The 144179-nt window shown below is 43.4% G+C and overlaps 1 protein-coding gene across 1 annotated transcript; it reads right to left on the bottom strand.

Annotated features, from left to right (window-relative positions):
• Positions 1-36855: 36855 nt before the first annotated feature.
• Positions 36856-112357, bottom strand: KDR (kinase insert domain receptor). The gene is made up of 30 exons (XM_078678186.1): positions 112095-112357; positions 96457-96532; positions 95555-95751; positions 92068-92189; positions 89087-89255; positions 88152-88291; positions 85244-85415; positions 83783-83897; positions 83541-83692; positions 82027-82183; positions 69085-69208; positions 67710-67818; positions 65399-65746; positions 64599-64745; positions 63546-63677; positions 61399-61505; positions 60858-60993; positions 59077-59181; positions 58061-58174; positions 57372-57460; positions 53980-54130; positions 52653-52741; positions 51081-51203; positions 49301-49412; positions 49089-49188; positions 44887-44992; positions 43938-44083; positions 42437-42533; positions 42252-42340; positions 36856-39001 (listed from the first exon to the last, which is right to left on the bottom strand). Exons 1-30 carry the CDS (start codon positions 112165-112167, stop codon positions 38824-38826), a joined length of 3975 nt encoding a protein of 1324 aa, XP_078534312.1. The 5' UTR covers positions 112168-112357; the 3' UTR covers positions 36856-38823.
• Between the last annotated feature and the right edge of the window lie 31822 nt (positions 112358-144179).

Here is a 144179-nt window from a genome sequence, read left to right as displayed (position 1 = left end):
CACCAAGTGTGACATGTTACAATAGTTGATCTGAAATCAACTCAAGAGCAAATACTTTCAAAGAAAAAGCCACAAGTCTGGAATTTGTTTGCCTGGATTCCAGGTCTTTACAGGCTGGCTTGCAAGTTAAATAGGGGCATATTATCAAGCACGCCGGTAAAATAATCGCCGTTTTAGCGGCAGCAAACTGCCGCTAATGCGGCGATAATGGGCTTGATAATATGCCCTGGAGAATTCCGATAGAAGCCCATGTTGACACCAGGACATGGGCTTCTATTGAAATTCTCAAGGGCATATTATCAAGCCCATTATCGCCGCTTTAGCCGCAGTTTGCTGCCGCTAAAACGGCAATAATTGTAACTCCGTTTCTTGATAATATGCCCCATAGTTCCCACAACATATATGACCTAAAGACTTTAAATCAAGGCCTTAGGTATTATGCCCCACACACTTGTGTATCTGCTCGGTGCCTTCACGTGGCACCTATAACAATAACGTGTTCAGGTGGTTCTGCATAAAGAATGACAGGTTTCCACATATCAGTTTCATAGATTCAAGAGATATCCAGATTTGTGATACACCACAATTCATTAATCGGCCACAACTCACCTTCCCCTCTATTACTCATTGACTTCATGCTTGTCTTTGACCGTGTACAGCACTCCGCTGCCTTTTGACTAGGTTCACCCTATAGAAATACCACATACATGCATACATGCAAACTAGATGAGATGATAAATAATTAAAAAAGCAGACAAATTCACATGATGCTAAAGAGTAAAACACGCTGCAGATTACATGGTACTCATTAGGTTAACTTCCTATCTTTTCCATCACCACGAGTAACATGTTACAATATTTCATTAGAAAACAAATCTCTGGTGAAAAGTCCTTGAAAGAAACGCCCACAAGTATGGGGAAATGTTCCCAGTTTTCCACAGGCTGATTTGTGAGGTTTGATAATATCTCCTGCACCTTATCTGGTTGAAAGATTATCTAAATAGTCCTTATTTAGAGAATCTTGAGATATAGGTCTTGAGTGCAAGCCTCTTCGTGCTAGGCTCTCGCTCACAAGCTCTGTTTGATTGGCGGAATGCTCAATTCAGGGAGGCAGGCCTGAATGCAGCAATGCTTATTACTGAACATTTAGACATTCAGTGGCAGCAGGAAAGAAACTTAATTTTGGTGTAAGCGTGAACGTTGGCAGCAGAAACATTGAAAGTTCTCTCTAACATTTATTTTTTGAAGACAGCTTGATGAAAGTAGTTGGAGTCTGTTTTCCCACGTTAAAGCATAACCAGTGCTCTAAAAATAAATGTTGAGCTGAGTTTATCGTACAGTTAAGTAAAACCTTTACAATCATGCATTTCATTTTTGACATTTGTATCAACATAAAATAGATCGTTGATAAAACACGATAAAAGTTAGATAAAATATGACCCAATAAGAGATTTGAACAGCAGAAAACAAAGTACCAAGCAGGCTAGGCATGTAGAAAGAAGTGCAAAATGCAAAGACAACCAATGTTACATTTACAGGATTCTAGTAAAGGTAGTAAGTGTTCTGTGTATCTTATGACAAAAAGAGATACTAAATACAGAACGTCTGTTTGCAGAGGTTTTACTATGTAGTAAAACAATACATTCATAGAACCATGGGGTTCTTGGGGAAGCTAAGTGCTGGGCAGCTATAGCTATAATCTTGCAGTACCAGCCTTCATATTATGAGTTGTGCTGTGTGAAATGCTGATGGCGGCCACAGCAGTCTACTTGGTGGGACCACGGCAGTCTGAAATGTCAGCGGTACGTGCATCAATGCCGAAAGGTTCGCAGTCCAGCCGCTGAGCATATTACAATTACACAGTCATACTTGCAGTCTTTTTTTTTTACACAGTTTTATATAGCGCGAACTTGACCCAAACCGGGTATCAGAGCACTTTACAAAGCACCAGTTACGTTACATGAGGACACACATTCATTTTGGCCAGGCACGGGGAGATTACGTGATTTGCCCAGAATCACAGGATGTTCAGCGTCATTGCACAGACTCGAACCCAATTCCCCAGATTCGAGGATGACTGCCCTAGCCGTTGGGCCAACTCCTCTCTCCTCTCCTCCTCTCTTCTGTCTCACAGCGGTGCTCAGCAAATGGTGGTTACCCAGCAGCAGCCGACCTCTGTGGTATGCCCCTAAAAAAACAACACAACATTGGCCATTAGATGGATTTAAAAACTACACACCTGATGCACTTTGGCAAGTGGGCACACCTGCAAATCACACTATAAAACACACCCCATGCCTGACCAGCATCCTTTTCTTCCAAACTGCAGCACAGCAAGACAGACAGACATTTACGGCACTAGAGAAGGCACCCGTAGAAAGTCCAAATCCAGAAGAGGTGTAAACACCAGGTTTATTGATAGCGACACAGCAACACGCAGCCACACAGGTCGTGGATGCTAGACAAACTGTTATGGCTCTATCAGTATTCCATGAGAACATTCTCATGGAATGTTAGGACAGAGAAAAGTAAACATATCAAGTGCACAGCAATAAAGGCAAAATACTACAGCACCCCATTTTTTAGCGTCTCATTTAGCACTCTCCACCACCTGAATTTTTCTTACTTTTTTGCACCTTTTTTTCACAATCACTTGTTTGTTCTTCATCCACCTACTCACTCACACTTTTGTCTTTTTCACCATGCCTGCAAAAAAACCTAGCTTCACGGAGCAAGAGTTGACACTCATGGTGGATCAAATCATTAGTGTAGAGCCACACATTTTTGGCTTCCAAGTCCAGCAGAATCCTCTCAGTAGGAAAATAGAAATGTGGGACAGGATAGTCAACAGAGTGAATGCTGTTGGTAATACCCTATATAAACAGGGAGACATTAAGAAGAGGAGGAATGACCTCTGGCTGAAGTTCTGTACCAAGTACAACAGCCACCAGCTGGAGGCACAGAGGACTGGTGGTGCCCTCCCAGCACACCATTGCAACTCTTACCCTGGGAGGAAAAGACCATGGCCATCCTGCATACTGAGAGCTCGTTAGGAATAGAGGTGGGTGTAAACTCTGGTAAGTTACACTTCAACAACAGCCACAATATCACAATGTCCTGTTTGCTCTCAACTCTGCTTTTCCAAATAAGTTCTATATCTACTTTCCTAATGTACAATACTCAAAGGATCTGAAATGTTGGTTTGTCTGTGGCAATGTGTATTGTTGCAAATAAGACAACATGTATCCAACTCATCAAGTATCGAGGACATGCCAAATGTTGCAATGCTAACTGTAAGTGCATTTCCATTATAATATTTATCCAGGACCCATGATACGTGTGAAAATGGTCATATTTGGACCATCCCAAATGCATGGTGCCAACAGCATATGTTATACTTATTGTTGGTCAAGTGTTGGTAAAGTGACATTGAAGTGACAACAACTACCATGAGGCCTTGTCAGTCCTACTGTAACCAAGATGCTGTACTTCTGTTGCCCCCACTCCTACTCTAACCAAGATGCTACACTCCTCTTGCCCCTTCTCACTTGCCTCCCATGTCACTACTGATGTTAACTGTTCATGCACTGTGCAATGTATAGACAATGTTCCACTCACATATAAGTATGGATACTGTGCTTGAAGGTGTCCTGGACCCATCAACTCAAACTATTGATGGCATCAGTGACACCATAACAATGTACCCTTAAGATATGTCAGCCACTAAAGAAACCCAGCTGATCAGCAGTGCCAGGTGACCCCTGACTTTGCCCTTCTCACATGATGCACAATGCTAAATACATAACCAAGCTGGGTTCCTGGGTGTATTAGATATAAGTAGACCTTGGAATGGATATATACACTGTTAAGACCATATTGTTTGTAGCAGAGTTTTGGAGATGTCAGGTCTATCCTTAACGCCTAAATCACACATATCTGCACAGTTAATGAGCTGATGAAATCTACTACATCTATTGAATGTCTACAAATGTCTAGTAACCAACTTCAACTCCATGTAAATAAATGACAATACTAAGCTCAATCTTTTCTGTTCTATTCTAGGTCCCCAGTTACCTTGCCACATTGTAGATGCATCACTTCCAACATTAACAATGTTCTCTATCTCCACCACTGCACATGCACGCACAGAGGTTGGAAACCATACAGAGTCACTCTCCCCCACAGAACAAAGCCCTCAGCGATGACAACGCTCAAGAAGAGGTGGACGTGGATGACGGTCCTGGCCCATCTGGGCAGATTCCAACAGTGGAGCTTACTGTGTCCACTACAACACTTCCCACCACTGCTAAAACATCACAGCCAACTACTTCTCCCTCAACGTGTGCACCTAGCACAGTCAGTCCCATCCTGTGACCCCCCCCCACATCCTGGATTCTTTGATGGCTAACACCACCCCAGTGATGGAGGAACCAGGACCCAGTAGGAGGGCGCAGTCTGTGTCATGGGCTCAGGGCCGTGGGGGCAGGAATAGTGGAAGGGTAACTGTGGGAGACAAAGTGAATGCACTGAAGCCATGGTCAACCAGGCTGCCATCACTTAAGTCTTGGGAGTTTACCAGGACTCCCAAAGTGTCCTGGGCCAGGTAGTGGCCAAATTCTCGGAAATAAAGGTGCTACCGAGGCACATATTGGGAGGTTGCTGACATCACACAGAGGTGGCCAGCATCCACACTTAGGAGGAGAGCATCCAAATTGAGGTTTGCTGGCATCCACACTAAGGTGCCTGGCCTCTGTTCTGAGGTGGCCTCCCTGGTTAGGATGCTACAGGACATTAACACCACCCTGTGCAGGGCTTTTCCACCTGCATCCACCCCTTACTGTGATCCAAATTCATCCTCACCATCAAAATCTGCCTCAGCTACAGGAAGGGAAGCCCTGTCAGAGGATGACATGCCTGCAAGTGTCCCTGTCGCAGCAGCTCCAGATCCCCCATCTGGCAGAAAGAAGATGGGACGTCCATACAAAAACCAAGAATGGCAAGACACCCACCACTGCCAATAAGAAACCTCAACCCTAATGTCCTCATGTATGTGCTACAGAGTCACTTTATTGGACCATTCCTGCCTACTTTTCCCCATCTGGTAGGAGGAGTTGGACTTTGGACTCAAGATCATTTGGACTCTACTAGAATGGTGTCATCCACCATGACTGAAGACTTCACTTATTGTTTGCATTGTTTAATTTCATGTTCATCATTTGACTTTGTTCACTTCATTAAAAACATGCGTCACCAAAGGATGTGGCCTTACGGCTAGAGCGGTCAACATCGAAGCTGAGGAACTGGGTTTGAGTCTCGGCAGGGATGCTCAACATCCTGTGATTCTGGGCAAATCACTTAATCTCCCTGTGGCCAACAAAAATGTATGTGTCTGTCTATAATGCAACTGGTGCTCATGTTAAGCGCTATAATACCTTCAGGTCAAGTTCGCGCTATATAAAACTCCTCCCAAAAAAATAACATTGTCTCCTGTTGTCATTCTCAAATATAACAATGGGAATGTAGTACCAGGTGAACTTGGCAATTTCAAAACTAGAGATTACAAGAAGCACTGATATGTTGTATGTAAGCAATGTGCAACTCAGGATCACTATGTGGACGACACTCAGATTGTTATCCATTAGATAGTGGCGCTGTAGTAGATGGCTCAAGTTTTCGCAGCTGTATGGAAGCGTTGAATTTGTGGATGACCAAGAACTGTCTGAAACTAAACTCAGGAAAGACGGAGGTGCTCATCTTCGGTCCTTCACCATCCTTCTGGTCTCCGGAATGGTGGCCAACAGAGTTAAGCCATCTCCCTCTGCCAGTTAAGACAAGCATTGGAAATGCAATAGGTCTCGCACCATTAGAGTTAGTGCTTTTAGAATTGTTTATGGGTTTTTTTTGTAAATGTTTAGCATTTTTGTTTCCTGTAGCCAATGCTAAAGAATTACAAATAAAAAAAGCCATAAACATTTCTAAAAGCTCTAACTGAAATGGTCTGAGACCTATTGCACTGGGTGAGGGTGAGTGAGGGTGAGGGGTTGAGGGTGAGTGAGGGTGAGGGGTTGAGGGTGAGTGAGAGTGAGGGTGAGTGAGGGTGAGGGTGAGTGAGGGTGAGGGTGAGTGAGGGTGAGGGGTTGAGGGTGAGGGGTTGAGGGTGAGTGAGGGTGAGGGCGAGTGCGGTGTTGAGGGTGAGTGAGGGTGAGTTAGGGTGAGGGGTTGAGGGTGAGTGAGGTTGAGGGGGAGTAGTTGAGGCTGAGTGAGAGTGAGGGTGAGTGAGGGGTTGAGGGTGAAGGTTTGAGGGGTTGAGGGTGAAGGTTTGAGGGTGAGGGTGAAGGTTTGAGGGTGAGGGTGAGGGGTTGAGGGTGAGTGAGGGTGAGGGGTTGAGGGTGAGTGAGGGTGAGTGAGGGTGAGGGTGAGTGAGAGTGAGGGTGAGTGAGGGTGAGGGTGAGTGAGGGTGAGGGTGAGGAGTTGAGGGTGAGGTGAGTGAGTGTGAGGGGTTGAGGGTGAGTGAGGGTGAGGGTGAGGCTGAGTGAGGGTGAGGCTGAGTGAGGGTGAGGCTGAGGTGTTGAGGGTGAGTGAGGGTGAGTGAGAGGTTGAGGGTGAAGGGTTGAGGGTGTGAGGGTGAGGGTGAGGGGTTGAGGGTGAGTGAGGGTGGAGGGTGAGGGGTGGAGGGTGAGGGGGTGAGGGTGGGGGGGTGAGGGTGAGAGTGAGGGGTTGAGGGTGAGTGAGGGTGAGGGGTTGAGGGTGAGTGAGGGTGAGGATGAGTGAGAGTGAGGGTGAGTGAGGGGTTGAGGGTGAGTGAGGGTGAGGGGTTGAGGGTGAGTGAGGGTGAGGGTGATCATGACGTGGCACAATCCGCCTTCGTAGAACAGAGGCTTGGCTTGGCTTGGCTGTTTCCAGGCCTCGGGCGAGACATTACAAAGACACAGGTGCAATAGGGTGCGCACTTAGCAAAGGTGAGTGCGTTCTTAGGACACCACGAACTGTGAACACACAAGAAAGGCAGCAGTGTGACGGAAGACTGTTGCGCAGAGAGGGCCAGGAGCGGCCCAAGACAATAAAATTAGTAAAATAGCAGGAATGTTCAACGAGAACATTTAGAGCTGAATGCAATAATTGCAGGGGCAATGAGTAACAACTGCACGAGTGGGAAACAGTCTATAAGGGAAAGAATGAGCCGTATGGAAGTATTAGGAACTGTAGAGAAACTCATGAACTGCAGAAAGGGTGGAGCTTACAAACTACAGGGGAAGTAGAGCGCAGTAACCGGGTACATACCAGGTGTCCCCGCAGGCGGAATCCAACAGAACTAGAAATAAATGAAACATGAACTGCCAATGAAAATAGTAGGATGAGATGACCCGGAAGATCAACGAAACGGAGCACAGGTAAGGCTTAGAGATAGGGGTACAGCTGTATAGTGCTGAGAGGGGTGAGCATGAATGGCTGAGGCAAAAAAGCAGCAGGGACACGTTAAAACAGGGAAAGTACCTCTCTCGATGTGGGGTTTACTCGATACAGACGCCCGCCGAGTAAGTTATTGATGAGACACAGTGGAACATTTTCTTTTCTTTTGACGTTGGTGTCTGTAGCCGGTTGGGAGTAAGTGGTACAAAAATACGAAAAGATTGCATGCGACATGGCGGGGAGGGGGCGGAGCGGGGGAGAGGGTTGATTTTTAAATGTTTTCTGCTCCGGATATCTAGTATGTAAGAAATGACAGACTCAGTAAGTTATTGATGAGACACTGTGGAACATTTTCTTTTCTTTTGACGTTGGTGTCTTTAGCCGGTTGGGAGTAAGTGGTACAAAAATACGAAACGATTGCATGCGACATGGCGGGGAGGGGGCGGAGCGGGGGAGAGGGTGTTAAGCAGCAGGGTACAGACGGCTGTGGGAACAGACGGCGGGCAGGGGAGGGGGCGGAGCGGGGAGGGGGTGTGAAAGTAGCAGGGGCCTGGAGTGCTGTGTGAAGTAAGTGAGTTTGATTATGAGAACGGACAGGGTTTTTTTAAGGAATAACACTACCCCCTTCCTCGCACTGGGCCCAAGTGTTGAGAGCAGAGGAAGAGCTGTGTCTTGGAGAGAGCTGTGCCCTCTCCGGTAAAACTGTGACGCACTGACTTGTGTGTGAAAATAAGCAATGGGGAGACAGTTAAAAAGGAAAATAACCATAGTAAACAGAAGAAGGTGCAGCAAAGTATCCCTAAAGCGGTAAGAGGACGCACACACAGCGTCCACTAATAAATCTGTTACCACGGAGTAACAATAAAGAGCCAGTTAGGGAAAAAGCTAACATGCCGGCAACTAGAAAGCACAAGTACTGGGTCCGTAAATTAATAAGCGCAGTAAATAAGAGCCGCTCCAGCAAAAAAAAATAACGCTTGCTGTGCAGTGAAATTATGTGCTCGTTAAAAACACGCAAAAACATGCGCTGCTATCGTAAATGAAAGAAAGCCGAGCGCTTACGAAAACGGAATAGAATATGTTTACGAACAACAGGAGAAATGCTTTGCCATCAGAGATGAAAAAAAGGCTAGCGCTTTAGAAAAAAAAACTAGTACGGGAAATGCTCTGCTATGAAAGAGAAACCAAAGCCTAAAATGCATTCGAAAACACATGCCACAAGAAATGCTCTGCTATCGGACACAAAAGTATCAGAAACAAACTAAAGCTTAAAACGAGTTAGAAAACGCATGCTACAGGAAATGCTCTGCTATCGAAGACAAAACAAACCCTAAAACGCGTTAAAAAACACATGCCACAGGAAATGCTCTATCGGGGACAGAACAAAGCCTAAAAGAAAGTCCTCCAATGATACCGTATCTGTTCCGAAAAACAATCTCCAAAAGGAGGGACTTGAAGACTGCTTGCACCAACCACAACTCGAAGGGAACTCTGGCGGTTTAAGTGACACACGGAGCGGGGGTGTGGGAGGAGTGCGGGAACAGACGGCGAGGGGAGGAGAGTAGGAGGAGGAGTAGGGGAGGCACGGCCTAGCGGCCGTGCAATCAAGCAGTGAGGGGGCGGGAGAGTAGGCAAGGCAGGCGGCTGGGGGCATGTGCACGCGCTTTTAAGCTCAATGCGCATGCGCATTGAGCTTAAAAGTCACGGGCACTGCAAGGAATCGCCACGATTCCTTGCAAGTTGGACAAAGAGTGGATAAGCCCCCATAGTCTCGCTTGCTCGATGCGCATGCGCATCGACAGGCGAGACCTAAAAAACAAAAATTTGGGAGTAATCATTAACGATTCTCTTTCCTTTTTAGATCAGGCCAAAACAGTAACTTCACCTGCTTTTCATACTTTGAGATTAATTAAAAAGATCCTTCCTTTTATACCCATTCATCTACAGAAAACAGTAGTCTCTTCTTTGGTTATGCATAGAATTGACTATGCGAATGATCTGTACCTAAACTCCCACCAGCAGGTGCAAAATAAATTGCAGACACTACAGAATGTGACAGCTCAGACTCTATAGAAAGTTCATTGATTTCCTTCTGTAGCAGTTTCCATCAAGAAGCTACACTGGCTTCCAGGAAAGCAGAGAGTGAATTTTAAGGCTCTCTGCATTCTTTACAAGGCCTTACACAATCAAGGTCCCAAATTCTTCAAAAACATCTTCAGATGGTACTTACCTTCCAGATATTTAAGATCTGCCTCGGCAAAGCTGGTTTCTTTTCCTAGATACAGGCGAGCCTCCTGGGGCGGAAGAGGCTTTGTTGTGAGCGCCTCCAAAGCATGGAATAAATTCAATTTTTCTATTAAATCAATGCCAAATTTGCTGGCTTTCAAGAAAGCATTAAAAACCTGAATTTTCGGGGGAGGAGCTACGCTAGCAACCAAGATGGCCGCTTAGGCTCCCGGCTCCGCCGACCTCCGTCCCCCGACGGATAATCCTGCTACAAATCCTGAATTTACACCCTGCCTCCGGGCGTGTGAACTGCCGTGCTGTACTTTGGAGCGATCCCGGGACTTTTACCAGCTTGGTGGACGGAGTTATGTCAAGTTTTAGTTTAGGGCCTACACCAGCTTGTGAGCCGGGGACTCGAGTACTGGCCCAGCCGGGTTCCTGTTGAATAACATCAGCCGTGGGTGATCGACAGGGTCCAGTCCTTGGATGTGGAGAACTTTCTTAGCCCGATTTTGACGGCGGTTGTTGCTCTGGCCTACAATCGATGGAGGGTTGACGAGGCACGACTGTGGCTGTGGGCGGAGGTCCCGGACCCGGAGACCCGGTTTGTCACCGCCGGTGTTTGCCGGGTCGGAGTCTTCGCTTGCGGTACCGGAGCCTGGATTGTGGCCTTGGTAAGCCCTCGATCTCCCTCCGTGACAGTCCGTCCCAAATTTGCTGGTTCCCCCGGGGAAGAGCGGTGCCTCTGGGGGACGCGAACATGGTCGACTCGGAACAAAATTTGGTGGGACGGACTGAGTCTGAACCGTCGATACGGACTGTACTGGCAGCTATCGGGGCACTACATTCCCATGTGGAGTCCATTGTCGAGAAAATGATTGCAGTCACACACGGACATGGGCATGAGGGACCGGACCCTGATCCGTTTCAATATCCTGTTCGATCTATACCACCCACGGAGGTCCTTGTAACGGCAGTGGGCCCTGTGCCACGAGGGGTGTCGGAGCTTCATGGCAGTGTGATGGCTGACGACCGTGTACTCGATGCTCTCTACGGATTGCCAAGCCCACCATTATTGCCTACTGTGTGTGGATTAATTGGTGCTTCCCTTCCGGATACTCTTGGTAGGAACTATCTATGGAACAAAACAGTTTTTTCCCCTCTCCGACACCTTTACTACGATTGCAGAGACAACGACGTTGGGAGCTCATGTCGATGAGGGTCATCGTTGATGCCGACAGAGTTACCAGTGACTTTAAAGCTTTGCCTCGCCTCGGAAGGAACTTTACTGAACTGTTTCTGCATTTTGACTATCCTGCGAAGGCGACAGCCCGTCCGGAAGGGGCTTGCACAACTGATCGGAAGGGTCAAGGATGAGACTGATTGTTGGGGCTTGGCACCATGGGCCTTCTGAAGTGGGATTCGTTACCATTGTATTTACGGGAGGGCGGGTGGTGTTTACTGAGGTGTCCTCCTTCACATATACTACTTTTAGTATTTAGTTAGATGGGGCGACAGGCACACTGCTAGTTGGGGATAGGCGCAAGCCATATGCAGGGGTGCAGGGTGGGGGGAGGGGTGTTCGTCTTGTTAGTGTTTGTAGTTTTTATGTTTGAAATCCTTTAGAATCCTGATATAGGCGGTCGTATTGAGGCGCAAATTTGTGTTTTGGTGTGGTTGGGTTCTGGTGGGGGTATGCTTAGCATAAGTTAGCCAATTGTTGCGTAATTCATGATGTATTCGGGATGCGGCTGTAGTCTCGTACCTTTTTACTGCTGCACCCTCCCCCCTCCCTCCTACTCTGGACTGCTACTCAATGCTTATCCTGTTTCCCGGGGAGGTGGGGTTGGTGGTTGGCATTTGCCTGATTATCCTGAATGTAGTACGGCCGCATACCTGACGTGGCTTATGAGTAGGCTTTATTGATAGTTCTCCGTTCATTATGCCCTGTATGTATATTGCTTATCCTTTCATTCCGCGATGTAAGTCACCTGTTATTGTTTTTTTTTTTCTTTGTTTATTCAATAAAAAGATTTTTTTTTTTTTACTGGATTTTCAGGTCCTGCTAATTTTCGCTTACGGCTCAATTCTCATTGTGGTCCTTTCCAAGACGCCAGTTGGACAATCGAGCGCTTAATAAAACCCCTTAATATAACCCTAATGCCATCATGTAGGTGCTACAAATTCAATTTGTTGGACAATTCCTGCCTACTTTTCCCCATCTGATACGAGAAGTATGTTGGACTTTTCACTAAAGACCATTTGGACTCTACAACAATGATTTCATCCACCATGACTGAAGACTTCACTTATTGTTGGCACTGTTTAATTTCATTTCCTTATTTGGCTTTGTTCACTTCATTAAAAACACACGTCACCAAAGCATTGTCTCCTGTCACCAGCCGACTGGACTACGGAAACACCCTCTATGCCGGAACCACAGCCAAGCTGCAGAAAAGACTCCAACGCATCCAGAACGCCTCCGCCCGACTCATACTGGACGTCCCCCTACGCAGCCACATCTCCGGCCACCTGAGGGACCTGCACTGGCTCCCCGTCAACAAGAGGATAACGTTCAGACTCCTCACCCACGCACACAAGTCTCTCCACGACCTGGGCCCCAAGTACCTTAACGACCGCCTGACCTTCTACACGCCCGCCCGCCAGCTACGGTCCACCAGCCTCGCCCTCGCCGCCGTACCACGCATCCGAAGAGCCACCGTCGGAGGCAGATCCTTCTCCTACCTGGCGGCCAAGACATGGAACTCCCTCCCCATCCACCTTCGGCTGACCCAGGACCACCTCGCCTTCAGGAGACAACTCAAGACCTGGCTGTTCGAGCAGTAGTGGATCCCCCCCCCCCCCCCCCCCCCCAAGCGCCTTGAGACCCTTCCGGGTGAGTAGTGCGCTATACAAGTGTTATGATTGATTGATTGATTGTTGTCATTTTCATATATAACAATGGGAATGTAGTACCAGGTGACCTTGGCAATGTCAAAACAAGAGATTACAGGAAGCATGGATATGTTGTATGTAAGCAATATTCAACTCAGGATCACTATTATGTTGCAACAACACATATATACACATGTCTGGACTCAGAACATCTTTATTAGATTGTTAAAATCATAGTCTGACATGATGTCAGAAACATAGCAAATAAGACATTACTCAATCTGGGTCAGTGATTACATCATCACTTGCAGACTTTCACAACATGGAAGGAGGGGAAGGAGGGGATACAGCTGACAGTCCCCTACATAATAGGCAACAATCAATTAGGTCTCCATCATCAGCTGGAGCCATATTACCTCCCTCACGAAAGTAATCCTACATCAAATTAACAAATAAACAGACACATGTAAGCACAACAATATCTGACCACAGGGTCATTTCAATCCAGTGTTGCTATCATCTGGTGGAAAGTCACAAACACATGTCAGTGGTGCGCTTCAAGCACTTTGAGATACAATGAGGAGACACATTAACAGCCACATATAGTTCATAGACAATGAGGAATTAGTCAAGGTGAAGGCAGGATGGCATGAATTGAGCACAACACAACATTCTGTTGGATCACATGGTGGCACACATATTGTATTCGGACCAATGCACCACAAAGAACAAGTTCGGTGCGAGCCAGGTAACTTCCATCCTATCGCTGTACAAGCTGTTTTAGTACCACCTTTGTACACCCGAACTCTGTGACAAACATTCCCAGGAGCAATCAATGTCCACTTAGTACATCTGAACAGTATCATATACCTGCTAATGTCACAACAAGATTAGCTAAGTAAACACACATATGACACACATCACATTGTCAGCTTCTGGAGAACACAGTCCAAAACAACATGTACAGCTGAACTAAGCTATAGCTACAAAACAAACACATTTGCCAAGATGTGGCAAGACCCGTATATTCCTAGTAAGTAGCATAACATCCTCCTCACAACATCACTACAAGAATTGCAGGATTTGTCATAGTCATCAAATCTCAAACCAAACCTACACTCAGGAGTAGTAGTTCTGGGTGAGATCCTGATGTAAGTCAGCTCCTTCCTCTTCATCACTAGCATCATCTTCATCTGGAAGGTCGGTCTTCATGGTCTGTATCCTCTGCGATGTAAGGGATGTTCAGTCACAGGGCAATGTTGTGGAATATTCAGCAGTCGACAGTCATTTACACACCTTCCCGTGTGAGCAGAGGAGTCCGGTCCAGACATCTGTATATGGATTCCAGGAGCTCAGAGGTCCACTCCTCTGGCTGATGTGTCCTTCCATGGGCCTCATTAAAGCGGACTTCCCCTGGCATTGTAGAATTTCTCAGTGGGGCCAACAACCATGGCTGGTTAGGATACGCTACAAGTGATGTGTATCGAGCTGACATTCTCCTCAAACTTCTAGTTATGACCTGTTTCTACATCTATTGCATCCATACAGGTCAACACCCAGAAGAAGGCCATTTGGAGATCCATCGCTCGGAAGGTGCAACCGGGGGGGGGGGGTCAACAACCGGCCTGGTGCCCACTGCCAAAAGAGGTAGGAAGACTTGTGGTGATGGACCCACAAGATCACGGAGGTCCAGCTGGGGATGTCCTCCCAACATGGAAGTGGCGCGCTCCCGACCCTAACCCACCTGATGGCCCGCATCCTAGAGGTGGCCTACCTGGACATTGATGGGCAGCAGCAGCGACAAGGGGGTGAGTCCTGGCCAGAGGCAGACATGTTATTCTGCCTCCATCGTGTGTTACAGACAGGCATGTCAAAAACCAAGATTAGTGGTGGTCCATGTGCCACACAAGTTGAGTAATTGTTAGTGTAAGTGTGGTAGTAGGTGTATGCTGCTGTGCTGTGGCTATTGGGCCCGATTCACAGAATTAACTTAAGAAAAAATCCTAAACTTGCTACCATTTTGGTATTCACAGAAGGCACTTACTCATTTTGGTATTCACAGAAGGCACTTACTCATTTTGGTCTTCACAGAAGGCACTTACTCATCGATGAGTAAGTGCCTTCTGTGAAGACCAATACTCATCGATGAGTAAGTGCCTTCTGTGAAGACCAAAATGAGTAAGTGCACTTACTCATTTTGGTCTTCACAGAAGGCACATTTGCATTGATGGGTAAGTGCCTTCTGTGAACATCTAAATGAGTAAGTGCACTTACTCATTTTGGTCTTCACAGAAGGCACATACTCATCAATGAGTATGTGCCTTCTGTGAATACCAAAAAGGTAGTAAGTTCTGGAGTTTGTATTAAGTTAGTTCTATGAATCAGACCCATTGTCTTTCTGACCTGGAAGACAATGAGAGTCCTGTCCACATCCAATCCTCTCCTGTTGAGCAGACACCTGACTGAGTGAAGTGAGTAACCATATTATGTTCTCAGTCGATCTGAATGACAATTGTACCACACAGGCAGCTTTCTTGCTTGTTTGAGGTGTGATGTACCCTCACTCCTGTTCTCATTTGATGGTGGCCCTATTGCATGTAAAATTGTATTGTATTGTATTGTAATTGCATTTATATAGCGCTTACTACCCCTGAGGAGGCGTCAAAGCGCTTTTTCGGCAAGTAGCACGCTACTCCGAGACCCATAGAGGATTAGTTTTGAATTAGTATAGTGAAACACGCAAGTACATTTTAAGTGGTGAATAGGTTAGTCAGTTATTTGGATTTGGAATGATAGCAGAAGGATAGAGGAGGACAAAGATTTGTATTTATATAGCGCTTGTTGACGCACGCTATTCAGGAAGCCTACAAAGGATTAGTGGTGAATTAATATGGTGAAATATGAAGTAATTTCAGTGGTGGATATTAGTCTGTTACTTGGAGTGAGAAGGATAGCGGAGGGATAAAAGGGGAAGAAAGATTTGCATTCATATAGCACTTGTTACCCCTGATGGGTGTTGAATCGCTTTTCTGGCGAGTAGCACGCCACTCCGGAACCCATTAAGGATTACTGTTGAAAATCAATGTAGTAAAAAAAATATGAAGTCATTTGAGTAGTGGATATGTTATTCAGCTATTTGGGTAATATATTAGTATAGTTTAATATATATGGAATTTGAGAAGTGAACATGTTAGTCTGTTAATTTCGATTGAAAAGGATAGTGGAGGGATAAAAGAGTGAAAGATTTTTTTTTTCTTAGCAATAGGAGGAGGCTTTTGGATGAGTAAAAAGGAGTTTTGGAGGGGAGGACTCAGAGGAAAGAGTTTAATTAAGGTTTGTTTTAGGGGATCGGTATAGTAAAAGAGGTGTCAGGTGATGCAAGGAGGGGTCGAGTAGGAGAAAGTCTAGAAAGGGTTATTTTGGCAATCCTAGTAGTGGTATGGGGTTTGGGATAAATGAGAGAGTGGATGTAGAGGATATATTGATAGATGTATAGGATGAGAGATAGGGTAGTGCATTGGAAGGAGTAGTAGAAGAAGTTTGAGATGAGTCAGAAGGTTGGGCTAGAAGATATATTGAGTGCAGTATAGGCTGAGAAATAGGGTAGTGTATTGGAAATGTTAAATTAGATGAAAGTGATAAATATATAGGTCCATAATTACATTGAAAGTATATTGTATTGTATTGTATTGTAATTGCATTTATATAGCGCTTACGACCCCTGACGAGGCGACGAAGCGCTTTTTCGGCGAGTAGCACGCTACTCCGGGACCCATAGAGGATTAGTGTTGAATTAGTATAGTGAATCATGCAAGTACATTTTAAGTGGTGGATAGGTTAGTCAGTTATTTGGATTTGGAATGATAGCAGAAGGATAGAGGAGGACAAAGGTTTGTATTGATATAACGCTTGATGACGTACGCTATTCAGGAAGCCTATAAAGGATTAGTGGTGAATTAATATGGTGAAATATGAAGTAATTTCAGTGGTGGATATTAGTCAGTTACTTGGAGTGAGAAGAATAGCAGAGGGATAAAAGGGGAAGAAATATTTGCATTCATATAGCACTTGTTCCCCTGATGGGTGTTGAAGCACTTTTCTGGCGAGTAGCACGCCAGTCCGGAACCATAAAGGAATAGTGTTGAAAATTAGTATAGTATAAATATGAAGTAATTTGAGTAGTGGATATGTTATTCAGGTATTTGGGTAGTATATTAGTATAGTTGAATATGGAATTTGAGAAGTGAACATGTTAGTCTGTTAATTTTGATTGAAAAGGATAGTGGAGGGATAAAAGAGTGAAGGATGTTTTTTTTTTAGGTCTTAGCAGTAGGAGGAGGCTTTTGGATGAGTAAAAAGGAGTTTTTGAGGGAAGGAGTCAGAGGGAAGAGGTTGAGAAATAGGGTAGTGCATTGGATATGCTTTTTCAGGAGAAAAGTAACAGACACACAGATCCAAGTAGATGGAAGGTACTAGATGCACAATGGAAGTATGTACATGTAGACCAAAGGTGATTTTTATTTATTTATTATTAATTTTTTCTTCTCTCAACAACATAATTATTTTACATGTTTATGCAAAGTAATGCATAAAGATAGGTACATATCTATAGTGGAAATAAAATGCTTGTATACCGAGGGATATGCTGTAAATTTCTGTTTGCTTGTGGTGCTTATGTGGGGAAGAGCCAAATCTTGAGTAGTTTTCTGAAGATAAGGTGGTTGTCGGTGGACCTTATGTTGGGGGGGTAAAGAGTTCCATAGTTTGGCTGCTTGAACAGAGAAGGATGTGCCACCTATGGGTTTTTTTCTTTTCTTGTATGGTGGGATTTTGAGGCGAGATGCTCCTTTAGAGCGGAGGTTCCTTTGTTAAATGTGTTTGGTGATTGGTTCCCATTGGTAAGTTCTGGTCATACAGTGAAATGAGTGTGCAAACATAACTGGTGTCATCACCTTAGTGTCTACATGTTGGCCAGTGTACTGTTGGCAGATGATGATTCATCTGCAATAGTGTTCCCAAACACCTGTTCACTGAGTGTCTACACCGATCCTCAAAAGACAATCTGAGTATCTAATACCAAAGAGTGGTGTGATGTGCCTGCCCTTGGTGACTCTAGTGTTCCCACATCCTCATGTCCTAGATCTTCAGGGACACCCAAACCCTTCAAAGGCGTGTTGGTTTGTGGATATTCAATCTCTGAATAGCGTAATCACCTGTACAAAGAAGGATTGGGCATAGTCACATGGCTATGTTGTGCTGTGTGATTTCGCAGTATCTATCCCTCAAATAGTAGGACCTCTTTGTTTTTGGGAACTTTATCTGTTAAATGAGATACACAGCTAAACTACACAAGTAGAAATTCAATTTTCTTATCAGGTTTTGGTCAAATGATGTACTTTTGGGTCTAAAGTGTCATCAGTGTGCAATGAGCATTTGCATGTGACATGATGTCTTCCACAACAATAATTGATGGCACATTGGCGTTGAGCTTGACCTTCATGACATCATGATGTGTTATGAGGGATCGGTAAATCTGTTGGACTCTGGACCTTGTGTGAGCATTGTGTAACTCTCATAATTGTATCCACTCTCTTTGGTTGCATCTCTTTACAATGGTACACAACAAGTGTCAAATGTTTCAAGTGTATCAATTATGCAAGTATGTACATAAGGATGGAGTGTAGAGAATTCCATCCATGCATTTAACCCAGTCTGTCGTTCTGACATGAGTGAAGCCCATTGTTTCCAGGTTATGTGGCATGCATGCAAGTACTCATGCTAACTTGGAAGCCTATGGAGTGAACCAGGAAGGTGGTGTGATATGTGGAATTCTGTATTGTTTTCTGGTGATTTGTAATGGTGTGGTGTGGAAATAAAATTGCAGAACTTGTCATTTCAGAAACATCCAGGTACAAGTCCTGGAGAATGGGCCAGTGTCAGTGGGGACACAGCAGGTCATGACGGTTGCGGACATGCTACATCAGACACGGATGGACCCAGTGACCAGGAGGGTGTGAGGAATCCCCCTGAGGAGACCATTGACATCTTATTATCATCTGAGTCATCCTCTGGTGGTCATTAGAAAGTGGTGGCAGACCCAACAGGATCAGTTCCACCGTTATGCAAAAAATATTGGGACCCATTCTACACAGTTTATTTTTCAAAGGCCAGGGAGAAGAGGGGAAATAACAGCAAATAATACAAAAAATACTCCCTCATGACCTAAATAACATTACTTCCAATTTCAAAATACATTTCACTATGGGCTATTGAACCAGAAGAACAATAACCTATTTCAACATATTCATTTAGACTTTTTTATTTATTTTTACTATGTCTTAGTTCATTTGCTATATTTGTATAAAAAAATACATGTTCATATTATTTACAAAAAATCTCCGGTACAAACAAGTTTTCTACAGTCATAATCATTGTTCCCAGTAAGCTGCGCGCGAGGGCGCGTGCCCACTGGTCTCTCCTCGAGTGCGCAGTGTTGCATTTGAAGCACGCATTACAGCAGGTTAGTTCAGCAGCAAGTGCCTCATGTACTTGCTGCATTTCTTTTGTTGAAAGGGCGCGGCTGCAGAACAGATTGTAAGCGAAAGTATTCATTTTAATCGTAGCACCCATCATGTGCTGCAATTAACATGATTACTTTAACAAAGGCTTACAAGCTGTCCCGCAGCTTCATCCTTTCAACAAAACAAATGCAAAGAAGTGAGACTGAGGTGAACTTTCAATGAGTGCTCTTTATCATGGCAGCGAAGAGCTGCTGTGCTTTCATCACAGTAAAGTGGTCCCGCGACCGGTGATCACTTGGCATATTTTTATGATATTATTGTATATGAATGTGTGCATGTATAATCCCCAGTTGGGATGGCCCCCACGTGACTTTCATGTTTGTGTATGCTGTTTTACATACACGTCTGGTCACCAGCGCCTCAGTACATTCCGATGGACCACACTGGTGACGTGTGTGCAAAGTTGTATTACACTCTCACTGTAAAGCTCTGCGTTCTGTTATTACCACTGCCTAACATGACCAGGCGGTGTTACCTTTCATGCTAATAAAAATGTACTTTAGTGGCATGAGCGGTGACAGTCTTGATAACCATCTGAGCTGTCGTCTGCCTGCCCTGTTACAGCGGGGAACTGCTCCCTGACCGTTTTAAGCTACATTAGTAGTCACCCCCACTAATTCTTTTTGGGTCGGGGGAATGTGAGAGCCACTGTGGTGCCTGTCAACTTAACTTCTCAGCATGCCGAGTGTCACTAAGTTAGTAGAGCCTGTAGGGACAGGCTGTGGCTGATGTGATGGCGACTGCTGCCAGTGGGGCTTGGCAAGTACTGGGTGGCACGCAGGACCGGGGCGGACGCTCTGTCAGCTATTGAATTTCTTGATGAGCTTCTTTTCTCTTGCAATAATACAGCCAGTGGCACATGATGCGACTCTTCTTGGAGTTTCTCATTGCTGAGATGGGTGTAATTGCTTATATTTGTATGTTTCCTTCATCTTTATTGCTTGATTTTGCTTGCTAGAAAGTATCATTGATAGTGGTTGAAATGTCACTCATATTTACAGTGAAATTATGACAATGTCACCTATAGCAATCTGAAACCTTGGCAGCTGTGGAAGTCTACAATCTCAGCCAGGGCTGGCCCTATCACTGGTCGCATACAATGCAACAGTCTTTTTTGGCACCCCTCCCCCGTTTTCTTCTTCTCCATGAATTCCCTCAGTACCACTCACCAACTATGCACCTAATCTCTACATAGCACCTTTCTGACCAACATTAAAAAAAATTATTGATCTACTCCTTGTTTACTCACACTCAGTTCTGTGATCTGCATTGTACACATTCTTTGTAATAGGCACATTAACCCTCTGCACTGTGTGGGTGGCAGGACTGCCCATGTGAGTGCACAGTGGGCGATGCAACAGTGTGAGAGTAAGGTAAGAGGAGTGACTGCGGGTGAGTGAGAAGACCACATGAATTTGGGTGCAGATGCAACGGCAGAGTAGGACAAATGAATGCATGGCTAGTGATGGGCTTGTTTGAGTGAGATTGCAGATTGAGAAGTGAGGGGGACAGGTGAGTGAAGTCTCACATAAGTGCAGGGTGAGTAGTGTGCTCTGGGACTGCAGGGTGAGGTACAGGGTGAACAGCATCCGTGCATTGTTAGTGCAGCGTGATCACTGTGAGTGCAGGGTGAGCGGGTGAATGGAGTGAGTGCATGATGATCAATTAGAGTGAATTGTGATCGCTGTGAGTGTGAAAGTGAAGGGCAAGAATGAGAAGTGAGTTGTCTGAATGCAGGGTTGATTACCAGACACTTGAAGTAACTCAGCATGTTATTGACGGCAGCCTAGGGTTTCAGATACAAGTTAAACTGTTGCTATTATGGCATTAATCAGGGATCGAGGGTGGAGAAAATAAATAATGTGCTGATCCTGCAACAAACTTTCACTCTTATGATTAGGGTTGCCAGCTCATTATTTTGATGTCCCAGACGGTACAAAAATAAACAGCCACCTTATATATCATATGCAAATAAGAACCAATGACAAAGCCAACAGTCCTGGCTTGTTGTAGGTGTAATGTTACTTGTTGTATTAGAGATTGGAAATGTCCCCAGTGGAAGTTTTAAGGTAGCGCAGAGGGTTAATATGCCTGCTGCAAAGAACATGTACCATGCAGATCAAAAAGTGCAAAGAATGAAAATTGGTTTGCGGGTTACTACTTATGTCAGAGAGGTCATTTTGTTACTTGCAATTTATAATATAAAAACCTAATATAGAACAGTAATCTATTAAATGTAATCAAAGAACTTCATGCATACTGCAAGGTATAGATTAGAGCGTCATGATTTTTTTTTCCAGCCATTGATTATCCTAACGTTGCAAATAGGGTTAATTTGGGCACAAAGTGATTCTTATGAAAGAGAAATCCTAACCATGGTGTTACATTTTAAATTCTGAGTTTGTGATGCTCCAGACAAAGCACTTAAACTATACTGCCTACCAGTATGAATGACATGTCACTCCTATACCTTGCAGTCCTCTGTCATATGTAACATTTCTTATACACTGATTTTCATACCTATGATTGATTGTCTCTGTTTAATATGTGTGCAATATAAAGTACACCCCACACTGGTATGAGAGACGTTATAAAACAAATTAAATGCATTTCAGAGAGAGTGGTAATGGAGACCTTCAGACGTTGTCACACAGGGCGCCACTAGTGCTAAGAACGCCTGTGTGCGGGGCATATTGTGTGCCCCTGAAAAAGTATTCATGGTAATTGCAGCACATGACTGGCGCTGAGATTAACATGAATACTCACAAAATCTGCACGGATATTTGTCGCTGCAACCACACAAACGATCGGGTTACTGGCGCATGTAGCCTTGGCCAGAAAATGATTCCCACGTAGCCTAAATTTCTTTACCCATGTCATATAATTTCTACTTTCAAAGAAGTCCTTCCAAACATAACGGACACATTTGTTTATTTCATATTTATATCTTCTTTATTTATTCTTCTCATACTTTTTTTGCAAAATTATTTTTTATATACTTTTTTTGAATTCATTATATTCATATCTCATAAAAGTTAGTACATGTATCTAATTAACAGTGCATGAATGAACAATATGTGAACAATAAAAATACCATACAGAGAACACATCTCAATCACTCTCACCAATTCATCATACATACACTCTCATACAATCCAAATGTACTCTTTATTCTTTGTCTAAGGAGTCACAGATCTTTCTGTGAACTGTCACGCTAGGTCGACGCGTTTCGGTGGGTTCGGACCACCTTCCTCAGGACCTTTGACAGAACAAAGCTCGTCACAACAGTTTGTGGACTCTGTATGGTTATCTGTAATAATAAATAGAATATAATGTATCTATAACATAATCATTTAGGAGCAACAAACAGTTAATCCTGACTTAAAAAGATATCATTTGTCCATAACAGTTATCACTTAATGAAGGACCAACAATTTTTACATAATACTTCTCATTACTCATTTGTTTTTCATCGTTGCCTTATTTGTATCACAGACTACCACTGACCTGGTTGGATAATTACATTAATGTTAGACATTTATCCAAATAAATAACTTGGGGAGACTGAAAGTTATCATATGGAACTTTAGAATCGCTCGGACTTTATAGTGAAAGAAGAGAAGGATAAAAGGCAAGAGTGAAATTTAGAATGAAAGAAGGAAAACTGAGATGAATTTGTAAGATGGCACAATTAGATTTTGAAGAAATCTAAAGAACCAACTCTCCATGCCAGCCGGCATGATGAAGTATCCAATATTTATTAGCAATTACTCTTACCCTAGCAAAATTTCAGGGTGATGGTCTCTATGCAGATTTTCAGCCGTCAATTGGTAGATAATTCGTCCTATAGTGATGCTAAAAATCCTTTCTCTTAGTTTGAGTATGCATAAATATTGAAGTTGCAGTACATACATTTCAAAACTGCTTACCTAATGTAAATTCTGTTTAATGCTGTCTTTCATATAGTGCAGTTCCTGATTGGTTTCTTGTCATGTAGGGTATGCACCATTTGCCACGGAACTCTCTGTTCAAAATGTATAAACAAGTTCTCAATACATACCCTACGGGTCTAATAAGAGAAATTCTAATACTTAAAATTGAACAAACTGACCTCATTTAAGAATGTTATCTCAATTTCACCCTTAGGTTCGAAGACGATATTTCCTCACTTTTTCATAATTTTCATGTATTTCTGATTTTGTACGTGTTGCATTGGTGCTATAACGACATATTTAACCAGGGTTTTAGAAACATGTAATAAGAACATTAACAGCAGCGCTTGTATGGGGTTGGAAACACAAACATGTTTTTTCAAAACTTGTATGCAGTATTAGAGAAATACGGAGTCAGTTGGTAGATAATGATATCAATGTGTAGAAATACGAACGAAGAGTGCCAGTAATATTCGTTAAAAAAATATTAGAACTGTAGGAGATCAATAAATCCAAGAACCCTTAATATACTTAATATGTTTCTAAAACCCTGGTTAAATATGTCGTTATAGCACCAATGCAACACGTACAAAATCGGAAATACATGAAATACATGAAAATTATGAAAAAGTGAGGAAATATCGTCTTCGAACCTAAGGGTGAAATTGAGATAACATTCTTAAATGAGGTCAGTTTGTTCAATTTTAAGTATTAGAATTTCTCTTATTAGACCCGCAGGGTAAGTATTGAGAACTTGTTTATACGTTTTGAACAGAGAGTTCAGTGGCAAATGGTGCATACCCTACATGACGAGAAACCAATCAGGAACTGCACTATACGAAAGACAGCATTAAACAGAATTTACATTAGGTAAGCAGTTTTGAAATGTATGTACTGCAACTTCAATATTTATGCATACTCAAACTAAGAGAAAGAATTTTTAACATCACTATAGGACGAATTACCTACCAATTGACGGCTGAAAATCTGCATAGAGACCATCACCCTGAAATTTTGCTAGGGTAAGAGTAATTGCTAATAAATATTGGATACTTCATCATGCCGGCTGGCATGGAGAGTTGGTTCTTTAGATTTCTTCAGAATCTAATTGTGCGATCTTACAAATTGATCTCAGTTTTCCTTCTTTCATTCTAAATTTCACTCTTGCCTTTTATCCTTCTCTTCTTTCACTATAAAGTCCGAGCGATTCTAAAGTACCATATGATAACTTTCAGTCTCCCCAAGTTATTTATTTGGATAAATGTCTAACATTAATGTAATTACCCAACCAGGTCAGTGGTAGTCTGTGATACAAATAAGGCAACGATGAAAAACAAATGAGTAATGAGAAGTATTATGTAAAAATTGTTGGTCCTTCATTAAGTGATAACTGTTATGGACAAATGATATCTTTTTAAGTCAGGATTAACTGTTTGTTGCTCCTAAATGATTATGTTATAGATACATTATATTCTATTTATTATTACAGATAACCATACAGAGTCCACAAACTGTTGTGACGAGCTTTGTTCTGTCAAAGGTCCTGAGGAAGGTGGTCCGAACCCACGGAAACGCGTCGACCTAGCGTGACAGTCACAGAAAAATCTGTGACTCCTTAGACACAGAATAAAGAGTACATTTGGATTGTATGAGAGTATATGTATGATGAATTGGTGAGAGTGATTGAGATGTGTTCTCTGTATGGTATTTTTATTGTTCACATATTGTTCATTCATGCACTGTTAATTAGATACATGTACTAACTTTTATGAGATATGAATATAATGAATTTAAAAAAAGTATATAAAAAATAATTTTGCAAAAAAGTATAAGAAGAATAAATAAAAAAGGTATAAATATGAAATAAACAAATGTGTCCGTTATGTTTGGAAGGACTTCTTTGAAACTAGAAATTATATGACATAGGTAAAGAAATTTAGGCTACATGGGAATCATTTTCTGGTTTGATATTGTATTCCTCTCTTTTCCCTAGCCCAAAGTACTCTAACAGGGGGTCCAGTATACATGTTGGCACGTAGCCTTGGCTGCAGCGCACAGAGACCTTACAGTGCCGCACACAGAGGGAAAAAATTAGATGGAACATTGGTCATAATTTATTCACTTCCAGGTAGAGAATAGATTATGACTGTAGAAAACTTGTTTGTCAGTTCCACCATTATCCTTGTCTGCCACCCCCAGCTCCATTGACATCCTCCCTGTTGTTCCCCCACTTGTTGGCTGTTCCCACTCCCGAAGAGAGGAGGGCTCTCCTTTATTGCAGGGACCTCAGCCTCTGCCCCTGTTAGCCCCACTGTCGTGCGTGAGGAGGCTATTTACCTCCTGAGGAGCATCTATGTGGGTCAGACTGCAGTGCTGCATGCCATCCAGGGGCTAAGCACCCAAATGGTTGCCTTCCTGGAAGACATTCACACTGGCATATATGTCCAACAGAAATCTTTTCAGGCTCTGGCTTCCTCCCTCACGGCAGCACTCTACCCATCCCAACTTTCCAAACCCCTCTTGCCCCTTCCCATTCCTTCTTCCCAATCCTATCCAAAGTACAAGCACACCTAAACATGCACCCACTTCAACAGGCTGAAGCACAACATACAAACCCAGGAAACTCACATATGCATGTACACACAGCAGACACTGATCCAGCGCTCTCACCAAAATATTTCACAAATGACACTATCTACTACCACAAAACTTACACTACAACACTAGGCCCATAACAACAATAGAGCGCTTGAATCATGAGGCGATAAGATCTAAATATAGTTGTTTAAACTATCTGCAATAATCAAGACCAGCTTGTCATTTTAGAAAGTTTATTTTAACACATCTAGAAAAACTTAGGTTTTGGTATTTTATTAAACAAGCATTAGAAAAAGTCATAAAGAAAGATTTATTCAGTATTAATAAAAAGAGCATAAATCAAGAATTATTATTCATTAGCAGGAATAAGTAAAATTAAGCATTTTCCAAAATCCTAACTATATCTCTGTCTCTACCCTCATCACCTAGTAATAAAGTAATTAATAAAAACTCCTGTCCTCACGTGTAAAGTCCATCAGCATAACATCGTCCTCCAGATTTTCTCGAGCGTAAGCCAACTATGTGTTCTCTGAACCTATTCTTATACCCTAAATTGAGCTGAGCTAACTATTTTTCACATTCCAGCAGACGAATTCTAGTTCTCCATTGGCTGAGCCACCTCGTACCACAGTAAACTGTGACACCTCCTTCTTACATGCCCGGGCAAATTCACTAGTCCATTGTTCATTTAGAAGTCTTGGCAGTTCTTCCTTAGGCTGCTACATTTTGTAGCGACAGCTTCCTTTTAACCTTGAGCCTGTCAGCTCTGAACTCCCGTGGCACGTTAGCAAACGTTAGCAAATTTCTCCAAAAAGTCATCTTTTTAGCAGTTCAATCCAAAACCTTTCAAAATAAAAGCTCAGAGGCCTTTTCCAACCTTCTTGGAATTATTTTCACTTGAGCCATTTTCATCATTAGGCCTCTTTCAGAAAGCGTCAATTTCCTGCGCCACTGTCCCTGCGCCACTTTTAAAAGGGTACTAATTTTCCTGCAGCCATCTCTAAGCTTCCTTTGTAAAACTATTATATAAACAAACACAAAGAATAATTAATGAAAGAAATACAGTTTGTTCTGTTGCCTCCCATCATTGCTAATTATTAACCCATTAGTCTAAATTACCTAGCAGTAAAGCACAAATAAAGCAGCATTTTATATCTACCAGTCTTCATAAATCCATAAAACCTTATGTGCACCTAGAATAGTAGGAATGACATCACATAGACAAGGGAAGCAAAATAAGCACATGCCATTATTTCAAAAACAGCTGCTATTAGTTATGACATGACAATAGACAAGATTAATTTATTATTTTCTACATACATGAGAATGCAACATAATGCACATTTATGAGCACACATGTTAGTTTCCCGCGTGTTCTGTGAAAATGCAACTTTAAACTAGGTTGAATTATTATACACACAGCACAAGTTGTTAGCATTATTAATTTATTTATGGAAGTGTGACTTCACGGGTTTAAACAGATTTCTGTTTTCTATCCCGCTCCATCAACTCCCTCATCTGGTGATTAACAAATCACCACACCACCACCCAATATTTTAGCAAAGATTTTATCTAAGATGAACATGATTCAATTTCACCTGTATTAGTATTTCTAAAGAATTATCTCATCAGTTTATCTACAATTCTCATATTGAGTTTTAAGAAACCCCTCTAGTTCTATTTCATTCTCTTGTATAACATGCAACTGAACTTCAATAAAAGTGTTGTAAAAACTATAACTAATAAAATGTCAGTATCTTGCTTGTCATATTGACCTTAAACTTCTCTTTGTTAATTTCTAAAGAAAAAGTAACCACCTAAATCAACCAAAGCTGAATTATTAGGAGCATATATATCAGAGACATCTTACAATATCTCTTTAAAATTAGGCACCTTGAGCTTGTTGAATGTATTTTCATTAAGCTTGCAAAGAAAAATAAAACAAAAATTTTAAAAATTTTACCTAAATTTTCTAAAAATTTCTAACACCCCCCTTTTTCAAATATTTTTTTTTTTTTTTTTTTTTATATACTCTTTAAACCTTCTAACAGTTTTTCTTCGACCTAATGTCACAAATTAATTTTTCAGCTAACAGTATTTCTTCGACCTTGTGTCATCTAACACATTTTCTTCAGCCTTATGCCAAAAACAGAAAACCTAAAATTTAACAGGTATGTACTTCAATCATTGTCACTATTCTTTTCAATCTCTTTCTGACTCTCATTATTTACCTCCACTACAGGTATCACTTCTATTTTCTTTCCTGCCTCACTTTCCTTTATAGAATCTTTTTGACTTGATATCTCATCAATCTGTTCCTTTGATCTGTATCTCAATTTGAATTTTAGGCCTTCAATTTCTTCTGGCCAGTTATCACTTTTTCTTGGTAATTTCTTCTTTTGCTTGGTCACATTACATTCTGTTCTCCAAGCTCCTTTTCTGAATTTTCTTATTTGAGAATCTTCATCATTCTCATCAGTTTGAGTGTCAGAAATTTCAACTTCAGACTCAGGTACTTCTTTACTCGGCAGCTTCACTCCGTTAGGAACGTCATCTTTGTAGCTGGTACTTGGCAATTCATTTTCTTCTTCAATTACCTTCAACTTCCCAGTTTCAGAATTCCTGTTCCTGCTTTCAGAGCTACTTTTCTGCTTTTCAATACTCTCCTGGTCTTGAATCACAATCTGATCACATTCTTCTTCTGCTTCTTTTTCTAGCAGATCTCCATCATTTTCTGAGTCTTCAGTCACAATTTTCAAGTCTTCTTCATTCAAGGCTTGTTTTTCAATCAAACTCTCCAGATGTCGACCAACCTGTCGATCTTCAAGATCTGGATTCTCTTCAGGCTCTTCTTCAGAATCTGAATCAACAATTGTGACACTATCCTCATCAGGATTTTCAGGTGTAGTTACACGAAAAGTATGGCCAGTGTCAATCCACCTCTTCAGTCTTTTGCACTTCTCTGCATTTGCTGTGACAAGACTGACTAGCCTCCTTTTCTGCCACCTTGGCACTAGAGAATTTCTTTTTAGACGAACCTTTTTCCTGATTCTTTTTCCTGGTAACAATTCAAGTGCTTGCTCTTTTTCTCTTGTTTGTACTTCTGTTTCATCTTCATCAGACACAGTAATCATTTCATCTGATAAATTCCTTAAATTCTCCAAATTGATGTTATCATTGATAGGCATCATTCTTTTCTCTGGTATAAATGTCTGTCTCATGACCTTGTCCATCATAATATCACGTGGACTTAAATCTGTCTTTTTATCAATAGTACTTCTCAGAAACATCAAAACAAGTGGAAGGATATCTGTCCACTTTGTACCTGCAGCTAGGCACATTTTTGCATCTCTGTCTTTTATAGTAACATTCTCTTGCTCTTCAACATCTGAAATTTCTAGTCTATGTGTACATTGGAGCAATCTGTTTTCAATATGTCTTTTGCCATCTGATAATTTTTCAGCAGTAATTTCATCATTATGTCGCATCTGAAATGTTTCAACCCATTTTGAAATCAAACAGTAAATCACAAAAATGTAGCACAGTTTTTCATGCGGTGACATCTCACAGAAATCCATTTGTAATCTGGTCAATGAACCACTTTCCTGTAATTCCGTTCCCAATCTCACAATTGTTTTCTTGATTGTGTTCACTTGTTGACATGTCAGACACCTCTGGTAAAGAAATTCTGCAATTTTATGGTATATTCTGTCCATATCAGTAATCATGCTATTTAGTAAAACTACTCTACCATCTTTGTGTGACAAAATCTCATCCTCATCTCGCTGTCTAAAATTTGCTCTTAACCATGTGTTTCTCAACCATGTGTTTTTCTCCTCATGAGTTGCTTCATCTTGTAAGTCTTTGACTACTTGCCATGTTTCAACTATGGATGTTAGTATTAGTGAACTCAAAGCATGTTCATCATTCATTTTGTATGCTGCACATATCACGTCAGCAAACCTTTCTGCCAATTGAATATCATCAGTCAACCCTTTAATTAAATTTGCATTTCTGAAAAGTGAACCTGCAGAAGTCAAAGTTTCAATCTGTTGATCAATTGCATCCTTTACTTTTATGTCTTCACTCAAAAGAACATCATTTTTATTCCAACATTCTGGAAGTGCATTTAATCTTTTTGAACTAATTTCTTGTTCTTTATTTAATTCTATATCTGTATTCTCTATCTGTTCATTAACAAAAATTTGCAATGGCAATGAAACCATGTCATTCTGCTGAACCATTACCTGTCGCTGTATTTGTAACTGTTCATTCAGCTCATTTATCTCAGTTTCCTTTTCATTTGACCATAATTTTGACTCATCAGGCTGTATCAATTTAATCAGGTCAATGTCAGACTTCTCACTTACCAGAACTGAAGTCATCTCTGTTTCTTGTTGAATTTTGATCCCTACTAGTTCAATCTCAAGTACAATAGAATAAACTTTTTCAGTTAATGGGACCTTTAAAATTGCGGAATTAATTTCATCTTTTCCCAGCACAGGGACTATCTCTGTTTCCATAATTTTCATGGACTCCTTTAAATCATTTGATGAATTTATATGATCAGGAATATTAATTCCAGAAGTACTAAGTCTTTCATCATGCTTCTCTGTCACGTCATTTTTAGAAGAAGTCTGAACTGGAACTCTTTTAATCTGATCTTGGACTTTTGGCGTTACATCAATTTGTTCTGGCGTTTTTCTTGGATTTCTGTTCTGATCCATATTTACAACATCAATTTTACACTGATCAATATTTTCTACTCTGACACTTTTATTATTTATTTTCGCTAATTTGGGAATCTTTAATTTGCTCTCGCATTTGGCTACAACCTTTTTCATTTTCTTGTATAAGGAAGACATTTTCTTTAATTAATTTGATAAATGTACTCTTTTAAATTTGCCTTGCAGCGTTTGTTGATCAATTAATTAATTAATTTAACACTATCAGGTGTATAATAATCTTATAATTTGGTCAATTTAATATATCTCCTAATTTGCCTGTATCACTAATTATAATTAACCTGTAAAGAAAAATATTAATTTGCAAAAACAGTAGCGACGCAAAATTTTTTATTTATAACAATACCAACATATAATCACATGTGTTTTAATTGTACTTATTTTTCACTTACACATCTTCTGCAACATATACCTGTGGAAAAAGAAAACCTAACTTGTTTGCCTTAATTTAAATATAATTTCTTGTTGCCACTTTGAACATAGTGCAACTTTCCTAATTACACCAGTAATTACAGTAACTAGCAAAAATGCTTGGAAATATTTATTTATTTAATTATGTTGTACTACTACTTCACCATCCCCATACCCACAGGCACCACAGCATCACACACTAACCCCTCCACAGACACACCCATACCAACAGACATCACAGCAACAGCCACAGACACATCCATACCCATAGACATCACAGCAACAGCCACACACACCTCCACAGGCAAAACCATGCACAAACATCACAGCAATAGACAGCCACAGATCCCTCCACAACACCCAGCACATCCTCAACACTTCCCCCAAAAAATAGATATGCTCACATTCACCCACACAACAGCCACCATCACACTACACACGGTAAACAGCAGATCCCACACTCTTACACTCACTCTTCCTCCCAATCTGAACTCCATCTCGAGCACCCTACCTGTTTTCCCCATGAGTCTCCCTTGTTTGCCCTTGCCCCTACCCGTGACACCTGCCCCATCCCAAAGTCCCTTAAACCTCTTCCACACCCAAACACATCCCTTCCACTTCCTGCTCCACTTCTCAAAAACAGCCTCCCCACCCCCTAACCCCATCCCAAAAAAGACAAAAAAACTTGCAGACTAAAACCCAGCCCCAAAAATCCCAAGTCCAAGAAGCTCCCTGCCAAGGGTAAACCCACCACTTCCTTAACCTCTGCCCCACCTCCTTCCCAAGTACCATCTTAGAGGTACCTGCTGTGCCCAATGGATGCCCCTTTGTGAGGAGCTTCCCTGGCAGTGTCAGATAGCATAAGTGTTTTAGCACAGCATTGTGCTGTGGTACGTTTCATCCATTATGGACATGCCCCTGGCCCATATTTGATTTGATTTAAAAAATCATGCATTTATGAAACCTTTCATGGTTTTGTAGACAATGATCCTGATATGACTGTTCTGGCTATTTGATGTTGTTGTATAGTTAGTGATGTGTAAGTACAGTTATGTGTGTTTGGTCCCTGACTGCTGATCCAGCTGAAGTGGTTTATATAATGTGCTCTTGGAGCCAGTGCTGGAGTCAGACAGGAAAAGGGTAAATGTTGGATAGAAATCTATGTGGGTTGACATCCAGTTTGGGCAGACACTGCATTGGCTGACATGTTATGTGGTAAGTATTTCATCTTGGCCTGGCCACTGTCACCGTCATTTAGCTTGCCCTTCTTCCTATGATGTAGGTTGGGTATGTGTTAGGTGTGTTTTTGTTAGATATTTGTATATCCACAAATGGAGGATGTCAACTTGTCATCCCTTTGTTTAGTTCTGAATGAACATGTGTCCATTTTGCAGTGTGTGGTTTACAGCTACTTTATGTAGATGTGTGCCACATGCGGTAAGTGCTGTGTTTGCTTTCCTAAGATGCACTTACACAATGCCTACACATGCATGGAACTTGAGTATGCAAATGGTTGTCCCTGATAAACTTTGGTTCTTAGGTCCAGTGCGCATGGAGTTTGTCAGGCATGTACAACCTGTAGTGTGCCCCAGGACTCAGGCCGTTGAAGATTCCCCTGATAGACATAGCTATCCTGCAGTGAGTGCTTCCATTGGGCTGCTCAAATAGATCTCACAGTGATTCTATCTACTCGCATTGACTGACATTGCCTTTTCATGTGGGTGATGTGTGAGTGTCTACTACAGAGTTGTATCAGAGAAGGTCTGTGTGACTTTACTGACACATCCATACAGATGTTTCTTTAACATCAAGACAGAACCTAGGATGAGTGCAATCATGTGAATGTGTCGCATTCACTATAGCATCTTGGTTAGAATTACATTCACCAGTCCTCATGATAGTTGTAGTTGGTTCAATGTCACTTTAGCAACACTTGGGTAATGGTAAGATGCATGAACAGTTAACATCAGTAGTGGCATGGGAAACAAATGAGAAGGGGTAACAAGAGTGTAGCATCTTGGTTAGAGTAGGAGTGACGAGGCTTCATGGTAGTGGTAATCACTTCAGTCTCACTTTAGCAACACTTGAGCAATGGTAAGCTGCATGAACAGGCAACATCAGTAGTGACATGGGAGACAAGTGAGAAGGGACGATAGGTGTGTAGCATCTTGGTTTTAGTTACATTCACAAGGCCTCATGGTAGTTGTCAATTCAATGTCAATTTAGCAATACTTGACAAATGTCAACCTACATTATAAGTGTAGATCAGTAGAGACTTGGGAGACAACTGAGAAGGGGCAAACAGAGTGTCTCATCTTGATTAGAGTTACATTCACATGGCTTCATGGTAGTTGTAGTCAGTTCAATGTCACTTTAGCAACACTTGACAAATTATATCCTGCATTATAAGGAGAGATCTGTGGTGACATGGGAGATAAATGAGAAAGGGCTAAAGTTATGTGTGTCAGGACATTAATAGGTGTGATCTTGGCGAGGAGGTAGTGTTGTGGAACGTGTCCATTTGTGTACAGTGTGCCTGTGCAGTACCAGTGTTTTGGCCCAGGAGGCCATCCAACAGATATATATTAGATGATTGATGAGGCACAATCCCAGACAGGGTCCCTGTATCCATGTAAATACCTTTGCGACCCCACCTCTCTTGCCCAATCCATGGCGATGCATCGCTATGCTGATGAGTGTATGGCAACAGGTAATTGTATGACTTACTGCGATTCTGTCCGTGACGGACTGGGCTTTCAAGGTGGTCAAGGAGGTAGAGGAGCGGCAGGACGTGAACGATGGGATCCATGACACTAGAAGTGGAGTAGAGGTGAATAAAGGTGAGTTTCAGCCTTATATCCCTCCCTTTCCGCCAACTCAGATGTGGTGGTTGGACCGCTACAGTCACGCTGGCTGTGAGGCAACTCGTAATTGTTGGGCGTTTTCACTGGTGGTCCGAGCCTCCCAAGGCTTCATTGGCCCACTTTGAGACTGCCGCGGTCAGAGCTGGTTGGTGGTGTCAGCGGTTCAGCATCGGTCTTCTCAAAGCCAACGTGACAACTTGTAATATGTTGATCAGACTACAGAGCTCACCATGCTTTGACTGCCACTGCCGATTCGGCAGTCCACATACCACAAAACTTGTAATAAGGCCCTTAATGTCAAAGCTAATCGGACAAAATTCGAGGGCCTTTCTGTCAGATCTATGGTGAATCAGCATTCTAGAACAGAGCATTTTTTAGAGTGGGATCCCTTGAGGGACAAAGGCACTCCATCCCTGCCAAATGCAGTGCATTATGCAGGGGCATAATGCATCTCTTTCCACTGGACGAAACCGGTAAATACTACCTATAGGAGTCTGGTAAAGTGTAATTGCCAAAGTCCATTTGGCTTCTTTTTGGGAAACCACTGTTGTCTAAGTTGGGACGAAATGGATTTCTGGTCAAAACTGAGAGATGGTGTGGCCTGGCCTCTTCTGGATTGAGATGTGCTTGTGCTCCAAGTTTGTACATTGTCTGGGTATGCTCCAAGTTTGTACATTGTTAGGTTAGGCATCCTTTGGCTAGGATTTTATAATGGAAGTTGTGCAACTCAGTAACTTAATTTGCTTCTTTATCTCCCCATGCCCCTCCCTTTCCAGTTTAGTTTGTTTTCTACTTAAATGTTGGTTAATGAGTCAATTGGCCGCACTAGCTAGCAGCAATTTCAAATGTTCGCTAATCACGTTGATGACTTTTAATAACCTGTTATGGTCAACTAAGGAATATTGTTGGGTTCCCAGTTGGGTGGCCGAATGCCACCCAACTGTGCTACGACACCTGTTTACAGTGGAGCTGGTTTTTGTTTTTTTGTGTGATGATATAGTGCAAGTGGTGATGTTAGAAATACCTCTGGGAAACTCGCTATATGATACTTTATTCCCAGTGGCCCAGGGTATGGTTAAAATGAGATGGATAAAATGACAGGACTATATTTAAGTGTCTGACTTATTCTTAGGTCAGGTCGACATGTTTCAGTTCATCAGAAAAATTCAATTGAGTTTTCTTCAGGATCAATATTGTGAATAATGTGCAAGAGTGAAAAAGTGGGTGGTAAAAATTAACCACGTGTGTAGCGCATTTTTACACACTCGCTAAGGTGTGTTTACCATGCGATTATGAACTAACCATGATTGCTGGTTCAGCTGTAAAAAATCCCTGTAGAGAGAAAAGTAACAAGACAGAACAACATGTAACATATAAAAACATGTATGTAGAATACAGTCATGTCCAAAGTGAGATACACAACCAGTGTCACTCATACGTCCGAAATCATACAGATGAGCAGTAAAATGAACAATTAAACAGTTCGTGCTCGCAACTTTTGTGAGCATGCCTAGTTGCGCTACCTGATCGCCTAATCATGGCCGTTTTAGTCTCACGCATTGCAGGGGACATTCTAAATGGCCGCTACAAATTTGAGCGCGGCGATCGCTTCTGAGCCCCTCTCTTTGACATGCTCGCCCATTAGGGCCACAAGCAAGCCAGTTTGATTAGCGAAGGCACGTCGCCATGTTCACTGCGGCAACTGGATAATCGGTGCAGCATGAATCCAAACTGTTTTTAATTGTTCATTTTACTGCTCAACACTGGGGTTTGATGCATGTTTTGACGACAAGCTCCAACAAATAGGCATAAGCACTGATCCCTTACCAATATTGACTGACCTATAGTTAAGAAAAGCCACTAGTGGTAACTTGGTATTAATGGGTTTTATCGACAGGTGGCATTTCCCCCTCCGTAAAGGGTTGAACTTACACCTGTAGTGCTGCTCACCATTATGGTCAGCAGCGCTGATACTTCCCACTCCTTAATACGGGCACTGATGTTTGGAAAATAGAGGATGTACCCTCAGATGAACATGCCCATTGCTCTTGGGCACCATGCTGGACTACCTTCTCAGGCATGATCCCTGCTACTAGTTCTCTCCATAGGGTTTTGTGTGGTTCTGCAGTGTGGCATACTTGTGTGGTATCCACCACTGGTAGGTAATGACTCGTAAATTAAATTCGGGATATCTTTCCCCCACTTTAGATTGTATAAGTGAAATATAAACAGCCACATTTTGCCCATAATACTGTTTGGAAAATGTTCTCACGCCATGAATAGAAGTAAATACACAAAGTTAAAAGCCTTGTAGAAAAAACGTAGAAGACAGCTGTAGCTATAATACAGGTATGCCAACCTTCGGATGAGCAGTCCTACTCGCAATAGAGTGGATATTAAAGACTGCTCGGATGATCGCATCACATCATCAAAAACTTTGATGACCTCATTTTCCTCAGCAGCAAAACTCATAGCCATGCGCTGCTTTACAGCCCAACATAGGAATTCTGAACAGCACTTGTAAAGTTTCTGAAAGCCAATAGATACAAGATAAGAAAGGGTCTCTCACCTTGCAAGTACCTTCACCTGCCCAAACGATTGCTCTGGAGATAGGTTGTTCCTGTAGGCTGTTTGTACAGGGCAAAATCAAGGACTCAAACTCTTGAAACACCAGACATAGCCGGACCTCAAAAAGGAATCAAAATTCCTGAAAACTCATCATGAGGGTGGCTGTTATTGAGACTAAAGAGTACATGCAGTGTGCAGAACTTTCACACCAGGATACCGATGACCAAGATCAGGATTTTCCAAGTGCTGGTCCCGGAGAGCCGGATCCATGCCAGATTTTTCAGATAACTACATTTACCTAAATGTGGATATACTAAAAATCTGGCATTGATCCATCCCTCCGAACCGACTTTGGAGAACCCTAACCAAGATCCTTACCACACAACAAATGGCAATCTACAAGCACTGTTAGCTGAGTATGCTTTGACACTGTGTAGTTTTGCGAGTTTAAGAAAGAGTAACCTGGTGGCATTCTGGGAGTCTGTGTTCCAGGAGGTAGATCAAAGTTCCCTGACAAGGTCACCAATTTGAAGTGGCCATATTAAAAACATATATAACTCAATCTATAAAGCCAAAAACCCCAGAGTGTTCACTTTTTTTAAAGGAAAAGGGCAGACACTCCATATTGACAAAAAATGTTTATTATCTTTCGCAATACCGATAACTAATACTGATATAAAATGAAAATCATAACGTTGTCATGATATATATATATATATATACATTTTATCTATATACAATATATTTATAAAGATGAACTGTCATATATTACATTTACTCTACGTGAACATGTTATAAATAATTGACATGGCATAGTTGGCTCCCAACTCCTGAGTTCCATAAAAAAATACATTAGCTATTAAAAAACAACTACTTTAGACTACAAGTTAACCTGCTGCAAGACACGTTATTTGTGTGCATTGTTCACTGTCATGTTATATGTTATGTGGTTGTAGTGACAGGGATAACTAAAGAAGGAAATAAATAAACAAATGCGCATCCATAAAGTGAATAGATAGACAGTCAGTTTCATGTGCTTGCTGATGCAGAGCACCTGTAAAAGGTTTATGTAGATTTTGTATATTTTATTTACTTGCTTGCACTAATTTACACGTGTGCTTGCACCAAGAACAATTACCCATTAGTATAACCATGGACTCCTATTGGATCAGAATCTGTAAGACGACAAATTCTAGAAGATTTTCTTTTAAGTCCCAGCAGACTCCGACTGTGCAGTCTATGTCTATAGAAGTGCCCAGGCCCGGCTAGTTTATTTAAACAGTGCTTCATTGCATGCATGAAATTAAGTTCAACACATTTATATGGTGGGCTACCACAGTGAACTGCTTCTATTGACAAATTAATATACGAAAACCCATACACTATGAGTACACGGGCAATGTGACTTTTAAAAGAACATTACTGAATATTACTGCATTAGAGCACCTAAAACGACCACAGAAAAGATGGTGAAATGCTAAAAAGTGAAGCGCTAAACACCGAGAGCAGTCTTTTCTAAGCACGCCCACTTTTGGCAGGAAAAGAAATTGCAGCAACTATGTTTTTTCCAAAGATCACAATTTGGAAAAGATGAACCCAGGTGTCCGTGTTCCAGTAAAATGATTCCCAGCGTCCTCCTTCCTTCACCCAAGCAACACAGCGCCCTCCTAGGGACGACTCTCGCATTACACTAATTATAACTGGCTGCTAATCAAAGATGCTGACAAAAGCATGAAGGCGGGCTTGTTTGATTGGGCAGTTCATATGAAATGAAGATAGAGATCGAAACCACGCTTTGTCTATAGGTTCCACATCAGGCAGAGAAACAGAAGGACTAAATAGACTTGATGGACCATTTCTCCTGTGAATGTCTTTGTTCTAACTTCTGATACAACTCTCAAAAGGGCACTTCAAAATATTTTGCCTGATATTTTGGGAAGAAAGAAGTGTGGATGAAAGTACAGTAGTAAAATATCTTCAGTGCAAGAAAATGTCAGCATGGGAATAAGAAACGACTATCAGTAGTAAGAATTTTGTACAACCTACTTCGAGTAAAACTTCATTAGAGAGATGACCTAAGGCATGTACGTATTCTCTTCTCCATCCATTATGAGAAACCTGCAGCTTCTGATGCAAATGTTCGAATACTAATGATCACAGTGGTTTCTTTTACTAAAGCTTCTAAATGACACAAACTATTATATATATACATTTTCTCTAAATAGCTCAGAGCTAATCCTTCATTTGTTTTTACGTTAACAATGCTATTATCTGCAATATTGACAAATGGTAGACACTCAGTGTCAATAAACAATACCTATTTCAATTATAGAAAAATATACATATATAAATCCTTACATCAATGACAAATACTCTACAGCCCCGGGGCGTGCACTGCTCCTTGACAAGTCCTTCATTTAGGCCTTATGGTCCACAGTGAAAGGTCCCCTTTCCTTGGCGGTCCTTCACTGAAGGCCGGCAGATTGTCAAACGCATGCATATCCAAAAAGGCACATATTCAAGACCAAACAAATTTCCAGTGATTTCCAGATTTGTCAGCAGAAACTAAGTTCGGCTGGATCACAAAGTCACGCTACACCGAAAGCGTGCAGCAGTTCTGAAACTTGTTCTCTTGATGCAATAGTTCTGTTTCTTCACTAGAGAAAGCTGTGGTGTCCATGTCGTCAGAGTGATATCCCGACTGGTAGCCACTTGTTTGGTGGGAAGTTGAAGACATGACAGATTCCTTGCTTTTGCTGGACACCAGCACACTGTAAAAAAAAGTTGAAATATGTCAGAATAAAATATGCTTACTTTCATAAGATGACCCAGTGCCCCTCTCCAACTTGTGTAGATACAATATTATGAATGTGTGAAAATAAAAAGCCCCTGGATTTTTCATAATTCTCAATACTATGAACGCCCATTTTATAGCGACTTCTTGCATAACCAAGGAAATATTTCCAGCTTGTTGGGTAAAATAGCACAAGGCCATAAACATAGGAAAAGTAGGAAGCTCAGCGAACCACAAATAGGCAAATATTTGAAATTTACATGGTACTTCAATTATGTAATAAAAACGTTGTATAACCTTATAGATAAACTTGATTCATAGATTCACTTTTGTAGAAAAAAAGTTTGCTGAATTATGTAACTACACTGACTAAATATAAATGAATGATTCTCAAAAAGTCAGAAATGTACCGCTATAGTCCTATGTGTATATTCGGAGTCAATTCCGAATTGCTTAGAATTGTCGAAGAAGCTGAGGTGTTTCCTGTGATCCTGAAACTGTCCGAATCCATAGAGTACTCCTACACATGAAATATTTTGCACATAGAAAGGTACATTTGTACAGTGCATCCCCACATGCAGAAATATCATGTAAATTAAATTTTCCGTGCAAAAGATGCTTTTGTTTCTCCATTCCACCAATTTTAGAGGTGTTGCCTTTTCTTCTATTTGCTGAAACCAGATTTACTCTACCTTTTACAACAAGCAAATCCCTAAATGCGGAGCAGTAAATCTTTGATAAACGTTTGTGAATACTCACAAACCTAGTGTTTACCTACTTTGGCATGTGTCCTCACCATGGTACACCTACGAACCTATCCTCAGGAAAGCTTGGATCACATGGCCCTTTCACCGAACTAGCATCATTTTCTGTATTTATGAGGGCAAACCGACGTCCTCTGAATCATTAAATTATATTTGTATTTGTAAATTAAGAAAGTCCTGCACCTAAGTGTGACTTACGTGTGTAAATACCTTGACGACAGTATTCTTTTCAGTCAAAATTAGGTTTCATTTTATTTTCAGTGCGCTGCAGATCAGTTTTTATTATATATAGAACTATCAATATATAACTACGTAGCTTTGGCAACAATCGGATCAACAGGAGAGAGTTGAAAGGCTGAGTCAATCTAGATGGAATACGAAGCTGTACTCGTGAGGGACAGAAGACTGCACAGCAGGTGCATAAACCACCTGTGCTATCTGACTTTAAGAGCGCTTTCTGCTTTCAAATCAAATAATTCCGAACATTAATGAAGTAAAGTTAATACAAACTCGCACAATTCCTTTAGATTCAGTGTAAAGATGTGCAGAGGATGGAGGTCTGGTCGTATAGAACCTGTACCAGAATCCGAACCAGCCATTTAAACAGGTGATTGCGTGAAGAGCAATGGTGTAATATATATGCAAGTAACCAGAAAATAGGAGGAAAATTACAAGAATCCAAACTTACAAACAAAAAAAGCAGGTCAGAGCAATAGGCTTTGCACGCCGGGATTGAGGACCAGTCGCAGTGATTCACAGAAATGCCTGCAGGCCTGACCCCAGCCGCTGTGCAACGATAGTGCAGAAGTGGACACTGGCCGCCTTGTTTTCCGCCTGACTGGCCTCTCCAGTTTCCCATTTCCGCTTTCCACGCCTGGGTGCCCTGAGCGCGTTCACAGGAGTTCTGTGCGACTGGCCCCTGGGCGCACTGACTGCAGCGTTGCGCCCGCGGGTCTGTGGCCAGCCTACGGTGGCAACTGACCTCTGAGGTCAAGGAGCCGCTATTCAAGACAAGACAATGGCGGGACGGGCCGCCTTCCTGCCACGAAAACGAGCAGGGCAAGTGCCGTTGTTGTTAGTCGGGAGAGTGACGGACGGAATGACAAGCTGACAGACTCGGATCCCAAGAGCAGTCACTCGGTAGACATGTGCACGTGATGCTGCTGGAAACTGCCTCAAAGCGCTCTAAGCGGTACAGATGTGTACAGTGAAAGCCGGAGATTGTCACGAAGGGAGACCGGACGGTTGTCATGTATTAAAACATTGTCATCCTCCAAATCAACTGCAGTTTGTACACCAGAAAGCATTAAATGATGACCCCTAATGGACAGGTGTCAGGTGCCGTATGGCTGAGTGGAGGGGCCAATCTTGGGCATGTGACTGAATTGGATGTAGTGTCAAAAAGGTAAATCAAAGACATAGAACTATTGTTTACTCGTGTCTATATTTTAGTGAAAAAGGTGGTTCTCAGGCCTCCCTGAAACGTCTAGGAGACGACCTCATACCACAAGTAGGGAGAGAGATTTTAACTGTAGCAATTTCTTAACAGAATGGTTGGGTGGCAAGTAGCGTTTGGGATGCTGACCCCAGGCTTCTGCTGGGTTGATATGGTTGGAAGGACTTAGAGAGCTACTTAATGGTACTATAGTGCACTCTGAGGCCAGGGTTGTGAAGTTTGGGCTCTCTTAGACAGGGAGCCAAGGGAAGTGTTTTAAAGCCAGAGGAGATACACTTGCAACAATAAAAGCAAAAATGGAGTCCAGCTGCATGGTTCTGGGCTTCTTTTTGGACTGCAGATGGCATCACAGTGGTCTAAATGGAAACCGAGCACCATGTGAACCAGTGATATCTTGCAGGAAGCTGGCAGTAAGGGAAGCGTGATGCAGAAAGTGTTATGGGTGATTTCACTGACGCATCTGTGGCGGCCAGTGGACTCCCCTAGTGACTCTAGTTAAATGAAAGGTAGGGGAGAAAGTTCCACTCGTGCACAAGTAGGATTCTTAGTTTGCTCACTGTAGAGTGGGAGCCAATGGAGCGTACTGCAGTACTGGGTTTCTTTCCAGCCACCTTCTCAAGGTCCCCGATCCTTCCTTGAAGTCTTCTGCAATTTATCTAACTAGTCTTATCATCAAGCAACCAAGTCGTACTCATAAGCCTCATAAGAATGAGAGTTTGCATCACATCTACACAGTTCAAACCCGTGACCTACTAGTTGCACGGTTCTACAGCTTTGGCAAACTTATGGAACAGCATGTAAGATTACAAGTCAAGATCATTAATTTACTTTTGAATAGAGAGACACATTCTGGCACTTTAGTTAGACGTTTGCTGTTGCTAGCTAAAAACAAGACTATTTTGTTGCCAAGATATTTGAACTCAGAACCAGGCAATATCTGTCCCATCCCTATTAAGATCCACTTGTGGACCTCTACTGAGCACATCAGCTTGTCAGCTAAGACTCACCTGAAGGAGTTTGATGGTTTGCCTGTTGTGTTTCCCAGGGTCTTCAGTTCTTCTGAAGCAAGGACCATCCCGCTGTCTGTTTGATTATCCTATTAAAGTGATATACATATCAGAGTATGAGGGATTAGAATATGTTCATTAAAAAAACAGATAAGGAGTCAAAGTTTATATATATATGATCTTACCTCCAAAACCACTTTGACTATCGGTTCCAGTGGGACATCATCAAAAGTCTTCACGCTTGCAGGCCGGCTTTTCCGTTTACTACTCTCTAGGTAACGACTGCAAATGAAAGAAAAGCACAGCTAAACAACTATGTTTTTGCACGTGAACTTAATCATTTTCAAACAAGAATTTATTGGTGAATCGATGAAGCATTCTGCAGAATGCAGAATAAAATGTTTCTTTAATGACTGATCCACCCTAAGATCCCTAAGGTCAGCCTCAGTTGCACAACTTTTTGAGAAGACCTCTGCCACCCATCATTAAAGCTTTCAACACTTGGAGGATCTCTTCAGAACAGCTGAATTTTAATTATGTCAGTGTTATTATGTGGTGTAATGCACTAACATGCCATCATAGTGCCAATCTTCCACTAGGACCATGTCATTGACGCAATCTGTGTTGCTGCCATGTTCCGTGTCGTTAGAGCTATGTAATGCAGCACCAGCAGTCACAAGAATGGGAAATAGAGAATGCAGGCTTAAAACATTGCCTGAAAAGGGATGACGGGCCCTCCGCAGCAGTGTTTCTTCGGGGTCTTCCTGATTGGAGACCTTATCCCATACACTGAGTGACATGAGTCAATGTCAACCAGTCAATCCCCCTGAATCATTGTCATGGAGCATATACTTATTTTTTCCATTCACAGATGACAGTCGAAACGTAAACCTTAGAATGGGATTTTCTTGAGTTGGCTCTGTAGGAAAAGTTTTACAGTACGGCAGCTGTGGCTGGGGCTTACAGTACTTAGCGGGATCATCTTTTTAAAGTAGATTTGAGAAAAGTATCTAGAATAAATGTGAAATGAGAGAGGGCTTTTCTGCTCATTGAAATGTGATATGGTAAAATGTAAGATTTGTAATATCTGTGCATGTTTGATCACCTGCAAGCGCAGTAGGTGCAAGGTGCAGGACATATATAATATTTTGTGCCTAAGTATGGGGTTCCTCTAAAAACATGCTGCTACATCACAGTTAAAAGAATGATAATCATGTTGAAAAATGGTCTGCTTGTCCCATTAAAAGGTAAGAGTATGGCTGTCCTGCTGAGATGTGGAAGCAGCGATCAACTTAAGGTATAGTTCAGCTCTGCTCTAAAACATATCTAATCGTTTCCTGATCTAGACCTGATCATGCCATGCAAAAGTGAGCCAACGTTCTGCATGTATGTTTCAGAACTACCTCAGCTTCCCAACACACACGCTCTTACTTTTATTAGAAGCTGGTCAATTTCTTGAATGCCTTTCAAACTGATACTCAACAGCTATATAAGGAATATCACAATTGTTCACAAAGTAGAAAAAGTCTTTAAGAAATATTAAGGAAGCCTGCTTTGTGTTCTCAACATCCAAAACAAAGACTCAAGGAGAAACAAAACAGGTGAAGTGTCCTTCCTTCCTAATTCTGACCTCTCCCTTCAATACCGCAATACTTGATAGGATGTTTCCCAAATATAGAGCAGTACCTTATTCCAGCTGCATTGTCATAATGGAATTTAGGATCACACATTTCCTCTTCCTCCATACAGGAAACAGGTGACGTTGGCAAGGAGAGCCCGGAATCTTCGTCTATGTTTAAACATACTCCCATTGGGATGTACTCTTTACCGTCCTACAATATGAAATCAACAGTCATGAGAATACATACTCAAGCCTTCAGCAGAAAAAAAATCAACAGAGCTCATAAAGTAGGCACACAAATATTTTCCATGTATGATTTTCACAAACAAAAATGAATTAAGAGCTTAAACGACTGAGTGAATTTGAGGACATGTACAACTATATATATATATATATATATGCATATTTCTATATGGAGCACCCTACAACACCACCGACACTCTGAATCTGCTTTCCTCAAATGTCTGGTTTTCTAGCAGAGTTTTTAAGCAAAGGGTTGCTTTTATTCATTCCAGATTGGCTTGCATTGTATTTTAGCAATCTAAAGCTGTAATACAGTGCCTGGAGTGGTATTAGGCTTTTGTCATTTTTTAGCTCGGTATTAATGGCACTAGCTAAACCTATGCTTACAGTTTTTACTGTAAAAGTGGCAAAAAGGTTTGCCCCTTTCTACCTTGGCGTGGATGGCATTGAGCTAATCCTATGCATAAAAACTCAGGTAGAAAAACAGACTTTTGAGGAACGCAGATTCAGAAGGAGTCCACTCAGAAGGTGTTTAAGTTTCTATCCTATCCATGGTACATTTGCTGGTACGGATTGCCCCTTGGAGCTGAGATAAAATCAATGTCTTTAAGACTCCTCTAATGTGCCATGGTTTAGCGCTTATGGATATCAAAAGTTTGGATGGCCTAAGGCAAACAACAGTTTCAGCTTTGTTTACAGACATTTTACAACAAGGCACAAACATGCTCTGCCACAATTTGTGGCTGTATCAAATTGTCAACATTCACATACCTGCTGAGCACTTGCCTGCAGTAAGTTTCCCAGATGTTCCACCAGCTCCGAAAACACAGGCCTTAATTTTGGCTCTCCGTACCAGCAGTCGAGCATTGTCTGATAGCTGAGAAAAAAACAAAATCCACATTGTTAATTAAATAAGGAGATGACTCAGCTACATGCGTAGCAATGCTTCCTTTCATTACACAGTCCAAAGACTGTTTTAAAATAGTTTGACATTTAAACAGGTGTGTGTTTCCATAATATGGTAAAATCTGTTTTCAAGAAATGACATTCTTTTTCTCTCTTGGAAGGTCAGCAAATGTTCTACCACAGACTGATATTTCTGTATAATTTCTGCTGTGGGTAAGATCCTGTTCAGGTAAATAGCAATTTACTACCATGTACCCACACATGATGCTCGGATCAAGAGTGGGAACTAGAGCTAAATTTCATTTGGGATTGACCAGAGATTTGGAGCAGTTGTAATGTTAAGTATTAAAGAAAAAGAGGCAGCTTTAGGCAGAAGAATATTAAAAGTAGTTTGGGGTACATTTAGGGACGATACTGTCAAGCTGAATAGTAGCAAAATTTGCTAACAGAATTTTGCATTTCTGTAACATTTCTGGTTCTGTGGATTAAATGTTTGTTTCATTGGGCTATTGCAAGTAATCTATTAATAGAACAAATAGAGATTAGTTTTGAGCACCACACCGACTCATTTTTAGAAGAAGATTCCTGTCGTGTCTTGGAAGTTTGTTATACATTTGTAACAGTCGCGGCCCATGGAGGGAGTTACGGTGGGGCAGGGAGGCGGGGAGAGGGAGGGGCAGGGTGGAGGGTGCTAAAAAACGGCATATGGATAATTGCAGGTAAGTAAACAATTTAATTAATAAAACGAATTTGCGATGCAGTGCGCGCCACGAAATTCGTTTTATTAATTAAATTGTTTACTTACCTGCAATTATCCATATGACGGTTTTTAGCACCCCCCACCCTGCCCCTCCCCCTCCCCGCCTCCTTGCCCCACCGTAACTCCCTCCACGGGCCGCGACTGATTTGTAATACTTTATAAAATGTTTCCCCCTCCTAAAAGGTTTTCTCACCTCCCAAAAATATTTTATATTCTGGAACTAAAAGTAGTGAACTTTTCCTCTTCAAGAATTGTAACATGCTATGCTAAATGCTGTGTTGGTCTAAAAGGTCTTTTGGTTAGCGAGTGTAATAAAATAAATAGACGTGGGTCCCTTGCTCACTCTGCCACTGGATTCAAGATAGCCTGGCTGATGAGGGTTATGAACCCGGTCCCAGGATGCTTGTTTCCGGTCCAGGGAAGACATGGCTTGGCAGTTCGGGGTGGACTGTTCCCATGAGGCACAGGGTCAGACTGATTTGCATATGGGCATGTCTGAACTGGGGTGGTGGAGTGAGCTAAAGAATGTTGATGGATTAAACCCAGATCAGTTGACTGGGGATAAGTGTTTGATTTGCTCAAGCGCTAAGTCCATCATCCCCTTTGGTATTGCTTTATTTGCCCTGAGTTGGTAGGGTATGCCCAGACGTGGATCCCTTGCTCACTCTGCCACTAGATTCAAGATAGCCTGGCTGATGAGGGTTATGAACCCGAAACCGGTCCCAGGATGATTGTCTCCAGTCCAGTGAAGACATGGCTGGACTGTTCCCATGAGGCACTAGTGCATTACTGGATCTGCCTTGACAACACAAATGCACACTTGGGGGCCGATTATGATGGTGGACGGACCTGAGTCCGTCCGCCACCATAGAGTAGGAGGGAACCTCCGCATGGCCTGCGGAGTTCCCTCCTGTGCAATTAAGATGTGACTGCCACCCTGGCGGCTTGAAGCCGCACCCGCCGCAATGGTAAAAATGCATACATTGCATTTGTATGCAGAAAGCAGCAGGCACCGTGCGGTGCCTGCCGATTTCTACATACAAATGCAGGGGGGTACCATAGGTACCCCACATGTGCACCCCCCACCCCCCACCTTCACCCAGGGGGCCCGCAACGGGCCCCTGCAGTGAAGTTACACATGCTTTTCCACTGCGGAAAAACCTCAGCGGAAAAGCATTTTTCACAGCCCATCCTAATATGGCTGACGGTGTCTGAGAGACACCGTCACCATATTAGAGCTTTTCGGCCGCGGTTGTAAGCCAACCGCGGCGGAAAAGCTGCGGACGGAAACCAGGACCCACCAGCCATCCTAATGTGGCGGTGGGTCTTTGGTGGGTCCGCAGAGGATTTTCCGCATCCTCCGGGCCGGCGGTGGCTTCCGCCGGCCCGGAGGATGCGGAAAATCCTCCATCGTAATAGGCCCCTTGGTTTGGTAAATGTTGTGGTAGTAACTGTAGTGAATCCTTTCACCAGTTTTGTGTTGCTATCATTCGTTGCATGATCGCGGGTGTCTTCGCTTTTAGCCCTTCTGCCATGAACACAATATGCTCTGTTTGAGACTAGCATAAGCAATCTATGAGGGGCAAGTTTCCTTGGGCCCCCAGATCATCTGTTTGGGGTTCGCTTCACCAAAAGGCTTTACAACACAAATCAAGTTGTTATCCCTGTTGGTGTGTTTCAAACATGCCCTCCTTCGTACACATATTTTATTGTTTCTAGATAAGCGACTTTGTCAGCTTCTAAGCAAATATTCTTATTATTGTGGGCTGCCTCGGTCCCAGGTCTGCTGTTTTATTGTAAGGAATCTGAACTCTTCAGAGAATATTTTATCTAGGAGTCTTTATGTAAAGGATAGAATTGTAATGCAAGCAGGATAGAATTGTAATGCAAGCAGAAAAAATACTGCAAAATGAAAACCCTAGTGTGAGGCTATGTGGCTTTATATTTTCTGGCGTGTGTGTATGGTATCTTAATGACTAAGCATGCTAGTGTAACGCAGGAAGCGCTAACTTCCATAAATGGTGCATGGTCTGTGTTTTTCAAAGTGTAAACCATTCACAATCTTTTATACGCTAGTAGAGCATATCAATAATTCTACAAGATCTTATTTCTGCTTATCAATTTCAAATTATGATTCACAGAAACGTATGTTTTAAGTAAAAAGTTACTTGGTTTTAAGGAAAAGTCTAACTGTTCAAATATTAGTTCCGATATCCGCACATTGTTAATTCAAAACGAGTTTGCAGATTGCTTAGAAGAAAAGAACGTTGTTCATAATAAATAGTTGTCTTATTAACATTTGAAATTCTTTCACAGTTTTCATATGCAGGTCTAATGGAAGAAAATGTTTATTAAATATGTTGACCGTTATAGAAAGGAATATATAATGGGTGTAACATTAGTTTTTATGATAATCTTTAATTGGTGCTTATTTTGTTTGATATAATGCTCCGAGCAGTGACGTTGTTGTAGTTCGCCAGCAAGAGCAGTTTAATTAATTTTCAAATGTCTTACGGTATAAATAAATGCTTGATGCAAGCGATCCTTCTCCTTCGGCATCTTGTGAAATACTTTATTAAAGATGCGTTGTAAATATAACTTAAACTCGTGCTGCAAATACTGGCTTGGTACAATATATTTTTATTAATCATGTAAATAAATAAAATTATGTAAATAACTGCAAGACATCTCATTACATTTTAAAACTGTTTAGCATTTGCGTGTCCAGTCTTTTTGTTTAACCTTTTTGGTTTGCTTCTATCTTGTTTTGAGTGATAAAGTGCTTAAATCTTCTTATTAGCACTATTGACTGGGGCTCTGATCGTTATGAGGTTAAGCAGCAAAAACTATTGAATGTATCAGGTGCAGTACTTATTGGCTAGGTCTATATTTGTGTAACTTACTGAGCCATCTCACCCAGTAATCTTTTCCCACCTCCCTTATTTCAGACCCGTGATTATCCCGAGTATTTTATCAAGGTGCACTCCAGTTTAGTGGCTGATGCCATTATTACTTACTTTACTGCTTTTACATGTGTTTCTTTGATTAAAAAAAAAAATATATATATATATATATATATATATATATATATATATATATATAATAATCACCGGAAGTCGTTGGGTCTTCCCTGTGTTGTGGTGATTGCCATCACTTGCGGATATCACTGTGATAAAAATACATGTGACGGAAGCTATGTTGCAGTAATGTGCGACAATATGTTTTATGAGGGAAGGGTATAACCAGGGTGTTGACACTTCCTGGGAACAATTCCCTAAATTGCTGTACGTGAATTTCAGTTACTCACATCTCAGGACTTGCATACTCAGGGGCTCTCATTCTGGTCCCGTCTTTTAACCTTCTGCAGAAATCCTCGTCAATATGTATACCTGGGTAAGGAGAGGCACCTGAAATAGTTAAAATAATGTTATGTTAAACACAATCATCCAAAGTGCAAACAGTGGAGATATTTAGATCAAGAGTCTAACCACGTTTCAATCCACGCTTAATGGTACTCACCCAATGAAAATATTTCCCATAGCAAAATCCCAAACGACCATACATCACTCTGAGTTGTGTACACCCTGTCGAAGATGGTTTCTGGTGCCATCCATTTCAGAGGAAGTCTAGCCTGAAAACAGAAAAAAGGACTGATCAGATAAAGGGAAGGATCCATGCAGGTCGCAGAAGAATAGCAGGAAGGTTTGCTTGAGTATGAATCAATGCAAAAAATCCATCTCCCCTTGGGAGGCCATGGTTATCCCGCTACTTAAAAAACCTGGCCTTGACCCAAAGGTCCCAGCTAACTATAGGCCGATTTCGCTGCTGCCGGCCTTGGTAAAAATCTTGGAGAAGCACGTCCAGTCGGTGCTCTCCAATTTTTTGGAGTCTCATGAGATTCTGCATGACTCTCAGTCAGGCTTTCGCTCTAATCGTAGCACCGAGACCGCGCTCCTTGAGGTTTCTGAAACCATTAAAGGGGTGTTGGATACCGGGGGCAAAGTCATGTTGGTGTTGTTGGACTTGTCGGCGGCTTTTGACACCGTCCCCCATGATGGCCTTCTCGCAAGACTCTTCGAGATTGGTCTCCGGGGGACGGTGCTCAAATGGTTTTCGTCTTTTTTAGCCGGCCGCCGGCAGACGGTCTGGACGCCACCTGACTCCGCCATTATGCCGCCATTGGGAGTCGGGGTCCCTCAGGGCTCTATTTTGAGCCCGACCCTTTTTAACATCTTTATGACCCCACTGGCGGCGGTGGCGGAGTCGTTTGGTGCCCGGATCGTGTCGTATGCCGACGACACCCAGCTCCTCTTCTCTTGCGTGAGAGGGGCTGACTTTGACGGGGAGAGTATCCGGAGTTGCCTTGGGGCGGTGTTCGCATGGTTCCAACTGAACAGCCTCAAGTGCAACTCCGATAAATCGGAGGTACTCTTCTTCGGGTGCGATGTAGAGCCCAGCTGGCAGACCTGGTGGCCCGTCGACATGTTCCCACCATCCGGCTCCTCCCCTATGGCTAAAAACCTGGGGGTTAAGATGGATGTGGGGTTGACGATGAAGGCCCAGATTCTGGGGGTGACCGGCACCTGCTTTGGCCTATTAAAAATGCTGCGGAGGTTTTTGCCTCTTCTGTCTGAGGAGCACAGGAGGTTGACTGTGCAGGCTCTGATAGGCTCCAGGTTGGATTATGCCAACATTCTTTACCTGGGCCTACCAGAGTATCTGCTACAGCGGCTTCAAGTGGCGCAGAATGCGGCGGCCAGGGCCATTTTTGGTCTAAATAGACGCAGTAGCGTCTCTGGGCTACTGCTGGTGCTACATTGGCTACCCATCCGCAAGCGGATTGCCTTCAAGGCTATGACTTTGGCCTATAAGGCGCTCCATGCGGTGGGGGCGAAGTATCTCCAGAAGAGACTGGCCTTTTACCATCTGGCGCGGTCGTTGAGGTCTGAATCTCTACTCTTGGCGTCGGTCCCTCGGGTTAAGAGGGCCCGCCTGGGTGGCCGTTCTTTTAGTTTATTGGCCCCACAGATGTGGAATTCGTTGCCGCTCCCACTTCGGGGGGATACCTCTCTTTTTGAGTTTAGGAAAGGGCTTAAAACCCTGCTGTTCTCTCAGTAGGTTTCCAGGTTGTTCTTTTTTATTGTCTGTGTGCTGTTCATTTCTTTTAATCTGTGTTATGTTATTCTGCATTACTTCCCCTTACCTAAAGCGCCGGGACACTCTTTTTGAGTAACCGTTGCGCTATACAAAACTACAAATAACATAACATAACATAACAAAAGTTTATGTGACAACTTACATCTCCTTTCCTGACATAATCTGGGTCTTTGTAGATGTCTCGTGCTAGACCAAAGTCACAGATCTTGACCACATTGTTTTCTGCCAGGAGTATGTTGCGCGCTGCCAGGTCTCTGTGGATGCACTGCAATGAGAAGAGGAAATAAAGGTTGTCACATTTTATGACTTTTCTCATCAACAGCTAACCTCTTTCATATATTTAATTCCCTCAGTTTCAACTGATTATTGATGCATGCAAAAATAACTGCTGTAGTAAACTGCTTCAGAGCAAAATCATCATCCAACCTACTAACTTAAAGTGATATTGAGACATTACATGTTCACAGTAACCAAAAAGTCTTTTGAAAATCATCTTTGACTTTACTTCCCAGTTCGGTTACTCCGAGAATTCTCAAGTAAGGAATGTATATTTGTTTTTGTTATCATATTGTAGATTATGCACAACGAAAGCAAACTCTTGTAACCAGTGAATAGGTCACCATCTTGTGCCATTAACACCTAAGCTGAATATGTGAATTTAAAGAAGTAAGTAAAGTAAGTAAAGAGAAGGTTCGTTTATTGATAAACTGTGTGATTACTTAAAATCTTTACAGTGTAAAATACAATGAATTACAATAAAATGCAGTAAAATGCCCCCCCCCCCCTTCTCGGTCAAAACCAAGTAAAACCATTAGTGCAACTATATAGTTACAAGACTGACATATTCACTACTATTGTCCAATCAGGGTTCTTTTAAAAGAATGAGAATTATGATTTCACCATGGGACCACGCCTACTAAAGTCTGAGAGACATATAGAAGTTTGACATCCACGCTCACGCTGCGGAGCCAGATGACAACTGTTGGATTCTGCATCAGACCCTTAGCCGACCCAGGTTAGGTGCCTAAGTCCGATGGTTCCGATTACTTATCGATGACTCCCTGGATTAACTATAGGCTGTCAACTTTGGGGCGGCGGGGGGAGCACTAAGCCCACTGTCAGGGCAGTGAATTTAAAGAAGTGAAAAAGCAGATATCACACACACTTTGTCAACACTTTAGTATCATACATGGAAAAAGCAACAAAAAAAAACAAATGTAGGCTCTGCCTATGTGCTGAATTGAGCCCTAAATGCAGAATAGACCTGAACAGTAATTTGTCTAATTCATTTGTTGTGGTTCCACCAGTTTTGCGTCTACTATTGCTTTCAGCCTTCTCAACATCCCTTCCACTTTAACATTCCGCCCCATTTGTTTTCTCTTTCACATTCTCCCTTCCTCATTCCTCTGCATTCCATCCACTGCCCTGGCAGTCAGAACCAATAATGTCATATTCATCATGCATTCCTTGGGCGTGCAACCTTTATAGTGTTTCAAACACTGCAGGTATTCCACTTCATTCCCTTTCATTCATTTAAGTTTCTTCCCAAAATCACAATCCACCCTTTTTCCTTGCTTGCTTACCGTGGCACATCATTTTGTCATTAAATACTAAGCGAAGGTTCATGTAAATAATATTTAAATGCAGATTTATTTTGGAATACCAATTTGCTTTTAGCTGAATATTTTGAATGTTGATTTCAAGTACACAGTACCTTGCGAGATGCCAGAAACTCCATTCCCCTGGCCACCTGGAAGCTGTAGCAGATAAGGTCCTCCATGGTCAGTGGATTTTTGCCATTTTCTTTGGAAGAGACATAAATAAAGTCACTTGTGAGTAACATACATGACAGCTTCTTTGCATATCCTTGCATACTGTAAACATGTCTTTGGGGAGCAAGGGAATGAGTTTGGTACTTAACATAGTGTGATACACACCACACAGAGACAAGAAGTGCTAAAAATGGGTACACTTGGGGTCAGATGCGTCACTTTTCCCATGTTAAAAGTAAAGTTAAAAGTAAAGCAAAAGTGGCACAAGGGGCTTGTAAATCTGCCCTATGGTGTGTAACTTTAGTACAGGCGATGATGGCAGACGCATCCCTTGCAGGTAAGAGAGGTGGGGCCGGGTTAGGGGGAATTTTGACAGACGATGATGAGGGAACATTATTTATTTCATTTTCCCTCGTCATCGTCTGTCAAACCCCCCTCCGCCCCCACCCAGCCCACCACGCTTACCAGATCGGCCCGCGGCTGGATGATGGACTGTCAATACAAAGCTTTACATGAGCAAACTGGCAACACAGGGCTGACATGGGTCTCATGATATTGACAAAAGGCACATTTTGACACAAGTGCTATGTTAAACAAGTTTTTACTGAGCTCAGCAAAAACGAATATGGAGAAAACTAAAAGATGTAACACAAGAAACATTAATACATGACAACATAAACAAACAAGAGTAGAAAAAGCTTGTAAGCAGGCAAAACGAATGACATTGATTCAAAGAAGCTAGATGAAAAAATGGGGCATAACAATAAGGTGGAGCAGCGAACTAAACACATTTAAGGCATGGGTTTGTAATATACATTAAACTACACCAATGATATGGTGGAGTTAATGACGCTTGAGAAAGAGAAGGTCAGTTTGCATGGGTAAAACTGAAAGCTGATTGTGTTGTAGGAAAGAGCAGAAACAGAAGTACAGAAACAATGGTGGTTTAGGGAACTGCATGACTGTGTTAAGTATGAGGGGCTCAGGGAATGACGGTACAAGAAGCGGATAAAGGTGATTAGTTCAGTTTCAGGAAGTATCGACCCACCTGTACTATCATACAAGCAGAAAGAGATTCAGGCAGGGTGGCAGAAAGGGGTGAAATGGAAGAGGCTTGAGGTTATGAATAGATCAGCTCAATGTTCTATGAATTTATCGAAGCAGGATATCCGTGAGGCCGCAAAGGACTCAGTACGAGTAATTCCTTTACTGACTCATGCAAACACTAAATGCTAAGTTCCTAACACAACCCTTCAGTGAATGCCCTACCTTCCTCTTCGTCGCTGAGGGATTTCTCTTCTGCAAAGCCGGAGCTGGCTGAACTCTGACTACTTGTGATACTGTCCAAACGACGCTTAACTTCAGCCGGGACATCAGAAACATAGATTTCTTTCCCATTTATAATTCGTCCTGCTTTGTTCTACAATGAAATAGCAATTTTCACACATTAAAATGGCAAGAAACTTACAGAGTACATCACCTTGCATCCCCCCTCCCAGAATAAAAATGAAACATCGAAGTGCGCATGATAAAGCAAGAGATGCAGCCACAGCTGCCCGCTAAAGAACTGTGGTCCAATGGCAGGTAAAGATCAGAAATGAACACATTTGGTCCTGTGGGAGGGTTTACAATAGTGAGCGCTCCTGAGCAAACTTTGTGACGTTGTTTGCGCTTGCCCATCTCACAAGGACAGCACCCCACACCTCCCCCCTGCCATCTGATGAGCAGAATGGCACTTTAGAGGCTGCTGCCTCTTAAAGTGACAGGGTGCGAATTATAAAGAGTGCACCCAACTGGGGGTGCCATGGGGAACTAGCATTATAATGAGTTTTCAGTCAGCACGGTCATCTACAATGTGTAACACTTCCACTTTTTGTTTAGTTTTTTCCATTAGTTGGCTTTCAACAAAATGAAGATTGCCTAGCACAAAGCCCCTTGAATGCAAATACCACTCCCTTTCACTTATAGAGGTACAGTGTTTATATATGTTTATTGATAAACTGTGTGATTACTTAAAATCTTTACAGTGTAAAATACGATGAATTACAAAAAAATGCAGTAAAATGCAGTAAAATGCAATAAAATGCCCCCCCCCCCTTCTCGGCCAAAGCCAAGTAAAACCATTAGTGCAATTATATAATTACAAGACTGACATATTCTCTACTATTGTCCAATCAGGGTTCTTTTACAAGAATGAGAATTATGATTTCACCATGGGACCACGCCTACTAAAGTCTGAGAGACGTATAGAGGTTCGACATCCACACTCACGCTGCAGAGCCAGATGACAACTGGTGGATTCTGCATCAGACCCTTAGCCGACCCAGATTAAGTGCCTAAGTCCGATGGTTCCGATTACTTGTCGACAACTCCCTGGATTAACTATAGGCTGACAACTTTGGGGCGGCGGGGGGAGCACTAAGCCCACTGTCAGGGCACATCGGAACTGTATCCTGTAGTTGGGAATCGAGTGCAGTTTTAACTTGGTGGATAAACTTGCCGACCCTAGCTAATAAGCAGGTCGTAGTTTCTGAAAAACACCAGTCCGAGGCCTCTCTGCATGTTCTGTGGCCCAGATTCCGTAAAGCCGGGCGGATCAGTCGCTGTCGGTCGCTGGCCAACTTTGTACAGCAACATAGCAGGTGTAGCCAGGATTCTCTGAGATAGTTGCAAAGATGGCAAGCAATGGCGCCGTCCGTACGTGCCCAAGTTGGATTAAAGTCCACGATCCTGAGAGCCAAGAGGTACATAAACAGAATATTCTGTCTTGCCTGGGTTGTTAATGAATCATGCAGATATGATTGGGGTTTGCCAGAGATATAGGACTTGTCCAGGGCCAGAGTTAGTGGGTTGTGCCTGAGCGAAAAAAGATCTAGTTCAAAAGAAATGGACTGAACTTGGCGCTTAACGGCTTGGGCCCATGCGGTAAATGGAATTTCAGGTAAATGGAGGTACAGTGTTGGCAGTACTGTTAACTGTTAAGAGATCTCAGGGTTAATGTGCAAAATGTATGTTATGCTATGTTATCAGCGACGGCCGGGGGTAGGTGTAACTGCAGGGCGGTGACGTAGGGAGGGGGAGGGGCGGGGTGGGGGGTTGTAAAGTATGGATTACGGACTTTAACAGGTAAGTAAACATATAAATAAATAAAACTAATTTTGTTGCGCGCACTGCATCGCATTTGGTGATGCAGTGCATACAACGAAATTCGTTTTATTAATTTATATTATTACTTACCTGTTAAAGTCGGTAATCCATACATTACAACCTCCCACCCTGCCCCTCCCCCTCCCAACGTCACCGCCCTGCAGTTACAACTACCACCGGCCGTGGCTGTATGTTATGTTATATTAAGGATGTAAACATCCTCAATTGTCATTATGTATGGCTCTGGTAGAGAGCCACTAGTGCAATAAACTAAATTCAACTCCAGTAACTCACTGCTATGATGCAGCAACAGTTACCCACTGTTGCTACGTCATTAAAGCATTCCAGTCTGTTCTGGCTGGGCACTCTCAGAGCAGGGCTGGACTTGGAACCCAAAGAAGCCCTTGCAATTTTGTCGGACCAACCCCCCGGGGTTTTGGGGGGTTTTGTTGGGGGTGCAAGTTCGAAGCACTGTTGATTTTGTTACTGGGGCCCATATTGCAGCACTGCTGCAAAACCGGCCCCAAGTAACAAAACAGGACCCACTCTTCCAGTTTACCGGCGAAATGCCAACTACGCCCAGTCCGGCCCTGTCTCAGAGCCTGTCAGAGCACTGCTGGAAATGGAACACAGCTTCTGGAGGAGAGGACACAAAGAGTGGTGGGGGTGGTGGCAAGAGACCAGGCTCTTTTTTTTTTACATTTTGGACACAGAAGGGAGGCAATGATTTATATGGCTCACTCATTACTCTTCGGCCTCTGCGTAGTAGTTGAAAGTAGGAGCTGATGATTTTGGGGCCCATACATATCGCAAAATTATAGCTGGGTAAAATGTGAATTACGGGAATGTTTTTCACCTTGGGGTTCAGAGTGACATTAGACAACTCGAGCTTGGCTCTCGATGTCTATTTAATGTCACGCAGAATGCCAGGTTAAAAACATCCACTTGCTTCACTGCTATCCATTTATAACTATATATATATTGTATTTAAAGTCTCATAAAACCCGTACTAGGAAATAGATGCATTTCACTGATGGACAAGTGCAAAGTGAAGCACATTTCAAATCACCAACACTGTGCTTTCGGTATCCATTGATACGTTTATGACAAGATGAAGAGGTCCTTGACACGGAGGCACCCGTTATGAAAATATGAAGCCCAACTAATACTTGCATTTAGCCCAATTTGAAACTAAATAATATTAGCATGTGTTGTTCATATGGTACACTACTAATTCTGTGTTTCTGCTGGTTGACAACGTAGCTCCCTGAAGGGTTAGGGCTGTCATGCCGCAATTCATTCCAGAGGTTACATAACAATTAAGTGGCCAGCAACTTTTGTATAAGGATTCACCTGCTCTGTGGAAATGTAGTAGCAGTAAAAATGACCATAATATATTTCTTAAAGACGTCCCTTAAATAAATACCTTTTTTACTATGAGTCCAGGCTATTCTTCTGTCCATTTGTTCTACTACAAATGTGCATTATTTACATAAAAGATTAAAAAGTCTCACCTTATATGACACAAATTCATTCCTCTTGCTTCTCAAGTAGCTTGATAAGTTCCCAAATCTGCAGTACTCCACAATCACCATTAGGGGACCTGTATAAACAAAACATTCACAACCTATTATATCCATACCTTATTTTGCCATGTAACATGAGATCTTTGTTTCACCTTAATTGTCACAGCCCTATGTTGTTCTCCATGTATCACGGTATGCATAATTAAAATATTTTTAATACGTTTAGTAGAATATGTGTTTCAAAATCAAGGTTGTTGAATTTACACCTGGAAAACCATTATGATTTAAATGTTTCTCTTGAAATGTCCCAATAAATGTGTTCTTCGGTGGCGTAAATGACATTTGCTGTAGTGGCCAAAAGTTTCTGACTCAATTTGCTTGGACAAATGGTATGATCCAGGCTAGTCCATCTAGAAAGCTTGCGAGTACCCTAAGCCAGGCGATGTTAGACATCAGAGGAAGAAGCTATGGTACGACTGTTCTGGATGTGGTGAATAAAAATGCATGGGTAGGTGAGCACTTGACTAGCATAAGGCATTTCATGTATGAGCTGCTCTAGATGATTCCTATTGCAAAACTCACAACCCAGGCCCTAGAATATCAATAATTACAGCTCCAAAAACTTCATACTCTAAATCCTGAAGGCATCAAACTGCCGGTGAACATCACTCCCTTACCTCCAGGTTTGGTGCATGCGCCCAGCAAGTTGACGACATTGAGGTGATGACCAATGTGAATGAGAATTTTGAGCTCCGACATCAAGGCTCTGTGTTCACTGGACGTGGCACCCTCTGTAAAACAAATAATGGCACCTCGTTCACACCATATCCGCAGGAAGAAAATGTCAAAACCATGGAAGAACCCTCTAACTTTGTACATTTACCAAAATATGGCATATTATTTCCAAAAACACCTACGCTCTATAAACAGTTCCAGAGTATGGTTCCATGAACAGAGAGGATATGCTCACCTTATCTGAATTTGTTCACCACCCCAAGATTAGAATGTTTTAAATAGCATTGATACTTCAGGGAGCCTAAAAGCCAACTGCTAAAATTGTGTCTGGGTTTGACCTTAAATACAAGTCATGACGTATCGCCCAACAAATAAAATCGTTCAACAGTCAGAATCTAGGGTTGGTGATTGAGGAATCAAATCTTTCCACAAAATATAATTGTTGGTGAACCACTGAAAATGTACATTGTTTGGAGCTAGCATAGAGTCCATTCATTTAGTCCCCCGGGTAAGCTGAGCGCATTATAAATTTCATATTATTATTATTATTATTAGTCTATGCCAGCAACATGTACTGAGACAATACTACTGCCAGAAATTTGGCATGGAATCAGAAGTACAAATCTGAATACACAAAACAAAATTTAAAAACCACTTATCAGCTAAAATAAATAGGTTAAGAACTATGTTACACTGAATAGTAAGAACCCCTAATCCAGTGATACGGACATTTACGTGTGTCCAGTGTACAATCTGTATTTCAGTAGGTGACAGGCTTAACGATCTAGTAAAAGCAAATATGGAATTGCAACAATAGTTCTCGATGGTGTGTCACTAACAAATGGCGAATGTAAAGAAATGCGTCTGCAAACTGTCTGTTTGATCTCATAAATCTATATTTAATGTCTGGATGTTTACAACTAAAACTAGTTTAATATGATGTCATGTTTAAGAATACCTTTTAACATTTTGACAGCCACTGTTGTGCAAGTATCAATTTTGTTGATTCCAAATGCATCTGCTTCCAGGACTTGCCCAAACGCGCCACGGCCGAGTGGTTTACCTAAGGAAAGTGGAGAAAAATGATAGATGTATTTACAGGGTACTCCTGACATCAGACATTCCTGGTTTTGTAGCTGTTCCGCACGACCTTCACTTAAAATAAAATGTATTCAATATGGCTTTGTGGGCTATAACTCCCCCAATTGGCTCATCATAGACATTCAATCACATACATGGTTCATTCTGTCTACCCACTAGATTACGTTTGATGAGCTTACCTGTATGCTGTGACTTAAACATGTATGGTTTGTTTCACTAAGTTGTTTCTTCACCTAAGCTCCACAAACAGCTTGTTTTTACAAGTGTAATTCACGTAGTTTAAATAAAACGAAAGCGTGGATTTACACTCATAACGGGCTTTACTCGCATGCAATTTTGCACCAGTATGGTGTAAGATTATGTGCAACTAAATCTGTTGTCAGAGATGGGGATGCCTGGGAAGATGGTAATTTGGGGAGTTTTCACAAACCTTTTCAAGACCCATTCTGTGTGTGGTCAAAGATTTTCTTCTGATAAGGGCAAGTTAAAAGGCAAGTTAAAATCTGAATCCAGAGTAGCAATGGGTGTAAATAACTTAATTGATTTACGTGTACTTGCTGAGGTTGCTGTCATTGGAAATATTTTCCCTGTAGAGGATACTCAATGCACTTTTCAGAGCATGAACACTAGTTTAAATGTGTGTCATATACATTAATGCAAGAGTAGATGCTTACACATGTGAGTAGTGAGAAATGTTTCAGTTTCCTAAAAGGAAACCTGGATTTTTGTGAATTTCCAACCAAATTTTAAATGTTCTCCCAAAAGTTGGAGTGAACCTATGGAAGTGCATTTGCGTTTTTTATTTGTGAGTCTTGCTAATAGTGTTATGAGAAATCTCTCTGTGTCAATGACCACGTATCATTCAGGTACTGCAAGAACAAAACAAAATCTATCACAGAAGTGAGATATCGCCCTGCAATTCGGGAAGGAAATGCATCATCAGCTATAAAATTTCTAAAATTGCCCCACTTTTAAAGATTAAGGGCATGATTACGAGTTTGATGGATGGGATACTCCATCACAAATGTGACGGATATCCCGTCCGCCTTATTGCAGTTCCATTATATCCTATGGAATTTGTAACTTGGCGGGCAGGATATTCCTCAAATTTGTGACGGAGTATCCCGTCCGTCAAACTCGTAATCAGGCCCTAAGTCATGATAATGTCAGTGACATATCATGTCCCAAACATAGTGGACAGTATTGTCCAGGTATTTATCTAGGTTGTGTGAGGATCCAGGTTTTATTAGCAGCAGAAAACAATAAGAAATGCCTGCACGCCCCTATCCTTCAACGGGCCCCAGGTGCAATGTTTATTGTCTTGACTAGGCCATAATAGACCTCTTTTAATGACTGTTCCCTGGTGCGTTGCTGGAAATATATGTTGCATGAGGCCATACAGTGGTTATTGAGGTGGAAGGAGAACCCTGTAGACAGATAATGGAGTGTGCAGAAATATTTGGTTTTACCACAGTACAAGGCGCATAAATTCAGCTATTCCGGCTGTGCAAGGACAGTATGATTGGTCACTTGAAAACACACCCTTTGCTTTAGTACAAAAAGTGGTGAGACACTTGCTTCAGCTGAGTTAAGGTATTCAAAGTAAAATCATAGCTAAAATAAACTATTTTGGCGTACCAAGTTTCAGCCGGTCTCTGGGAAATTCCCACTTGCAGGCATCGTAGGAGAGACGCTCATACTGCTCGCCGAGCGGGACTTCGCCGGGATCCATGATGATGGACAAGTACCCACCGTTCAAATCGTCATCTTTGGGCTGAAAAACAAAAACAATTAAACTCACACACAAAACACTACTCATCCAGGATGAAAAGCAGATGAGTCCATATACAAGGGATCATTCCTTTGGCGCAAAAGAATCCCAGCAACGCAGGCCCCGCGCAGCCCCAGGATCATCATAGAATATGTTTTCGACTGTAAACAGTTTATCAGGCTTTCACAAGGGAAAAGTTTGTGCCACTTTTTTTCTGAGATCTCGCTCAATTAAAACCAAATTAAGTGACCCTCCGAAAACCATGCAAGAATGTGACGGCATTCAAGGAAAAATGCGCCTGTTGATTTAAGAACAATGGAGGCAATCAACACAAAAGAATTGCAGTCAGTTCTAATTTGTCATGCAAGAGAAATGTCCATAGGACGGCAAGGCCAACGGTTTCATTACCCGCTTCACGCTCCGGAGGATGATGACAAGAAGCATCCAGAAGAACATGGCAATCACCCCGGTGCCAACCAGAATAATGAGCTCCAGGTTTGTTTTCGCTTCATTGCCTACAAAGGAACCATTCAGCATGTCAGTGCCAGTCAAAAACTGATTCATAATTCGAGTTATCAGTTCATATTTTCAAGGCAACTTCTGGGAAACGTTCTAGCAAAGAGATCTCTTCCTACTGATCAACACCATTTTATGTTAGCCAGATCTTTTTTTTTCTTCTTTGGGTTTACTCTTACACAAAACAAGAAGTATGCATAAAAAGTGCAAGATGGCATTATGAAAGAAACTGTGAGTTGCACTTTGGGTTTTATAGCTACGTATTGCTGCAAAGGGAAATGTACCTGTATTACAATGTCTGAGCTCAATTTTCTTTACATGTGGGCTTTTAGGCAACTTTTGAAATAACTTAACAATGGAGAAAGTATCTGACAGGTGACTGAAAGAATAAACAAATGAATAAAAACAAAAACGGGAGTATTCTAAATACAATTTTACTTCCTGCCAACAGGATAAGGAGTACAGGCAGCAGATGGAAAAAGGGTGAAACAGTGGCGTAACATAAAATTAGGGACCCCCTCGCAGAATGTGGCGAGGAGATACTGTCATCCCCGTATCTTCCAGATTTATTAGGCCCTAGGCTGAATGGAGACCCCCTGCAGAATGCCCCCAACCCGCTGCAGTGACTGCGCCTGGAATGGAATGTTCTGTTTCTTGGTGATGGATTTCTGAAAGGATGGACATTTCATCCAGTCGGAAAGAGTGGTAGACGTTTCTGTCTGAAGTGAATGTCTCTCTTTTGGCATTGCAGGAGTTGGAACACTGTTTTCTAAAAATAAGCACATTTGAGATGAGCAGGGATGTGGAACTGGCTTGTAGATATGACGCTGAGCCTTAGAGTAGCCTGTGACAGTGGAATGCTTGGGCGTATTTTGGAGCTGTAGGTCAGTAGAAAATATAAATACTTGGGGTGAAATGATTATAAAGGTGTGTGGTTGTGAGACTAAGGGGCATATTTACAAGTCCCTAACACCACCGGGGCATCATTTTTTTTATGCTCCAGTGGTATTGTGCCATTCTCCATATTTACAAGGTGGTGCTAAGCCACTTCACATGGCTTAACGCCACATGTAAATATGCCCCCTACCACTACAGCTTGCTGTGGCTATGGGGAGTGCAGTGGGTGTTTCTGTGTGCATTCCACCCAAAACTCATTGCTTTTTGACACTGCCCCAGATTTACAAGGGTGGGGCAGCGACAAAACCTAATGCCAGGTAATACCTGGTCTTAGAATGGCTATACGAGGAGAAATTATCAATTTCTCCTCGTTTTTTGCTCTTTCCATGTGTGTGCTGCATCAAATCACCATTATTTATTGTTTATGTACAGGAAGGTGTTCCTTCCTGCACATAAACAATCACCCCTGCAGCACAGGCACCCTTGCAACACTGTGCAAGAGTGCCTGGGCTGGTGCTAGGCAGCTTTTTTATCACCAGAGCTAAGGGAAACACAGGAGTGTGCCATATTCATGTGACTACGGTGCATCCCAGAGTTTTAAAAATGTCACATTGTAGTGTTTCCAAATGTGTCGTAACGCCGCACTCCGGCATTTTCTTGTAAATATCCCCCATATAGTCCAGGAGGGCAGAGCTGCCATCCTGTACTCTAGGCATTCAAAATGCACAAAGCTGGTGATTCATGAAAGATATTTTGATTTAACGAAATGTCATTGTAAAAGCTTGTGATGCAATCTCAGGCCCAGTCGCAGAGTGTCATATGTCGTGGCTGGAAGTGGATCAGGTGGGATCACCTTCTCTGGGGTCCTGGGACCTCCCTCTTTCTGCCAGACTAACGTTGTCCTCATTAGGAAAGCAGCAGAATGCAAGAGATTTCTCTCTGCAGATTCTAATACCCTCAGATAGGGAAATCCTCCTAACTTGGAATATAACATAGCTTCAGTTCATGAACGTTTAAAAGGTGGACTGCCACTCCTAGAAAGAGGGGCAATGGCAGTGCCAATCATGTGGTCCACATCTCTTGTTCTTGTTAGCGTTGCTGACCCAATTGAAATAATAGATTTCGATTAAAAGCACACTTACCCTCCACTGTGAAAATGGCTTCCGTTTTCACACAGCCAACGTCGTTGCAGGCTTCACAGGTGTAAACCCCAGCATCTTCTTTTCTAATTCTCTGTATAGTTAGAGTTTGGTTCCCATTCTTGAAAATAATGCCTGTAAATTAAATGAAGTTGTCACTTGTGGTTGTTTTCTGTAGTTGTGTGCTCAACTTTACCTCACTGGTTAAAGCTGCACAGCATGTTAATACAATACAATACAATAATGAACATATTACACTATGATAGACAATTGGCTGCTATTACCTCGGAGCAAAATATTACATATAGTTTGATGTGTGGATGGCAGAAGACTGGTGTGGCAACTATTGTGCTTTAATATGAGAAACGCATTTGATCATGATCTGGAGCAACCTTATGTAATTTAATGTACATATGGGATGTATGGCGTTACAACGCATACATTCACAACGCATACCATTACAACGAAACTTTTACAACGCAGGATCCATTACAACACATGCCATTACAATGCATGCCATTACAACGCAGCTGCTATTACAACGCATGCCATTACAACGTAAGTATGGGTAAGTATTTTATTTTAATTAATGGGAATGTAATAGTAGTGTAAGTGTTGGATAGTGTAGGGGTTAAAAGTACTATTCTAACTCCAGGGGGGCGTAATAGTAGGGTAAGTGTTGGATGGTGTAGGGGTTAAAATTTAATCAAATACTTACCCATACTTACGTTGTAATGGCATGCGTTGTAATGGCATGCGTTGTAATGGATCCTGCGTATTAAAAGTTTTGTTGTAATGTTAGTGCGTTGTAAAAGTTTTGTTGTAATGGTAGTGCATTGTTTTAGTTGCATTGTAATGGCTGTTTCACTACATATGTGCGGTTTTAATTAGCACATATATAGCATCGGGACAACAGGACACTGCACATCAGTGGTTGCATTTATCAAAAATATTGCCATGTGCTAGTGAAGTATGTCCAAAGAAAAACCACCAAGTGTGTGCAAAATCTGTTGTCAGGTTGTAATGATGGAAGAAGGTGTTTACAGAATTACGTACCAGAGCCTTCGATAAGCAGTTCGTTGTTTTTGAGCCAGGTGATGTGCGGAATCGGAGTCCCATCTGGGCGGCAGGTTACTTCTATAGTCTCACTGATATTTGCCACTTGGTTCTGTAATTCATTTTCAATTGTAGGTCCTCGTTGTGCTGTTTGTGTGAAAAAAGGAGAAATGTGTTCTTATTATTGTTACCCATTATTTCGGTCAAATAAAAGCCGAGCTACAATTCCATACAACCATATGTTGGCCATAATGTGTGGCAATGCTCTTGTTTTAAATTTAAAAAGTACAGTGATTTTTGAACGAGTGTCTTAAACTCTCGTTTATGTGTACATTTTTGTAATGGGTTGTCTTCAAGGTAAAACACATTGGGCATACATGTAATCTTAAAACTAGAAATCTTATAAAGTGTGTTCTCAGAGACCCAATTATGTACACTAGAAGGTTAGGGGTCAAAGGTAATAACTTAAGGCCCACATAGCTACGGATGTGGCAGAGAGGCAGGGAAATACTGTCTAACACTGCCATAGGAGATTGGTGAGGGTGTGGGAATAACTCCCCGCCCTATCAACAGATAAGGCACGGTTAACAGAAATTAAACCATGTGTAGTAATCAATCCTGGTAACAGGAATAATCAGGTGGGTATTTTCTCCAAATGTATCGCCTCCCCCATTTCAAATATAAGATACGGTACTTGTGAAAACCAAGTTAGACTTGTAAAATTGTCATTGTCTCTGTATCAAAGGTATGACATGTACTTGATAAATGAAATATGAGGTCATCTTTAAGCACTCACTTACCTAGAACAGTCACATGTTTCACCAGACAGTGTCTTTTCTGAGTCTTTCGGTCCACAGCAGTGCAAATGTATTCTCCACTGTGGTGCAGAGATGCTCTACTGATGTCAATCGCTGATGTCACATTCCCACCATTGGTATACACGTTTGTGGTTTTCATTTTCAACCTCACGTCCAGATTCTTGCACACCGTGGATACCAGCCAGCTTCTGTTATACCTTTGGGGTGCTCCTGAGCTCAGATTGAACCAAGTTACCTTCTCAAATGTTAGTCGATCTGCAATGCATCTCAGTGAAAAGGGATCCTCTTCAATGACTCTGTTGCCTGGATTGAGCTGTATCTCAAGACCCCCTAAAATAGGAGTACATCCATGGCTTGTTACAATTGTAAGTAGCGACAAGCAATTTCTCACTATAGGATTAACATATCATTGTACACTGAGAGGTATGGTTACTTTATTACACCGACTAGTGAATTAAATAAGGTACAAATGTTGCATCATCATATAGTCCTGTTTAATGAATTTCATATGGCAAGTGAGCTGGAAAGGTTTACAGTCCACATGTCCCCCTTACTCATATTAGGACCATATATGTCTTTACAAAAATGATATCTAGATAATAGCCAAAACATATACATAGAAATGTTTTCCATCTGCTGTTTGTTCCAATGAACCTTACAATGCGCAGTGACACAGAAAGGATGTGGTCATACTGTGGCATAAGCAGTTATGGGAATGCATACACATTTCGTATAACTGAGGAAATTGTTTAGAGATATCAATAATATAAGCGTCTGACACAGGTAGGGACAGCATCAAAGTTTCCAAGAGAAAATTCAAAGTTCTCTTGGTAGGGATACAAACTGCATATTTACTTCTACTACTATTCTTATTAGTAGTAGTAGAAGTTACACTCGTAGTAGTAGTAATAGTATTACTACCTCTATTAGTGTTTTTGTGGTTGGTGTTATTCTTTTGAAGTTATTGATATGATTATGTTTATTATGATTATTATTATTACTATTATTAATAGTAGTAGAAGTAGCAGTAGTAGCCATAGTAGTACTGTTATTAATTCATCAAATTTTCAGAAGTTCAGCAAATTATGTGGCAACATTTTTTTGTGGTGCGACATAACAGAGGAGATAACGAAACATGGCCTACACTGGCAAGAGCATTGTCAACTTACATTTCTAGTTATCAGCTCATTTTGGGACATAAGTGACAAAAGTGCAAGAGTGAGAATGTGTGAGTGGTTTCCCAAACACATCCAAGGGGTAGGAAAAGAAGAGATGTGATCATTTAGAGGGACATTCTTTGTTTCAGATGGCCACCACTAATGTCGAATATGTAGCAGCTGGCTTCATATTTGGTACCTTTGACTCTGCCTATGCAGCAACGGGTCTCATGGGTCATGAAGGCAGTGGCAGTAACAGAAAGTTCAAATAAGTCATAAGAGCTGAAATAACCCACTTTTGTTTCTTTAGTTTACAATTTGCGACAATACCCTAACCCATCAGCAACAAACTGACAACTATAGAGGGCTGAGTGTGGGCGTAGGGATCAACCTCAGATGTAATCTGGTTTCAAAGATAGTGTGATGTCCCACTACCTTTGAAATGGTACTAAATCAATGCCCAAGTTGTGTTATGTGTTTTGTAAAGTTAGAGGCTGGCTCAGCAACCGGGCGTCCCAGCGGTAGTTTCATCGAAAGCCACAACTGTGAAAGACAGACCTGGGGGAAAAGTAGATGACTAGCAGGACACTAGATGGTAAACAACCAGGTCTTCAGTGATTTCCTAAAGGACAAGTGGTTCTGAGTGAGCCTTAAAGGAAGTGGTAGGGCATTCCACAGGGCAGGGGGTTTGGTGCGAAAAGACCACCCGTCCCCCTTGCTCTTCTAAATTATGATCAGCAAGTAGTATTCATGACTAGCTGGACTATCACAGAGCTCTTGTAACAGCAGCTGGGAGATGAGGACACTCGTTATTTATAACACTAAGTTACTATGGTTTGTAACTCCCACAGAATGCCTGCCTTCCCTACATGACAACTTATGCTGCCTCATGCGCGCTGGTGAAGCATTTAAAAGTAGACAATCATTATCTTTACACTTGTGTGCCTTTGATAGCTCATCACCAATGAGTTGGGGTCCAACTACTGTTGCTTGTGACTTTGGACATCTTGTTACAAGGCAAACAGGCTGGAAATGTAATTGTAATTCCTTTTAATATGTCCTTTATCACCATGCCTCATGGACCAATGAGCTCTCTTAAACGTCAGAGAGACCCCATAGCTTCAAACGTGACTTACTTGTGACATGGAAGGACATCACCCTCTCATCTTGGCCCGCTTTGTTTGTGGCTAAACATTTGTATACAGCTGATACATTGGCAGAGGAAATAGTAAGTGTGCTTACAATCTGCAAAAAAAATAAGGAAATGCGTCAGTAGCAACAATGCATGTTCTGATTTTGAACTTTTAAATAAACACTTATGCATAATAGATTTTTAACATTGTCAGCTTTTTTAAAAAGTGTCCAATTTTTGCTAAACAGCCTCATTATTTTTTAACTTATTGAATTATGCAGTTATTACCTGACCCCCCAAATTAATACGACATGTAAAACAGCTTTACTGCTTTTTCTCTATGAATTCCAACTCTTCAAATATATTATGAACACATTTTAACTAAATCAAATTATTTGAGAAATCCATAACAAGCTTCATCTACTAGTTGTAGTATTTGTGTGTTATTTGCCAAGAAGTTCCAATTTTCTTACATGAATATTCTAAAATATTGCAAAATTGTTTTCAGCAATTTAAACTTATTACACCTCCTAATACCGCTGTTGATTAATTTAACGTTTAGAGCATTCCTACAGCCTGTGTGGAATTGTGCAATTGCACAAGTTTAAACAAAACTGTTTTAACAAATTTCAAAATTTTACATTTTCAAACTTTAAGCAAAATGTATAGTCACTGTTGCATTTTTAGCAAATAATTCGACCTCTGGGAAAAACATTAACAAACATTTAAATTACCCTAATAATATATTAAAATTTGTTTTGATAAAAGTTCTAACCACCAAATGACGTATTGTATCAGTGTAACGTAGATACAAATAAAGGATTAGCTATGTATCCTTAGCTAGAAAGTTAATTTGGTTGATACAGATATGTATAAATCTGTAAACACAAGCGTACGCTAGCAAGTACATAGGCACGCGCACATACACATGCACAGTGGGATACAGTGTTATGTTAATCAGCAAATTGCAGACAGCATGCACTTTAGGTGTGGTGAGTACATGAATAAGAACCAGGAGTTGACATAAATACTGTATCTTGAAAAATTATATGCATGGCTGCCTGTGGTCGGACTGAGCAGATAAAGAAGTCTGATGCCATTTTTAAGCGTTGCTGAGGATGTTCCCAAAGCCGGATGGGAGTAATTTCCCTCACATGGCTCTATAAAGCCTGAAAGTTCTCATGTGCCCTCACTCCAAATGGCTGATAAGCTAAATGTATGCCAGGAGGTTCTAATTGAACTGATATTACTAATATAATATTTATATTAAGGAAGCCATATTGATATGTTAAGCGCAATATAATGGCACCTGATAATTCTGTCTCAGACGTGAACCCTACCTAGAGTAGGTATTTAGGGTATCTTGAACATAAACATACCTTTAGTTTTCCTTCAATGACACCAACATGGGTTTCATTTCTTTCAATCAAATTTCCACCATTTTGATCAGTAATGTTCTTCCAGCTTTTGCAGGTGTAAGAACTGCTGCTTGAAGATTGATGGCTACAGTACATGATCAAGAGAAGGTGGGATGCAGTTAGAATTATTCGAGAAAGTAAAAGATTAAAAAAAGTATGAGCAAACTGGAGAGTTAAAAACATGTGACTTTCTGAAAGCCTGAAACTACCTATGAAACTGAGAGTTAGTTCAATCAGTACTCAGTTATTCACTTACAATCCCTTGCAACTCATGCATAAAATATGAGTGTTGCAATGTCTGAGAATGTGAGTGTATGGGTTTGTGTGTGTGGGGGAAATGAGTGTGTGTGTGTGTGTGTGCACACGCGCAGTACACAAGGAGCTTCAGAGTGTAATTATTTTGATTGTTGAGTGTGGGGAGAGGTTAAGATTTTTAAGACGCAAAGCCTCAAGTGGGTCATGATGCCCCTACCCTCCTTCAACATTGGTAATAAATACCATTTTGAACTCTAAGCATGCATGTATGCTTTATGACATGCAGTTTTCCTGTGTGGCAGTAAGATGAAACCACTATAGCTAGCTTTGTGATTATGTTCACAAATCTATTTTCTTCTGTAATATGAATCTAGAATGTAATCTGTGAGGTATTAATAATCAGTGTTTTCTAAAGTTGTTTGCACTGTACTGTGGTAATACTGGTAATGACATGTTTGTACTGTAGTAATAACTGTATGAATCTGTGTTTATAAGTTCATTTGTTCTAAATAATGTGTGATTGTTGTCATTATGTATACATATGTAACGTGTAACTGCTATATTACCAATGAGGGATTCTAGTGGCATGTACAACAGGGTCGTACTGGCCTTTGCAGGCACCGGTCGTTTCCACTGTGGGCCGCCAGTGTGGGGGCCGGTTTTGGGCATCTGAAGGGGGGCAGTTTTGTTACCGGCTGTCGGCAATTTCGGCCCCTGTAACAAAATCGTCCGAAACCAGCCCTAGCAAACAGCTCGGCCGCCCCCCCAGAGGGGGGCGGCCGAGCAGCATGCCAGGGACTGTTTCGGTTCCCAGTCCGGCCCTGGTTTAAAAATAACAAGGCCAAAAGCTGAGTGGTTTATAAATGGCACCTAAACCCCAAGATGACAATATAAAGCCCTATTACACGTTACTTATTATGTAATTATTTATATTGCATGATTTATTAATTGATTTTAGTATTCTTTAGAAAGATAAAATTATACCTTCTAATGTTAATATGCTAATATTTAAAATGTGTTTTATGCAATAATGTGTTTTATTATCAATTACATTTTAAATACAAAATGTATTGTAAGGAACTTAAAAACGCATCCTAATATGTGCTTTTCTCTTGTAGTTGACACTATAAAGTAGGTTCCATAAGACATATATAAAGAAAGAAAATAAAGTGCAGTGTGGGAAGTTTTCGCTTCAGGCTTGGGTCAGGCTCAAGATACCTGAATCTGGCTCAGATCAAGGTTGTCTTGGACCCTGGAGCCCAAAACAGCACAAGCTTTTACGTCTTCAGCATACCACCCACACTCAAACCTCATGTGCCAAGAATTAAAACAAAGCATTAACAGTTGAGGTAAAGCAGGAGAGAGAAATAGATAACCATCTGAGGCTGAATTGAATGATCAAAAAACGAGAAAACCTGACATCAATCCCAGCACACCTGCTTGGCCAAAATTGTGTGATCCCAGGCAAATAATGTATTACACTGTGCCTCTTTTTCCTTTATTATTACATATAAGCACACCTTGAAATTCATGAGTTTACATTGTGCGCTGTACAACACCTCTCTTGTTTTAAATAGATTATGGTGTTGCTCCATCTATAATAAGAATCTAGACCAAATATAGGTTGCACTTGACAACTGCCTTGCCTATTAGTTCACGAGCAGCATTGTTGTCAGGGTGGGAGGTATGAACGTGTCTAATTTTATGTTCAACAACTATCACTTTTACGAAATGCCTCTCAATGCAGTGATACAATCTGTTGTGCTAAGGTGAAACGCTTCCATAAGAAATGCACTTGTTTGAATTTGAAGGGACTGTCATATGTTTGTGTGAAGTTTGTTTTATCGTTTACATGACATTTTCATGGCTTGGCCTGTGCATGGGCCCATAGAACTCAGTTAGAAACTGCTCTGCTATTTTTCGGCCCTCAATGTTAATTTGTTGGCTTGCCCACCTCTACATATATTCGCTTCTTGTTGGCTTGTCCCATCCACTATTCCACACTTTTTTCAGGATTAAGTGTCCATAACGTAGACCTCTGAGCATACTGTATACACACGTGACACACTTGCACAACTACTTTTCAACTTTGTGAATCATATGCATTTTTAGGCATAAATCACACATACAGCAGGAAATAATCCGAGCATCCGTCCAAATGACGCGAAAACAGGACAAATACTAATGTTTTTAATTTGTGTGTTGCTTCTTTGCACCTGGTTTCACCAAAATAATATAAACACAGCTTGTTATTCTCATTTACTGAGTTTTCCCATAGCTCATCAAAGTTGTCGACCGGTAAAAGGAGCTATTCTTGGCACAGACGCCCATTCATAAAGTCTTCAGCAGTTAAGTTAATTGGCTGCACGGGAACTCGAGGAAAGAACAGAGGAATGACTGGCTCCTTCAGGACTGTCCTGAGGCCACTGACTGTTATTGTGTTGGAAGCGCTTGGGCACCGGAGGAAGCTAGCGGAAGCCCTGTTAAAAACAACAACAGGAAGATGGAATAGGTGGAGCCTGTGTCACGGAAGTGCGCCCTGGTGTTTGACCCAGATAAGCCTAGCCGTGTGCTGATAGGGCAGACGCACCAGTGGCTATCACTGCTGACATCAACCGGCTCGCTTCCTCTGGATCGCCTTCCACTCAGATAAGAGAAAGACAGCTACCAAGAGGTGGATTCATGCATGCAGTCCTCCACTTTGGCCTAAAGGTGGCGCCAACACAGTATATGGAATGGAATATAATAGACTGTTGCATGAAGTGGAAAATGTATTAATTCACTACAGATATACAGCCCGGAGTTCCATATAATTCGCATCAGAATCACGGGAAAAACAGTATTATTAAATATTTAACTTTTTATTTGGTAAATGTCTACTTTTTTCACATAATCCATACAAAATCCCATGAGAATATGAATGGAGTCTAATTAATCTCAATATGGACCCGTCAGCCGAAGACATGCATAGTAGAGGTGAGGTGAGCGAGCCAACAAAATAACAGAGCTGAGCTGAGTCAAAGGCTCGGCTCCGGTTCTCAGAGCCTGTGCACCTGATGAGCCTGAAAATATTTGTTGTGTAAATTGCAACAAATATTATGTTAGAATATGATGTCTTCACAATTAAAAAAGAAAAGATGTATTTATTTAAAGTTTGGAAGTGTTTCGCCTTAGTACATCACTTAATTTTACTGATTTGAGAGACATTTATTAAAAGTGAGAAATTTTAAGCATGCACTGAGAAACATTCCTGCCCCCATCCTGATCACACAGCTATTTGTGAGCTAGTAAGCAAGTTTGTTGCCTTGTGTATCCTATATGTAGACTCAATTAGATGTCGGGAAATAATTTAGGCAATTAAATCAAACGCAAGAGAGGTTTTTATACAGCGCACAGCTTGAACTTACGTGCTTGAAGGTGCTCTCATATGTGATAATGAGCAAAAAAAGGAGACTTGTTGAAATATTGTATTTGACGGGGAACACCAAATTGCATCAATTAGGGAAACTGGGATTATTCCCAGATATTCCAGTTTTACACTGTGCAATTTGGCTTCTAGATGGTTAACTCTATCTGACATCAAAGGTTTTTGCTTTGTCCTTCTTAGAAGATGAGCAGGAGTGTAAAACAGGTCCCTGCTGCCCGACAGCACGGGGGCAACCCATATGGGGGCCCCCAACCAGATGAAGTCCAATGAAGATATGTGAAATATGGGATATCAATCATATCCCTGAGGCATGTTGAAAATTAGTACGTTTCGGTGAACATTATCTGCGCCATCTTGCCTCTCCCCCTGATGCCACACTTTTGTCGTGCGCGCCCGCCATTTTGTTAGATGCCCCGATCAGAACGAACCCTTTTGCATGCCGCTGGCCCCTGACATAGCCTTTCGCCTTCACTAAGCCTGCACGCTGACCACCCCCTGCTTGCACCTGCCTTGAGTCATAAACCCCTCTTCGGCGCTGCTCTGCCCCAGGCCCTCATCCTGTTCCCAGCGCGACACCTCCCTGCTTCCCTTTCATGATCTCCGGCCCTTAGACGCAAACCCCTTTTTCTCCGTGTGCCCGTTTTGTCTTCCCCGTTCCCAGGCCGACACCCAGCTCTGCCGATACCATCCCTTGCCCCTCCCCGTACAATAGAAAGCTTCCCCCATCAAAGGATCCCCGGGTTGATCAAAGCCCCCACTCCATGAGATCCGATCAAACCCCCACATTCCATGAATCGGCGGAATATCCAGCTGCGTGATACTCATCACCTGTTGTGACTAGGGTGGGGACTTCGACTGTAAATGTGTGTGGGAACGGGTTTAAAGGGAGTTCCGGGAATGTCTTTTTCATACATCAAAGCTTTAACATGAATGTGTAATGTACAATAAAGTCATAAACTTGTGTATAAGAGGCCAGGCCTCAGAGATGCAGTTAGAGCACCTCAGAACGATATCTTCTGTCCGTTTCGTTGTGTTCTCCTCCGGAGAGAATAAAAACCTTGTTTCCTGCTTTCCAGTCTCCAGCGCCTGCCTCTTCATTTGATTAAATAACTAGAGGGTCACAGAGGCAATACCGGCGGGCAAATATCGATTGTCCCCGACCCGCCTCAGGTTTTTACAATTGGCGTCCCAAGCGTGGGGCCCATCAGCGACTCGTGGATCCAGTGGGAGAGGTCCCGACGACAGAGTGAACGACTGCAACGATCGGGAGAGCTCTTGCCCAATAGACCCTCGTCTGGCAACCGATCATCCGAACTTCACTAGTTCCGAACAGACCTCTCTCGAGTGATCTACGGTCCTGACTGGGGACCATCAGGAGTGCCGTGAGAAATACGAGAAAAAGAGGACGATCGGGCGCTGGATTCGGAAGACAAGAAACTGTCCACATGGTCCGGGTAAGGTCGTGTAATCACGACAAGTTGCGAAATAATTGCTTGTTTGCTTGATTGTTCAAAAATACTAGTATTGCTCTTTTTATTTTTATTTGGAGATTCACTGTCTGCAAACGGAGAAACAACGGGCTCTCTCTTTGCAAGCAGTGGAGGATAGGTAGGGCAGCAGCCGTGCTTATTTTTTCTCCCCCACTCAATAATCACTTGAAACTGAACTGTTGTTCGCAAACTATTGTTTCCTGGAGATTCCCTGTCTGCAAACAGGGAAGAGACCACCCTTTTTGCAGATAGTGAAAAGGGTAGGTAACGCAGATCTTTGCGGACCTACTCATTCTCCCCATTGTTATTTATTGGTCGTTTGGTTATTATCATTTTTTTTTGATCCATGAGGTATTCACTGCCTGCAAACAACGTCGAATAGAAATATTCTGTACAGTCTTTGCACCTAGTGATAAGATAGGCAGTGCTGACTTTTTAGTCCCTCGTTACGAGCCGTCATGTCTGTCTTCTCCCCACTGATAAATAGCCTGTTTAGCCCGGACCGCGTATTAGAGGTGGACCATATAGCTCCACTAGAAGGCACCCCTAATAAGGACATGTTCATAAACTATGGATTAGTCACCATAGCCTATAATAAATTGTGGCACAGGTATACCGAAGAGAGTCAAGACAAACAGTGGCCACTGACAGGATCCTTTGACCTTGATAAAATAGAAACGTTAGAAATAGCCCTTCGAAATAATAAGACAACGCCAATTATGCTCGACAGTCTCGGTATGTGGCGCAGAGAGGCTACGAAACGACAGAGAAAAGACGAGGACAAACCAAGTAGAGAAATATACCGACAGGACAACCCCAGGACACCGCTACCCACAACTTATCCCCCGACACTGTGCAAAAGACGACTAGACTTAGGGCCAGACCAATGCGCTTTCTGTAGGTATGTCGGACACTGGAAAGCCCAATGCCCGACTCTACTGAGCGTGAGTAAAGGCAAAGGGCCGACAGGAACGACAGACCGGCAGTACGAGAAAAAGCGCGAGACAAAGAAGAACCCGACTTACATAGACAGACCAGACAGAACCACCACGTTTGATTATGCCCGATGGCACAGATTTCGCCAGGACAATTTCAGCGGCACGCTCAAGTTCTCCTAGGTCGGGCAACGTCAAGACGGGAACCCAGCCTCGTTTCAAATTCACTGACGGAAAGAGATAATTATGACCAATAACTGTTTTATATTCGTCTTGGGTCTTTGTATGTCGTACTTGTACTGTCCCCCGTCCGAGTTTGTGTGTATGTAATGTACAAATCTGCGTCATCCCTCTACACGTGTTTCCGTGTTACTCAACCTCTGTTAGCAGAAACTTAGCATAAAAGCAACCTGAAAAGAAAGAAATGGTAAAACAAAATCCGTAGACCATTAATGAACTTGAACTTTTAATTTAACACAACAAACAAGGAATAATAACGGTAAACTGTAGAAAACGAAAGTCAAACAGAACATTCGCCCCCCCCCCATTCTGGAACCTTCCAAAGTAGGGCAGGGTTACGGCTACGCCCAACCAACGGCAACCCATATAAGGCGGGCCCGGCCGCCAACTCTTGGTCAGGAGATCTTAACGTATGGGGGAGCCGGAGGAGAGGCAGGAGCCAGCAGCCTGGGCAGTTGTAGGTAGTTCCGCCACATGTCTCCTCGGCCAGCCGCAACGGGCCTGGATAGACTTAAGTAGTCCCGCCACATGTCCAGAGGAGAACGAGGCACCTTTTTTTTCCTTTTCTCTTCCGTCACAGCCGCAGCAGCCTTGGACGGCGGGATGTCCTGCACGTACCTCCACAACAATTTGTCCAAGATGGGCTGGGAGGGAGAGGCGACGCGGACGAGCCTCTCCCACCTCCACCGATAGGAGGTTTCCCAGCCCCCGGCCCGACGCCGAACACCCCCAGTCAGGCGATGGTGCCAATACTTCCACAGCACCGAACACACCATGGTGGCACCCCAGTACTTGCGCAGCACCGAACGTGCAATGGTGGCCATACTCCCACAGCACCGAGCACAGGTCTTGGGGAACACCGGATGTGGAGAAACCTTCATGCGGGGCGATGAAAAGGAGCGGCCTGGAGTGCACCGGGAGAAGGAGACGATGCAAACCAGTCTCCCTCGCCCCCCAGGTGGGGGCATCACAGCTGCACCCCAGCCGAACGTCCCGCTTTCACAAAACAGAGACCTCTTCCTTTCACTCCGAAGGATCTCTCCCACTCTTGCAAACTCGACGAGAGTGGCCCCTGTAGGGCCTCAAAATGGCGTCTGGGTCCGCTGGAAGGCGGGCCCCGGCCACTAGAGTAACTTTGACCAGCAACATAACTCGAACATTTGCCCCCTGGAGCACGAGCCCCCATCTCCGACAGCATCTCCGCAGCCTTGAAGATCCTACAAAGGTCCCCGGCGGAACCTTCGGCCTTTGCAGGCTTCCGGTAAGGGACGGCTGCCTTGATCGCCAACGAAACAAACATGACATTGCCACTCCTTCTGTTAGCATGAATTCTAGAACTGCCGAAAAGGACTCTGGTCCAAACTGCCAGTAATGGGAAACATTTCCCCCTGATGCTGCTTCCGGACTGAGCCGGCCCCGCCCAAAATGGCGCTGGTATCAATCGGAACTTACGAACACCTCGTGGTGTTCCTTCGCACTAATATAAACTTGATGTTCTGAGATTTTATATGATCCTTTGTACACTTGGCTAGAAAAGACAAGGAGAACTCACTCGACGAACAGTATGAAAGGATCCCCGTTACAAATGTTGATTACAAATGTACAAATGTATTATATTTTTATAACTGATGTAAACCTCATTTACGACGCTCACGTACGGTATGCATATAGGAAATCTGATTACCACTATTAAGATTACGCTTCTAAATTATGAAAATAAATGCCCCCGAACCCCCAGCCAATTAATAGACGTTTTAGTCTCTTACAAATGAATGAGTAAAACTTTCCGATGTTTTTATTGCTGCAAACGACACCCCCCACTGTACACACTTTAGCCATTGCCACGACCGGCCAAATACGACCGCACCCTCATAATCCAAATGCTGAAATAATTTTGCAAAATAAAGTTTTTGAAACTATGAACGGGTATTGCATGCTTTATTTTAAAAATGTGGGATCGGTGGGAAAGTTCTTTTCTGTGCACCCTACTCTGCTCTCTCTTTAAGGTTAAAAGAAGATGGTTGCCCAGCCCTGGAGGACGGATCGGATCGACAACACGACACTCCGCCTTCAAAGTACGCGACTGACTCATGAACTCTCGCGTAGAGGAAGACCTTGACTTCCAAGGATGGGTAAAACGAACGGTGTAAATGAGGGAATGTAAAAGGAGGGTGAAATGAAATAATGTAAATGTGATAAAGTACAACGTTCCAAAGTATCAGGGAACGGAGCTGACCCAAGAACCGAAGAACCTTAGAACGCCACAGCGTTGAAAGAGGTTTAAGGATCCCGATAGTGAGATACATCCTTTGACTAGATACCTCGCACTAAGCACCTCTGGTTTCCTTTTTTACGTTCCCCCGCCCACGACCTATATGGACACACTACCCCCCCGACTCCAGAAACCATATCCCCGGGGACCCTGCCCCGAGGAGGAAAGACGAGTAAGAGGTAAGTAAAGGACTTATGAATCCATGTATTTGAATGTGCGCGAACGCTGTCTCCCCCACCCCCTTTTTCCTCCCTCTGCAGGTTACATCAGAAATTACAGCCGAGGTGTGGCGAAGATCCGAAGCCTTGCCATGTCTAATACACGAAGCGGACTAGCGCCGCAAGGTGGTGTCTAAGCACGCCTGCAAACTACTCACGTATCGAACAAACCCGAAAAATTAGCACAACCTGATAAAAAGTGATCACCCTTAAACCAGACCGGACGAATGAACCCATGTCACGTATGATGCGAAACTGTGAGGGAATGTGTGTGTGTGTGACTGAGGCGTCGACCCAACTGGTCGAAGGACCGAGAATGCGAGAAGTGCGACAACATGGTACCTCCTTTCTTCTTTCCTTTTTCTCAAAGCACGTCCCCTCTACCCTGTCTAATGCTCAAACTGCATGATTACAAGATCCTAACGCAGACCCGTGAATGCCCTTTACTGCGTAATGCACTAAATAGCCTTTCTTGAATACACTGCCACCCTCTCTGTTGCACGTGTACTATTTAGCCTGCCGTTACGCTCTCTCTCTCTCTCTCTCTCTCTCTCTCTCTCTCTCTCTCTCTCTCTCTCTCTCTCTCTCTCTCTCTCTCTCTCTCTCTCTCTCTCTCTCTCTCTCTCTCTCTCCTCTATTTTTTTCCTCCCACTCTTCCGAGTGATTAGCCCCGAAATTGGCAGACTGCCACCCCTAGCACACCACCTAATTGGCTTCAAATACCGTCAGTATTTGCACAAAAAACTTGTCTTTAATACAATCACCCTGAGACCGCATCATTACCTCTCCTTTTCCGCTAGAAGCCAATGAACCGAGGTTGGGCCGTAAGGGAAAGGACAGGTAAGGCGACAGAGGTTCCCTAATCTGGCCCGAAATAAGGGAACTACAGGTCAACGGCTCCTATGGTATAAAACAAGGACCTCAGAATACGCGACCCTCCCCTCCCCGAAATGTCGCAATACCCAAAACCAGAAAAATGATCACCCCTGTTACACCCCCCTGTATCAGCCGCCCAAAAACTGGAATTATGAAACTACCCCTCATTTCCGGTTGTGAGAGATGGGTCGATTTATGCCCTTACCACAAGTTTCCTATGTCCCTGGTTGTTCCCCATAAGACCCCTGTCCCTCCTAATTAAGTAATCGGGCTGTAAAAGGTTACGTAGGATCCAGAGTGATGTTTTACAAGGTTAACAGACTAGTCCAAGGTAAAGAAATCATCGAAATGAACCCCGTAGTAGTTAAAAGGCAGGATGCATCGATAGAAAGGAAATGTTTAGCCATGATCGTCTCTCAGCAAAATACCTGTGTAGTACCATGTTAACGTCTCACGAAGGTGGGTCACCATCAGATGAACTGTCGTGACTGTGATAAATAATTTTAAAGGAAAGTCATAGTAAATCCAACAGGCCCGTCACCGGTCATTCATATGCCAGTTGTGAACACTAATAGAACGGGCATTTTTTCATTCTTTGCCTGGAGCTGGGAGAGAAATAGACTTTTTGATTATCTTCATCTGCAAATTCTCTAAAGACTGTCTTTTCAAACTTGTTTAAGGGTACTGCTGTTGGAGGAGAGAAGGACCGGATGTGGGAGCACGAGGCCTGACTACAGACTAAGGAACACCTGCGACATTAGCCAAGGCGAGACCACGACAGAAAAGAGCTGCAGGACGAGGCACTGTTTTTCGACAACATGAGAAGAAAGGGTCGACCTGATGCCCCTGCTCGATGTCCAGTGTCTGTCGACAAGTCCCCGCTCTCTGAATTCAGTCACACGCCCGCCTATTTGAAGTCTCTCGTTCCCCTAGTTTGTTCCTAATTTGGCCTTGCTCCATCCCCCTTTTCCTCTGACCTACCCTATGGACTGTTTCGTACGCTCTTCTTCCATCTGAACTTTCTGACAATCACCTCAAAGGACACAGGGCGAAAAGGACCTTTCCGACCAGAAACGCGAGGAAAGGGTCGTGCCCTGCAACGCAGAACTTAGAATAGAGCTGGACTTGTAGCTCCACCGCCGGTGCTCAACAGCGCCAACGAAAGGCAACAAAGAATGATAAGAACTCGTTAAACTTCGAACATTTGACATCCCCAATCGCCGTTTCTGCTAGACCTCATTTCTCTCCCAGCCGCCATTGTATTGATCATGCTCCAATCCGAACCTGATATATATGTAATAACCTGCCAGTATGAAATATGCTTGCTGCTCTCGCTACAGAATCGTTTTTGTATTACATTCCTATGACTTTCCTGCTAAACAAATTGATCAAAGTTTATCAAATAGGCCCACCTCCTAAAAACTAGAAATGTTAAAATGTATTGTTTACAACTCTTTTCCTCTAGGGTGCCTACCGTTTTCTTCCTCATGCCCACCACAATAGAACCGAGTAGAAAATGAACCAGCAAGATGTCTTGAATATGTTAAAGGGAGGACTGTTGAAAATTAGTACGTTTCGGTGAACATTATCTGCGCCATCTTGCCTCTCCCCCTGATGCCACACTTTTGTCGTGCGCGCCCGCCATTTTGTTAGATGCCCCGATCAGAACGAACCCTTTTGCATGCCGCTGGCCCCTGACATAGCCTTTCGCCTTCACTAAGCCTGCACGCTGACCACCCCCTGCTTGCACCTGCCTTGAGTCATAAACCCCTCTTCGGCGCTGCTCTGCCCCAGGCCCTCATCCTGTTCCCAGCGCGACACCTCCCTGCTTCCCTTTCATGATCTCCGGCCCTTAGACGCAAACCCCTTTTTCTCCGTGTGCCCGTTTTGTCTTCCCCGTTCCCAGGCCGACACCCAGCTCTGCCGATACCATCCCTTGCCCCTCCCCGTACAATAGAAAGCTTCCCCCATCAAAGGATCCCCGGGTTGATCAAAGCCCCCACTCCATGAGATCCGATCAAACCCCCACATTCCATGAATCGGCGGAATATCCAGCTGCGTGATACTCATCACCTGTTGTGACTAGGGTGGGGACTTCGACTGTAAATGTGTGTGGGAACGGGCTCAAAGGGAGTTCCGGGAATGTCTTTTTCATACATCAAAGCTTTAACATGAATGTGTAATGTACAATAAAGTCATAAACTTGTGTATAAGAGGCCAGGCCTCAGAGATGCAGTTAGAGCACCTCAGAACGATACCTTCTGTCCGTTTCGTTGTGTTCTCCTCCGGAGAGAATAAAAACCTTGTTTCCTGCTTTCCAGTCTCCAGCGCCTGCCTCTTCATTTGATTAAATAACTAGAGGGTCACAGAGGCAATACCGCCGGGCAAATATCGATTGTCACCGACCCGCCTCAGGTTTTTACAGGCACTCTGGGGAACTGATGTATATTATAACATTGGAATGTTGAGCGCTCCATTTAAAACAATGGAGTGCTCCAGGCTTCTAATCGCTGGTAGAAGTCCAGAGCATCAACATTCCAATGTTTAACAAAGGCCTGATTGAGCCTAAGGGGATTTCAACCCGCTTGGACTCCGTGAGACCTTTTTTTTTACAAATTAGAACATTCTCCCCTCTAGGACCGGAATGTTCTTGTAGTCTTTGAGCCGTCCGTAGCAAGCTCTACTGGCAATTAAAGGTCCGCTCCCTTGTTAAAGGTCCTCACCTTCAGCTCGGGTCATTAACGCTGGAACGGGCATTCAATGGCCAGTGGCAGCCGCGGCCGGTAGTGGAAGTACCGGCCGGGCGGTGATGTGGGGAGGGGGAGAGGCAGGGTGGGGGCTAGTAATGTATGGAATCCAGACCTTAACAGGTAAGTAAACATAAAAATAAATAAAACGAATTTCATTGCGCTCATTGCATCACCAAATGCGATGCAGTGCGCACAACGAAATTCGCTTTATTTATTTTTTATGTTTACTTTCCTGTTAAGGTCCGGATTCCATACATTACTAGCCCCCACCCTGCCCCTCCCCCTCCCCACTACCGGTCGCGGCTTGCTAGTGGAGGCCACTGCGGCCGACTTTAAGGCTATAATAGATAACATCCAATTAAACACCTCATTGGGATCTACTTCTAATTTTTTTTAAAGGAAGCACTGTAGAAAGAAGGAGGTACAAAATGTGTCCTTACTGAGAAGTGAAATCACAGTCTTCCTCCAGCTGCCAATACCACTGAATATTGACTGGCGTGGGCACTCCCGAGACAGTGCACGTCAAGACCTGCGTGCTGCCGTACTTGAAAGAATCCAAGGCGGGCGACAGAGCCTTTTCCCATATCTGAGGTGGAACTGGCAGGAGAAAACAAACAAGGTCAGAGGTTAGGCACAGCATGGATTGGTCGCTTTAGGGGACGACCATTTGAAAGACATGGCCCATATTTAAATGAAGACACAGTTTGCAAGTAAACACATACAATTGTCTGGCTCAAGTAACCGGGGTCATAGTCAATAAATAGCCATAGAAAGTATTTCCCCAGACATTTTCTCATTTGCGCATTTTTAACCAACTCTCTGACATCTAATGTGATGACAGTGACGACAAGGCGACCACATGTTTCAGGGCTAAGCATTGTGGACAGGACATAAGATTGTGCGCACAGCACTACATCAGAGATTTGGTAAGATGCATTGTAAATCTCGGTGGAGGATAAATATGTGAGCAATTAGTTCCAGCAAGGCATGGAAATGAGACCATTTTAAAACAGAAAGGACGGGAGTTTTACAAATCGACTTACTTTCTAAAATGCCACAGGAAAATAAAAATTCCGAGGTCATTCATATTACAAAATGGAGGCATACGCCAATGAGTGTGTCTATGAGTGCTGTTTAGACCCCTGCATCTTTCGGTTTATTAAAGGGAACATTATGGGCCTTCTATCACTGCGGAAATGCCGCCGCCGCTGACGCATTTAAGAGAATCCTTTATTTAAATAGCTTCCACCTGTGCTACTAGAGTACATGTGCCAGGAGAAGCGACTGAAACAGACGGACGGCAGCTTCTTCGCTGTCCTCTTCATCTTCCAGTCTTCAGTCATGACCAGCAGCAGGAAGCACACAGGCTCTCCTGAGCTAATCACAATGCTACAATGCAGCACTGTGATTGGTCTGAGCGCCATGGTTCAGTGCTCAGACGGAGACAGGGAGGCTTTGCATGTTCCTCACAGGCTGTGTAATGCAGCCTCGTGTGGAACATGCAAAGTGGGCACGACTGCTTGGCCAGCCCAACTAGGTCGGCCGAGCAGTCCTGCGCACTTAGGGAGTGCAACCCACTCCTCCCCCTGCGCTGCCAGCCCCGCCCCGTGAGCTATTCCTTCCAACGATACTTTATTATCATTGTATTTTTCCTTTTGAACAATGCCGATGCTCCTCCGCCTTAAAGGAGGAGCTGCCACTAGTTTTGTGAATATCCTGAAAATCAGGCATGTATCTGGACATCCTATACTGGTTCATCCTTTACTGGCTGTACCTTAAAAATGCAACTCGAAAAATTATCTTAATTTTTGCAGAAAAGTTCTGCCCAATTTAATGTACATAAACGTGAACTAGAGAATTCTTCCTTTATGGAAACGATAACAACATTGTGAAGTACCTCAAGTATGGGTGTTAATGAAAATTAACAAATACATTTTCTGGTTAGTATACTCACTATTCACAATCAGGCGAACTGTGTGTCTACGCTGCTCCTTTGTCCAGGGATTGGTGAGCACAGCAGTGTAATTTCCAGCGTCCATTTCACTTGCGGAAATGATAGTCACTTTTGTCAGGTGATTGGAATTGAGCTGCTTTCCATCCTTCCACCTTCAAGAGAGTCAGAAGCACAACACAGTTCAGCCATTGTTCCTTTACAGCTTTGTGTGGAAACAAATACATCTGTGATTCATACTTTACCATTTTAAGTCTGGTCGAGGATACCCTGTGTAGTTCACTTGGATCCGTACACGATCCCCAATCCTCGTCTCGATGACGGATTCCATATGTTCATCAAAAGACACAAAAGGTTTTTCTGTAAAGGAAATAATACAAAACATTTTTCTTAAATTCAAATACTTTTTTCCAATATTGTACATTTATCATGCTTTTTGCTGAAACTCCAAATAGACAGCATTACTGCTAAAATCCTTACAGCTGCTACAGTCATGCTCCATTCAGGCCTTTAGAACTACATGCAATATCGTACTGCAATACATCTACCACTGTCAGTGGTCTCTTTATGAAAAACAACCAAACCCTACACCAGTCTCACCAACCATGCTGAGGAGCTGTTTGTGGATCAGAACAGGTTTTATCTTGGCTTAGGTGCAAGCACTGGGAGAATGACGCTGCTGTGCTCTACCATGAAGCAGAGGAGGGGGATTCAGTATGTGCGGCCCAAGGTACCAAGAGACAAGTTGTTTTTGCGTGGCCAAGACATTCCTACAACATGGGTTAAAGGAATACAAGGAGTACAAATATAGGTCCTGGATTTGAAACAGAGGTGGATGTATAAACTGTGGTGACATATCAGGAATCAATTATGAGACCTATGGATGCTCCAGCTGTGTAACAGGAAGCAAAGATAGGAAATTCCAAATATTAGCATATGTCAGCCGCCAAGCCCTGCCCAACTTTACTCAACAGAAGAGGCTCTGGTGAAGCTGCTTGTAGCACCAGAAACCCAGGGTTGTAAGAACAGAACTTGTTTATAAGGAAGACCGCACAATGGAAAAAGTGTCTAATTTAGGGATTTAAAGCTTGGTTTTTCTGAAAGTCGTGACAAAAGATTTTTAAGTGAACAAATGAGGTTAACAAAAAGTGAACAAGTGTTGTTAACAAAGTTGTGAACCTTCTGTTCAAACAGATGTACTACCACTTACAAGGCAGAAACTGTAATGAAGGGAAGTCACCTAAAGGGACCAGGTAGCTGCACTTTGGTATTCATACCATTAACAAAATATTCCTTTTCGTACAGTCATTAATTCACATTGGGGGGGCACCATGGCTCCACGCTACAAAATATTAACGTACCAGCATGTATCGTTTTATGCACTACTTTGTCATTTAATGGTGTGATGAAGCATGATTTTCAGGCTACTTACTTCACATATAAAGTAACTGAACATTTTTTATTACAAAGGATATTAAATATAAAGTGGAACAATTGGGGCACAAACCGACCACTGAATATGAGAAATGTTATTACTATGAACTATTGAAGCAGAAAGATGACGTGTGTGCCATGTAACTTTGCAACAGATGATATGTACATGAATCTGTGTACGCCAAGATAAATGCATGAAGGGTTGAAAGCAATGTACGGGTAACATCAGAACACTAACATCCTGTGTAGGTGTAAACGAGAGGGGCTCTTACCATAGATGATCACTTTGCTGCTAATGCTCTTGGTCTTTTCCGAATTGAAAACTATGCAAGTGTAGAGTCCTGAATGCCGCTGGGTCACACTGTCCACCTCAAAAGTTCTTGAGAACTCTAGACCATTCTGAATTTCTTTCTTCGTGTTGTCTCTGCCTTCTAACTTTCTCTCCTATACAAAAACAAGAGCATTTAATCAGCTTCGAGTGATCACAAATTCGAGTCTTATTAGGTTAAAACTGATTTAACCCTATTCGATTGAGGAGGGACTAATTTGTTTAAGCATAAAAAAGTGCATTTATTTAGGTTCGGTTTTGTAGAGATATGAAATCATGACATAAATGGTCAGAGATGCAAAGTGCTTCACTGGTCAAGGGCGCATTTAAAGAACGCTTGTATGCATTGAAAAGGCGGTCAATTTCGTCAATGGGCGCTTAATAGTAAAAAAAACCAATAAGATTTGTAATTGCCAGATACAAAGGAACAACTTGCTCAGTGAGGGCTGCTGTTTTGAAAACACAAAATAATAAAAGGCATATATTTTTAAAATAATCTGAACAGAACTTGACATCAAAATTATAGAAATTACGGATGAGAAGAGAGGAAATCGCAATTCCAAAGAACCAACTCCCAGAATGTTGAAGGGGGAGAGCAGAATAAACCAGTCTTGAATACTGAGATAAATAGAGCGTAAAAGTCATAATTTGTTCAGTAAACACGGGGTAAGGCCGCCACTGAAATATGTAACTCAAGCAATAACATTTAAAAAGAAGAGAAACAGGATGCCAGTTAAGCTAGAAACGAAAAGAGGAAATGTATTGTATTGCCACTGGATTCAAGCTAGCCTGGCTGATGAAGGGGCTGAGGAGGCGAAGTGAGCTAAAGAAAGATGATGGATTCAACTCAGATCTGTGACTGGGGGTGAGTGTCTGAAAAGTTTCAGCGCTCCGTCCATTATATCTTTGTGTTTGCTTTGTTTGTCCCGAATTGGAAGGGTATGCCCAGACGATGGTCCCTTGCTCACTTTGCCACTGAATTCTAACTAGCCTGGCTGATGAATAGTGTCTCCAGTTTAGGGAAGACCTGGCTTGGCAGTTCGGGCTTGGCTGTTCCCATGAGGCACAGGGTCAAGAATGATTTGCACATAGCTGGGTCTGTACTGAGGTGGCAAAGTGAGCTAAAGAATGTTGATGGATTCAACCCAGATCTGTGACTGGGGTGAGTGTCTGAAAAGTTTCAGCGCTCCGTACGTTATCTCCTTGTGTTTGCAATGTATTGTATTGCAACATCTTTATAGCGCTTGGCCATTGAAGTGCCTGCCTACATGGGCAGCATTTTACACCACATAGGGTATGTGGTTGGAAGAGTGTTGTCTTTGTATGGATTCTTTGTGGAAAGTGTTTTCATGATGTGCTTATGGACCACAGATGTGTAGTTATTGTGTTATGGGACACAGAGCTTAGCAGTGTGGTGGATGATGAGGTGTGAAAGAGACACACAGTTTGTGTTTTTCAGTAAACTGGTAGCTTTGAGCAGCTCTGCAGGTCCCTTTATGATATTTCTTATGGTCGTGGTCATCTTAGATGGTGAACGATAACTTAAACAAAATAACAGACAAACAGAAGTGCGAAGAAAGAGTTAGAAGTAAAAGCATAGGTCAGGAAATGGGAGAAAACGAGAAATGTTTGTACCTATTTATACCACTCCTTCAACACAAACTCTGTGAAACATCCCTTAGCAGGAGTCCATTTTGTTTGTACTGTAGAAAGTTTCACAAAACGACATTTAAAGAAAATTCTCAAACCTGCATTAATAAAGTGCAGAAAAAGGCACGTTATGGATGCGCAAATTCACAGAACTGATGAGGCATTGCAAAAAATAATGGTGTTTGTGTGCGGTTTGTGTTGTGGATACACAACTAGCAAAACTTTCACTTGGGATGATAAAAGGGTGTGTAAGGTGCAAATTAAAATACTTACCTCAGGTAAAATTAAAAGGACTAATATCTATGCCTCTGTACTCCTTCCTTTGGCAGTACTGAACAAGCAGTGTGATGCCTTAGTAGAGGTCACAGTGAAGGCATGGGATCGAAAGTCCCAAATCTGAATTGCAGATCCTGTACTTAACCAAACAGGAAATACATGAGCAGAGGAGGTCATATTTATTTTGCTATTCATTACTCAGTGGTGGAAATATAAATATATGCTGTGAGATGTATGAGTTCTCTAGGCCTGATACGTCAGTGTGCCCCCACAAGTGATGTGGGCTTACGGACTAGAGTCTGCTAGTATCAGCTGATTCCCATGATCATGCCCAGATACTTTGGGAGTCCATGCAAAGTAAAGAAGAAAGCGCAATCTTGTCACATTTGCCTGGCCACTCTATTAGATTATCACTATCGCAAATAAGCTACTGGATTAAAACCAATGAAGCCACATATTTACAAGAAGCATGTTGCCATTGAAAAGGTGCAGCTTCATTTTTAGGAATCAAGAAGTTTGAGTCTAAATCCACAATTCCCAGTGTTAAAAAACATATGCTGTATGAGAGGCAACATATTGCCCAAACTAGTGTAAGATTACAATGTTTCCAGCTTTTTCAGTACTTTCCAAGCTTTGCAAACTTTGCGAAGGTTGCAAAGTTTAGATTGCAAGAGACAATTCCTGCTACAGTAAATTTTATGGGTAGAAATATGAAAACAAAATAATTTTTTTGTAGGAGAATTCTCTGCCCCAAAATTTTGGGGGGCAAAACAAATTCACACTCATTCACACAAGTGAGAAATACGGTACGTTTATAAAAGTTAAAAAACTTTTCAAAGTTTATTCATTACATTTTTCATGACATACTGAAACAAAACAAGCAAACAGGAAGATAGTGTTTGAAAAAATATCCTGATAACCCTCACCTTGCTTAATGGATAATCCAAAGTAAATTCAACCCTAACGTTGAAAGCAGTACGGGCTGTGCAGGTAATGACCAGCCGCTCTCCTATGGTCCGTTCCACCAGCGGATAGGGTCTTATGAAAACTTCGTGGATTTGGAAATCTATTTGCAACAAATCAAAGAAGATGAATCAAGTATTAAATCAAACCCTTGTGTGTTTGAATTCAACAAAGCTATTTCAGAGACAGAAGTGAACATGGTGTTTGTACTCAATAACTGCACCAACCAAACACTAATTCATGAGAACTATACAATATGTCTTATTCAATGCACATTTTGAAATCTTGTTAGCATTTGGAAAATATCAATACAGTGTATTTGTAATCTTCAATATTTGGCTATTTCTTTTGGCTTTTTGAATACCAGTTTAAATAGAACTACAGATCACATGGATTGCGCGGACCTGCTTCAAAAACAAAAAGTTTAAAAATAATGAGGCATCATTTCTTTGCCAGTCTTTTTGTACTATGGTTCCGACTTGAATGTAGCAAACAACACATGCAACATAAAAATGAAATATACTGAGTCCAAAAATATGATCCCCTTAAACTTGTTCATAGTTTTTATATACAATGCATCATTCAATTCAAAATCAAAATGTTTCCTTAAGGATCTATACCTGAATTAAAATATTTTCTGTAATACACATTTTTCATAACGCTCCACACACAACTCTGTATTAGTTAGCACATTGTGCTTTCCAATACGTATGTGCATTGCAAATTAATGTTGCATTATTTGCTATTTTGCTATATCACTGGTGTTTTCACAACTCAACAGTTGATAGCATTATGATAAGAACCATGGATCAATGTTCCTAGGAACTTTTTCCTGAGTTCTTTGCAAATGTTCCCTATAGATAAATGTTTGTAGAAAAGCAAACGTTTGCTGACATACCTACAACCCAAGGATAATACATTGGAGAGGAAAAGGTTTCTTCGTGTCTTATAGCTTTACAAAAGACGCTGCTTGCAGACCTGATTGAATCACTCAGAATTGTAAAACCTTTTTGACTGTTCCATAATTTTGTTTCTCCATCTGGAATGAATTCCTGCTCTGGATACTTCTAAAAATACAATAGTGTAAAACAAAGTAAGCTTAAAAAGAAATGTGTCAAGAAAATACTATCTCAGACATATGCGTTTGTTAATAATATGAATGTTTGTTCCTCAAGTAATTTGAACAAATGTGTTATGAGCTTAAATTAATAAACTTACAAATTGTCATAATCATCTTCTATAAAGAGAACTAGTTACAAAGTTTAAATACATTTAAAATTCATACATTATTTATATAACAGATCGCAATCTTTTCAATATTTACTATAAAACATTTCCCATTCTTTACTCCTTAAAACTGAATAGATGTCATTGAAATTAAATTCAGTGGTGCTAATCTTCATATTATATGGGCATATTCAATATAATTTACAAGAAATAGTAAAGTTTCTTTGGTGCAGTGCAACCACTTCAAAGAAAGGTGGAACATTTACTTCCATTAAAATGTAGAATGCCACTAAAAACAAGAGTAATAATTGACACTATTCAATAAATGGTTTGCTAGTTCAAATGTGTTGGAAATGGCTCTCTTATCATGGTTGACCCAAACGTTTTGACTTCCTCCTCCTCTTTTTATGATCTCCTTTTTGCTGCTTTTAGGACTTTGAGAATGTTACCCCTGCTAACCAGTGCTACAGTGCATGTGCTCTTTATCTAAAAAGTGGTAACATTGGCTTATCCATATTTGGCATATTTGATTTACTTATAAGTCCCTTGTTAAGTGTACTGCCTGTGCCTGGGGCCTAGTAATGAAATGCTACTAGAGGACCTGCTTCTGGTAAGGATGCCTACAAGGGATTTGTAAGCATCCTTACTAGAGACTATTAATTTTGCCCAAGCCTCCAAGGGTATATTGGCTTTTCTCACGTTTCTATTAAACTAGAGGACCTGCAGCACTGATTAAGACACCCACTTAAGTAGCACTTTAAACATGTCTCAGCCCTGCCACTGCAGAGTCTGTGGGTGCAGTTTTAAACTGCCATATCGACTTGGCAAGTTAACCTACTTGCCAGGTTCAAACCTTCCTTTTTATTACATATATAGAACACCCCTAAGGAAGGTCTTGGGCAGGATGCAGTGTATTTAAAAAGTGAGAGATGTACTTTTAAGTTTTACATGTTCTGGTAATGAGATACTCCTAAATTTGAGTTTCACTACTGCAAGGCATATCTCTCTTTTAGGGTAAAAATGGAACTCACTTATTCTGGCTCAAGTGGTGAGCCTGAGGGAGCTGGACATAAAGGCCAGGAGGGCTGACTCCAGCCAAGCTGCTGGCAGCATATCTTCAGTGTCCTCTGAGAAGAGAGAACACATACCCACGGGTCTAGTGCCTGATTATGGAGTGGGAGATGACAAAGACTGTGGTCTAGTGCCTGATCATGGAGTGGGAGATGACATAGAGTGTAGACTGCTGGTGTGAGGCGTATGAGATTGCTTTGCAGATGCACAAGATCCCTGAGAGAGATTAGGGAGCCAGTCTGTGGAAACATATCCCTACTGAGGAGAGGGACACCCTACTTTTCCTAGAAGAGGGTGACTTTTCTCAGCGGGCCTTGCGTGGGTCCTGTAGCCTGCCTGTGCTCCAGTGCGGGCTGTCTGACCTCTTGACGTTGTCCTGGTCCAGTTAGACCCTGTATAACCCCTTCAGCACTATTTGCTTCTGAGCGCTATTTTGACACTTATTCCTTATAAATTAATATCTTGACTATTTATTATATTTTTGTCATTATGGTCTGGTTTTATTCAGAATATAATAATCAGTTTTTTCGAAACCTGTGTGGAATCATTAAATAGAGTATTGTCCACATATGAAAGCAGGATTAAAAAACCATGTGAACGGATGAGTTAAATGAAAAGGGTGATGTGTATATTAAAAAAGGGTAGGGTTCTGATGAGAGCCTTTAAGGTCCCCACATAATACGGGATGAAATTCAGAATGGAAAGTGCAAATAATCAAGGTCTGTAGACATTGGTCAATGAGAGATGCCAGTCAAGCTATGATTGTACCTTATATAACATCAACTGCAAGATGAGCAAACAAAATCATATGCAACACACTGTAAAATGCTGTGGACAGGACAAGTAGGATCAGAGCTGCGCATCCTCTCCGATTCACTACCAACATATAGTCATCCACAAAAAGCAAGCAATATGGACTCTGTATTGTGAAGAAGGCAAACCCCAGATTCGACCGACCTAGCAGGCAGCCGGGGGCCGTGGAGGGAGTTACGGTGGGGCAGGGAGGCGTGGAGGGGGAGGGGCGGGGTGTAGGGTGCTAAAAACAGGCATATGGATCATTGCAGGTAAGTACACAATTTAATTAATAAAACGAAATTCGTAGCGCGCACAGCATTGCTTTTTGCCATGCGGTGCGCGCTACGAATTTCGTTTTATTAATTAAATTGTGTACTTTCCTGCAATGATCCATATGCCTGTTTTTAGCACCCTCCACCCCGCCCCCCCATCCCCGCCTCCCTGCCCCACCGTAACTCCCTCCACGGCCCGCGGCTGCTAGCAGGTAGTTTATATTTTTAGACAACTGTGTATTAATGTTCTTCTCTAGATATTTTGCTGAGAAGGGACTAAGGTCTATGGAAGGAAAGAATAGAAGTGTCTGCCAATAGGTTCTTAGCAATAAGATAAAACACAACTAATTATATCTGTGGCTTTATGTGTTACAACGTGATGGCAGGGATTCAGCAGGAATCTGGATTTAATTCTGTGCAGACAGAGTATCTGTAATGTATATTGTGATCTCCAAGAAAAAAATCCCATCTAAACACAGAGTTGATAAATAAAGCAGGTAGGGTAATAGCTTACCGTGCAGAGTGTCACATTCAAGTCAGGCACAGTACTGAGGCATGGGATGGTTACAGTTACGTCAGTGATGTAAAAGAAGTTGAGCTTTTCATTGGTAGAAGGCACAAACGGAGAGCAACTATCTAGAAAACAAATGTCAAATATTAAAAGACAAATTTAATGTTTACCACATATGAGCTCAAATAACAAATATTTTTAATCTTGTCCTAGATCTGTAGTTGGCTCACAAAGTTTTGATGACATTTGGTTAATTTACTTTATGTGCAAATGTAGTTTGCATTTATTTGTATTTTTATGTGTGAATTATGTGGCTTTAAATTGCTCATGGAACTACGGGGCATATTACCAACGTTCAGCGATATTTATCGCTAACGATGCTTAGCAACGACTTTTTTAACGCTAAGCATCGCCAGAAATAATCGCAGATAAACCTTGCTATTATCAAGGTTTATCGCAAAAGCGATAAAAATCGGCCGCAATGCATGAATATCACTGAAAAATCAGCGATATTCATGCATTACCAAGCTAATGCTCTTAGCCATGTTATCCACCTTTCATTGGATAACATGGCTAAGAACTGCTCAGGGCAGGTGTTAGCTTTTGGAGATATTCGCGCTTAGCGCGAATATCTCCAAAAGTTGGTAATAGGAGATAGCGATGTTAGCGACTGTTTTCAGACGCTAACATCTTGGCACGCCCCCTTTGCATGTCATTAGTGATAAATATCACTGACATGCAAAGCGGGGCCCAAGATGGTCACTATCTCCTACTAGCTGTCGCTAACTGGTGTTTGCGACAGCTAGGTAGTAGGGAGATAATTTTATCTCCGCTTTCTTGGCTTTTAAAGCCAAAAAAGCTGAGATAAACCCCCTTGATAATATGCCCCTACATTGCTTAACTAACACAAAGAGCATTTATTTTGACCATGGCCCCTGCTGCCTGATCTGTCTAGGGAACTTGTACATATTCATGTGCAAGGTGGAAAAAAAGTAAAAATATGTTCCACTCGCTTACAAAAGTGTTATTTTTTTTAAATGGAGAAGAGTTACTATTTTAGAATATCATCTATAAAATCTGGTATGATGTTCACAAAATCTATATTCTATTGTGATATTTTCATACTTTATGAAATAGGGCCTCTATTGGGAAAGTCCCAGGAAGTGTTGCAAGAACAAGTCTTAGAAGTACACTCCGTTACAACTCCCACACTCTGTACTTACATCCATAAGTATCACTGACGCTGTTACATGTTTAGCTGACATATACACAACTCCTAGATGCCTATCATGGTCTGGTCCAGGCTCAACAGAAACATGAATAAATACATGCATATTTTCCATCTACTTTTGACAAATGTACTGTACTTGGGAATGAACATCCAAACATTATTCTATTATCAGTGTCAAGCTGAGCTATCATTGAATCCTGTAAGGCCAAAGATCTTCCTGTAGTTTACCAAAATCTCCCACCCATGTGAGAAAACAAAGACTTTTAGACTGCAGAGTTGCAACTGACCAAATGAGTGACAACACCAGTTAAAACGTAGACAAGGCATTGCAATTGCCTGTTCCAGTGTAACGATTTTTATAGCCTATCGGACATCCAAACGAACTTCTTGAACTGAAGGAAAATACAATGAAGTCGGAATAGAGAAGACGTTCCAGACTTTGGTACTTCTTGACACAATTGCTTACAATACATTGCCTTGGTCAAACGAACCAGAAAAGGTGTTAACTTGTTTTCATTCCTCACTCAGCATTCAGCATACCCGGACTGCAGAGCTGACGTCAATGAAATCAAAAGAGAGGCTGACATCCGCCATCACAGAGCAGCAGTAGGATGTGCGCAAATGTAAACACGACTGGGTATTTTGCTGCAGCAATGGGATTTCAGGAAGCGAGGCAAGGTTTCTCTAAGAGATAACAAAGAGGTGGCTACTAACAATGTCTTTGATTTATGTGGACTTACAGTCTAAGACAAACGAGCTGGGTCTCGAGGGTGAATTTTCCTTCAGCAGAGGCGGCTTCTATGAAAGGGGGCTTACAGGGAGCTACTAGCACTTGGGAGTAGTCACATAAGCACTCTGTGGTGGGAAACAGTGAATACTTGCTGTTCTATAGCACATACCCAGCAAACACACCCTCCTCCTTCTGGCAAAGGCTGGAGACGATGAAAGGGTTCTCGGGGAGCAATGTGAATCAGATTAAACAACCGGTGAGGGTTATTGGTTGATCTAGATTTTGAACTCCACGATACCACAGCAGTAAAGACACTTTAAAAATGTAAAAAAATCCATTCAAACTAAAAGCTACAAAAACATTGAAAGGAATATTAAAAGTCAAGAATAGCATATCGTGTATTTTGCACAACTGTGCACAGTTAAGTATTTAAAATGAATGACAATTAGGAATATTATATAAAAGTCATCTTTGTAACATCTTTGTTTTCCCTTTTAGATCTCTACAATGCCCTCCCCTGTGTACGATTCTATGGCCACAATGGCTGCTATGACCTCAGTAGCGCATTTATGACTGGGTCCTCTGCAGCTAGTACAGACCCTTTTAAAATCTGACACTTGATAGTCCCTGCGCCCACCCAGCTATTTCTTGGTTGGCAGACTAACGGAGCTATCATATACATGGCATTGAGATGGGAAGTGGGGTACATTAGACAAGATAAGATTCCTCTAATGCCAATAGCACTATTTTTTAAGGGCCATTATTTCTTCTGCTGCACAATTTTTCCTTAGGCGCTTTTCCTTCAGTTGTTCAATTTCATCCGTGAATACAATCTTTCCACTAAGTACAAACTATTTTGGATTGGCACTCAAATGTCTATATTTTGCACACACACATACTATGTAGCAGCAAAGAAACAATGTCCATGAAGCACCCCATGAATTCTTTCAAAGTTAGATGAAAGCATGAGACCCAATCAGAGTTATCTAAATATAACTAAATATACCACGGGACATTATATTTACACGTCTGGGTGGGGGAACACCTCACATCCTTTCTTGGATAGTCAAGTTTGACCAGTGGCAGCCATGTTCAGAAAGGACACTATTGTACAGCCTACATCATGGCTCTGAGAAGGTATCATCGTGAAAGAGCATTCATCTACACGATTGTGCGATAATATTTTCTGAATGCATAATTTTTTTTTCTAACGCTTAATGATGCTCTTGTACCGTTTTGTTACTTAGTCCTGCCTGAATTGCTCTTTCTCATGTTATTGTTCCCCTGACTACCTACATGTATTAATGTATTACCTTTACTTGTTCATCTTACATACTATTTGTACAGAGCTCTGATACCCTTTGAGGTCATGTTTGCGCTTTATAAAACTTTTCTAATATATAAATAAAAATAAATCTCTGAAGTAGCCCCACTCGCTTTTTCAACAATGGTATTATTCTTTTCAAAGTACCATTTCTTGCAATGAGAGTAAGCGATAGGAAAAGACATATGCCTTTAATCAAACCTACCTTGAACATCGACGTAAACACTTGTAAAGGCTTGGCTTTCTCTATAGAAGCACTTGTATGTTCCAGTGTCATTATTTCTCAGTTTTTTCACCGTCAGTGTTTTGCAGAATGGGCCATCGCTACAGTCAAGCACATCAATACGGTTTTCACTACTGCTCTTAATTTTGGGCCAGACCCACTCAACAGATCGCTGTCCCCTGAAAATACACAATTAGTCAGAGCATTATGGATTTGAACGACGAAAGAGGGCTGCTGTCCATCACAAAATGCACATCATTCAAAGGTTGCCTTTCTAAATGTTGGCATATCACTTTGAAATTATATTGTCAATTAAAATAAAGCTTAGTATCAAAATAACTGAATTATATTGATCGTGGACTGCACAAAATCAAAACCGTTGAACATGTTTCCACCGCTATTTGTTTAATATCCTTCTACTGGACAGCAGAATTCGAATAATGAAGATACCCATTGAGGAGGTCCCACCACGAGTCCGGGGGCTCCACCGCAAGGGTTGTGTCCCCCCACCACGACTGAGGGCCTCTATCATGAGTGCAGGGGCCCTTTTGTACACCACTCCAAAAATTTTGACTCATCAAGAGTTGTGGTCAGATTCAAGTTTCCAGCTCCACTGCATTGTAATAAAGTGTAGGTTAGCATAGTTCAACCATGCGGTGCAATAAGGCTGCCATGGGCCATAATGAAAGCAAGGGGAATAGATCTAAAAAAACAGCTATAACTGGGGTGTGTTGAGCCCCTGGTACTCCAGATCGAGGAACCAAAACACATGAGGTACTGATATGTTTGTTCCTTTTAAGTTCTGTTCAGTATTTCCAAGCAGCATTTCCCCAATCAACACGTACCATCAAACCTCATTAACATGTGCTGCTGAAGTAACTTACCAGCAGGAAATGGAAAGGGTAGAATTAGTGGATATTCTCAGTGTGCCATTCTGAATGCTGAGGCTTGGCTCATTACCTAAGAAAAGAAACTGCAAATTAACATAGCACGACTTACTTATATATTAAATTATTATTGACAGGTCAAAAAAGTATTTCATAATCTGAGGCTCTCTCAATCAAGCCAGTGAGCAGGACTATCCTCAAATTGCTCTCTATGCTCTACATTTAAATTGCATTTAGAATACGCTATGAAAGTTTCCTTTCTTAAAAAAGCTTTGCCAATGGCAATAGATCTGGCTGTAGAAGGTGTGTACATTATTTTATGCCTTTATTTATGCAAACATATGAAATATCCAAAAAATAGCAAAAGTATACCAAAAATAAGTGGCCCAGCACCCAGGCACACCAGCCCGGGCAACAAAATGTACTCTATTTTAGAGGGCTGTGCAAATGTGATCTAGTAAAATGCCATCACTCGCAGTGCGAGACAGCCAGCGGATGGAGTGGACTGACCACTGCCCCATGGTGTGTGCTGTGTTGACAGGAATCAAAATGTAAATGACACTTGAACAGACCAATGTATGAAATGGCTGAACCGTTAATGTATGCATACATTTTTTTAATTGATTTTTTGCAAAACAGGATGCCGGCGAGGCAGCTAAAACTGTCTCAAGGCCAAACCTGAAAAGAACTAGTGTTACAACGTGTTGTCTTTCTATAGTTATTTGACAGCTGTATAGCACTCCACTGACATTAGTGTGGTCTCATAATTCTTGACTTTGTACGATTTGTTCCATGCTCGAGCTTGCATCCCGGAACGTAGCTTGGTCAGTAAGACTGGGGAGGTGTGAGCTTCAGATTTTCCAACAATCACACTGACATATAAGGTGAAAATACATTATACGAAGGCAGGATGCACGAGAGAGGCTTAGGGGGCAGTGTAAGGGGAGAGAAATGCAGATTGTAGGGGTGCTAAGAGAGGGAAAACACAGTATTTTGTAAATTTACCAGCAATTTTGAAAAGTTTCAAAACAGAGAAAGCAAAAGAGCATGTGCGTTTTTGTCTGAGTGTATGTAAAAATGCCTAGTGAAATTGAGTGACACTTCAGACTGAAATCACCTGTACCCAACTATTTAGCAGAGAATACATTTATTAGAGGAGTGTAACACCCCAAACACCCCCACCCTGTAGCTACACCCCTGCTTGCATTCTGATAGGTAGAATCAGTCTATGTACTACGGCCTATGTCAGGGGCGTAACACAGGCCCCCGCAGCCCCTGCGGAGCGGGGGGCCTCAAGCTCCAGGGGGCCTCATCAGCACAGCACTCTGGCTGCAGGGCTCCGGAGGGGGGGCCCCGAGCTGCCTTGCAGGGAGGCCCCCTCAAGGTTTGTTACGCCACTGGCCTATCTGTGAGGAGGAAAGATGAGACTGACTGTGATGCCCACCCTCACACCTCACTCGGCTTCTCATGAATTCATAAATATCCGTTTCTTATTGACTGTGGAGTTCTATCACGTATTTCATTGACATCTTACTCACTGCTGCCTCCCTCCTCCACGAGCGGGCATTTGAATAGCATATCTCTGATGTTGCACACATTCACTCTTACCAACTCTTTCTTCCATTGCATTTGTTTCTATTGATCAGAACTTGTATTTGATAAAGCTCAGGTGCCATGGCTGTTAATTGAACTGCAGACCAAACAAGCTTCAATCACATGGCCCAGGAAGGTACCTGACGTCCTCTGGGTGAGTGAGTGCATCTCTCGGGTGTTCTTGAGCTGTGTTGAACTCGACCAGAAAGTATTGGGAGCGCTTTACCTGAGCACCAGTTACATTACACAAGGACACATTCATCGTTTGGTAGGCACGTGGAGATTAAGTAATTTGCCCAGAATCACAGGATGTGTTGAGCGGACACTGAGTCTTGGACCTGATTCCCCAGCTTCAAAGTCGGCAGCTCTGGCCGTTAGCCACATCCTCTAGATATTTTCCATCGTAGTGCCTATCCATGCTCGCCGTGATGGAAAGGGTAGTGTGCATAACAGCATGCACGCTTTTGTGAAGTGCGATGAATTCTTCGGGTCCTTCCTGTTTGGCTTGGACCACCGGACTTTCCTTCCTGTACTATTTTTATGCTTCATGTTTTTTAAAGTAAGGAAGTTTCACAACTTTTCAGAAAGCAAACTAATTTCTTAAAATGTGACTGTTACTTCTTGGTGTGTTTGGGAGCCAACTGGGACAAAATCATTAGAATCTGGCAAACAATAGTCAGTAGGCCACATACTTTAATTTATTAAATTCTTTCACCAATTACTAGATTAGAAATATATTAAACTTGTGTTGCTAGGTGACTCGATGATATTTAATTCTACAAAATAAAAGCATCATTCTACTGCAAAACGATCCTCTCAACACCTGCTTATATGATATGTTGTACCTTTATAGAACTGCTTGCAGGCATATTTCCAAACAATGCCACAGTTAATCGTTTTCCTCTACTCTGTAAATTACAGTTGAAGGACCATTCCACATATGACATTTTGAGTTGGTTCTAAAAACTAGGGGCCTTATTTATGAAGGACTTGCGTCACTTTTAACATGGGAAAAAGTGACGCAACGGTGGCGCAAGGCTTTCATAAATGAGGCCCTAGGTATTTAGTGTTGCCTTGCCACCCTCTTTGTTCTCGATGATTCTTCTATGGCTTCCCACACTGTCAGTTCCCTGGGTATTTGCTCTACTTGGAGATTTCCTGAGTACTTTCTCACGTAGTCTTCTCTCTGGGTGTTTTCCAGACTATCTATTCTTTTTATGCCTGTCCATTTTATCTGTTCCCTAGGAGTTTTCCCGCTATGTCCATCACCTAATGTCAAGGACTGGGCATTATGAGGTTTTCCTTTGTGATTGACTCTGGAGAGGGGGAGTGCTCCCTGAGGCTACGGTACCATGTAATGTATATGTGAAGGGTGCCAAGTGTCTGTCTCCTTGAGAAGGACCCAAAAGAAGCAAAAAGGCAGAAATTAACTCCTCGGTAATCGTAAAGGGACATGATTGAAGATGAAGAGTAGTACAGATGTAGTGAAACAAGGCACCAAACACTCCCTAAAATATGGTAGAAAAACAGCCAAGCATGGATTTTTCTGAAATAAAGAATACAATTGGGATCTAGAGGCAGAAAAAGTGGGGGAAATGAAGGACATAAAATGTTGTGATGATCGAGACAAAAAATAAGGTATGTAATATGTTGCGATGCATCCATATCCTATCAATGCCTCCTTACACAGGAAATATCTTCACCGGGAAAAAGTTAGCTCCGTCTTGGTTTTGCAATAATCTGTGAAAAAGTCAAAATCTTGGAATAGGCCAAATATAAGGCTAACCATGCCTACCTCTTCAGGAGTATGGCATTGTTTCAGAATGAGAAGAGCCCCAAGATTGACATCTCGCTTTCCTTCTGACCTTCCAAGTGCCAACCATCGTCCATCAATGGTGGCACTCCATGCAGCCCCCAAACACCCCTCTGGGTGACCACAACTGCAGAAGTGTCGATTTGGACTGTGTGGAAAAAACGTCTACCTCTGCACCAAGCACAGAGCCTGAGACGTGCAACCTCACTGAACACAAGGATAAGCTGTCGTCTTCTAAGCGCACGCTGCCTCAAGTAGGTCCCTGGCACAGATGCAAGACCTAGGTGCCTGCCCTCTTTATCGATCCCCTATGTGGGGGCCCACTTTGTCTATTTGCAGAAGCCCACCTGCTATGTCTACTTCCTGGGTGTTATCCAACCTTGTCTATTCTTTGGATACCTGCCTACTTTTCCTCTACCCCAGATGCCTTCCATCGTTCTATATTTCCTATGACCGGAAGGAGCAATAAACGAGAAGATATCAGCAGCAGTGTCAATGTGTCCAGAAAAGCAAAGCCATGAATAATCAATAGGGATATCATAGTTCTAATAGATGTTGATGATAACTTTATGCATGTTCATCATGCAATACATTTGTATCAGAAGGAAACATTTCATAATAGCACTGATAACTCTAATGCAATCCAATGTCAAGATTCCACCACAGGTTGGTTCAAGTAAACAAGTTCATATAAGAACCTGTGGATGGATGGATGGATGGATGGATGGATGGATGGATGGATGGATGGATGCATGCATGGATAGATGGATGTGTCACGATAGCCGAGGAGTAGGTGCTCCTTAATGGATCTCCTCCTGGCTTGCTATCCCCGGGACATCTACTTCACTCCCAGGGAGCCCGCTGCGACCCCGTCAAAAACAGTAGGCCTGGCAGTCATCTAAAGGCTGCTGCGGAGGAGCAGCTTCCACTTCAGGGGAACATGTGGCATGGTATGCTGTCACCGGATGCCATAGCGGATGTTACCGGGACCCAGGGCATATTCGAAGTGAGTGAAGCTCATGCCCTTCTCGCACTCAGTGCTTTTGGCCTGAGCAGTTTGTGGTGGAATGAATGCAGCATAAGTTGGGGTCCCAGTCGTGGGACAAGGCCTTCCACAGCACTGTGATCTTCACTTGCTCTCACGTATACTCAGGGTGCTTATCATTATTTTCAGAGATATTAACCCAGCTCTTAATTTGAGCCGGTAGTTTCTGGTGCTCGGTTCCAGCACTCATGACAGTCTGCCACATGGTGACACTGTGTGTCTGAACTAGAAGTGAACACCACAACTATTGTTTATTAGGAGAGAGGAGTTGGCCTAAGGGCTAGGGCGGTCCACCGCGAATCTGGGGAACTGAGTTTGAGTTTCAGCAAAGACAGCTGAACATCCTGTGATTCTGGGCCAATCACTTATAGGACCCATACCCCCTATAATGATCCCCGCCCCGCTCCCTACTTGCCCACAAAACACCAGTTAATACTTTCAGGTTGTGGGCAAAAACGACCATGTTTAATATTACATAACACATAAACATGACAATTAATGATGCATATTAATAACATATATTGCATACTTTATATAAATCAATCCTGACAATTTTAATATCACCAATCAAATCATAATCATAACTTCTACATTTTTTTATTGCTTGCTCCCAGCACCGAGGGGCCCTCTGGTTCGGCTCCCCCAAATTGAGAACCACGCAATGCGCAACCCACCTGCGTCCTTGAGAGGTAGGCCCCAGCCATCTGGACCTTGTCTGCCATTTTCTGTGGTCCACCCCTCACCAACAGGCTGCTAAGGGGACTAGAAGGGGATAACCAGGGGCCGCTAACCCCTGCGCCAATTCGTGACCTGGCGCCCTTGCCTCCCCAGCCGGTGTCCCCATTCTCCCAGCGGAGAGCTTACCGTCCATCCCCTCAGTGCTGGCCTAGGGAGTATGTAAGGAGGACTCCTTTTAAAACCTTGCGAGTCAATGCTCTGTGGCCTCTTTACCGCCGGCCCCCCACAAATCTTAAATAACGGGACGGGTGGGTGGGAGTCAGAAGTTGCAGTAGACACTCCGGGACCCGGCGCAGAAAAAGGCCATCCTTTTGGGTCAAGGGACTAAATAGTCATAGCTCCTCCCTCTTTTCCTGCACCGAGCCCCAGGACGGAAATACATCGCGGGGCACTTCCCTCAACCTCCAATGGGCATGGTGGGGATCCCGGGCCGGGCCGGGCCCTAATGGCACGCTTCGATACACTCTTGCTTTTCCAATCTCTCCTTGCCTAACAAAAAAATAAATGCGTCCTCATGTAACTCAACTGGTGCTATGTAAAGTGCTCTGATACCCGATTCGGGTCAAGTTCGCTCTATATAAAATTCGGTAATTTAATTTATTTTTTAAGTCGATATACATTAAAATGACTAATATCTGCTGCCCAAGCCATTGTTATAGCTTCGAGGGCCTGGAATAGGGTGAGTTGTCAACCCTGTAGGGTGTTATGGGTAGTAGTTTGGTTTCTGACACTGGCAGCGCAGGTAGGGGCAATGGGTGGTGCAAGCTGCAACGGCCTCCTGACTAGGGCCATGACACTAATTATTATTTTTTTTTGTTACAAATTAAGCATTGTCAATGACAGAAAGCCCTCAACCAGCAAGACAACTTTCCATTCATCAACCGAGTAGACAAATCTGCTAATCGCACGTGTGCTGTTCTCTGCAGGACATCGTGAATAACAGGAAAGCAGGGCAGAAGGCGTAGCCGTAGCGCTAGAAACCAGCTCCTCGTTTCACAGGGCCAGGGTGCGGTTCCTGTCGGTGCGCTCTGCCAGCTTGAGGTGCTGCTAAAGCACGCGGGGCAAAGAAATATAATGAGCCGATGTCCAATCTCACGTACTTCGGAAAAATGACAACACATTTGCTGGTTCTATAAAACGACAGGTTTCACTTTTTTTGCCAGGCCTAATGATTAATTGATTTTGGTAAACAGTGACTTCACGTTACCGAGGCACACAATAGTATATAGGCACCACACCCTGTCCGGTCATTTTTTCCCTGTTTTGCCGTGTGTTTCCCACGTGACTCGAAAACTCCTGAACAAACTAAACCGGGGTACACGCTGTGCTTGTCTGGTGGCCTGCCTGGTGCTTGCCTAGAGTAAGAGGCGTTTGCATATTGCGAAAGACTGGAGCGTGTGGAAACATTCTCCACAGGAGGGCTCTGACGCAGAGGGCAGCGAGATCTCCGCTATTTCCAGGAATGCGTCGAAAGCTAGCGCCTAGAGTGCGCAGATAGCTGCTTTTGAGGGACAGGATGGCACGTTCGGCTAAACAGCGCATTGACTTAAACCCGGAATATTATTAGGCACTACACACACTGGAATAAAACGTAAAAAGCGTGGACATTTCCTTAATGTCTAGGCCTACAGCCTGTTGGGCTTATATTTTTGTGTACAAGGCTTCGTGGGAGCATTAAACATCGTATTCAAATAACTAGCTAATAGAAAATAATGATAAGAAAAATGTTCTGGTTTTAGAAGCAGTTCCAAAAATCAAGAAAACACCAAATCCGGGGAGAGGCAGCTGTCCCTGCAAGCGTGAGTTTCAGGGTGACTAGCTGTGACTCGCTGACATGTGGGGAAAAAAGCTATAGTGGCATTATATCCAAATGTAATTACGAATTTCAACTTTTTACGCTGTACTACAGGAATGCAGTGCACATAACAAAGCCTGGTCCGCCGATCCTAGCAATGGACACGTATGCGAGCTATGTAGACATGTTCAAGTGCAGGTGCGCACCTTCTTCTTGGCTAACAACACCCAAAACTGCTGGATTTGGTGGAGGTCAGGCTGACCTTGACAAAGTGGCTCGTTGCAGACAGATGACCTGAGGCTGAAGGAATACTCTACACCTGAGGAAGGGGCTCATCTGACAGTAGGCATAGCAGCCTTCCACTAACCTAGGATCAGCCAAGGAACTGACAACCATGGAGCAGTATTTATGTAATTCACATAAGAAAGCAATATATATGTCCCATCATACACTCACACACCACATCATGAGAATGCCCTCAAGTCGTGCCCAGTACACCCTCGCATTCCAACAGTAGCCAAACACACAGTTCCAAAGAGCCACCATACATAGCGCCAACAGATCATTACATACTATCAAGAAGCACTCAAGTAGTCATAAATAGATACTCACATACCAGCTTCAGGACTTCATATTGTCTCCAATCTCACTCTTACAAACCATCAGTAGAGACCTCCTAAAATGCTCTAAAACCCTAGCGTACCATCAAATGACCAGTATCCCCACAGAGTGCCAATAGACCCTTACGCCATCAGCACGCACTCATGCACTCCTAAATAGATACTTGCATGCCATCAACTGACCATCATTTGGTCCCTAGTAGGTTCTCACACACCACCAACAGACCATTATACATCCCTAAACACTCTTCACATAGCCCCAACTACCATCACTTACCTAAATACAGATACTCTCAGAACACTCCACAGATACCTACGTAACCTTTACCAACTCATAAACAACCCTATGAGACGCCTACATAGCCCACATTAAATCCGTCACACAACACCAACATACCCACACATGACCCACAAGACCAGACACATAGCCCCAACCAGCCATTCACACAGCTAACAAATCAGCATGTGGCCTCAAAATATGTTCAGACCACTCTATGAGACCCTCACATACCCTCAATAGAGTAGACATCTAGGGGCTGATTTACTAACATTTAACGCAGCAAACCGCAGCAAGACAACTTGCTGCACTGTGTCAAATGGAGGGGGCATGAATGTGTCATATCTGCTAAGGAATGACGCATTCTTGCTCTCCCTCTCTGCTATGGATAAATGTGGGTATTGCACTCTATTTAAATATTGCTTAAATGCTTGATCGGTATGTGTGCTGCACTAGATCAGTGCCTGCTAACTGTGAGAATGAATATAGGTGGGCCGGAATCGCTAGATTACCAGGACTCTAGCGCGCACTACTCAATGAAATTTTCCACTTAGACATTATTCAAAGCCTTTATCATTATTGTATTCAAATGTATTCACAAAGTATACATAATATTCATACATGTGCTTTCAATATCGCAAAGTCAAAACATTATATCAATTATACAATCTTAACGAGACAATATTTTTCTCAAAAAACCCAATGCATTTCGGGGTCAGAGCCCCTTCGTCGGGGGTCTAAAGAAAGGAAAAAAGGAAACTTTATTACTAATGATGCATTCTAAGTTATTGCATTGCTTAATTGCTTAGAGTTTCAAGGTTTCTTACCCCTGATTTGAGATCATTCGTGTGAATATCAGAACCGCTTATGTCTTTGTACTAAGGATAATCTAAATGAAAAAGTCAGTGTTAGCAGAAAGTTCCCTAAATTTTAAAGATGAAAAATGTATTTGTAGTGCTGGCCTATTGAAAATTATGCTACGTGATATAAGTAAAAAATGTTACCTGTGCCTTATTTGCAGGTAATCTGTAAAGCAAAAAATGTATAATTCGTGAAAGTTTGCCTGAAGCTCTGGGCATGCTTGCTCATGCTGAATATTGCTAAATGACATGCTCTTCTCATTCAAATTTATGCCCACTCAGTGGGCATTTAAAAAAGGAAAATAGCTCACCTATGGATGTTGGTTAAAGTTACGTGTTTGACGAATCTAAAAAAAGAGGTCAAGTAATAAAGTTAGTGGGTGTTTACTTGAAAGTGGAATTACGAAGGACCTCAATCCTTGCTTAGTAAAAGTTTACCTGCGAGCCTTCTTAGCGTTTTCGGCGGTCTCGCGTGTGTAAGTCACGTCCGACACACTAGGAAAAATGAAGGGGAACCGAGATGAGTGAAAAATAACTCAACTAGAACGGGTCAAGTACAAAAAACCTCCAGCGTTTGCCCTTATCGTTTTCCCTTACCAGTTGTCATGTGAATCCTTCCAGCAACTGAGTGCCCGACTCGATTTCCAGGAACAGAAGTTTCCCCGAAGCGGTCGTTCAAATGCCTCTCACGCCGTCTCAACTATTTAGTATGTTCATGCACGGAAGTACCGTGGTTGTAATAGATGAAGGACTATTCGTGTCATGGCGAAAAAACGGCCGCCATTGTTAAAGAGGTTTATGTTAACTTTGAAGCTGATAGTATTCTATACGAATAAAATCGATTGTTATCTCCTGTATTCGTAACCCTACTCAGTTTTAAAGCAAACTCTATCACGAGGTGAGGTTACCCGAGTTACTATCGCACTGTCTTTATTTTTTAGTATTTACACTCGCTATGGTGACGTTATGGTAACAGACGAAGGACTAATCACGTCATGGCGAAGACGATCGCCATTACTAAAGGAACCAGCTAGTTGGTTTATGGGTGCTCGTTATACCATAAACCAACTAGCTGGTTCCTTTAGTAATGGCGATCGTCTTCGCCATGACGTGATTAGTCCTTCGTCTGTTACCATAACGTCACCATAGCGAGTGTAAATACTAAAAAATAAAGACAGTGCGATAGTAACTCGGGTAACCTCACCTCGTGATAGAGTTTGCTTTAAAACTGAGTAGGGTTACGAATACAGGAGATAACAATCGATTTTATTCGTATAGAATACTATCAGCTTCAAAGTTAACACAAACCTCTTTAACAATGGCGGCCGTTTTTTCGCCATGACACGAATAGTCCTTCGTCTATTACAACCACGGTACTTCCGTGCATGAACATACTAAATAGTTGAGACGGCGTGAGAGGCATTTGAACGACCGCTTCAGGGAAACTTCTGTTCCTGGAAATCGAGTCGGGCACTCAGTTGCTGGAAGGATTCACATGACAACTGGTAAGGGAAAACGATACGGGCAAACGCTGGAGGTTTTTTGTACTTGACCCGTTCTAGTTGAGTAATTTTTCACTCATCTCGGTTCCCCTTCATTTTTCCTAGTGTGTCGGACGTGACTTACACACGCGAGACCGCCGAAAACGCTAGGAAGGCTCGCAGGTAAACTTTTATTAAGCAAGGATTGAGGTCCTTCGTAATTCCACTTTCAAGTAAACACCCACTAACTTTATTACTTGACCTCTTTTTTTAGATTCGTCAAACACGTAACTTTAACCAACATCCATAGGTGAGCTATTTTCCTTTTTTAAATGCCCACTGAGTGGGCATAAATTTGAATGAGAAGAGCATGTCATTTAGCAATATTCAGCATGAGCAAGCATGCCCAGAGCTTCAGGCAAACTTTCACGAATTGTAAATTTTTTGCTTTACAGATTACCTGCAAAAAAGGCACAGGTAAAATTTTTCCTTATATCACGTAGCATAATGTTCAATAGGCCAGCACTACAAATACATTTTTCATCTTTAAAATTTAGGGAACTTTCTGCTAACACTGACTTTTTCATTTAGATTATCCTTAGTACAAAGACATAAGCGGTTCTGATATTCACACGAATGATCTCAAATCAGGGGTAAGAAACCTTGAAACTCTAAGCAATTAAGCAATGCAATAACTTAGAATGCATCATTAGTAATAAAGTTTCCTTTTTTCCTTTCTTTAGACCCCCGACGAAGGGGCTCAGACCCCGAAATGCATTGGGTTTTTTGAGAAAAATATTGTCTCGTTAAGATTGTATAATTGATATAATGTTTTGACTTTGCGATATTGAAAGCACATGTATGAATATTATGTATACTTTGTGAATACATTTGAATACAATAATGATAAAGGCTTTGAATAATGTCTAAGTGGAAAATTTCATTGAGTAGTGCGCGCTAGAGTCCTGGTAATCTAGCGATTCCGGGCCACCTATATTTATTCTCCCTCTCTGCTGGCAAACTACTGGCTGCCAAGCCTAATGCAGGCTCCCTTGCACCATGATGCAAGGGGGCCTTCATTGCAAGCAGACGGCAGAATTGTTTTTGTGTATGAAGGGACACCTTCCTGCACAAAAACAATCCTCTGAGGTTTTTTCCTCTTTCTATGTGTGCTGCAGAATGAAGCACACGTAGAAAGAGGAGAAATAAAAATATTTCTCCTTGTTACACCTCCCCTGGGAAGGCGTAGCATTTTGACACATTCCCTGGTATGCTATTGTTAGTAAATCTGGGAATGCGCAAAAAACGGGGAACATCCTTTACAACGCGGATGTTACCCCGCAGTACCGTTACAACGCGTCTTTTACAACGCAAGTCGTAACCACGACTTGCGCTGGAGGGCGCTCAAGGATGAGGAATAGTAGATTTACTATTCCAAAACCTTCCCTACTGTACGTAGGCTGGTGTTGGAATAGTAAATTTAACTATTCTTAAGTCCGCACCCCTACAGCGCAAGTCAAGCATTGTAAAAGATGCATTGTAACGGTACGGGTGGTAATACCACGCGTTGTACCGTTATACATCCACAAAAAACATGGGAACAGCCATGCTCCACCCATGGAATGCCTTTCCAGGGCAGAGTAAAGCTGGGCAGCAACTTGTGCTGGCTTGCGTTACTCCAGATTTACTATGACATGGCATAGCAAGCATGGCAATGCAATCCCTTTGTAAATCTGGGCCCTAATAAATAGCATCAAAATATAGAATTCAAAATATGTGCCTTGCACTCCATTACCCTCTAGTACTCTGAGTGGGACTAGCATATTAAAGAGCAGATACATCAATTTCTGAGTAAATGAACATCTGCCAGGAGGCGGTGAGTGTTAAGACGGTGCAGCTGTCTTATGGTTCCTCTGGAAAAAGAACTCAAAAGACATGAAGGATACAATCTCTATTTTCACTACCATCAGGGTACACAAAACAAGGATTTCCTCTGTATCCTGTTTTGAAACCTATTGTAATGAAGTTGCATTAGCAAGTCCCAGACAGGATGTGTGTAATAATCTTCCTGAAGTTTCATGATGCATGTTCAACATGCATCATGAGCCGCTAACTTCAGCATCACGCCCTGCCACATCCCGGTCACGCAGACCCTGAGCATCACCGCCATCCCATCCACATCACACAGACCTTCAACATCACTCCCTGGCCCACCCAGGCCACGCAGACCTTCAGCAGCACACCCTGGCCCATCCAGGCCACGCAGACCTTCAGCAGCACACCCTGGCCCATCCAGGCCACGCAGACCTTCAACAACACCCTCTGACCCATTCAGACCATGCAGACCTTCAGCATCACGTCTTGTCCCATCCAGGCCACGCAGATCTTCAGCATCACACCCTGGCCCATCCAGTCCATGCAGACCTTCAGCATCACGTCCTGGTTCATCCAGGCCATGCAGACCTTCAGCAGCACGTCTTGTCCCATCCAGGCCAGCAGATCTTCAGCATCACACCCTGGCCCATCCAGTCCATTCAGACCTTCAGCATCATGCTTTGCCCCATTCAGGCCATGCAGGCCTTCAGCATCATGCTTTGCCCCATTCGGGCCACGCAGACCTTCAGCATCACGCCCTGACCCATCCAGGGCACACATAACTGGACTCTTGGTGTTTAATTCACAAACAGTAGTTTATCTTATGTCTGGAACAACTGTTAGACTAACATTGGATTCACAGAGGGCTACACAACTCCTCCTGTGAATCTGTAACAGGGGCAGATTCCCAGGAGTAGTTTGTGGGCCTTGCTATGAATTCCCCGTTACTGACATAAGTTATCAGTTATCAGTTCCATATGAGCAAATATGTGTGATGAACATTTAAACACGTGTAAAATAACATTCGCACTTTCAAACGTGTTTTGTTTTCCCCACGGTGTAGAATCCCCTCCTCTCTTACCCCACAACCAATTCTGAGGGTGGTCCACAAATACATATGTACTCTTGCCTATGACACGAGTTAGCTCAGGAACATATTCAGCATCTAAATTGTTTACAAAGTCAGTAAAGATCCGCAAACCTAGACGTTGGTGATGCTCACCTACTTTTGAACGTGTTTCCGCACAGAAACACCCACAACACGCCCTTGTAAATAGATGTGTTCACACACACATATAAATACACAATTTGTGAAGACCAATCATAAACTCAGTCAAAACACGCGTGCGCCTGAGTTCAATGTGAGTGCTCGAACGGCGCTGTGAAACAGGCCTATGATGGGAGGGGGCTGTCCTACATCACCTGGAGAACCATGAGCAGTGCACATGCCGCTGGTTAAGTGGGTTTGGAAGAAATTCAGCGTAAACTATTGGACGAGGGCAGAGGGGACATTGGTATAGGCCCACCAGTCACACTTCGCATTATATACATGAACAATTCCATCCCTCTGACCAGTCAAATACCGTTAGTTCTAGCACTAAGGGGCAGATTTATGAAGGGCTTGCGCCGCCGGTGCGTCGTTTTTAACATGGGAAAAAGTGACGCACCGGCGGCGCAAGGCCTTCATAAATCTGCCCCTAAGTACATTAAATGCACTCGACCAACACCCCTATGGGGGACCAGGGGCCCGGGCAACAAGGCTAGTTTCAGGCTGCACAACACACGCACTGCACAGGTGACTGGATCATTTTGCACTGGTGACCGGTCAGTTTTGCGCAGGAATGTTCACTGGTCGCCCAGAGCAAAATGACATTTTCAGAGACTGAAAAGGTAAATTTCGACGACTCTGTATACGAGCAGTTTTTCGGGTGGTGAAAGGTGCAGTGTTACTTAGCATGCAGAGGGGAAAGAGTTTAATCTGCTGAACAAATGCCGATTAAGAGTGGTATTTGCTTCAGAGTTGGTATTTCTAATATACCAGGGGCATGAGGTGGCGTACACAGACCAATATATGGTGGCCCCGCTTGGAACAGGTAACTGCGAGAGCAGCACCCTGTATTCACAATGTATGCACTCCAAGTGACAAGGAGATAATGCGACTTGCCCAAAATCACACGAGCAACTGCCGGAGTCGGGACTAGACCCTGGTTATAGATATTAAACAACTAGTAGACCACATCTCTTCCCGCCGAGTTCTGACGACAGTCGTGACAAGTGACTGAAAACTGCCCGTGGTGAAGCAAAGCGCATGCATTGTAAAATGTATTCATACAATTGACTCCCAACCCACCCCTTAGAGCAAAACTATAGTACATTCAGGGTGGTTATCCCCAGGCAACCCAATCGAGGCTATCCGAGCACTTTACTGTGTTAAGGACTGCGCCCGTGTGCGGGAAGTGCCTGTGGGCTGCACATCATCCGGCTGTGTCCTCGGGCTGAGATGTCATGGGGGTGCAAGCATCTGAGGATCACCTCGTGTGCCTCCCTTGGAGTAGAGATGCCATTGCTTGTCCATGGTGGGAGGCGACAGACCCAGGAGCACCCTAAATTCGTTCCTGGGTCCGCACTTCCTCTAAGCCCACATCTTTTTTTTTTTTGTTTAGGACATTTTTATTGATGTTTTTTACAGAGAAAACCAAACATATGTCATAGCTAATGGTAGACATCATAAAAGAACAGGGAGCCGAAAACATATGTAATAATAGAGAGATAAGTATAGAAAAGGTGAAAGAGAGGAGGGAAGAGAGACAGGAGGAAAAGAAAAGAAAGAAGAGCAGAGGAAAGAAGGAAAGAAGGAAGAAAGGGAAGAGTGAGAAGCAATACAGGTATACATGTGGGAATAAATTTAAAGCAGTCAACTAGCCCACATCTTATAGCGCTTTCTCTTGCGTAACACGTGCCCTGCTTGGGCACCTTCCTCACCGGACCAAAGACAGCCCGGCAGCCACGGAAAGACTCTGCGTCACTGGCTTGAAAACAAGGAAAACACCAACCCCACGCAGCACACTGGCCCGGCAGCTGCCTGACGCTCCCAGTGACATGTGTGCCGGTACAGCTTCAAATGTGTGCACCGAAAGAGACATCACACCTGGCACGAAATGGTACCCCGACCGTACAGCACTTATGAACAACGATCTCAGAAGAACCCATGACGTGTTTGGAAGAACAGGGGGTCCTTCCAAACAAGAGCACTAGTTATATTACACAAGGGCACATTCATGTTTTGTGGGAACAGGGAGGTTAAGATGCTGGGCCGACGCCGAGATTCAAACCCGGTACCCCGGTTCCCAAATCTACAGCAGGAGACTTTCCATCAATAATCAGTCCAATTTAGCTGGACGAAGTGACAGCTACCGCCCGCCCACTAAACGTTACGATACAGTAACTTGCTTCTGAGTTACTAAATTACTTCCAATGCCCACTTTTCCCCACTTTTTGCAATTCTAGCCCTTAATATATAGAAGTACAATGGTCTTACCAGAAGTCTCATGCGATGCCACCCCGCAGCAGAGGATGCTAAACGCAAGAGCCAGCCGCGCTGCCATATCCATCCTGCGGTACCCAGGGCAGCGCCCGGGGGTCGGTTAGCTGGATTCTTAAGTAATCCTTTGGGGGCAGTGGGCGCAGGACGGGGTTTCTCCTCACGCAGTTAGCGTCCTGCGCAGCTCACTCAGCCCGGGATCTAATGTCCGATGAGGGATGCAAGCAGTGACAGTCCGGGCTCAGGGCACCCTGTCCTATGTGAGGAGTGCAGCTCCAGCAGCAAAAGGGGCCTTGGTTCACTCCTCCCACCCGCCGACAGGCCACGCCCCCAGCGCCTGGGCACTCCCCCTGCTCGCACCAAACGGCGAGCCGGGGGTTCCTCACACTGATGATCCCTCTTGGCCCAGAGTGGAAGCAGTGCCCGTGTACTCCGACAACTAGCCACGCAGAGGGGGTGTCTAAGCGCTTCCTTCTTAAGCGAGTTGTTCTTCCATGGTTTCTAGAGAAGCAATGTTATTTTCATCCACCTTTATCTTTAGTTACGTTTAACTGCGTATGTAAAGGCGCAGTTGAACAAAGAGCGCACAGAGTGGGGGAGGCTGAGTGGCGGGCCTGAGGCCACCTTCTGATGCGCAACAGGGGAGGAGGACACACTCTTAATTAATGACTGTCGTTGCCCGCTAGGACACCTCTTTGATCCCATAATGGGGCTTTGCGGGGGGGGGGGGGGGGGCCACCGGAGGGAGGCTCGCCCCCCCGGGGAATTTGGGGCTCCGGGAGGAAGGGGAGGGGAGGAAAATATAGGGGACACAGGAAGCGAAGTTGGGCTGGTTGGGCTGGGGGGCGGTTTTTGGGCTTCTTTTGGGCTGGGCGGGTTCATAAACGGCCATTTTGGGTCACTGTGCACCATTTCATGGGACAGTGACCCAGCAGCCGGGGAGGTTCAGGGGTTTTCTGTGTCGTGAGCAGTTAGTTGGTCAGAGGGTGTCAGCGCGATCATTGCGTGGTAGGGAGACTGAGTTTCGCTTACTTGTAGGTCGGCTCGCTGGTCGGTTGCCGTGCGAGGTGTCAGGCGGTGGCGCGCAGACGCGGCGGGACGACGCGAAGAGCGGAGAAGATGGCGGCGGATGACTTGGCGGATCCTCGGGTGCAGCAGGCGCTGCGCCTTCTTGGGGAGGCCGGCAGGACTGATCTCCTCCGCAGTGATGTGCGGGTAAGGCCACCGCTGCGCGCTGCTGATGGCGCCGCGGCGGCTGTTGCTGCGTGTGACCCGCCGAGGTCACATGCGCGAAAGGGGGAGGGGGCGGGAGCGGTGAAGAGGGCGGCGCGCGGAGGCGGCCTGCAAGCGGCTGGAGCAGCGAAGAGAGGAAAGGGCCCGGGGAGGAAGCGCGGTGCGGGGAAGAAGGCGCCTTTGGTTTTTGTGGCACATACCGAGGGTCTGGTGGGGCCACGGGGTGGCGGGGGGGCGAGGGAGAATGGCTCCGGTGGATCGGGCATGGCTGTGGAGGCTGAGATGACGCTACCCGGGGACGCGCGTGGGGGGGTGGGAGGAGGACACGAGGGGGGAGGGGCCGGGGGGCGGGGCCAGGCGGACGAAGCGGTGGGGGGGCCTGGAGGGAGAGGGGAGAGAGGGGCTTATAGATGGGACGGGTGGGGGACCAGGGGGGGAGGAGCAAGGGGGGCTGGATGGGGCAGGGGGGGAATCCCCATTGCTGATTGAGGACACTGAGGGGGAAGACGTGGAGGGGGTGGGGGGCGAGAGCGGGCAGGGGGGGGAGGAGTCCGAGGATGAGAATATCATCCCGCCCAGCAGTAGGGGTTCTCCGCGGGGCGGGGGGCGGGGGGTGCAGTGGGGAGGGGGTGCGAAGGGGGGCAGACGGGGGCAGGCGGGGGGGTGGGGGATGCACCAGGGGGTGGGGGCGGACGGAGGAGGGGGGAGGTTTTTTGGGGGTCCCAGCGGGGTTTGAGGGTGCGGTAGGGAGTAGCGGGGGGGAGATGCGTGGTTGGGGTGGGTGGGGGGGTCTGGAAGGGGGCGCGTGGGGAGGTTCGGGCGGGGTGGGGAGTTGGGGGTGGGGGGAGAGCGGGTGGGGGGGTCGTCCGGCGTGGCGGGGAGGACATTCTGCGGCAGGGGGGAGGGGCGGTTGGGGAGGTAGTGGAGACAGTTTTGCCCCGGCTTGCTGGACTTCCCCGTTTTTCTCTTGGCAGGAGCAGTGGGGTAGGGGCTCGGGTGAGCAGCATGCGGCTCCACCCCGCCGAGTGGATGGGCCGGCTCTGCCTAGTACGGGCGGTCGCGCTCCAACGAGGGACCTGGGGTAGTCAGAAAGAAGATGGACGGGACGTCACTCTCCAACGCCCCCCTCCCGATGGGTCGATCCGGCCGCCGGGGGACGGGGATGGAGCAACGAGGCAGCTGTTTCTTCTGATTACCAACAGGAGGGTAGACGGAGAGTGAGTGTGGACTTAGGTGCATTGATGACGGAGTGTAGGGCCAGAGCGGGGCTGAGCAGAGTATCCACAGGCAGGATTTTGGTTGATGGGGCAGGGAGTGTTGAGCTGGAGTCAGAGGAAGAGGGGGAGCTGAGGGAGGCCGGGGGGGAGGTTTGTAACGTTGTTGGCAGTGTTTTACAGGAATGCCCCCGGCAAGTGGTGCCGCGAGTGACGGCCCCCCCAGCAGATCTGGTTAGGCGGCGGGATCCGGTGAGGACGCCAGCCTTGACGCCAGGTAAGACCAGTACGGGGTCTGGGAGCGGCTTGGGCACGCCTCAGGGAGGCAAGGCGGGAGGAAGTGGTGTTGGAGGTCACCACGTGTCGGTGGGGATGGATGCGGTGGGAGGGGACGAGGTGAGACTGGTGAAGGGTAGGTATGTGATGGATGCCGGTATGTGTACGGAAGCGGAAGGCGGGGCGTCAGGGAGTTCGGGGACAGGCGGGTTGGCGGCGACGGGCGCCGGAGCGAAGGGGAACTGCGAGGGACCGGTCACGAGCGCAGCGTCGGGGACGGCTGGCACGGATGTGGCGTCAGGCGGGTCGGCGGCGTCGAGTGCCGGGGCGAAGGAGAGCTGCGAGGTACCGGTTAAGAAGCTGCCGTACATGGGGGTGGCGAAGCCGCTGGGGGCGCATTTGTCGATGGCGACCAGGGAGAAAATATGGAAGGGGGAGTATGTCGAGATCTTGAAGTTGCTACATCGGGAATTGATGGCCAAGGAGGGGTTGAAGGAAGAAGAGCAGGAATTGGCGAGGCGGCCGAGAGTGCCGGTTACTATTGAGAATTGGTCGGCGGCATTCTTAATATATGCGAGCGTGTACTGTGAAAAGTATCCTGACAGAGCAGTCGCGCTGTTCAAATACATGGACGTGGTGCGGCGGGCGCAAGTGACTTACGGGGGCAATGCTTGGTCGCATTACGACGAGGAGTTTAGGGCGCGCATGGCGTCGGACCCGGAGGCTAAGTGGGGGGAGTTAGATGCGGACCTTTATCAGCAGACGATGAGTGGGGCAAAGTTTGGCCGCACTATCTACATGGCCAGTGGTTTGCCATTGGCTCCCACCCCCTTTTCGGCTCGCCCCACCCGTGGGGGGGTGGGACCGGGGGGAGCCGGGAGCAACCAAAGCGGGGGGGCCTGCTGGGATTTTAACAGGGGTTCCTGTCTCCGGCAGACGTGCAAATTTAGGCACGAGTGCTCCTCTTGTGGAAAACGCCATCCGGAATCACGATGCTGGGGGCTTTGGGGAGGCCCCACGCAGGGCCAGTATCCGGCTCCCGTGCCCGGCAGGGGGAGGGGGGGGAAAGAGGGGGTGCGAGTACCTTGGGAAAAGGCTCGTACACCGGTTAGGCTAGATCGGTTGGAACCTTTCTTGGACGTTTATCCGCGGGCGGATGATGCGACGGTGCTGCGTCGGGGTTTCAGGGAGGGTTTCCGGTTGGGGTACGAGGGTCCGCGGATCGCTCGATGGGCGGAGAACCTGAATTCCGTGAACGCACACAAGGGCATCGTCCGGGAGAAGCTCTTCAAGGAAGTGAAAGAGGGGAGGATGGTGGGACCTTTCGAGGTAGCGCCCTTAGAAGATCTGATCATTTCACCCATTGGAGTGGTCCCAAAGAAAGAGCAGGGTCAATTTCGCCTGATTCAACATCTCTCATGGCCGGAGGGCGCGTCGGTGAACGATTTTATCTCAGCAGAGTTGGCGTCGGTGTCATACTCGTCCGTGGACGTCGCGAGAAAATTGGTGACGACAGCGGGGCGGGGGGCGCTCATGGCAAAATGCGATGTAAAGTCGGCATTCAGATTGCTGCCGGTTCACCCAGCTGATCATCAGTTGCTGGAGATACAGCTCGACGGGTTAATCTTTGTTGACAGAGCGCTTCCGATGGGGTGCTCCGTGTCGTGTGCCTTGTTCGAGCGATTCAGTTCTTTCTTGCAGTGGGCTTTTTCCTGGCGCACAGGCTCTGAGGCGATTACGCATTATCTGGATGACTTCTTCCTGGTGGGCAGCCCCGGTTCGACGGACTGCCAGCAGCAGCTGAGTAGTTTTACGGACCTGATGACTTACCTAGGGGTACCTTTGGCGCCAGAGAAGACACAGGGGCCCAGCACGGTGCTGTCGTTCCTCGGGATAGAGCTCGACTCAGCGGCCATGGAAGCACGCCTACCGGAGGACAAGAGGTCGGCAATGGTGGTTTTGGTGAAGGGCATGTTTGCCAAGCGGAAGGTGTTGGTGCGAGAGGTGCAGGTGTTGCTGGGGCACTTGAATTTCGCGTGCCGCATGGTGCGGGCGGGGCGGACTTTTTGTCGACGGTTGGGACTGGCTTTGTCTGGTTTGTCGATGCCTCATCATCACGTACGGATATCGGCGGGCGCGAGAGAAGATTTGTGCATGTGGCTGGCTTTCTTGGAGCGATTCAACGGTGTTCCCATGGCGCCGCCGGAGGAGTGGGAGTGGGACGTGACGATGTCATCGGATGCGGCGGGAGTCGGCGGTTTCGGACTTTACTGGGCGGGCCGGTGGTGCGCGGAACAGTGGCCGGAGCAGTGGCAGGCGGGGGGGAGGAGCATTGCTTTCTTGGAGTTGTTCCCGCTGGTGGTGGCTGTGACGGTGTGGGCGCGTGAGTTGGCGCATAGGCACGTGTTGTTCAAGGTGGACAATATGTCGGTGGTGCAGGTGGTGAACCGGCAGTCTGCGAGGGAGCCACAGGTGCTAAAGCTGATGCGCGTGTTCGTGTTGAGGTGCCTGGACAACAATATCTTGTTTCGGGCGCAGCATGTGCCGGGAGTGGACAATGACATTGCGGATGCTTTGTCTCGTCAACAGTGGCAGAGGTTCCATGGGCTAGCCACGGAGGCGGCGGCAGTCAAGACGGAGGTGCCGGAGGAGATGTGGTTAGTGGGAGAGCGCGGGTCGTTCGATTGGTGAGGTCGTCCATGGCAGTATCTACGTGGAAGAGTTACGAACAGGCCTGGCTGGAGTTTCTGCGTTTTGGAGCGGTAAGGCAGCGGGACAAGTGGCGTCGGGAGGAGCAGGTGGTGCAATTCATGCTGGGGTTAATGGACAGAGGTCTGGCGAGAGTGACCATTGCGGGTAAACTGGCGGGTGTGGCGTTTATGGGCAAGCTTTGGTGGGGCTATGCTCCCTCGGCGGGGGAATTGGGAGGGCGTCTTTTGGAGGGTTGGGAGAGAGAGAAGGGGGCCCGAGTGCGGCAGAGGCGGCCCATTACAGAGGCAATGTTGGATGGGTTGTTGAGTCGGTTACCGGTGGTGTGTAGAGATCAGGAGGAGTCTGTGCGGTTTTCCACATTGATGTCGTGGATGTATTTTGGGGCCTTTCGGGTGTCGGAGCTGGTGGGTTTGAAGGGGCAGGCGGGGTTGACGTGGGGGGACGTGGAGTTTCGGGGAAGGGAGGTCGCCGTGCAGCTTCGACGTTCCAAGACTGATCAGCGAGAGAGGGGCACTTGGGTGTTACTGGGTCCTGGGGGTACTGAGGCGGTGTGTCCAGTGGAGTGGGGGAGGCGGCTGGCGGCCGGAGGAGCGCAGGCTGGTGCGGAGGTTTTTGACAGGAGAGAGGCAGGACGTGTGACGGCCGCGCAGTTGTTGTGGGTCCTGCGGCACGCCCTGCGGTCTATGGGTGAGGATCCTAAAGAATTCGGGATGCATTCATTTCGCATCGGGGCGGCGACGGAGGCAGCGCGACGGGGTTGGGGAAAGGAGGACATAAAACGGTTGGGGCGCTGGAAATCGGATTGTTATAAGACGTACGTCAGGCTGCGAGGGGTAGTGGTGGATTGAGTGGGTGTGTGGACTTGCTGCTTACATGTGTCTCTTTACAGGTGCGGTGGCGGGGCCTACGGCGGCAGCAGTGTCCATTTACGTGGTGGGACATTCTTTTGTAAAAAGAGCAGAGAAGGCTGAATGGGAAAAATACAGGAACCTTAACCTTGAATTGGATGAACAGTTGTTTCGGTGTCATTGGAGAGGCAAAGGGGGTATGCGTTGGCACGAATTGATGCCGGTTTTGAATAACGTTGTACGGGGAGGGGTGTGCCCGGATGTTTTGGTGGTTCATCTGGGAGAAAACGACCTGGTGCAATGTAAGGGATTGGCTCTGGTGAAGCAAATGAGGAGGGATTTATTGGAGATCAAGAGGCAGTGGGCAGGGTGTTACGTTATCTGGTCGGAGTTTATACCGAGGAGATGCTGGAGGGGGGCAGAGAGGCCAGGGGCGATTGACAGAACTAGAAGGACGATCAACAGGGAGATTAGGGCCTTTTGTGATAAAGAAGGGGTGGGCAGAATGGAGCACCCGGAGCTGACGTATGGAGCGGTGTATTTTTTCTTGGAGGATGGGGTACATTTGTCCAGATACGGGATGGAACTTTATGTTGTACAGTTGAAGGAGGCGTTGGACCGGGCGATAGGGGTAAAAAGGTATCAGAAGGTTCAGAGGTCCTAGGGGGGGGTCGAAAGCGGTAAGGGCTTTCGAGTGGCGCTTTTCCCTAGTTATAATGGGGGGGGTAGGATAGGAGGAAGGAGCTGTACTGGCTGAAAGGGAGGGAGTGTACATAGGGCAGAGGTTAAAACAGTTGAGCCAGGCGTTTGGGTAAATGATAAGGAGGTTTATGATGTTGTCGGGGAACTGTTTAGGGGTGGGGGTGGGGGATTGGCAGGTATGTGTATATTTAGTTAGGCCTAGTTTTGTACGGCAAAGGCCAAGGTTGGGGTATGTTCAGGATGCACCTGTTTCCAATAAAAGCGGCCTTTAACACACCTTATACCTGTGTCCGGTCGGTTCTTCCCCTCCCCGTCTCCCGATGGGCCCCAATGGGGCTTTGCGGGGGGTGGCTGACCGGAGGGAGGCTCGCCCCCCCGGGGAATTTGGGGCTCCGGGAGGAAGGGGAGGGGAGGAAAATATAGGGGACACAGGAAGCGAAGTTGGGCTGGTTGGGCTGGGCGGCGGTTTTTGGGCTTCTTTTGGGCTGGGAGGGTTCATAAACGGCCATTTTGGGTCACTGTGCACCATTTCATGGGACAGTGACCCAGCAGCCGGGGAGGTTCAGGGGTTTTTTGTCCCACCCGCCCTCCCTTTTTTCTATTAGCTAAGGTTGGGGGGGACTGAAAAAGGGTTTTTGTTGGTCGCAGGTGCTTTCTGTGGTAGGGTTGACAAGTGTGTCGCTAGGAGCAGGTGCTGGAGTGGTTTTCTGGGAGTTGGTGCTTTTCCCTAGTTATAATGGGGGGGTAGGATAGGAGGAAGGAGCTGTACTAGCTGAAAGGGAGGGAGTGTACATAGGGCAGAGGTTAAAACAGTTGAGCCAGGCGTTTGGGTAAATGATAAGGAGGTTTATGATGTTGTCGGGGAACTGTTTAGGGGTGGGGGTGGGGGATTGGCAGGTATGTGTATATTTAGTTAGGCCTAGTTTTGTACGGCAAAGGCCAAGGTTGGGGTATGTTCAGGATGCACCTGTTTCCAATAAAAGCGGCCTTTAACACACCTTATACCTGTGTCCGGTCGGTTTTTCCCCTCCCCGTCTCCCGATGGGCCCCAATGTCCCAGATGTTACTTTCGGCTCTCATTTCAAATATGTTATGTGTCTATGAACCAGCTGAAGGGAAATAGAATGGGTTGGATCTCCAAGTATAAATATATATAGACACGCAGACACTAAAAACACAAACACTCCAGCAAAGCAGCTCGCACATGACCATTCCAAACGGTTCCCCACCGCAGTGTTCACCAGTTATACCTTAGTACTCTTACCCATCAACTTGGCTCCATCTTTCATTCATTGTACATCTACCTCTTAAAACGCTCACCCTTCTTGTAACTTCCGGGTTTAGCACTCATTTTACTCCTCTAAGCCTTAGAGGTTCCAAGTGCCGTGTATTGTAATTGTCACCAACATTCTGCGGTGCATTGGCATTGCACGTAATATGCAGCAGAATAACATGTGTACATGTTATATATCAGACCATTTCAATCAAAGGTTATTCCTTTTAGCACCAGAGAGGGATTGCTGGTCCCATGCTCACCGCTTCTTTGCAATTAAATGTTATCCTGACTTTTTCAACTTTATTTTTACTTTAGTAACATTGAAAATGTGGTGGTGAGGCAGCAGCACCGCCAGCATATTAGGGTCCTGAGTCAGACTGCTGCAGGACCAACTTGTAATAGGGCAGTCGGACCACCGGTACGGCGGCTTCCACACCACCACCGCAGGTTTGGTGATCCATCGGACTACCAAACTCAAAATAAGGCCCGTAGTAAACTACAACCCCCGCCTAATTTTTACACACTTCTTAATTATATTCGAGGTTCTGATTTTTTGATGGCAGTAAAGTTCATTTGTTCTTCAGTTAGAGATGAATGATGAACTCATACCTAATGATTAAAATACCAGTTAGGAAGAACATCATGTTGTGAATTATATGGTTGATAATGGTCTTATGTTAAATGCAATGATGTTCTGTACATTTTTTTGCGAATACGTTTTTACTTGATATAGGTCTTAAAGTTTGATAAAAAAATTATTTTAATTTTTGGTTATCAAAGGGATTGGTAAATTGAATCTCTTGTTGTTATTGTATTGCACAGCGTTGAAAAAGAGGTTTTTACCACAAAACACATGATGGCTGTTGCTGGTGATTTGCAAATACAATTCCACTAACTGAATAATTGTCCTTGTGAAAAGAATGAAAAATGAAGTTATAAGTGAAGCCATGATAAGTAATGAAGAAGACGGAAGGAACAGGGTCCATGTGTATTAATGAACTGTGAGCAATAGTTTAAAGATCGTTTCCATTTTTGATTTAGTTTATTTTGAACTAATCAATTTTCAAAACACAGGAATGACCACGCTGGTTCTACCTCTTGCGCATTATTCCTACTTTCTACGTGCTCGACCCAGTCATTGCGCCTGAGGTTACCCATCCTTATGACAGGCAAAAAACAGTGAGTAGGAATAGTTGGCTCTTAGTCTGCCCAGCTTACTGTTTGCTATAAGGCATGACTGAGACGAGAGAGCAGAAATAGTAGGCCCCCGGCCAACAGGGGCCGCCACCACTGAATCCTTAAACCTTTCCTTGCTGGGTAAGGAGGGGGGTTGAATGTCCTTCCAAGGAGCATCAAGGAAACTCCAGGAGGGGACTGTACGGTTCCTTGGAGAACTTGTCTAACTCACATAAACTTGGAGGAGGTCCAAGGTTAAGCATGTATGGTAAGAATATTCACATTACTTAACATGTTTACATTCTTACTGTTATTAGCCGATATTCTGGTTGCCCTTGAATGGCTATGAGGGCAGGAAGTACATAAATTGTTTATTTGCTTCAATTCCAATCATAAGCATGTTGAGGAGACGCAACCAGCATTAATGAATTTCATGCGCATGCATGATGACAGTGACTCAATTCACTAAAGCGCATGTGCATACTTTTGCTTACACAGTATTTACTCAGCCTTTTTTATCATCATTTAAAACGCGCACTCAATGTGGTAAGTAGTGTCTGTTTGTGTGGAGAAATGTGATGATTTTGTGGTCCAGTTTCCAAGGCAGCAGTATGGGTAGGCATTCTACGAAGACCAGGCCTGTAGATTAGTCCAGTTCTGGCTCCTCTTTATCTAGATCCAGCTCTCCATCTCCTCCTATGTAAAAGTCAAAGAGGACTTGAGGATATGATGATGAAAATCCTTTGAGGATAAAGTCAGATGGGTACTTTGGAAAACTCTATGTTGTATTCATCATAAGGCCACTGACAAGACTGACAGTAAGAGACTTTCTCAGAGTTCCTTTGGGCCTGAGGAAGAGGGAAGGGCAACCCCAGAGAAATAACTTTCTGAAATCCTTGCAAGAATCCTAAGGGATATGGGGCTCCTTACACTGGAGAAGCCCAGTATGTCCGCAGAGCAAGTATTGAGACAATGTATGAAGACTCCTAGTTTGCACTGCATCAACAAGTTCTTGATGTAATTGTATGTGAGATCCTGAAAAAAGTACTGTTCCCTGTTGTATTGTCAACCTTTATCCATTAGAGGGAATGGATAAAAAAAAATCTTGAATCAGTAATGGTGGATTCTTTTGGCGGTGAGTCTGTTGAGGAGAACATACATGGCTGAAAAGAACATACTTAAAGACTCCACACATAAGAAGACAGAATCAGCATTAATAAAAGCTTATGTAGGAGCTCATTTATCTATGAGAGATGATAAATACGAGGCATATACCGGCCAGTCGCTAATTTCTGATTTTATGAGCCGTTGAAAGAAATTCAACAGAAGGTGCAACTGTTACAGCAAGAAGGAATTCTCAATTAAGAATTGGACATATAGGGGTCCATTAGGATGTCGGGCGGATTGCCTCCGCCAGGGTGGCGGTGGCCACCGCCACCCTGGCGGAGGCAATCCGCCCGACAAGCACTCCCGTTTTCCCCTCCGCCAGATTAGGATGGCGGAGGGCACAGCGGCAGACGGAAAGACCGTCCGCCGCTTTACCGCCGCGGTCGCAAGGCGACCGCGGCGGTAATGGATTGATATGGTGGTGGTGTCCAATGGACACCGCCAGCCATATTACAATGGCACAAAGTAGAGGCCTTTCCGCGGCGGCAATGCCGCCACGGAAAGGCAGGCGGGGATTGCTGCGGGGGCCCCCTGCAGGGCCCCCAGGTTCACACCACTGTCAGGGGGCACATGGGGGGTACCTATGGTACCCCCCCACATTTGCATATGCAAAGCGGCAGGCACCGCGCGGTGCCTGCCTCTTTGCATATGCAAATGCAAAAAAGCATTTTTAGCATTGTGGCGGGCAGTGCAGAGTGCACCGCCCGCCACAATGCTAAAACTACAGGATGTGCCCGCCACTGTGGCGGGCACATCCTAATTCCCCCCACGGGACCCCCACCCTTATGGCGGGCGGTCCCGTTCCCCACTATGGTTGTCCGCCCGTCATCATAATGACCCCCATAGTCTGGCTTTGGGGTAAGACATTCCACACAAGAGTTAGGAAACATACCACATGGAGGATAAGGAGATCAGGAAAATATAGACTATAGTCATTGAAGGCAACAGTTTCCTTTCCAGAGCAGGTTCTGAAACATACTACCCTAGCCACCAGAAGACAGGTAGTTAAATTCCACGTCAGAGACAGCAGAGCCCTAGAAAGTGTTAGCAGATGCACAAGACCCTGTCTGGCAACATCGATTACTTTAATTCCCTCACTTAACGTTTCAATTTACACCTGTGATTCCTTTCCCATACCGTTTTTGTTTTCCCCCTTGTTAGTTTACTTTATCTCCCTGCTCCCGCTTCCCTGTACTAACTAGAAGTGTGTGAAATTCACGTAATTTGCTTTTGCGTTATTTTGTGAAGTTTTGGCAAAATTAAGTGAAATTACGCATAATTACTCAAAATGTAAATTCATCATTTCTCACTATATTTTAGAGCAAACTGCGATTCTTCCACCCATTTTTGTCACCAGCAATCATTTTGCACAAAAAAAATACAACAACAAAAAATTCAAAGCAGCTTGCATCGTGTTGTTCCTGTGTATTTGTCGTAACATTCATCACAAATGGTGTGTTTTTAATTTTTTTGACTGTGAATGTAATTAGGAGAAGTGGCTTGATGTGTAATTTTGGGAAGTTTGAGTAACAGACGTAATGTGAAATTCCCATATTTATCTGAATTACACCAGTGTAATTTAATTTTCACCAAGGCCTAGTACTGACTCCCGTATTTGTTCTTAGACGGTTCACTGACAGAATATCGAAAATATTGACTCCCTATACTTAAACAGGTAAGTACAAAAATATTGAGAAAAAATATCGGTGTAAAAAATATAGTTGTACAAAATATCGAGATATATATAATAAATTAATAACATTAATATAAAAAAGTATATTTAATATACATTTTAACAAATATAACAAATAAACTTAATAGAAAAAGTTAAACACACATACATAATAAAAATAATATATATAATGAATATATAACTTAAAACATTAAACTATTTAAAAACTATTTAAAAATCTTCATACATAAATTTCACAATCCAGTCAGTGCAAAAGTAGGGAAAGTTTTGGATAGCGAAGGGGTAAAAATCACAATTCCCACTCCAGTGAGTGCAACAGTTTAGAAAGTGTTGGATAGTGGAGGGGTAAAAATGTATATTCCCACTCCAGTGAGTGCAACAGTAGGGAATGTGTTGGATAGCGGAGGGGTAAAAATTACTATTCCCTCTCCAATAATTGTAACAAGAGGGAAAGTGTAGATGTGGGTTGTGAATTGTGTAGTGTTATAGGGTAGGACATAAAAAAAGTAAATATATTTAATAATGAATGTTTTTGTTTCTAAATAATTTCTAATTAAAAATATTTATTTGTTTGAAAATATTTTTTTAATTGTATTTAATATAATATTTATAGGTATTTGTCATATGTATTTAACATTATACTATGTTTTTTTAAATTTAATATTAAATATATTTGTATTTTAATTGTTTAACGTATTTATATTTTTTATTCATTTAAAAAAAAAATTGTTGTTAATATTTTGTTTGTTTTTAATTTTGAACTGACTGGAGTGAGAATATCAATTGTTACCCCTCCGCAATCCAACACTTTCCCTACTGTTGCACTCACTGGAGTGGGAATAGTCATTTTTACCCCTCCGCTATCCAATACTTTCCCTACTCTTACACTCGCTGGAGTGGGAATAGTAATTTTTACCCCTCTGCTAGGAGAGGTCTGTCTTCTGCGTGTTTCCATGCATCAGGGAAGGTGGCTGTGGAGATGGATGAGTTGAGGATGGTGGTGAGTTGGTGGTTGATCTCCTTGGATCCAAGGTTGAAGAGGCTATGGGGACAGGGGTACGTGGGGGCTCCTAAGTGTGTGGAATTCATGATGACAGTGGTGTTGTGTGTGGGGAACTGTTATCATGTGATGAGCGGATGCACAATTCCCATTCTAGAATTGATTGTTTCTTTGTTTCTAGGCAACTCATCAGTTCAATAACTACTCCTTCTATTGGCAACATTGGTGTATCAGATCATGCTATGATTTCTTTGGTTTTGACTTTAGACTCAAATTTTATTAAACAAACTAGATGGAAAATGAATGCTGGTATAATTTTAAATGACTATAATAAACCTAAACTGTTATCGGCCATTCAAGAATATTTTATACTCAACCCTGAAGGTTCTACATCTATGATTACTAGATGGGATGCTTTCAAAGCTTATATTAGGGGCGTTACTATATCTATTATGGCCTATGAAATTAAAACCTTTCACACAAAGACTAAACTCCTTCAGACACAGATTGCAAAATTTGAGCGACTTTTTATTACATCCAGCAATCCTCAATATAAATTTAAGTTACAAAAATTACACTATGAATTTAATTTTCTACTTAGTAAAAGAGCTGGGGTTCAAATTTCGAATGCTAAGGCTAGATTTAGTTTTAAAGCCAACAGATCTGGAAAGCTATTAGCTAATTATTTGCGAATAAAAAAAGATAAAACTCAAATTAACTCCATCCACAGTCCCAATGGTAACATTGCTCTTTCTCATAATGATATTCTTAATGAATTTTTGAATTTCTATTCTACATTATATGATAAACCCGACTTTCAGGATGATTCTTTAATTGATTACTTCTTAACCTCATGTAAGCTGCCCAAGATTTCACAAATAGATAAAGCTGGTTTAGATACTCTTATTACAAAAGACGAAATAATCTCAGCTATAAAGTCCCTTAAAAAGAATGAATCTCCGAGTCCTGATGGGATTCCAGTGAAATTCTATAAAGAATTTCAGTCACACTTATTACCTTTTTTGTACGAACTTTTTAGGTTTTTTGGCTCTACTGGCACTACCTCTGGATCATTCACTGATGCTTTAATTATAGTACTTCAGAAACCAGATAAAGATCCCACTCTTGTGTCTAACTATCGTCCTATATCTTTAATTAATCAAGATTGCAAATTATATGGTAAAATACTTGCTTCTTGACTAGCCCCCATATTAGATTCTTTTTATTATACATCCTGACCAATCTGGGTTTATGAAGAATAGATATTCTGCTAACAATACTAGAACTCTACTACATATTATTGAACAGAGCTCCACCCTTTCCTTACCCTCTGGAATTTTAGCTTTGGATGCTGAGAAGGCGTTTGATAAGATTCATTGGCAATTTTTATTTTCTACATTATCATCATTTCATTTTGGAGATAATTTTATTCGCATGATTTCAGCTTTATATTCATCCCCTATGGCCCGTTTGTTTATCAATGGTCAAGTATCGAACCAATTTTCACTTTTCAGAGGCACAAAAAAAGGATGCCCCCTTTCTCCTCTGTTATTTTTGATTGGCATTGAACCTTTTCTTATTTCTATAAGAAATTGTGATAATATTAAAAGGATCAATATTAATGATGTTATTGTAAAATCCCTTGCTTATGCGAATGATGTGCTTTTATTTATAAGTGATCCTTTAGCTTCCTTCCCACCCTTAATGGATATTATAAAGAATTATTCTAAAGTTTCTGGTTACACTTTAAATACCAACAAAACAGAATTTTTTCCCTTAAATGTCTATTGCACTCCTGATATGATTCCCATGCGTGAAATTATTTGACAGAAAAATAAGTTAAAATATCTTGGAATCTTATTTTCTTCTATCAAATCGACAATAAATTTAATTTGTGATTTTCTTTTAAATTATATAAAAAATAAGACGTCTAAATGGGCGTCACTACATCTTACGTGGTGGCGCAGAATGGATTCCGTAAAAATTACCATTGCTCCCAAAATCTTTTACACTCTTGCCATGATTCCTACACAATTTCCATTAAAGTTTTACAAAGAGGTTGATAAATTGTTGTCAAAGTTTTTATGGAACAATAAGTCTCCTCGTATCAGTTATAAACAATTAAAAGGGCCTAAGCATAATGGAGGTTTTGGTATTCCAGATTTCTTTCTATATCATAAAGCTTTTATTTTAAAACAAAGTTCATTATGGTTTAACCATTCTTCTTTGATTAATCCCCCTGCATGGTTATGTATTGAGAGATCAATAGTTTCTCCGTTTCCTTTACCTACTTTGGTGTCCATGTCTAATGAACCATCAGTTTTTCGACAATCAGCTATTATTAAATCCACTAAAATGTTATTTAATGATCTTGATTCAATTTTTCTTGTTCCCATGAATCATACTGATGAATTATCTCTTTGGCATAGTAGCATTATCAAATTGAGTAGAAATATTAGATAATGGTATTCAGGGATAAAAGCTGGTATTTTCTATCTTAAAGATGTTTATTTCAATAATTCCTTTATTTCTTTTCAATCGTTACAGACAACATTTGGTTTATGTAAATCTGATTTTATTAAAATTTCAATATTTATGTCATTCAATCTTGGATTCCTTTCGCAATGATGTCCCCTCTAATGTTAAAGCTGATTTACCAATATACATTCACACAATCTCTATTTCATCTCATGGGGTTTCTGTTATATATAAAAAAAATTATCTGATAATTTAGGTAGCAATTTACAAATGATTTCAACTTTTTGGAATAATGAACTTTCACTTTCTTTATCAATTGATACATGGAGGGATAGTTTGCGGAATAGCATATCTGGTTGGTTGCCTGTTTCAATATACCAAACAAATTCGTATATCCTATACAATCGTTTATGGACTCCTTCACGTTTATATAAGGCAAAACTTCTTTCCTCTGCAGACTGTTGGCATTGTAAGTTACCTACCGGTACATTACAACATATTCTTTTTGATTGTCCATTAATTGGTAAATTTTGGTCTGAAGTTTGGGACGTTATAAAAAAGATTTTCAATATCCACATTGAAGTCTCTTATCAATTAATAATATGTAAATCCTCTAATATTTCACTGAATTTACAAGATTGATATCAGCAGCTTTAAAGTCCATTACTTTTTGTTGGAAAGATGTATCTACATTATCTGTTCATGCTTGGTGGTCGTGGGTTATTTTTACCAGAAGAGGTGCTCAATTATCCGTGAATGGGATTTATCATAACTCAATTTCTTATCAGTCTTTTTGGTCACCAGTGCGATTATATTTATCATCTTAAAGTTGTATTTCTTATGTTAATTTTGTTTTTATCTCAAAAAGTTTCTTCTTATGGTATAATTATAGTAGCTCTGTATTTGTATGATGATTAATTCATATTGTGTTCTCCCTCCTCCCGTCCCTTCCTTTCCTTTTTGTTCACATACACGTATATTATCTATATACCTATTGTGTTTTTATTATAGAAGTGTGTTCTATATTTGCTATATAGGTATAATTGCCAAATGATGCTATTTTTTGTAATGTCTTTATTAGTTGTTCATATCTATAAAACTTCAATAAAATATTTTTAACATAAAAAGAATTTGCAGTTGCTGTTTCTTGTGAATATCGTGTTGTGGAAAAGGCTTACTAGAGAGTCGCAGAGATCCTGTGACAGGGGAATTGTGTTCTCAGTGGCCGTTGGGCAGGAAAACTCTCTGATGATGCTGAAGAGTTTCTTGGTGTGGTTGCGCTTGCTTCATGCGGTTTGATTTTTCTTTTGCATCTTTGAGGCATTGGTAGTATTTGTTGAGGACGGACTTGAAAGGGGCTTGGTCTGTGGTGTCTCTGCTGGTGTGCCATTTTATCTCTAGTTGTTTTCACCTGCGTTTCATTGTCCTGAGCGCTGGAGTGCACCATCTGGCTTGTTTGGTGGATCTGCACATCTTGGCTGGTTTGAGGGGGGGCGACTCTGTCGGCACTGTTGGTGATCCAGGTGGTGACGTTCTGGATGACCTGTTGAAGGTTGGTTGTGGGTTTGGACTTAGTGTTGTTCAGGGTGTCCGTCCATTGGGTCTGTGTCCCTTTGGTCCAGCTATGGAAGAAAGAGTTAGGAGTCCTGGTAGTGGTGGTCCTGCGATGGTGAAGTGAACAATGGTGTGGTCTGTCCAGGTAAGTTTTATGGTTTGACTGTATTTGATTCTGTTGCTGGCGTGACGATCGGGTCAAGTGTGTGTCCTGCGCAGTAGGAGGGGTCAGTGACCAGCTGGGTGAGGCCAATGCTGCGGTGTCTGTGGGGTCACCAAGGGTGAAGTTGAGGTAGCCCAGAAAGATGTAGTGCTTGGGCTCAATGGCTAGTGGGACAATGAAATCGCAGAAGGGGGGGCAAGATCGGGGGGGTCTGTATACACGAGTGCCTCTGATGGTCGTTCTGCTGTCTGTGTGTAGTTGGAAGTTGAGATGTTCCATGATCGGTGTGGTATCGTCTTCAGCGGTGGTGCAGCAGATAGTTTCTTTGTGGATGATGGTGATGCCTCCTCCATGTTTGTTGGAGCGGTCTCGGTGTATCATATTGTGGCCATTGGGTGTTGCGGTGGCAATGTTGGGGGTGGAGGAGCGGTTGAGCCAGGTCTCTGTGATGAAGATTATGTTGGCTGAGGTTGCTGATGGTGTCCCAGATTTCGGTGCCATGTATGCTGAGATCGGGCGTTGAGCAGGAGGCATTGGAGTAGTTCCAGGGTGGTTGAGCTTGGTGGGGTGGGAGTGGAGCGTGTTTCTGTAATGGCAGTCGGTTCTGAGGTGCAGGTGAAAAGGCAGTGGCGGCAGGTAAATGGTCCCACCGTTGATCAAGGAGATGAGGTGCAACTTTCATCATTGCAGTATCTCTGGTCCAGATGTAGAAGTTCTGTGGCAGAGTACCTGTAGGTGGGAGGATGGCCAGGGTTCCTGGCGGTGGCTGCAGTCCATGCGCAGATTGGCACAGAGAAGTTTATCTTTGGCAGTTCTTCAGCACTGCAGCCTCCATTAAGTAGGTCCTCGGAGGAGGGCGAGCGGTGGGAAGTGGGAGGTGGGTGCAGGGCAAAAGAAACAGTGGGAAGTGGGCCGGATCACTTTACAATAAGCAGGGAAAAAGCAAAAAATAGGTGCACCAGAAAAGACAACCTAATAGACACAAAATGCAAATTAAAACAGGAATAGAAGGTTGACTGACCACAGGCTGTAACCTAACAGGAACAGAGGCTAAACATAGGACACAGCTTCACAGTGCAGGGTCGCATCAGGCAGTGGCGAGAAAGGGGAGTGATAGCGAGTCAGAGACCTGCTGGACTGAGCGGGGGAGCTGGCACGTGTCCTTTCTTTCCGCCTTGTGACTTACCATTGCTTCTAAAATCTTTGCAAGGGTTTCCTTCTGAGACACTTAAGACTAAAGATTTGACATTCTTCACCATGATATTTTAGTTGCAATAACATCTGCAAGAAACATTGAGGAGCTGAGAGTTTTGCTTTCGTGCTGGCCACCATATTGAGAACGTTCAAAGGTGGTATTGTTTTGGAGTCAAATCCTAATTTTGTACCCAAGATTTCTTCCTTGGTGTGAGAAGTTGGCCTGTTATATTGTACTGTAATTGCATTTATATAGCGCTTACTACCCCTGACGAGGCGTCGAAGCGCTTTTTCAGCAGGTAGCACGCTACTCCGGGACCCACAGAGGATTAGTGTTGAATTAGTATAGTGAAACATGCAAGTACATTTTAAGTGGTGGATAGGTTAGTCAGTTATTTGGATTTGGAATGATAGCAGAAGGCTAGAGTAGGACAAAGGTTTGTATTTATTTATCGCTCGCTTGTTGATGCATACTATTCAGGGAGCCTATAAAGGATTAGTGGTGGATTAATATGGTGAAATATGAGGTAATTTCAGTGGTGAATATTAGTCTGTTACTTGGAGTGAGAAGGATAGCGGATGGATAAAAGGGGAAGAAAGATCTGCATTCATATAGCACTTGTTACCCCTGATGGGTGTTGAAGCGCTTTTCTGGCGAGTAGCACACCACTCCAGAACCCATAAAGGATTAGTGTTGAAAATGAGTATAGTATAAATATGAAGTAATTTAGTAGTAGATATGTTATTCAGTTATTTGGGCAGTATATTAGTATACTTGAATATGGAATATGGAATTTGAGAAGTGAAACATGTTAGTCTGTTAATTTTGATTGAAAAAGGATAGTGGAGGGATAAAAGAGTGAAGGTTTTTTTAATTTTTTTATTTTTTTAAGTCTTAGCAGTAGGAAGAGTCTTTTGGATGAGTAAAAAGGAGTTTTGGAGGGAAGGAGTCAGAGGGTAGGGTTTAGAAATGTTTGTTTTAGGGGAACGGTATAGTAAAAAGAGGTGTCAGATGATGCAAGGAGGGGTAGAGCAGGAGAGAGTCTAGAAAAGGTTATTTTGGTGATCATAGTAGTGGTATGGGGTTTGGGATAAATGAGAGAGTGGATGTAGAGGATATATTGATAGATCTATAGGATGAGAGATAGGGTAGTGCATTAGAAGGAGTAGTAGAAAGAAGTTTGAGATGAGTCAGAAGGTTGGGCTAGAAGATATATTGAGCGAAGTATAGGCTGCCAAATAGGCTAGTGTATTGGAAATGCTAAATTAAGATAAAGTGATAAATATATAGATCCATAAGTACATTGAAAGTATATTGATACATAAAATAAGTCAGTATATTTAGATTAAATATATTGATAGAGGCACAGGATGAGAAATAGGGTAGTACATTGGATATGGTTTTTCAGGAGAAAAGTAACAGACACACAGATCCAAGTACATGGAAGGTATTTATTGATGAATATTATTATTATTAATATTATTATTTTTTATTATTATTTTTTCTTCTCTTAACAACATAATTGTGGATGTATGACATTACAACGCATGCATTTACATCGCATGCCTTTACAACGTAAGTATTACAACGCAGTCCATTACAACGCATAGTGCTTTGGGGTGCTGGATAGTGAATAGTTTAATTTACTATTCCAACTCCAGTCCCCGTGGACACTAGGGAAGGTTATTGGATAGTAAATTAACCTATTCCCTATCCTAGAGCGCCCCCCAGAGCAATGCGTTGTAATAGTTTGCGTTGTAATGGTTGCGTTGTAAAGGCTCTGCGATGTAAAAGTTGCGTTGTAAGTGTTGTTCACCCATAATTGTTTCACGTGTTTTATAAAGTAATACACAAAGATAGGTACATACCTACAGTGAAAGCAAATGCTTATATACAGAGGGATATGCTGTAAATTTCTATTTCCGTATGGTGCATATGTGGGGAAGAGCCAGATCTTGAGTAGTTTTCTGAAGATAAGGTGGTTGTCGGTGGATCTTATGTTGGGGGGTAAAGAGTTCCGTAGTTTGGCTGCTTGAACAGAGAAGGATGTGCAACCCATTGTTTTTTTTCTTGTATGGTGGGATTTTGAGGCGAGATGTTCCTTTAGAGCGTAGGTTACTTTGTTGAATGTGTTTGGTGATTTTATTCCTGATGAAGAGTGGTCCTATTTCATGTATTGCTTTGTGGGTCATACAAAGCAGCTTGAACGTGGATCTTCTGGCAACCGGTAACCAATGCAGGGCTTTCAAGGCAGGGGAGATGTGGTCTCGTGGTTTGATATGCAAGAGTAGTCTGGCAGCCGAGTTCTGAATCCGTTGTAGTCTTTTCATGGTCGGTAAAGATGATCCGTGGTAGAGGCTATTGGCGTAATCGAGTTTGGATAGAACAAGGGAGATGGTAGCTTGGACCTTGTGTGGAAATCCCAAATGAGGGAAAATTTGTTGCAGCGTTTTTATAGTAGCAAAGCTTGATCTTGCTAGTTTATTTACTTGGACAGTCATTGACAGCTTGGAGTCAATGGTCATTCCGAGGTTTCTTACTTCCTTCGATACTTTAGGCAGTGATCCCAGTTCATCAGGCCATGCGGCAAGCGGGTTGTAATTTTTCCAATCGCCACACGTGAGTATATCAGTTTTTGAAGCATTCAATTTGAGATGGCTCCAAGTCATCCACTGATCCACGGCTCTGAGACAGCTGAAAATTGGTGATTTTCCAATGTCTTTGGGGCATTCCAGTTGAAGGAGTATTTGCGTGTCATCTGCATAGTTGTAGCACGTGAGGTGAAATTTATTGATCAGTACTGGTTAAGACTTCATGTAGATGTTGAAAAGCATGGGCAAGATGATAGAACCCTGAGGGACCCCTGCTTTTGTGGAGTACGGTTTGGACGAGAAAGGTGGGGTGTGGATGACATTAGTTCTGTTTCGAAGGTAGGACGCGATCTAGTCTAGAGCAGTTCCCTCTATGCCGGCTTCATAAAGTCTTTGTTTCAGGCTGTCATGGTCAACCATGTCAAAGGCAGCTGAGAGGTCCAAGAGGAGTAGCGCAGCAAACCCGTTGCGGTCAACTCTATTCTTTAGGTCATCCCAGATGGAAAGAAGGGCAGATTCAGTGCCTCTTCCCGGACGGAATCCTGTTTGGAAATCTGAAAGTATGTCATTCTCTTCAATGAATTGTGACATCTGGGCGAACGCTGCTCTTTCTATCAGTTTGCCCAGAAAAAGGTCCATTTGTAATGGGTCTGTAGTTGTCGGGGTTCAGCGGGTCCAAGTTTGTTTTCTTCAGTAAAGGGCGTATGTATGACTTTTTGAGTTCTTCTGGAAATATTCCAGTAGTTAAGGAATCGTTGATGATTCTTCTTACTGGAATGGCAGCAGAAGTTGTTAAAAGAATTGTCTTGAAAGTTTGTGGCGGACAGGGGTCAGAAGGGCTGCTGGCAGGCCGGCTTGCTTTGACCAGGTCCATAAATTTATCGTGTGAGATGTGTTGGAAGGAACGGAGAGTTTTGATTAGAGCATTCTTGGATAGTTGTTTTGTACAAGGGTTAGTGCTGGTGCTTTGTTTCTGTTGTAAGTACGAGTCCAACGTGTCTGCTTTGTCCGTGTAATGATTTGCCAGTTTGTCTGTGAAATCTTGAGTAACAGGATGAGTTCCTTCTAGGCAATTTGGTTTTCGAAATTCATTGAGTATTTTATAGAATTCTTTATTTGCACATTTAGCGTTTTGAATTCTGTCTGAATAGTACCTTTTCTTAGCTTTTTTGATAGCCGATTTATATAATCTGTTAATTTTTTGTAGGTGAAGTTTGTCTTGTTTGGCGTTTGTTTTGAGCCAGGTACATTGCAGCTTTCTAATTTGTTGTTTTATGTCTATTATTTCTATGTTTCTCAAAGGCACTTTTTTCCTTTTGTTCTGTTGTGTGGTTTTGAGTGGTATCAGGATGTCAAAAGCTTCCTGTAGCCACTCATATAGATTCTGAACAGAATTTATGGTTTCCAGATTTATACTGGATGTTAGTTGTGTTTCCAAGTGTTACAAATTGAGTTTGTTCCACGGCCGATAGGTGGATGGATGTAAGGTAGTTTTAGGTGAGTCGCTTAGTGTTGTTTTATGTTGGAAAGCAAGCAAGTGGTGGTCTGACCATGTGACTGGAGTTATAGTTTGAAAGGTAACTCGTTCAGTATTAGTAAAAATGACATCTAGGATATATCCAGCGATGTGTGTCGGATTGGGGACAATCTGATACAGGTTCAATGCGTCTAGGCCAGTGATTATTGTTTTTGGATGGGTCACATTGGTTTTATCAAACCAAATGTTAAGGTCACCCAGAATGCACAGGTTGGAGTGTATTGTTATCAGGTTTGAAACTGTGTCTAGAAGTGCGTATGGGAATGTTGCCTTGCTAGGTGGAGGTCTGTAAAGGAGCAGGATGTTTTAGGTGGAAGACGGTGTAGGATTGCATCTTGTTAGAAGAGCCTCACAATTCTTTATGGAGATGTTGTCAACTTTAGTGATATGTAATGTTTGCCTGAATACAACAGCTAGACCACCTCCTTTTTTGGCTATATGATTTCGGGTGATTATTTGATAGCCTAGAGGAATGGCTTCATGCAGGACTGGAGCCATATCCTCTCCCAACCATGATTCGGTTATGAATAGTATGTCTGGTTTTGCATCGGTGAGACGGTCGTAGATGTGATGCTTGTTTTTAGAGAGGGATCGAGCATTTATTAGTAGACGGTGTAGATAGTGGCCTTTGGTGATAGTGGGACTTTGTTTTGAGAAGAGGGATCAGTATTGTGTGGGTGTGTAGCAGGTGTGTTTTTAGTGCTGGTATTAGCTGTATTAGGATAGCAATCGTGTAGCTGTTCTTTATCGTGATCCTCATCCAGCATGCTAAGAAGACATTTTGATGGGTCTGCATGTGTATGTATTGGAGATGGTGTTTGAGAATGAGTTGGAGTGCTGTGTTGCTTTTGTGGTGTAACATTGTTGTGCGGTAGACTTGGGGAAGCAAAGTTGTGAGGTGTGGCATGTTGCTTATATTTTATGCGTGTGTTAAAGGCGGAAGGTGTATGAGTCAGGGGAGGTGGTGCAGCATGTGGGTCATGTCGTAATGTTCTAAATTGTCCAATGGATGAGAGGCGGTTAGAAGAGAGGTGCTGTAATGCTGTATCTGTGTTAGGTGTGGTGGAAGAGTGAAAGCTTGGCATTGGGGTTTGTTCCTTTGTGTGCTTTGAAAGGTGGGTATATGTATGTATTTTGTGATGGTAAGTATTATGAGGTGTTGCGCTCTGAAGATCTTGTTGTGCTGGTGTGTGTGATATGTTTTGCTTTTGAGGTGTGGTGAAAAGGGGTGCTGATGTATATGTTTCATGCACCTGATTTGGTTGTGTAGTATTGTTTGTGAGAGGAGGTTGTGACGTAGAGGGGGTGGTGATGTGTTTATGTGTAAAGTGTAGGTTGTGTGTAGGAGGGAATAAAGTAGAGGTGAGAGTGTTTATCTTAGACTGGTTTGTTTCAAGAGTTACAAAGTGTGGTGGTGTGCAGTGTCTGTGTTGTGTGTTAGTGTTATTATGGTAGAAGGGAGAGGAGGGTATTTGTTGGACAACTGATGGAAGGATCATTATATATTTGTTAGTGATAAAAGGTGGACTGTTAGGTGTAATTACAGCAGGGAGAGTGTGTCTGAGTGGGATGTAGTTATTTATGGTGTCGATTGGCATTGTGTTAGTAATGAGTGTATTGGTTAGTGGAAGAGGATAGAGTTGAATACTGTTTGTGGGTGATGGTGGATATGTGTGGTAGTTGGGATAGTAGGGTGTGTAGATGTGGTTTGGTTGGGTTGGTGGTGCATGCTGGTACATTAATCTGTGCATAGTGTTGTGCGTGGTGTATATTTGGTGTGAGTGTGTTGCTCTGTTTGTGGTTGTGGATGGTGTGGGCTGGGTATTGTTAAATGAGAAAAAGGGCAGTATTTCTGGCCCTAGTCCCGACCATTCTCGAACAGGCCCAAACAGGCAACTACCCTTGCCCAAACAGGCAACTACCCTTGTCCTCTCCGCCCTTAACAGGCCCAAACAGGCAACTACCCTTGTCCTCTCCGCCCTTAACAGGCCCAAACAGGCAACTACCCTTGTCCTCTCCGCCCTTAGCCTCTCCGCCCGGGCTGAGACTTCCTAAGCCTGGCCTTTTTGGGAGCCCTAGTAATCAGGTGACCCCTTCAGCCAATGGGAACCCTAGCCCTAACATCTAGAACCAATAGGAGACCAGGACCTTACTGCCAATCTTAGCCCTAGTCCAAGCACCTAATCAGTTCAAAAACCCTGATCTCTACGTCCAATAAAGGCCTTAACCCTACCACTAGTCCCAACACAAGTCCAAGCAGCCAATGGTACAGGCAGCCCTAGTCCCTACTTCCAATAGAAAGCCTAACCCTACTGTTAGTCCCACAACTGGTCCAACAATCAATCACACCAGAAGCCCTAAATAGCTACTTCCAATTAAAGGTCTAACCCTAGCCCTAGTCCCACCCTACTCCCAACAACCAATAACATATGAAGCCCTAGTCCCTACTTCCAATAGAAATCCTAACCCTAGCCCTAGTCTCAACCTTGCAATGATTGAATGACAGACTGAGAAACCAATCAGAACCCTCAAATACCCAACCAATGAGGACATTAACCCTAACCCAATAGAAACACCAGACACAACCACCAATCAGTGTACACATGTGCCAACCATTAGCACACCATATAAGGTCCCAGCAACCTCAGACAAGGTTTGCTGGCCAGGGAGTTGGAAGCTGCTTGCTCCTGTTCAGAATCTCCTAGGAGACAGACAGGCTCAATCCACAACTTTGGACTTCAGCAGGTAAAGGCTTCACTAACTCGAAATCTAACAATACTGTTTGAATAAAGCTTTACTCCCCCTGCAGGCCAAAAAACGAAGTGCACAGGCCCCAGTAAATACAGTTTAAACAGCTCACTGAAGCACCCTCTGATGTAGAAAATCCCTGTTGCTGGGGGGGGTAGGTAGGGGGGCTGGCCTCACTGGCTTGTGAACACAAAATGGAGGCTGGGGGTGCACTGTTTGAGCACACAGGCCTAAGCACAGAGCAAATGAGAAATTTGGAGGGAAAACAGATTTGTCACCAAGGAATGAGAGGGACAAACTACAGAGGTTGGACTGCAAATCCCGCAATTCAACACACTAAATGAAGGCAATCATGGGCAGGGAAAACCACACATTTAAACCACAACACAGGTGATAAAATATGCAATTACAGGCAGGCTAAAACTACAATTTTTAACTGTAACAACCACAGGCATAGACAGTAAACACAGAAAGTGAAAACATTTTTAAACAACTTTTTGTCTTGGGAAGAGACAGCACTGGTCTGTCTCCTTACCACTTCCTTGACTCTCCTCACTGCAATCTGGGGCACATGTAGGCTGCAACTCACAAGATGGAGGAGAATGATTTGGGGTGCACCCAGCAAGGCCTTAAGGGGCATGGGCAGGTGTGAGAGGAGGGCTCAGACTTGCTTGGTAGCTGAATAGCCAATGGTCTGCTGGCCTGGGGGTGGGGTCTGGGCAGCTGCTTGCTCCTGTTCAGAATCTCCTAGGAGACAGACAGGCTCAATCCACAACTTTGGACTTCAGCAGGTAAAGGCTTCACTAACTCAAAATCTAACAATACTGTTTGAATAAAGCTTTACTCCCCCTGCTGGCCAAAAAACAAAGTGCACAGGCCCCAGTAAATACAGTTTAAACAGCTCACAGAAGCACCCTCTGATGTAGAAAATCCCTGTTGCTGATAGCCAGAAACTGGTCCTAGGATGCTTGATTCCGGTCCAGGAAAGACATGGCTTGACAGTTCAGGCTGGACTGTTCCCATGAGGCACAGGGTCAGGATGATTTACATATGGCCATGTCTGAACTGGGGTGGCTTGGTGAGCAAAATAACGATGGATTTAACCCAGATCTGTTACTGGGGGTGAATGTTTTGCCATTGTGCAACATTCCGTCCATCATCTTGTGTGTTTCGCTGTTCACCCTATGTGGGAAGGGTATGCCCAGACGGGGGTCCTGTGCTCACTACACCACTGGAGTCAAGCTATCCTGGCTGAAGACGGCTTATAGCCAGAAACTGGTCCTAGGATGCTTGATTCCGGTCCAGGAAAGACATGGCTTGGCAGTTCGGCCTGGACTGTTCCCATGAGGCACAGGGTCAGGCTGATTTGCATATGACCATGTATGAACTGGGGTGGCTTGGTGAGCAAAATAAAGATGGATTAAACCCAGATCTGTGACTGGGGGTGAATGTTTTGCCATTGTGCAACATTCCGTCCATCAACTTGTGTGTTTTGCTGTTCACCCTATGTGGGAAGGGTATGACCAGACGTGGGTCCTGTGCTCACTACGCCACTAGAGTCAAGCTACCCTGGCTGAAGATGGCTGATAGCCAGAAACCGGTCCTAGGATGCTTGATTCCGGTCCAGGAAAGACATGGCTTGGCAGTTCGGGCTGGACTGTTCCCATGAGGCACAGGGTCAGACTGATTTGCATATGGCCATGTCTAAACTGGGCTGGCTTGGTGAGCAAAATAATGATGGATTAAACCCAGATCTGTGACTGGGGGTGAATGTTTTGCCATTGTGCAACATTCCGTCCATCATCTTGTGTGTTTTGCTGTTCACCCTATGTGGGAAGGGTATGCCCAGACGTGGGTCCTGTGCTCACTGCGCCACTGGAGTCAAGCTATCCTGGCTGAAGATGGCTGATAGCCAGAAACCGGTCCTAGGATGCTTGATTCCGGTTCAGGAAAGACATGGCTTGGCAGTTTGGGCTGGACTGTTCCCATGAGGCACAGGGTCAGGCAGATTTGCATACGGCCATGTCTGAACTGGGGTGGCTTGGTGAGCAAAATAACGATGGATTAAACCCAGATCTGTGACTGAGGGTGAATGTTTTGCCATTGTGCAACATTCCGTCCATCATCTTGTGTGTTTCAGTGTTAGAACACTGCCGTGAGCTCCGTACAATCCTATAGGAAAGTCGCAGTTGGAATTTTAAAGATTAGGGACACTTCGGAGAGAACTTGGAGCAAACCCTTTTAGACTTAGAAAGTTCTAAGGCCAGCACCCATGTGAGCAGTAGAGTACTTGTGTTACTTCACCCAGAGCCGGATGCATAGGTGCCAAATGGTGTCGGGAATCGTCGATGTTTTCAATGGCGGGTTGCTACAAAGTGATGCTGCTGTGGAAAGGAAAAGTGTCGGGTGTGATCCAAGCCTTGTTTGGAGTTGTGAAGAACCTGAAAGCAGAGGGGACAGAGTCTGGGTCACTTCAGGGTGACCAGGGGCACGGTAGACCAATGCCCACCAATGTCGGATGTTTCAGGTGCAATGAGGTGCAGCTTGACTCCGCTGCCACGGGGACCAGGAGATGTCGACGACAACCAGAGTCTGTAGGTGAGCTGTCCCACAAAGGATGTTGAGTGCTGCAGATTCGGTGTCCGGATTGGAGAACAACAAGCCTTGGCAACAGCACCCCAAGCAGTAAGAGTAAAAAGGCGTTGGTGTTAACCAGCAAGGTCCTGATGAATCAGCAAGCAATGGAGAGTCAGGGCACATCTGGAGCAACCAGGTAAGCCCATTGAAAGTTACAGTACCCTTCTCAGGGACCCAAAAGTTGATGAACAAGGGATTGCAAAGGGACCTCAAGAGGAATCACTAAATACCAGCCCATGGGTCACTCGCGAAGGGTAGGCCAGTAATCTTTGGTAGAAATACTGCTTGGGGTCTGGACTACAAGTTGCCTAAAGCACAGCCTCAGAGATTGCCAAAAAGCATATGCTGCTGCAAATGTGCACACTGTCCAGGGGTTTGGGTTGCACAGTTCCCATGAGGGCTTTGGATCTCAGGTTTGCTGAGAGCACCGATCAGCCTCGGGGAAGCTTGGAAACCCACCTCCTGCTTTGCAAAGCCTTTGGAGTCCTTCAGGAGCTGCGTAGTTCCAAACCTGACAGATGTGTCTTTGGTGCCTGCCTTGCAGGGGAGTAACTCCTTTACTCCAAGGGAGATTCTTCGGTCATCCAACTAAGTGTAGATAGTTGAAGTTCTGGGATTCTGTAGCAGAGTTTCGTCCAGGCAAATCTAAAGACCTGTAGTCAGGGGTTTCTAATTTATACCGAAGAGAGGGGTGGGACAAACTCTGGGGACCCACCTATGGGAGGGTCAGGACAGAGGGTTGGTTACACCCATGTCCTTTGTCCAGTTTCGTGCCAGAGCAGGGGCTAAGTGCCCCTACAACCAGTTTGAGCTGGACTACGCACAGGGACACCAAATGTGCCCCAGTGCAGACATCAAGGCACTCTTGGAGTGCACCCACCCAGCTCCAATACACTAAAGCCTGTCTGGGAGGTGGTTACACCTCCCTGTGACAAAAAACCTATTGTCCAGCCTCCCCTGCAAGAGTGTCATCCAGCAGCAGGAGGGCAGACGCGTGTCTGTGGCTGGCAACATCCATCTTGTGATGCCAGGGTTCTGTTAAGCTGGTACCGGGTGTACCGGTGTTGTCATATTTTTCCCTCTAGGAGGGTGGAATCATACCTCCCCCACCAGGACTGGTGGGGAGGTATGATTCCAAGGTGTTTGACACCAAACACAACATGTTTCCTTGCTGCCATTTCAAAGTTAGCATTTACCGCAAGGTTATAATGCACTTAAGAGTATATGTTATGGCTGCATCACAGAACAACACCGGAGGATAGATTCCGAAGGCTGCAGAGGGGCCTGCTCATACATTGGCACCCTATCACATAAAACCCAGCACCCTGCCTTCAGGATTGATAAGGCCTGCCATACGGGTGACTGATAGGTATATATGTGTAGTGATAAGTTAGATATAGTGAACCTATATCTAAGTAAGGGGTGCATGCACCACCTTACACAGGTTGCAGTAGCAGGCCTGTGGTGTCAATTTGAGTGGACTCTCAGGGGTGGCATAATTCATGCTGCAGCCCCTGGGAGGCCCCTGGGATACCTATGCCCTGAGTATAATGTATACCATATACTAGGGACTTATAAGGGTACCCCAGAATCCAATCTGGAGTGTACCTAAAGTACAAGCAATCATTTTAGAGAGGAAGCAGCTAGGCTGGGGTCATGGATAGCAGGATCCCAGCCAGACTAAAGTCGAAAAACAGTGAAACATCAGCAAAAAGTGGGGGTAACTATAAGAAGCACATCCTACCCTCCTACACTTGGCTCATAGAAAACAGAAGATGTTTTCTTCCTATGGCTTTTCCTATACCTTCTTCTCAGGTAGAAATTTTGTTGCACTTTTTGGATGTCAAAAGAGTGATGTTGCTTTATCTAGTACATATAGGTTATTTTAGCATCTCTGAATATTTGTCACTTTTGGCAGTTCAGCACTAAGCAATAAGGCTTTTAAAATATCTTTAAGCACATAGATTAGAGAAACGATTTTGCTGTCTTTTGAGGTGGCAAAAGTTCCTTTACCTAGCAAGATTGTAGAAATATCAATTAGAGGTATTGTGGCTTCTTTGGCAGTTTTGGATGGTACTCCTTTAACAGAGATTTGCAGAGCAGGACCATGGGGTGTTCCTCGCATATTTTTTGAACCCTATATCATTGAGGAATTGCCAATAAGTGGTGATAAATGTGTCCAGAAAGTGTTGACATCAGTTACGTCTTGAACTGATTTTAGTCTTTCGTTTTTGGTTTCTTATTTGATTTCTTTTTTGTGCACTAGTGAATGGTTTTTCACATTAGTAGTAATATATTATATATGTATTCATTTGTACTTGTATTTCTTTTGGTGGCCAGCAGAGCTTTGTGTTCCTCGCGATTAGAAGTGGGTGAGTCACTGAAAGCTCAAACCAGCCTCAAGCCTCAAGCCTGGCTCTGCCTTAGCTTGAGGCCCTGTTGGAACCTCAAGCCCATAATGAGCCAAGCTTTCAGGTACCTTCTGTCTGTCACCCTCCCTCTACCCAGGATGTGTTGATATCACCAGGGTTGTTGATTTTGGAGATGGGAAACTAGGTTTGAGTCTCCGGGTCAGCTCAACACCCTGTGATTCAGGGCAAATCACTCAATCTCCTTGTGCCTTTAAAAACACTAATGTGACCTTGTGTAATATAACTGGTACTCACACCATTGTAACGGGTGCTCAAACACGCCTATAACTTTGGGTCGAGTTTGTGCAATATAAAAAAATGCAGGAAAATGCACAAAGAGGTAAAAGCAAAGTGTAAACGCCTTAACCGCGGCAGTTTTTCCGCCACGTTGCGGGCATTCTAAAGGGTGGGCTGGGCCGCGTCAGCCGTTGGAGGTGCGCAGCACCAGGGAGGTAGCGCCTGCGATGTCCAACGGCCGACAGCAGCAGGGAAGGGGTTAACATAAAAAAGGAAAGATAAATAGATACCCATGTATGAGCTATTTGTATAAAAAAACTGAAAATCTGGATAAATTGCGGCTTCCTCTCTTTAATTAGATGATCTTAATCAAATATTATATATCACCAAAGCTCCTTTTGCTTCTTTATCGGATATGAAAGCATTTTCAAATATGTGAGTTCAGAATACCAACCAGCTGTGCAAAAACCTATTGTGCTTTCTTTATTTAATGGACTATAATGTTGCTCCATAATAATCTAGGGTTTACATGACAACTGTCTTGCCTTTTATTTCACTAATCTATCATGATGTCAACTATCATCTTGAATAAGTACTGGTCAGTGCGGTGCTATAATGTGACGCATTAATGTCAAAGCTTCCACTTGTTAAAGAAATACACTTTTTGTGGGGTCTTTTTATCCTCTACTCCCTCTATATAGCATATAGATATCCTTGCCTTTTACCCTGCAGAGCTCTCCGCTGACATCTGTCTAGGTTTGCATGGCAGAGATACCGCATACACATATACATGCAGACAAGTTCCCCGTCTTTACCTGCCATTCTCTAGCACAGGTTCACATAAGATACCTTCGCAACACACTGTCCATGTCGAGCTGCACTGGAAATGCTAAACATTATGATGCCGCAGATTGCTACACGGCAAATGCTGGTGCAACAGAAATCACTGGCACGCCATAGAAGTGACGCAGGAAGTCTTTATCGACACTTTTACAATAGTATGAAAATAACATTCAAACCGCAAGAGTGGCGCCAATCACTTCACTGCATTTCCTCCCAAGGACCGGTCCTATCTAGCCCGAGCGCTATGGCTGGCAGGAACCCGTCCTGAGAGGCACACAGGTCACGTGTGCCATAAACGTGCACGAGTCCCACCGAAGTCTAGACACCAGCGTCTGTAACATACAAGCACGCCCTGCCATTAAGATGCATTTATCGCCGCGGGTCCTGACGT

The sequence above is a fragment of the Lissotriton helveticus genome, chromosome 2_2, assembly GCF_964261635.1.
Source record: "Lissotriton helveticus chromosome 2_2, aLisHel1.1, whole genome shotgun sequence".
Taxonomy (NCBI): Eukaryota; Metazoa; Chordata; class Amphibia; order Caudata; family Salamandridae; genus Lissotriton; species Lissotriton helveticus.
Note: the sequence above shows the minus strand (reverse complement) of the source record. Positions and strands in the feature narration are given on the sequence as shown.

What these genes read in the sequence shown, in the direction of transcription:
- KDR (XM_078678186.1), bottom strand. Translation starts at nt 112,167, where the DNA reads ATGGATATGGCAGCGCGGCTGGCTCTTGCGTTTAGCATCCTCTGCTGC. An exon ending in CAGCAAAGTGATCATCTATG is followed by an intron (nt 83,898 to 85,243) that starts GTAAGAGCCCCT and finishes TTTCCTTTACAG; the next exon opens with AAAAACCTTTTGTGTCTTTT. An exon ending in ATGGGAAATATTTTCATTGG is followed by an intron (nt 49,189 to 49,300) that starts GTGAGTACCATT and finishes TAACTATTTCAG; the next exon opens with GTGCCTCTCCTTACCCAGGT.